Source organism: Oryza glaberrima, chromosome 1 (assembly GCF_000147395.1).
Source record: "Oryza glaberrima chromosome 1, OglaRS2, whole genome shotgun sequence".
In the NCBI taxonomy this organism is placed as follows: domain Eukaryota; kingdom Viridiplantae; phylum Streptophyta; class Magnoliopsida; order Poales; family Poaceae; genus Oryza; species Oryza glaberrima.
Window position 1 is genome coordinate 35195174 of NC_068326.1, and position 125166 is coordinate 35320339.

A 125166-nucleotide genomic window follows, 5' to 3' on the forward strand; every position below is an offset into this window, starting at 1 on the left:
TTCAACTAGGACTACTATACTACTTTATCCGTCCTAATATATAGTCATTTTTAAGGTTGGCACGTGTATTGAGAAAGTAGGAGAGAATGATTGAAGGAAATATGTGATTAGTTGAAAAGAGAAAGGAGGTGAAGAATAATGATTGTGATTGGTTGAGAAGAGGAGGTAGGTGAAGAAATAGCTTTATTTTGGAACTAAGTTACTGTGCTAGAAATATCTACATTAGAGCAGGTAAAATAGCAGATTATAAGTCAGCTATAAACATATTTTAAGAAGATAAAATAGGATAGAGAAGAACAGCGGGCTACAGATTTACAACCGGCTGCAGCACAGACTTCAAGATGCAATGTGTGTATGACAAGTGGGATCAGGTATTAATATTGTAGTAACTATTGTATGAATTGGCTATTAAATTGACTATAGATGATTTGGAGCTAGTAATTGGCTATACTGTTAAACTTGCTCTTTGCTCCTGTAATATCAGGCTCTGTTTAGTTCCCAAAAACTTTTCGCAAAAACATCACATCGAATCTTTGGACATATGTATGGAGCATTAAATATAGATAAAAAGAAAAACTAATTGCACAGTTTGCATGTAAATCGCGAGACGAATCTTTTGAGCCTAATTAGTCCATGATTAGCCATAAGTGCTATAGTAACTCACATGTACTAATGACGGTTTAATTAGGCTAAAAAAAAATTCGTCTCACGATTTTCAGGCGAGCTATGAAATTAGTTTTTTCATTCATGTCCAAAAATCTCTTTCGACATCCGATCAAACGTCCAATGTGACAATCAAAAATTTCCATATCACCGACTAAACAAGCCCTCGTATGCGCTCAATTTTTGAATCCTGACACTAGCAGAGTAGGGCCAGAACTAGTGATTCTCCGGGCCCACCAGCCAGCCACAGCCGAGCACACAAACCTCGGTCCGTACACGGCGGCTCACGCGCTGACACGGCGCATGAGCACAAAAAAGCGAGCGAGGTGGGACCCACCTCCTGAGGAGGAAAACGGTGGGCCCACCCGTCAGTCGGCGCAGGCCGGTACAACAGCACTGCGAGACTGCCGGTGGGGCCCGCGGGTCTCAGGTGGGGAGCAGTTGCTGCCGTCAAGCAGCCGCATCCGCCCACCCCGTGCACCCGGTCTACCGTACGCCTCCCCCTACCTGCAGATGGGCCCTACCTGTCAGTGAAAGTACTGTTCCCGGTTCACGGTGAGCCGGGTCTAGTTTGGCCTCTGTCTCCGCAACGACCCCCACTCGGGGTGGGTCGCTGCTGCCTCGTGTTCACACGCTACCCCGACTCGTCGCCTTCGCCTTGCTCGTCTTCGTCTCCGCCTCCTGCGACGAAGCGAAGCGAGACGCCTCCGCCTCGCGCGAGCCACCACGAGCACCTCGACGCGGGAGTCCGAATCCTCCTCCTCCCCCCTCCATTGGAGGACTCCGAGGTAACGGGGCTTCTTCTCCTGCTCTGGCTGCTGTTCTGCTCTGTTCTGCGCGCGTGGTGTGATCGCGCTTGGTTACCTTGCGGTGGGGGATCGAGGGAGAGGGTTGGGGGGGGGGGGGGGGTGCTTCGTGCTGCATTTTGTGCTTGGATGGTGGAACTCGCCATGGTTGGGTTTGGGAAGATTTGAGCTTAGTTCGGTGCGCTGGTGGTGGTGGATGTATTGTGTACTGGACGTGGTGATGGCGTTTGTTTGTGGTGGTGGGCAAGTACGGCATGGGGTTTTCGAGATTTCTGTGCGGTTAGGGTTTGTGATAGTGTGGGGATAGTGCTTCGGTGCTTGTATTGGGGCAAAAATGCGTGTTCGGTGAGCTTGTTTGTATACAGTTTGGACTAAGTAGTTCTGAATTTCTGATGATCACCAATTGTTTTACGACACTGACGAGAAGTTTCGATGCTATCACGCCTAAATTTGTTGCTTTCCGTTCCAGGTATAAGCACGGAATTTATGTCTATCTTAGTTCACATATATAGTAGATAAATAACAAGGCATGGTTAGTCATGCTTGGAAGTTAGCTAGCAGCTCATTTTCACTGAAACGTGCATGCTAACCTGCTTGTTATTACTCAGCTATTTTTCTTACGCATAACTTCGAATGACAGTGGAATGCACCTGCTTGTTTGTTTAGTCACTCTGAGCCTGTTTGAGCTTCCCCGTTCCTTTGTCTCCGCACCCGAAGTGAACTTAATTTTTGATTTGTTTATGTAGGTGATGGATTCAGTGTCATTGTCACTACTCGATAGTATTTCAAATTTCCGGGTGCTGTCTTCAAGCAATGCCTTGAAAACAGAGCTAGTTAAGAAATATTGCCAAACGATGGATGGCATCCTTGATCACTTGGAGGTGGCCCTAAACAGAGCTTTTCCTCAGATTACTCCAGATGGTGAACTAAGTAAAGTGCTTGAAGAACTTGGCGCTACCATCAATGAAGCGACTGAGCTAGTTGGAGGCTGGAATCAAATGATGAGCAAGATTTATTTTGTAACTACTTTGTCCTTTCCATGATAAATCTCCCTATTCATTAGTCACTACATATACAATGCTTTAATTTCCATCCAAGTAGGATTTCCCCTATTATTCTTCTTAATATGCTACTTAGTAAATAACTCACTATGAGTAATATATTGGGTGCAGGTTATTCAGGCTGATTCAATTATTGCCAAGATGCAGATATATGTATTCGAATTATGCCAAATTGTCAATTCTCTCATGCAGATTGAGTCAATGCATTTGGAGGTGATAAAAAAAATCCTTTCACATCTTCTCAGTGACATTGTTTTGACATCTGATTTTCTTATCAGTGTGCTTCTTGCAACTTGCAGGATCTTGAACACGATAGCTGTGGAAAAATTTCAGATGTCATTAGGGAGGCTTCCAGGGCTTTAGCAGGGGAAGTTATGCCAAATTCAGAGGAATTTGGAAAGATTCAAACTACTTTGAGCTTATCCACAAATCAGGAGTTGCTGATGGAATATGTTGCACTTGTTAAGGTTAAAACAAAAGGTAATCATGAAGATAACAAAGAAATGGATGATATTAACGATATTGTTGAATTAGTCAACCATATGCTTGACAAACATGTGGAAGAAAAGCAAACACGTAGCATTGATGGAGTGACCATTCCTGCTGATTTTTGTTGTCCTCTTTCCCTTGAACTAATGTCGGATCCAGTGATTGTGGCATCTGGTCAAACGTATGAGCATGTTTTTATCAGAAAATGGTTTGATCTGGGATACAACATTTGTCCAAAGACACGCCAAATATTGGGACACACCAAATTGATTCCTAACTTCACTGTCAAACAGTTGATTGAAAATTGGTGTGAGGTACATGGTATAATGCTACCAGATCCTGTTAAACTCTTGAGTTTGTGCTTCCCTGTTTCCCTCAACATCACAGATGGAAGTGCAAGTGCAGACAAGTCTGGATCACCAGAACACTGCCAATTGGTAGCTGCATTGCATCCAAAAGCACAGTGCGCATCGGATGATAGTCATCATTATAATTTGATACATGAAAACTCTGATTCAGATGATAGAGTGTCATCATTTGGAGACACAGATGATTCTGAACCTGATTCTTTAAGATTATCAACAGAAACTACTGCAGCAAACAAATCTCTACTTGATGAAAAAACTGATCGTTCTGATGGTCTTAAGCAATTGAGAGACAATGGTTTTCAAGTTTCTGATGAGGAACAGTATCTCGAAAGGAATGGTAAAAGTCATATCAGCAGCCATCATCAACTTGAAGTTGATGGAGAGAATGTCAGGGTACAAGCATCAAGTGACATCAATGCATCTGAAGTTATGCAAGATGATCCGGTCACCACATGTTCAAAGGTATCAGATAACCCTCCTAGATTGGGTGGTGTTCGTTCTCGAAATCAGCCAAACTGGTGGAGACAGTCTAATAAAACTATTCCTAGGATCGGATTGTCATCTTCGACAGATTCAAAACCAGATTTTTCTGGCAATGATGCTAAAGTGCGTAATCTTATCGAGGAACTGAAAAGTGATTCTGCTGAGGTCCAAAGGTCAGCAACAGGAGAGCTCCGCATTCTTTCTAGAGACAGCTTGGAGAATAGAATTGCCATCGCAAACTGCGGAGCAATCCCCTTCTTGGTGAGTCTACTTCATTCTACAGACCCCAGCACACAAGAAAATGCTGTGACAATTCTCCTGAATTTGTCATTGGATGACAATAACAAGATTGCCATAGCAAGTGCTGAGGCCATTGAGCCTCTCATCTTCGTTCTTCAGGTGGGAAACCCCGAAGCGAAAGCCAACTCAGCTGCAACTTTATTCAGCCTCTCAGTCATTGAAGAGAACAAGATCAAGATTGGACGTTCCGGTGCCATCGAACCATTAGTAGATTTACTGGGAGAAGGTACCCCGCAAGGGAAGAAGGATGCAGCTACTGCACTCTTCAATCTGTCGATATTTCATGAACACAAGACCCGCATTGTTCAGGCTGGGGCTGTCAACCACCTGGTGGAGCTGATGGATCCAGCTGCTGGGATGGTTGATAAAGCTGTTGCTGTTCTGGCAAACCTTGCGACTGTGCATGATGGAAGGAATGCCATTGCTCAGGCAGGAGGCATCCGGGTACTGGTTGAGGTTGTTGAGCTGGGTTCTGCACGTTCAAAGGAGAATGCCGCTGCTGCCCTGCTACAACTCTGCACAAACAGTAACAGGTTTTGCACCCTGGTTCTTCAAGAAGGCGTCGTGCCACCTTTGGTTGCATTGTCGCAATCAGGCACAGCCCGTGCAAGAGAGAAGGTTAGTATTATAATCTTGTTTCCTAAAACTGACAAGCTCATTTCTATCCTAAAACTTCCTTCAAACCTTTACGTATTTATGCGCAGGCTCAGGTTCTTCTAAGCTATTTTCGCAACCAGCGCCACGTCAGGGTTGGGAGAGGGTAAGTCTACGCAATTAAGCAGCAATGCGGCGGTCTGATTATTTGTTCCATGATCCTTGTTGGCCGGGCAATAAAGAGATGTATATTCCATCCTAGTCGTAGCATATTTTTTCTGGTAGTGATTCCAAATGATTGATGTCACAAGTTGCTTCCTGTAAAGAAGACCCATCTATTGTGTATACATGGTTTTCACGATATTTAGTTCACTTCTGTACTGAAATTTCTAGGCTTAGCTTGCTATTAGAGTTAAAACGGACCACATAATCGAAAAAACAAATTGTCAAAAGCAAAGTCGATAAAATAAACCTTTACTCCAATGCTGTATAAATAACTGTGAAAACTTATGTACTGGAGTATATCCATTGCTGTTTGTTTGATGGGGCTCTGAGCGTCTGACATTGGAATATGCTAAACATCACTAAACCGACTGTCCATTTCTGTTTGCCTTGTTTAGCAAATTTTGCTAGACATTGCAATCTGCTAAAACATCACTAAAGAAAAAAAAAAGATCTCCACTGAACCGCCTATGACCAAAACTAAACATTTACATCAACTCAAACTTCAGCGATGCCTGCTTAAGGTTCAGCTACACTGTTGAATAACGCAAGGAACGAAAAAAAAAGCCTATTTAGGTCAAGAAGAAAATTTCAGGCCCATGGCCTCTGTTAGCAGGACGGAATCATTCTGTGTCTGGCCTAATCTCCACACCCTGAAGTCCGGAGGGAAGAAGCGATTCCGGTGCCAGTTCCGCATATGCTCCATTGTGAATGGCCCTTGCACTTTCCCCTGAGGATCCGCGTAATTCCATATGTATTCATGCTCACCTGGCGCATTCATGGATTGCAGTGCGTGAAGTGCAGCGATAGCCGGAACACGGCCTTTAGGCGCGGTAGTCCCATTCTTGCCTCTCTTAGCACAAGGAAGAGTGGGAGCACTAGTCCCATTCATGGCTACCGGAGCACCATGAGTGGGAGCCATGACCACGTCCATGGCTGCCCGAGGAGCAGCACGTTCTGGTTCATGTTGCTCTGGGTGAGGATCCTCGTCTTCATCGCTGTCTGAGTCGATAACGATAACACTCTTGCGATCATTGAGACGCCTTGAGGTATTTCCGCCATTGCACATATCGCTGCCTTGAGCCGTGCCACCATCTAAACAAGATTAGTCTTGGTTAGAGAAGAGGAAATCAACAGTAAAGCAATCACAGGATTGAGAGTAGCACCTCTGAGCTCTCTCAAAAAGCAAGGAATCAAGGTATAATCGATGGGAAAAATTAAAAGATAAATGAACAATGTTAGCTCAATATGCAGCAACTAGAAACTTCCAGAAATTCATTAGGCCCATCATAACTAGCAAAAGGAGTGAGTAGAAAACCTTGAGCATTGTGCATTTTGTTTTGTAGTCCAGACCCAGGAATGCCACCATTACAAAGGTTTTTACCAGGTGCTACATGAAATAACATAAAAAAGGAAACCATAAGGATGCAAATCCAACAATAGCAGCTGGCCAATTTCATGCATTTCCATATTTCAGGGAAAGGATTGAATGTCAAGAGCACACACTGGACAACAGAGATCATTGTTGATCATCGTAAATAGAAAAACTATCTGTATGTGGATATATGCATATTACTCCCATGAAAACATGCATATCTTCATGTTATAACAGGGTATTACTGCTGTTGAGATATACTGCTGCATAGAGGTTTTCTGCTTGTTCATTGATTTACGCTCAATAGAGATCTTTAGGGGATTCATCTGGTGGTTAACACTGATTAAGTGCTATCATGCTGAATTCTAATTTGGGTGTTTAATTAGCTTGAAAAAAAAATCCTAAAACAAACAGTGGAAATAGTCCTTAGTATGATAAACCACCATGGATATTTGAACTCCAAAACTCAACAGTAATAGTTTCCCCTTTTATTCCCTTTATGTATATGTTCAGTTTTTAGATTGGGTTGATTGTATTTGTTAAGATTGGAAGTTATATGATATTTTCATATCTGTTTCAACACAAAAGCAGTGTGCTACTACATCAATAGATGAAAGTGGGGTTCAAAGAATCAATTATAGAGTACATTCCAAAGCAACTTCACAAGTAGTATCTACTTGCTCAGATGCTCTGCTCCTAGAGGCAACCCAAGTAGCAGTTAGCCAGCTATGATACCCAAAATATCATATGATTGTTTAATGAAAAAACAAACCTTCTGGAGTTTCCTCTTCAACAACCTCCAAGATACTAGCTACTTGTCCTGATGCATCTGAAGCCAAAAAAAGGAAAGGAGATATAACCTTCCATTGGTTACATCTATATCAAGATTAATCTATTCGAAGAAAAAATATTAGAGAAAAGACAGAGGCACAGAATAACCTTCTGAAGTTTCCTCTTCAACAAGCTCCAAGATATCAGCTACTTGTCCTGATGCATCTGAAGCCCAAAAAGAAAAGGAGATAAAACCTTCCATTGGTTACATCCATATCAAGATTAATCTGTTCGAAGAAAAAATATTTGAGAAAAGGCAGAGGCGCAGAATAACCTTCTGGAGTTTCCTCTTCAACAACCTCCAAGTAATCAGTTACTTGCCCTGATGCATCTTGAACAAAGAAATTAAAGAAGGTAAAACATCATTAGTTACATCTATCTCAAGAATCAAGATTAATCTGTTCCAAAGAAAAGATATTTGAGGAGAAAAGGGGCAAAACATGATCATTTGGAAATATTAGATAAGGTAGAGACATGATCAAAACAAAGCACCAATCACACTGACATGAAACAAAACCTTCCAGTGATTTCTCTATAGCAACTTTCAAAGGTTCAGCTACTTGCATTTTTGCACTTAGAAATAAGAAGGATAGGCAGCGACTTAGAATTTAAAAAGAGAGCAGGCTGGGCTGAGGCTGTTCCATCTACTGCTAACAACTGAAGTTCAAAATAATATCAGATACAATGAAACACTGAGGAGAGAAAAAAGCTCAAACAAAAGCTTAGATAAAACTTGTAAAAAACAAATAATGAAGTAAACATAGTGAATATAGGTAGAAATATTCAGAAAAGTGTCAACTACCGCAAAAAAATCATGACTGATTTAGTAATACAAACCTTGTGATTTAGCCATATCAACATTGAAAACATCAGCTACTCGTGCTGTTGCACCTGGAGACAAGGGCGCAGATCTCAGCACATAAAAAATAATGTGACCTCCATTGGTTCACTCTAATACTAGCAACTAAGTTCAAAATAACAACCAATGTACGAGGGAAAGACAGAGTAACAAATAGCAAATCCCCCCCCCCCCCCCCCCCCCCAAAACCTTCCCCCCGAAGCACGAAGAGGGGGGAAAGGACTATAACCATACTGACAAATCATTAGGTGCACCTTGAACCAAACATTTGCAGAAATGCAGAACAAACACAAAGTACAGAAGTACAGTTATCTTCTAAGCATTAGCTGCACAGTACATATCTGATTGCTAGAAAACAAACCTCCTGGTAAACCCTCCATAAGTACTTTCACAGAATCAGCTATATGCCCTGTTGCACCTGGAGATGAGAGAAGTAAAACTCTTATTAAGGTCTCAGTGTTAAAATAGAGCAAGTGCTTTAGTTCTATCTAATACTAACGACCAAGTTCAAAATAACAACTAGCCTACAAGGGAAAGATAAGAGATGTGAATAGCAATTTATTAAATGTCAAGCACAAAGTACAGTTATTCTTCTAAGCATTAACTGCACAGACCATATCTGATTGTTATGAGAACAAACCTCGTGAATCCTCCATTAGAACTTTCACAGAATTAGGTACATGCCCTGTTGCACCTGGAGATGATAAAAGATAACTCTTAATAAGGTCTCAGTGTTAAAAGAGAGCAAGCAAACCTGCTATCAGTTACAAATTCCACATAATAACAAAAAAAAAACTACAGTACATAATAGCAACTATTTTAGGGAAAAAGGTACATGTACATAATAGAAATACCCCAAATGGAATGGAACTCTTAATGGCAAAAGCAAGCCCGCCATTAGTTCCACTTTCCACATAATACTAAAAACTACATTACATAATAGCAACCAATTTAGGGGGGAAGGTACAAGTGCCTAATAGCAAATACACGAAATGGAAAGGAACACTCGATGGGCAAAGCTGACAAGAAAGAGTTACCACTCACATTCACTCTTGACTAGTTAGAAACTACTACAATAATATGAACTAGAAAAATACTGTAAACCATCGATCTTGTTATTATTGTGGTTCAGATAATTCAAGAACTTATTAGGATCTACAATATATATGTAAACAAAGCGAAAGCATTATTTTCTAGAAAAAAAAAAGATTATAGCATCAATTTTGTACATGCCATATATCTACTTACAACTAGGATTTAATACTTGTTTTGACACACAAAATCAGTGTTTCGTATGATCCATGTCCATACAGGTAGATTGCATGCCACAAAAAAATCAGCAGCATATTATGACAAACTGGCCTAAACCCACTTATCAAGCTTATCAAGTCAAGATTACATTAAAATACAAGTTGGCAGGGCATCATCAATGACCCTTCGGTTGCTGCAGTAAACTTGCAGCAAAATTACTGTGCTAAGATTACAGTATGATCTGCTATTTTATAGTTATACTAGAAAAAATGTCCGTGCCTTGCAACGGGTGAAAACTATTTTAATCTTATCATTGTTATACGGTTTAGTTAAGGTGAAATTCACTGTGAAAATTCACTTGGATATATATTTTTCTAGAAAATCATGAGCTGCAATTAGGAGTCCAATCATCTCAAGTTAGCATGCGAGTTCATTTAAAAAGATTTCTTATACGATTCCTTCTATATTTCCAAAAAGCGAACGCACTTAAAACCCGACTCAACTACAGATCTGTATTTCCAAAAGCGAACGAACTTAAAAACCGACTCATACACGGATGACGTACCAAAGTACCAGCAAAAACATCTTCAATTTTTATAATAGTAGAGATTTCTGTATTGTTCTGTGATAATTGAGAATCTAAAGAACCTGATGGCACTTGAGTTTTAAGCTGGCCACCCTTTTGTGACATACCGAAAACATACTACTGATGTGTCTTATATGCTCCTCCACCAGTCTCAAGTATGGATGGTTACAGCAGATTTGCAGGGAACAGCTCTTAGTGCATGCGAAACTAATGAACTCGAGTTTGTTCTTGCACTGCTGAGTGCTGAGTATTGGAGGCAATTAGAACTATAAACTATATGTTACATCCATAGAATAATGTTAAATTAGTAGCTTCAAAAGGTAAACAGAGCAGATGTGAATTGTAATACAAAACCATCTTGTGTGTGCAAGTTAGCTACAGTACTACTCTATATACTACTCTACCTAGGTAAGCAGAGCAGCAGCCAATGTCAAGCAACCCCCATGATGTATTGCAAACAAATCCAGTATTTGTTCAAAAAATTGTAACAAATCCAGCATTAATTTTAAAAATGTAACAGATCCATAATTTACTTTTAAAACTGTAAAATCCAAAATATTTGTAAAGAATTAAGTAAGGATAACTTTTAAAACATAATATTTTTATTGAATTAATTTGACAAGATGTATACATTCTGTATCTGCAACTGGAAAATAACTAGTGAAAGAATTCAATTCCAAGTTGGTATTTCAAAATGATCACACGGAACAAATGACTTCATGCATGTAAGGTCTCAGGATTTTTCTGCTTAAATGCCTCTGCAGGGATGATTGTGAAGCTAAATAAGAAAAGAGTTTAATAACCATGACCAATCTATCTACCAACTCAACGCATAAAATAGAGAGTATAGAATACAAACAAACACAATGGTAAAGAAAGGAGCAAAATTAAGTCAATGAGATATTCAAACGAGTAAATTTCACAATCCTATGCTTTTAATGCAAAAATATTCAAAGAACCACACTTTTAACAATAGTTTCAAAACACTTACATTGGGTTGCATACTGTTTTACAAAAGAACGTTTGCATTATCCTTAAAATGTAGTTTTGCAACACTGTATGCAACTATAGTTGTACTTTTGTGAAACTACTTCCTCGTGGTATTTCATTGATAGTTTTCCATAAGAAAATGAAATTTGCTCTAAATTGAATTACTGTTTTCAACCTCTAGATGGACATAGATCAGAAGAGCAAAATAGCACCTACATGATGTATCACTTTGCACAATTATTAGCGTAAAACAGATGGGAAGGAAAATATGTTTCATAGAAGAGCCAAAATTTGCGTTCACGAAAAAAAAATAGAAGAGCCAAAATTTCAAGGTTTTGAACCTTTGTTTTCTTCAAGATGGTTGCTTGCAGCAACTCCAAATTCATCCCTTTTACTCTCTCCTGTATCTGGAATAGCTTCTGGGACCTCTGCAAGACGACGTTGTCTTTCGTCTTGTGTGCTTAGAAGTCTTTTTTTATTAAATAGTTCATGCAATGTTAAAATAGAGTTGGTCAAGGAATAACTATAATAAAATTCTTCCATGTTACAAGGAAAAAATGCTGGCAGCAGTCCAATAAGAAAATCAGACAAACCCTTAACAACTACTCCCTCCGTCCCAATATATAGCAACCTAGGATGAGACCCATCATAGGTTGCTATATATTGGGACGGAGGGAGTACAAGTTTATTGCCACAAATAAAAGACAATTTGGAAGGATATTCTTGGCGCCAACCCTTCTCATGTGCTCTTTCGATCTCCTTTTCCAGTCTCATAAGTTCTCTATCAATCCACTGAAAAAAGGGAAACCTTGTCAATCATTGTATTGTAGGAACCACAAAAGTATTTAGTTTGCCATAACAATTTGCTTTCAGGTTTCAAACTGTGTCTAAAATTAAGAAATTTAATTTGGAATGAAGATAGCATAAGGAGTCAAACATCAAGATTATTTCCAGAGAAGGGAACAGACAGTACCTCGACCTACTGCAGAACAAGATTAGGATATAGACAATACTTAAGTATCAAACCAAAATATAAGTGCAAAACATATTTTTATCAAAAGGGCAATAATTTAAAATAGGTCACAAGTTTGAAAACAAGCTAATGTCAATTATATAGGGTATTTATTTTGTAGTTAAGAACTAAAGATAGGAAGTTAAGGATCTCTTGCTGAGTCATTCACTAGGGCAGTCAATAAGATGTAAAGCCACTTCCGCTCTTTTAAAATTGCCTCAGACAACCAATTTGTTATTGAGCTTTCCATTTCTAAACTCAAAAATAAAGCATAATAAAATTCCACGGAAATCAATTCAGAGTTCACTTACATGATTCACGATGTCCACATGTATACTTGCAGCTTTCTCTTCTAAATCAGCCTATCAAAAATCCAGACCCAGAGCAGTAAAAGAGGAGTTTAGAAATGCACAACTGCACGGTGCTCAAGAAAAAACGAGAAACTGAATAAACTGTTGTTGTTTTTTTTAGCTCACAGAATCTAATAAGTGAAAACTGAAGTAAATAAGCTGACTCACATAGAAGATAAATGTTTTAGCCATGTAAGTGTGAATGCACAAGTCCAGGCAACACAATAAGACCCAAATTAAGTGGTTAGTGGTTACATGTATAAAAGTAGACATGCAGTTCGTATTACACATGCACATTCAGCGACTCAGACAGACCAACATGCATAAGTTAAGTAGCAGCAGGTTGAGAGGGCTATATTACTATATAAAAAGAGATCCACCCAACATGGCATGCACATCAGCATGAACATCAACAAGGATGTCTCCACTGTTAAAAACAATCCCAGAAAACAATATATTATTTCATCACTAAAGTTATATATGTAAATATACATCACAGAATATATCATTGCTGCTGTCGGGGACTGCAACTAGGAAAAGGAAGCTTTTCATAACATGAACTTACAACAGTAGGTCTTTTGAAGAGTCCTTTTTTAGCCAACAGAAGGAGATCATTACACTCGTCCTGTTATCAAGAGCGCAAAAGGAAGTGTTTGACCACATCAACTATTCAGGGAAATATTTTGGGTGGACAGAACAATGTAGAATAAAGAAAGTAAGACACTTCCTCTGTCCCGATATTAGTCTGGCACACTAATAATATTCAAAAGAGTAGACTTTGCTTATCCTTGCTAGATGCGCATGCTACTACGACATCGAATCGGGCAGTTTCTTTTTTCGGTGGTTCTTGGGAGGCACCAAGAGGTACTAGTACCTCCCAAGGACCATAAGAATAACTCACAAAATAGGAAATCATGGTTTGATTATAAAATACTCCATATTACTTCAAAGTTAAGATTTCTTGGTATGTGTGTAACATTATAGTATCAAATGGGAGTAATAACGGCCTACTTGATCATAATGGTAGTACTCATTCCATTTTATATCAGTACACTAGGAAAAGAATCATACCTCCTCTATGTCCTCTTCAGACAACATGGAGATCTTGATGTCATCCCACAGATTGGAAACACATAAAAGAATATCTGTACGTTTGTCCTTTATCTTGTATTCTTGTGGAGATTTCCTAATGCCTGTTATGGATGTTTTCAACATGGTGAGAAAGTCATATCCTTCCTGGAGGATAGATAGTACAGCATATAGGCCAATGCATGAAATATGAATGTAGCACTAAAATGTTTTTCATCTAAAAGAAAACAAAATAATTTTTGGCTGGCTGGTTAATGAAGAAAAAAGATGATTTGGTCTTCCACTGCAATACTACAGATATGCTATACATGCCTGACAAAAACTACAGAAACCATCAAAGTTCAAAACTTGAGAAGACTGCCTGTAGTTGATTACCTGTTACTAGGCCAAGCTGGTAGTGTTTTTTAGGCATCTGATAACTATAATGATTGTCATCATTCTTGACTCTAACCAAACTTCCAACAACTTTCTGTTCAAATGTGTCTTGGCCCATAAGATTCATAATTAGAGTTCTTCTCAAATAAATTAACTTTAAGTTATTGTGATTAAGAGCTGCAAAGCATTTCTTGTTTCTCTTTGGATCCCTCTCAGAAGTCTCTGCCGCCTTTAAAGTATTACAAGGCCTTTTTCTCATAATTCGGCCTTCATCATCCTCAGAATCATCGAGAAAATCATCCTCTGAAGCAGCATTTGCCGCAAGATGTATTTCCAGCAAGTTAAGAATCATATTTGACTTCACTTTTCTTTTCCTGAACAAAGAATGAAGCTTATCATCACAAATGACAGATTTTCTTTTCCTGTCCTTGAATAGATTCTTCTGCTGGATGTACTCCTTAACAACTCCAGTAAGTATAAATTCATCAAGAGGTTTAGTTGTATCCTTGCCAATACATGACAGGAATTCAATTAGCTCTTTTGAACCCCAACCGACATATGTTTTCTTGTTTGACTTCTTTCTCTTCAGTGACATTTTTGCTTCACTTGGTTGGACCTTTACATCAACCGGGAATGGTTGTTCAGCGCCATCATTAACACTCAATGAATTCTTATCTGCCCTGTAATCTTCATCTGGGGGTTTCTCTGAGTCCCTTCCTTGTTTACAGCTTAAGCTTGTTCTAAGACAAATATTGGCTTGCTGCAAATCAATCAATGCCAAGCCTTCATTGTCTTTAATAGTTTCCCAGTAGTCTTTAAACAGAACAAGATAGTTCTCCGTATATCTGAATTCAACTGTTTCCTAGGGATGCACATGAACAGTAATCAGAAAAAGACCAGATATATGGAGAGGTCAACTGACATTTTTGTGGAAACTACCCAGACAAATTATGCCAGAGGAACAATAAACAGATAAATACAAGGTTAATGGACCTATGGTAGGCACTACTGTACTAGGCCATTGAATTTTTTTTCAAGGATTGACTAATGGCAAGCATGGAGTGGCAGGGGATTGGTGGAAGCTTAACCCTCCATCCAAAGGTCTAAGGCATATTTCTTTTGTCATCAAGACCAAGGAGAAATTAACTCATCCTCATGTAACAAAGACGAAGAAACTATATGTGCATGCAACCAATAAGTATTAAGGTGGTTGCTTGGGTTCCACTCAACAATTTAATTTAGCACTGTAAAACAATAAAACAACCCCTTCACTTAAGCCTCAGATGCATGGAGACTACAAATATGTCTATCTCATTTGGAAAAACCAGGAAATGAAAAAGGCTCAAGACTTTTGGATGGAGGGAGTACTACCTCCAGAAAAATGGAAAATAAATGCTATAATTCAAAAACTGTAAAAGGATCCACATGCACTTACCCCATCAGAATTAGCTTCAGAGTTCTTCTCAACAAACAATGCCAACTTTAAACAGTTATTGCATAATCCTTTGGTCTGGCTCTGCTTCCTAAATTGTGCAAATTCAACTTTTCCAAGGCATTCACCGCATACAGAGGAACTTGGACAACACAAACAATGATATTCTGAATTCCTTTTGCAGCTAACACATTTGTGCAATTCTGCAAATAGTAAAAGTTAGGCTCAAGAATGAATAGCATTATTGTACCACATGGTAGAAGTTGAAAGAGGCACTCCAAGAACAGAAAAATGAAATCCAAAAAATGCATAGTACTGCTAGCTCACAAAAGTACTTTGCAGCTTATTTCTGGCAGATTATATGCTAAACACCTTCCTTTTAGTTATGTCTATGCTACATAAAAACTACTGAGCAATTAATCCTCCCAAGTTTTTTGTCCAAGATACTGAAGCCCATTCACTACTAATAAATGAAAGGTTAAGCATCCAGCAGCCGATTCTTTTTTCTAGGAAAAAGAAAGGGGCATTGGCAATTCCACAAAGGCAGGACATGATTTAGGATACTTGGTCAAACCAAATGAATGAGGTAACCAAACATGGGCAGGCAGCATAATGGGTATTGCAATGTCGTGCTAATTCAGATAGCAGCTAAGTATGGTTGAAATACTGGGGGAAAAAAACAAAAGGCGCTCACCACAAATGAACTGTTCGGCAGAATCAAGGAAGCTTTCCTCCTTCCCCACACAGTGTGGATGATAACCCTTGAGGCAGTTCCTGAAAAGCATAACAAGGCACAATTAGCTAGCTACACTGTCACCAATCGATTGGAAATGATCCCGACGATACTGTTCCAACTTCCAAGGGCACCACAGAACTGAATTCTGCATGCAGCAGCCACTGCACCCACCATCTACCAAAAACCCGCATTGCACACATTCCCCCCAACAGAACAAACCTCAATTCCAACCATTTTTTTTCCAACAGAGGAGATAGCGACAGCACAAAACCACGAACCGAACCAAAAAAAAATAGTGAGGAGGGGGGAGGAGGCGAAGCTCACTTGAAGTCGCAAACGCGGATGTCGCCGCCGTCCTTGCAGACGAAGCAGAGCTCCTCGGCCATATCCTCCACCTTCTGCTTGCTCCTCCTCCCCATCGCCCAAAACCCCCCGCGCGAGGGGGATAATCAGAAAAAAAAAATAAAAAAAAACCCTCGTCGTCTTCTCCCCCCCCCTCCCCCCCCCCCCCCCCCCCACAATCCCCGCCGACGAACCTCGCCGCCGCCGTCGTTTGCGGCCGCGGCGGCGGATGGGGGAGAGAGCGAGGGTTTCGGGGGAGTGAATGCGGGGAGGAGGCGAGGATCGAGGCGCGGGGCGCGGGGCGCGGGGCGGGGCGTCTCGAGGAAGATGAGAAAAGGGGGAGAGAGAGAGAGAGAGAATCTGGCGTGGCGACCGCTCTTGGTCGCTTTCTATTTCTGCGTCCTCCTCCTCCCCCGTGGCGCTCTCCTGGCTGTGCTGCCAAAGTGCCAAGTAGTATGGCTGTATGGGGGGAGCGAGATCAACGCACGGGAACACAGCCGAGTATATTTGAAATGGACATTGCTACACAGCTGGCTGGTGTCTAACCTAGCTACCACTCTATCTATTATAAACACTATCTACCTACACTTAAAATACAATTTTCTCTTAAACTACCCATCCGATCTACAATCTGAAGAGGAATAATTCCACGTCTATTGAGTTGTTGAATAAATCCTCTCAGTCCCCTCCAATCCTTCCTTATGAGATTAACTGAACAAAGAGTCTCGGGAATTATCCATTCCACCTATCCCAAACAAAACACCCTTATAGCAACCACAATGTGGTAGTAAACCAGGTAACAAGCAATTAATGTGCCCTTACTAATAAGCATCGTTTTTTGTGCTATGTTCGGTAGAAACCAAGTAAAATATGAACATTTTTATAGGAACATGGGTAAATGAGGATTGGCATGGATAATTTTTTTAGGTGAACACTGAACCCCGCCTCATTTACCACTATATTCATACAAGTATTGTGGGGAGGGTGGCACTACCTTTTGATCAAAATATAATCATGTGAGATCTTGTTCTAAAGATTTAATTGTTACGAACACAACGGTGTAATCGGATTGTAAATCGGATGAGTAATTTAAGAGAAAATTTTATTTGAAACATAGATGATAGGAATATTTGTTCTACTTGCTTGATCAATTAGTACTATAGTAAAGTAAGATTCTTCAAGATATATCTGGACAACGGCTGATTGGATGATAGGGTCGCTCATTATGACTAAATCGAGAGCGCTCTCGATTTAGATTTTATGATTTGAAATTTATAGCCTATTTGTCACCGCACCAACATTACTTTTTTCCTTTGGCCTTATTTAGTTCCAAACTTTTTCTTCAAACTTCGAACTTTTTCATCACATCAAAACTTTCATACACATGTAAACTTCTAACTTTTCCATTACATCGTTCCAATTTCAACCAAACTTCTAATTTTAGCGTGAACTAAACACAAGTTAAAATCCAACTAAACCATTTCAATTCCATACATAAATGAATTACAGCTGGTTGTAGTACTTTTAGCATACGTTTAGTTTCAAAAAGTAAATGGGTTGGGTCGGGTGGAACCGATTTTTAAGGATATGTGCAATGTATGTTGCCTGACTTCGATAGTAAGGTAGATCCCATGATCAAAAGGTAGTGCCACCCTCCCCACAATACTTGTATGAATATAGTGGTAAATGAGGCGGGGTTCAGTGTTCACCTGAAAAAATTATCCATGCCAATCCTCATCTACCCATGTTCCTATAAGAATGTTCATATTTTACTTGGTTTCTACCGAACATAGCACAAAAAACGATGCTTATTAGTAAGGGCACATTAATTGCTTGTTACCTGGTTTACTACCACATTGTGGTTGCTATAAGGGTGTTTTGTTTGGGATAGGTGGAATGGATAATTCCTGAGACTCTTTGTTCAGTTAATCTCATAAGGAAGGATTGGAGGGGACTGAGAGGATTTATTCAACAACTCAATAGACGTGGAATTATTCCTCTTCAAATCTCCTCTGATCCCTTTTGGAGGGGATTAAGCGAAGAAGTCTTGAAAGAGAATATTCCCATCAGAGTCCGATTAGTCGTATCCCTTAAAAGCCGACGGACCAATCCAACCCATTTTTTTCTCTCACTAACATATAAGCTATCCCTTAAATAAAAAATTATGATCACCCCACCCCTTATGTCAAACGGATAGATAGGATCATCCATCCTAAAAAAAGAAATGGGTCTAACTCATCCTACCTCATCCCCAAACCCAACACTTATAAATTGTTCCAAGTTTTGATAAGTTATAACTTAAAAAAGACAAGTTCAATTTCATGCTAAATCATATCAGCAATATATCAGCAATATGAGTAGATAATATTAAGAATTATCAAAATGTCAAGTGTTTGATTTGCTACCAAAATTTAGTAGAGCAAGTGGAGTGATAGTAGCTCAATTGATTATGATCCTTGTCATGGAACCTGTCCACCTATGTTAAGATCTTAGACTTGGCATGGTGCTTGCACTAACGACTAATTATTTCCGTGAGAAATATCTCTCCAACTGTTTTATGGAAATTTTTCTGGTGGCTGCTTGGCTTCTGTGGAAGCAGAGGAATGATATGATCTTTAATAGTATTTCTCCCTCCCTCCCAAGGTGGAAATAAAGTCTCAAGGAGGAACTAAGTCTACATTTAACTAGGCTTAGAGTAGCTTTCAGACCTTTTCTTTAATCATGGATTGATAACTTGTAATTAATTTGTACAGTTTTTCTTTTTATTAATGAAATTACCGTGGGGGACTCCCCCACTGTTTCCTGGTCAAAAAATTATTTCCGCGAGGGTGTGCATAGGAGGTAGAGTGTTCACATCGTGCTTATTTGTAAGGAAAAAAAAAAATCTATGGAACAAAACCATGCTATGCCCAGGGTTTACCTTATCGTTTGGGCCGGGGTTATCGCCACCCCGCGGTAGCGCGATAATCGCGATATTCGCATGGTTATCGCGGGCTGTATAGCTGAAATCATGTAAATGTAAAATAAATAGGGTAAAAAAATCAAAAATACGGTTGAATATGTGTAGAAAACTAGAAATTGAGAATAATTTGAAGAATATGTAGGATACTTAAGGCCCAATATCCTCTTCCTTTTTCAATTTGTAAACCATTTTTGGTTTTGCCCTCAAATTTGAATTTAGCTTACTCTATTTCAAAAAAATTCTTCACCATTGGCAACTACAAATCAACAACTACATCCATGAATTTTTTCAGTTTTTTTTATTTTTTCCGGAATTTTGAATTTGGTCAAAATTCATCCAAACTATATCGCCGGTTTCCCCTACCGTACCCCCGTGATAAGCGCGATAACCATGATAATCGCGCAATTATCGTGCTATAAGTGAAACCCTGGCTATGCCTTTAGATAAAAATAAACCATTATACATAAAAAAACCCATTAAGGCATGCAAAAATATTAGAGATATTTAAGGTGAAAACTACTATTTTATTGTATTCTCTTGCTACGTTTGGGATCTGACTCATGCATAACTCTGACATGTGACGTGGGTACGTGGCTTTGACCTTTTATGAATATAATATTAGTTTTTAGAGAAATGATAAATGAGTGGTGGTTGGGATAATAGTAGGTAGGAAAATTGAACAAGGGGTAGCTGGGGAAATTAAGGTCATGCTTCATACAACTACGCTCATTATATCATTGACACGAATTATTTGCATGACTAAAATATGGGCACGCCGGTTGGCGCTCTCGTTAGTGTACCTGGTGCATATTATTTAGAGTGTGTGTGAAAAACATATTTTAAGTTTTATGTTTTTCAATATAAATTAGTTTAGTACCATAAAGTTCCTATAAAAAACTTGCTAAATTTATAACATGCTTATTTTAAAAATGTGTTTGATAAATTTACATATGACTACCATAAATTAAAAAATGTGTATATGCAAACTTTTTATCCTGCTTTTGTCCTTCATATTTTTATAAATTCAATTACTTAATTTATTGTTTTATATTTCCTTCACATGTAGCAAAGTTTTCAAAGATAATTGTGAACTAAACTTCTCGCAAAAGCGATTTATAGTTGGAGAACCTCTAGAATCTGCATGTTGTGCATTTCCTTTGAATTTGTTTTTTCCTTACAGATAATTTCCTATATTTATGTCAAAATAGTTAGAAAGACTGTAGAAGTTGGATGTTGTGCATTTTCTTTTGTTTTGGCTTTTTTTTTCCAATGAATGATTTTCCTAGATTTATCTTACTATAAACTAACGTTGCCACTTGACTAGGAACCAGCCAGCCCATTCGATCTCCCGTTTGGGAGTTGGATTTTTGTTGCACGTAAAACGAGAAACCTTATTAGCATATGATTAATTAAGTATTAACTATTATAAATTTAAAATTTGGATTTATTTGCTTTTTAAAACAACTTCTACATAGAAACTTTTTAAAAAATTACACCATTTAACAGTATAAAATGCGTGCTAACAGAAAACGAGTAAGTTAAAGTTTAGAGTTGAAGAATAGACGGGCCTGTTTGGCATAGCGCCATAGCTCCAGCTCTAGCTCCACCTCTCTTGGAGATGGAGCTCAACCAAACTGTTTCGGCTCCACCTAAAATAGGAGCGGAGCTGAGTGAAATTCTCTCACAAAATGAACTAGAGTTGTGGAGCTGGGTTTAGGCAGCTCCACAACTCCACTCCAGACCCAACTCCTAGAGCTAAATCTAGGAGTTGGAGCTGTACCAAACAGGTCCGAACTTAGGCCTTAGAAACATCGATCGATTAGCGTGACAAATTATTATTTTATAAAAAACAAAGTTCACAAATAGCTTAGAATAGGTGGTTTAATCAATACATTATAATAAAGTTTTTTTTTGAACAAATTAGAAACATGAAGTAAATAATCAGTGACAAAATTCTATTGAATAGGACATGAAAAGAATGTACCAGGTGGTTGAGAAGCAGTACTTCATAAATGAATATACTTCGTGGATAATTTTCAAATACTACATATGTTTATTGAGAATTGATCAGGGAATGGATGTAAGAAGCAGAACATGCAAGCGTATTAGTATGCAACTTCTAAAAGGTGGAGACACAAAAAATATGTGAGACTCTCTTATCATTTAGTATTTCTCTAGCACCAAGTGACAATGTGAGCAACCCCTTCTCTTTTTTTATATAGCCATAGACATATAAGGCCAATCTAATCGAGAACTGTAAAGTAAGACATGAGGAGTAAAATTTAATTATATGGAGCACTCCGAGATTGCTCAATCAAATTCGGATCCCCTCCCTCCACCTGGTTTCCTTTTTTGGCATCACATTACTTTTCTATTTTAGTAAATTTATATACCTAAAGTTTGTACACCTCAAGTTTACACATCTAAATTTTAGAGACCCAAAGTTTATAAATCAAAAGTTTATATATCCGATTCAAATTTGAATTTAAATTCAAATATTTTTATATAAAGTATTTCTATACATCTAAAGTTTATATACCTAAAGTTTATAGACCCAAAGTTTATAAGTCAAAAGTTTTTATACCCGATTCAAATTTGAATTTGAAATATATCCGATTCAAATTTGAATTTGAATTCAAATATTTTATATATATAGTATTTCTATACATCTAAAGTTTATACACCTAAAGTTTATAAACCCAAAGTTTATAAGTCAAAAGTTTACATACCCGATTCAAATTTGAATTTGAATTCATTTTTTTTATATATAGTATTTCTATACATCTAAAGTTTATACACCTAAAATCTATAGACACAAAGTTTATAAGTCAAAAGTTTACATACCCGATTCAAATTTAAATTTGAATTCAAATATTAGTTTATAGACCCAAAGTTTATAAGTCAAAAGTTTATATGCCCGTTTTAATTTTGAATTTAAATTAAAATATTTATGGTGTAGTAGAAAGAGAAGAAGGGGAGGAGAAGGGGGGGGGGGGGGGGGGGAAGGGAGCGATGGAGCGTATAGAGGAGGGGCGGGTGGGTGATCGCTCATTAGCCTTGCCCAGAGCCCCCCACACCCCTCTGTGTTTGCTCTAGAAGGGACTATTATTCCAGCAAAACAACCGAGTGAGACAACAGGAGTAAAATAGCAAAACAGCCAGAGTAAAAAAAATAAAAAAACGTGGTCGGCAGGATTCGAACCTGCGCGGGCAAAGCCCACATGATTTCTAGTCATGCCCGATAACCACTCCGGCACGACCACTAAGGTGGAGATGGTTCACACATTTTTCTCTTTATCATGTTATCTCCATCAACATTGAACAGACACTTCTTAGTAACCTTTGGCATGTAATGTATCAATAGCTTAAACGAGAAAGCCTTTCATCCCATGCAAGAAAGGGGACATGCATGATGCATTCAACTCAACGGTTCAGGAAGCTAATCTTTCTCAATGATCATTGCATCTCAAAACTATACTGTGTACTACCTCCCTTTTTTAATAGATGTCACCGTTGACTTTTGTCACATGTTTAACTATTCATCTTATTCAAAATATTTACGTAATTATAATTTATTTTGTTATGAGTTGTTTTATCACTCATAGTAATTTTATATCTTATACATTTGCATAAAATTTTTAAATAAGACGAATGGTCAAACATGTGAGAAAAAATCAACGGCGTCATCTATTAAAAAAGGATGGAGTATGGTATAAGAAAATAAAAAGGAGACAGATTAGAGCAGGTACAATAGCAGGCTATAAGCCAGTTGTAAACATATTTTAAAGAGATAAAAGAAGAGAGAGAATAGCAGTGAACTACAGATTTGTAGCCAGCTACAGCACGGATTCCAAGACGTAATGTGTGTATGATAGATGGGACCAGGTATTACTAGTATAGTAAGCAACTATTGTATGAATTGACTATTACATTGGCTATAAAAGATTTGGAGCTAGTAGTGGGTTATACTATTAAACTTGCTCTTAGGGATACTTGCTATGGGCAGTTGGGCTCAACCCTCTAGGTATTCAAAGTAATCTGCGACCTTTTCATTAATCAAGCATACACGCAGTGACGCAGAGAGTATATCAGCACGGAAACAGCTAAATTAACAGTAGCGAAAGGAAGCTGAGCACAGTTTCAAACTCCCAATCTGTATGGTTACTTTGTCATATATACAGAATTACAGATACAATGTTCAAGCGCATATGGTAACACAACACTACAGAAGAAAATTATAAGGTACAAAAGAAACATGAAAGCTGAGAAGGCCTAAATGGCATCCCACATAAAGTGGGAATGTAACTACCTTCCACAACCAGAGGTGTATACTCCAAGTAGCGGTATAGCGGCTAGATCTTTAGGGACCAATATGGTATGCTCACAAGCCAAGTAACTTTGGACAATTGTATTACTAGTCCTATGCCGTCGATCTCAAGCTCAGATGTGTCCCAGCACAGGCCATGGGGTCACTCCATTCGCAGGAAGCAGAGGCTTCATGATCGGAGCTCGGCGTGCCATTGGGAAAGATTCATTCAGGCGTGATGCTTGGGCCTTGAACTGGGATGCCTTCTGCATAAGTCAATTAAAATTATTAAGGAACAGATGACAGTAAGAATCCACACAGAGCTAAGCTAAGCAATAATGGGGAACGCACTGATACCATGAACAACGTTAAGGGTCAGCACAATTATCGTCGACAAATCACATGGCATTACATTCAACAATTATGGAATTACTTGCATTTACATACCACTGTAACCTGTGCGTAAGGATATAAGTGGTTAACCCGTGAAACCCACTTATAGGCCAAAATAAACCGCAAACCCGTTTATTTTGACCTATAAGTGGGTTCATGCCCTGTGCGACAGGATGCAACCTATGCAGGCTCTGCTCTTATATAGTATTTTTTTTTTGAAAACCGTCTTATATGGTATTTGTCTCATATAAGCATATTACAGGATGCTCTTATGTGATCAGGCTCTACTTTAAGTCCTCCTAATCATCTTTCGAAGTAAGTCAAAGTTCAGCGCTTTGCCCCGTTGATACACGCGTGCACACGCAAACACAGGTAGGCGATGCACATCCTGCCACTAGTATGGCAGTACAAACTACAAAGTCACAAACAGAAAGAATTCTTTGTGCAATATTATGAGGACGATGGCGACAAGATTAGTACAAGGAGCTACATATTTTCTCATCAGCTTGCAACCATACTTAACTCATGTAATTTGCTTAAAGAAAAATGCAATCACCTATAGGCTCTAAAGGAGCTACCTATTGGCTATTGCTTACATGCTTAGCCAGTAATATCAGGTTCCTGAAGTAAAATGGTTTGTGTTTGGTTTGAGACTTGAGAACTGCACCTTTTGTTTTCAATGGATAGGGAAGTTGAAATTTTATGCTGTTTTCACCCTAAAATCAAACAAGGTACTCCCTCTATTTCAAATTATAAGTCATTTTGACTTTTTTTTTCTTAGTCAAATCTTTATAAGTTTGATCAAGTTTATAGAAAAATATTAAAAATATTTGTAGCATTTTCGAGCAGCATGTGGATGATACAGGATGACACAAACAAAATGAGACGCTTACACAAGCACAGTGGCGCAAGGTTGGAGTGTTTAACCCACGGCAAGGGCATGGCCGGGAAAGCGGCGAGAGGCCTCACCTTTTCGTCGAGGACGAGGCGGACGCGCGCCACGGCCTTGCTCTGCCGCCGCATGCGGTACAGGCGCCGCCCCAGCACGGCGATGCCGAGCAGCGCGACGGCGACGGGCATCGACCACACGCTCCTCGCCGCCCGCAGCGCCCACGCCCGGAGCACGCCCATCGGCAGGTGCCACCACCGCACCACCCCCGCCCCAGCCCCTCCGCCCTTCGTCAACGCGCCCTCGCCCGCCTCCACCTCCGCCGCTGCCGCCTCCACCGGCAGCGGCTCGGTGGCCTCGGCCTCCTCCCGCCTCTCCCCGTCGTCCGACGAGTCCGACCACAGCGCCGCGCGGTCAGGGCCGGGGAAGACGAGGTCGTCGGGGTCGGGCTCCACCCAGCTCGCGTTGCCGGACGCCACCCCCTCCTCCTCTTCCCCCTCCCCCTCCTCCTCCTCCTCCTTCGAGAAGGAAACCCTCTCCGGATACTTCACATCCGAACCAAGCTCGAAGTAATCGTACTTGATCGCCCCCGCCTCGTCATCGCCGCCGCCATCTCTCGTCTCCGCCGCAGCGGCCTCATCGGCGGCGGTGGGGGAGGCGAGGAGAAGCTCCCAGTCGTTGAGGTCCGCCGCTTCGCCGTCCATCTCGAGGCGAGGTTCGGGTGAAGCGAGCGGCGGAGGCGGTGGGCGCCTGGGCGGTGGGATTTGGGGAGGAGAGCGTTGCGTTGTGCCGTGTTGGGTGGGGAAGCGAAGGGAAGATTCGCGGGTTTGCAAGGGAAAGGGTGGTTATTTTCGCAGGGATACTTGGATTCTAGCGTTTTGGGTGGGAGGGGGAGGAAGAACCTGATTCTTTTTTTTTTTTTTGCACCATCCATTTAGGTCCCGTTGTTTTCTTATAAAGACATATTTTACTTTAGTATTTATCTGATTTTAAAATAGCTAAAATCAATTAATCACTTACTAATGATTTTTTTCCGGTTTACATGTTCCTACTTAATGTTTATGTTCTACACACAATTGTATTTATCTCGAAAAATAAAAATGCCCAATTGTATTACTTAAAAAGAATTGCACTATCTTCTTATTGTAAAAATATACAACGTATGATTATTCGTTTTATTTAAAATCTTAACGTACAAATACAAGAATATATGCATGTTTAAAATATTTTAATGATAAAATAGGTCACAATAAAATAAGTGATGCATATATAGTTTTAATAGGATAGATGGTTAAACATTCGATAACTTCATATATTTAAAATTAGAGGGAGTACAGTTTTACTACCTTTACACTCACAGTTATATATTATATTCACGTAAAAACAGTTTTATTTTTTATTTCTTTTCCTTGATAAGTATAGATGTATTTCTCATGATGTGTGTTCGCTGCTATAATTTAGACTCACCATTTACCGTGGCTTTCGGGTTCGGGTTGTCGTAGATGGTGAACATTGGAGTACTCAATTTCAACACGAGTATTGAAAGAAATGTGCGAGCAGGAGGAGGATGATGAAATGTGAAATGCAGCTAGATTTTTAGAGGCCTGCATGTCGAACCTGCGTTGGTGGCGGCTACGAGCAGAGCGTTCGTTGATAGAGAACCGCATTCACTGTCGATTTCTCTTGCAGGTCAAAAACCACATTTAAGATATTTTCGTTTTTTACATGGATCTGATTTCTCTGGTCACTCCGTGACAGAATGTTCAGTGAGAGCGAGATACTGGAACTACTCAATCATTGGCAAAAGAAAACGAACAAATCCTCCTGCGGTTTTAATATTCTGGCCAAAATTACTGGCTGTTGTCAACCCATTTTCGAGTGATCCTGAAACAGATGAGTTTGGCACTTCGAAAGGCAAGAGTCTGTCCACGTCGGTCTTTTAGCTCTTTCTGTAACCTCACCACGAATACGAAACTATATCAGTTCTGCTGCTTTCTGCAGAAAAGGTGCTTAGTTTATGGTTGATTAGTGATTACTCAACTTAGCTGAGAAAAAAAAAAACAGCTGATAAAAAGAGAATCTTCTTTTACCCTCTTTTGCAAAGTCGATTTTTTCTATAAAGTCAACAAACGTCGAAGTTAGGCCACCAGCAACAGATAGGCGCATGCAGATTAACAAATTACCAGCTGCAGGTGTTGCTGTTTTTGTAGGAATGACCCGTGTCATTCACAACCACCCGAATGCACACGAGCTCTTGTTTTGTCCTGAAGAAACGACGTCTTCAGAGGAATGATGAGGTTTGTTAGCCTACAGATTTAACGGAAGCTAATCCCTAGTTTAGCAAATCCATTAGCGCGTATCATGGCAATTGGCAAATGGAGCCTGTTGCTGATTTTGATTTGGAATAGTGGTTGGGATATTGGAGATTTCCGGGCAAGAATCTGGAGGCAGTGAAAGGTTCCGGTGGGCATCGCCGCCTTGGGACCCCGACCAATTCTTGGCTTCTGGATGATTCGAAGAAAATGAGCAAACCTCTCGAACGCCTCGCCGGCATTGAGCTCTGGTGTACGGCGGCGCCGGCGACCTGCCGGCGACGGGTCGCCGGCGTCGTGGAGGAACGCACGAATGAGAAGTTGAAAACGCCTTGGTTTCTTTTGGTTTTTATTACGAGAAGGGCGTAGTAGTAGTTGTTACGTTAAGCGACAAAGTTTGATAAATAATCTCTAATCGCGTAGACGGCGCCGGCGCCGGCGATGGCGTCGCCGGGCGGGAAGGGGCTGGTCGCGTGCAACGCGGCCATCTCCCGCTGCTCGCGCGCGGGGCTGCACCGGCGAGCGCTGGCGCTGTTCACCGAGATGCGCGCGCGGGGACTCCGCGCCGACGAGTACACCCTCCCGCCGATCCTCAACTCCGCCGCGCTGCTCCGCGCCCCGCCCGCGGCGGCGCTCCACGCGCTCCTCCTCCGCGCGGGGCTCGCGTCGCACCTCCATGTCGCCAACGCCCTCGTCGACGCCTACGCCAAGCTGTCCCGCCTCGGAGCCGCGCGGGCGGTGTTCGACGAAATGCCGCGCCGGGACGTGGTCACCTGGACCTCCCTCGTCACCGGGCTCGCCCGCGCCGGATCCCACGGCCTGGCCGTTCGCGCCTACCGCGACATGGTCGCCGCTGGGGTCGCCACCGACGAGTTCGCCGTCGCGGCCGTGCTCAGCTCGTGCGCCGGCTCGACCGCGCTCGAGCTGGGCCGGTCGGTGCACGCCGCGGCGGTCCGGTCCGGGCACGAGCCGTTCCTCTCGGTCGGCAACTCGCTCGTGTCCATGTACGCCAAGACCGGCTCGCTCCGCGACGCGCGCACGGTGTTCGACGCGATGCGCTCCCGGTGCGCCATCACGTGGACGGCGCTGATCGTCGGGTACGCGCAGAACGGCCGGGGCAGGGAGTCCCTCGCCGTCTACGCCGACATGGCCCGCTCCGGCTGCAGGCCGGACTACGTCACCTTCGTCGGCCTGCTCTTCGCCTGCAGCCACGCCGGGCTGCTCGACGCCGGCCGCGCCCACTTCCAGTCCATGCAATCCGAGCACGGCATCTCCCCGGGGCCGGACCACTACGCCTGCATGGTCGACCTGCTCGGCCGCGCCGGCCGCCTCGGCGAGGCCGTCGACCTGCTCGACCGGAGCCCGGCGGCCGAGCTGGACGCCACGGTCTGGAAGGCCCTCCTCGCCGCGTGCCGGACTCACCGGAACGCGGCGCTCGCCGAGCGCGCGGCCGGGATGGTGTGGAGGCTGGATCCGACGGACGCCGTGCCGTACGTCATGCTGTCCAACCTCTACTCGCGGGCGCGGCGGTGGGGCGACGTGGCGAGGGTGCGCGCGCTGATGAGGTCGCGGGGCATCAGCAAGGAGCCCGGGTGCAGCTGGGTGGTGGTCGCCGGCGTGACGCACGTGTTCCACGCCGGGGACAGGGATCACCAGCGGGCGGCGGAGATCTACCGGAAGGCGGAGGAGATGGCGGCGAGGATCCGGGCTCGGGGGCACGTGCCGGACACCGAGTGGGCGCTGCAGGATGAGGCGCCGGAGGGGAGGGAGATGGGGCTGGCTCACCACGGCGAGAGGCTCGCCGTCGCGTTCGGCCTCCTCGCCGTGCCAGCCGCCGCGCCCATCCGCGTGTACAAGAACCTCCGGGTGTGCGGCGACTGCCACGCCGCGATCAAGATGGTCGCCGAGGTGTACGGCAGGGAGATCATACTGAGAGACTCCAACTGCTTCCATCACATGAAGGATGGTTCATGTTCTTGTGGAGATTACTGGTAACTGGAGCTTAGTACGATTGTGTTGTCTTTGACCATTTTTGGTTGATTCACTCTATAGGCAATTAGGCATGTGCATAAGAGAGAGAACCAGCATTGCATTCCAACGAGCATCTGGAAGTCCTTTGAAAAATTGCTTGAATTTCTAGTAGATCAGATTGCATCAAAGATGACAGTGATGATGTACAATGGGCTAGTATGCTAGTATCAGAAGGCCGCATTTTACTAGAGAATCCTACCATTCTATTCATCGATCTCCTTTACAGCATCCTGCAAATAACATAGTTAAGAACAGTTAGAATTGGCTTTCGAAAAAGAGAAATTGAAACCCAAAGTGACCACTAACGAAATAAGCATATGTTCAAATACTGCCGAATCCCATTTGTTCAGTATGTGTGATAGATCATAGCAAGTCAATACCTTTGCAAGTCGTGTTACATATGTAGCAGCAATGGCTGTAAATAATAGCCCGATGCCCAGTGTCAGTAGCTGGCTGTTTCCTCCCAAACCGATCTCTGACTCATCTTGCTGTCAAAATGAGAGCCATGTCATGTTTGACGTAAAAAAAGCAGCAGTAAGAACCATATGTTATGATTTCAATAGTCAAGCCACCAGATAAGCATTTCAAGGATAGCATGTGTTCTGCTGCTATGCAATTATGCAAATAGAGAAGGAAGACAAGCAAGATCATTCGGTAATGACATGAAAAATCTCTCCTCACCCCAGACATACAAATGTCGAAGATGTGAACTGCTAAACTAGCGGTGGATCAATTCTACAGGCAGAAAATCGCAAGGGTAAAGAATTCATGGCTTTGAATTAAGACGTACACATATGCAATTCTGGATATGTAAACATCTAAAAATAAGTGTCCTTTGAACACTTCACTACAAAGCAACGGCGATCAGCAAACTGCAAAACACTCCCAGATTCATGGCATGAACCAGCTCTTATTGGATACAATACTATATGAGAAAGCACATATGGTAAGATACAGGCATTCGTAGAAAATAGAAACAAAGTACAAAAATACCACTGATCAGCCATTAGGAGCTGAAAGAGTTCTGTGGTTCAATAGATGTGGTTTTCATTGAACAGAATGGATGAAATGGCAATGGAAGTACGTTTGTGCTGGCAATGAACTAAAATAATTCAATGTGTTTAAGAACTTACAATTATAGCTCGTCCAAATGCACCAGCACTGACATAGGCCCATGATCCTGGAAGCATTCCCAACCAACTGCATGACAATGGTAGAAAGATATCTAAGCCAACAAGGTTTTGACAAAAAGGTACTATTGACGATCCTTCAATTTTTGCCCTTTAAAGGGATATAAGATTTGCAATGGATTATTGGTATCTTTAACGGGTATATGATTTTTACTACCCTTTTGGTCTTATAAATTGCATTACTACCAAGTAGAGTCGTTATACTGAGACCATATTGCCGTTCCTGTTTGTTTGACAGAAAATGCCATACTGGAATCATGGAAGAACAGGAGTTGGTAGAAACTAACCTTCCCAAGACATAAGGCAAGAACTTCACTGAAGTCAAGCCATACAAGTAGTTCCCAAGAGAGAAAGGTAATAGGGGACTAAGCCGCAGCAGAGTAACAACCTTAAATCCATTTTCACCTATTGCTTTGTCAATTGCCAGAAACTTCTTGTTTCCTTCAACCAATTTGAGAATTCGCTCTCTGGCAAAGTATCTAGCAATAAGAAAGGCCACTGCTGCAGCTAGCTGCACAGTTGGCAAAGCACAATAAGAAAATGCAGCTGAAGGCAGAGTTAACAACAGAATGCTGTTGATGTGGATTTACTTACTGTCCCGCTGATTGAGACAATAACTGTACCAGTAATACTACCAAACAATAGACCTGCTGACATTGTTAATGGTATCGCTGGAATCGCAAGGACCTGAATTCAAAGAAAATCATAGTATTATTATGAAGGTGAAGTTCCAATCCAGATGTCAAGAATATATGACAAAAGCCTGTACAAATGGTTGACAGGGCTAAATGTAGATCGTTAGTTTATTTCAGAGTTCACCAATATCAAACAAAGAAAGAAATGGATGCCCTCCATCAAGAAGTGGCTTTATCCAAAACAAAAGTGCCTATTGCCTACTCACTCATATTCAAACATTTTGGCACAACAAATTTACAAAGTGTGTGTGTGTGTGTGTGTGTGTGTGTGTGTGTAACTGAAAGGCAAAAATATCAGCCTTACACTATCACTGTAATTGACTAGCTAGTTTAGGTGAAAATTATAGAAACGAAGACACTGTACAGCATCAATGAAAGTAAAATTAGCTAGCAAAAGGACATACCTCCAATCCTGCATACACTAGTACAAATAAAGCATATCCAGCAGGGCCATAACCTGTCCATGCAAAGTACGGTCACATTTCAGGCAGAAATTCAACAAAGGACAATTAGTTGTGGAAAATAAAAATCTATGTTGATCAAACAAGACATTGCGCACATACGTAAATCAGCTATGTGCTCTTTATTTTGCCACATAGCACACATGGCAAGTTGAACTAAGCCTTATATAGCATGCTGACCCAATCAATTTTATACACTTTTTGAGAAACATAACACTTAATAAAGTGCGAAAACCACACTGACGTGCCCTAGTTCATTGGTTTTTGCCCTAGAGCATTGGCATCCAGCTTCCGGTTTGCTTTAGCACAAAATTAGCAAGGAGACACTTCAGTCTTCAGCAATAGACCAGTAGCATTTCACAGCACAATCCAAATAGAACACAGCTGGATTAGCCATTACCATCAATGAACCCGGAGAACTGGGTGAGGAAGGTGTTGATCTGGTCCTTGTACACGTATCCCGCCGCCCCGAACCCCCCTACGACTCCAACCAGCAGCGCCCCGGCGAGGAGCGTCCCGGTGATGGCCCCCGCGCCGCCGTCTCCCTTATCCTCCGCCGCCTCCTCCTCCTCCTCCTCCTCCTGGTCAGCGGCGGGTCGCCGGTCCTTGCTGCTGCCGCCGCCCTGACCGCCGCCGCCGCCGCCGCCGCCGAGGCGGAAGGGGACGTTGGGCGAGGCCTTCCGGAGCGTGGCCTTGTCGGGGTCACGCAGCGACGAGAGCGGCGGGTGGAACGCCCGCCGGTGGTGGTGGTGTCGGCCCCGCCGCCACGCCGGCGAGCCCCCGGGCGCCGGCGGCGAGAAGTGGGAGGAGAGGACCGGGGACGGGGAGAGCTGCTGCGGCGAGAGGAGGTGCGGCTGCCTCATGGGGAGCGGCGGCGCCGGCGCCGGCGGCTGCGTGGGTGGGGCCCGAGGCTGGCTGCTTCAGCTAGCGCGCGGGGCGTGCGGCCATGGGAGCTCGGAAGCGATAAGGCGTGGAGGGGAAGGAGCAGCAGAGGAGGGAGGGAGGAAAGCGGAGGAGAGGAGAGGGGAGGGGGAGGAGACGAGGCACGTGGCGGCGTGTGGGGCAGTGGTGCGCACGGAGGCTGGCAGGTGGGCCCCGTCGCCTGGTATCTTCTAGGGTAGCAGCAAAGCACCTGGCGCGATTCCTACTGTGTGGTTTCAAATTTCATCATCAAATTTCCTCCAAGTAGTTTTGTACAATTTTAAATGATGCTAGTGGTGATATCCTAGTATGCCTCCAACAACACAAACTGACATATGAGATTCTCGCAACAAGTAAATAGCCATAGAATTGTTAATTCTAGACATTTATAAGACGTTGCGTACAAACCTTCAAATTCACATTCCACTCGTAGATAAATTATAGACGTTTGATCTTGTATTATCTGATCGTTTAGCTTGTAGAAATAGACAAAGAGGATAAAAAATATAGCAACATATTTTAGTAATGTGTCTTTTAAAATTACATTATGGTCATGTTTAGGGAGTTTAAGATTGTGAGAATTTGCTGGTTGGTACTTGGTAGCTAATATGATGTGACCTATAAACATAAGGTGCCTCCGAAGAGGCAACGCATCATGAGGTGGAAACTCTTTTGTATAGGTCACAAAACATCAAATTTGTCGAGGTGGGATAAAACTTGTCGTTAAGGCCGTTCACAATGCAAGGAGCTGGCATTCAGTCTGAGCCCTCCACGTCCGCCAAAACTCAAGATTCCATGCCACGTTTCTTGATGGGTCCACCAAAATGAAGAACCTGTGACCAAAACCTGCCACCCGGTTTTCGACGATATCAAGGCCATTGCAGTGCGCAGGGCTTCGCCTCGCCTTTCCACCCGCCTTGATTTCGCACCGTGAGTCTTGTGTCCTTGGAAGGTCCTCATCCTACTTGGCAATTCAGGACTAGCAAAATGCAAGACGTATTGCTATTGCCCTAATACGGTACTTGGCTACCTGCGCAGCGCTGCTAAAGAGCGCGCGGCGCCGCCGCCGCGTTTCTTCCTCCGCCGTTCGCTGCTCCAAAAATCTCCAATGGACTTTCGACTCCACATCACATCGAGGATGGCGACAGCTCGACGACCGCCGGCGCGGGGCAATGTGAAATTAAGGGAGCCAAGTAATCCCCCACAGGGGAAAGGGTACATGCCATGACTGCTCTTGATCGAGATCAGCATTCAGCGGTGAGAAAAAGGATTATTGGATGCATTCATAGCTAGCATATTAGATGTTATTTTTATAAGAGTATGAAGAAGTTAGGTTTTTTAAGCTTACAGCTTTAATTCAGTTTTTAGATTTTACAACTTTAGACTCTTAAAATATAGATGACAATATGAATTATTTGGTTTAAGTCGAAGATTCAGTGAAACTATAGCTACTAAAATCTCTGCCCTATATGCCTAATTATATCTTGGCATGGTTTCAAAATTCATTCAAATTTCCTCTTAAAAAAGAGTAACGGCCTCATCTTTTCGCTTATGCTTATGCTTATCAGCCAAAATTTGAATTTTCAACCTTAAATTTGAAGCTAATATTGAGGTTTTTTATCGAAGTTTATTTCTCAGCCTTTACATTTAGGTCGCTAAGAACACATATATAAAAATTTTATTCATAAATTACTTCTCGTTTGTAAATATGTCGAGCCAAACAATGGGGACGTAAATTAAAAAGGGGTACCTATGCATCTTTCGAAAGATTTTTATAATTATATCACGCAGATTTTTAATCTTTAGATTAAAATCCAATAGACACAGTAAAAGGCAAAAGGTAACTAAGAAACGCAATAATGGACACTAAATTACCATATCTTCAAGAAAAAGACCAAATCCAATATAAATTTTCAAAATTTACATGTGAAGATTCAAAAATTACTACTATTATAAAAATTGAAGATGTTTTATCCGGTACTTTGGTAAATCATCCGTGTTTGAGTCGGTTTTAATTTCTTGTTTCGGTTTTAATCTCTACTCCTCAAAATCCGTAATTTTGTTTTGCTTTTCTCAGTTTGGGTCCTCTCTTCTCTTGTTTGGTGTGTTCAACTTGTCTTGAACTACACTCTCTTCTGGAGTGGATCTTTGTAATAATTGGCTATAGTTCTTTTTGAGCAAAGGCCGGATATTATATTCGATTATGTAAAAAAATCTCACGCAAGAAAAACAGCGAAAAGAGGTCCGATTCGTACCAACGAAAAAAATAGCAAAAAATGCTGGGTAAAGAAAAAAGCCGACCGTAAATAAAATAAATAAATCGCCGACTGCCAAAAAAAAAAGCCATCCGGAAAAACAGATTTGGTATATGTCCGTCTCTTTTATCCTTCTCTTTTTTTCCATTTTTCTTTTTTTCCATCTGCTTTTTTTCGTTCTTTTTTTCCATCCATCTTTTTTTCGCCGTTCTTTCCGGTTATTTTGCCATCGCCTTTTTATTTTTATTCTTTTTTCCCGTCCCTATTTTTTATTCATATTTTTTTGGCACGCGGAAGGGTGTGCGCACTTGCTTAGAATTCTTTTTTTTTCATCTACTCGGTTTTCCATCGTTGGGCCGAACCCTAGCACCACCGCTATATCGATCAACCTCCTCATGCTTTCCGTCCTCCAATTTATTATAAAAATCAATTCTCCACTACCCATCATCATTTTCCACGTATTTTTTCTTTTCAGCTCCGCTTTAATTCACCATATTCATATTCAATCTCTATTTAGAAGTCACCGTTTATATCCCACAGTTTTGTGGATTCGCTCCAATTTTGATAAAAATGAAAAGAGGAGATCGAGTGATCCAGAAGCCCTCAACCAATTTTAGTAGATCAAGAAAGATTTGACCGGATTTGATAGGAGGATCGGTCCTGGCATCATACTACACGGACTGTCTTCCGGAGGTTGAAGATGACATTCGACTATGCGAACTAGGCCTACATTCTACTTGTAGAGTAGGTTCAAGAGAAGCAGGCTAAGCACAGGGAGGCGGTGGGCTAGACCGAGACTGAAAAGGAAGGAAAAAAAAAGTGTTTTTGACCGAAAATAAAGAGTATAATGTTTTTCTAGTCGAATTAAAAATTCAAATGCTTCGAGTTCGAGGCCTCTACGTGGGCCTGCGGCCCAACCAGGCCCGTCGTCCATCCCCTCTCCATCAGTCATTCCAAGGTCAACCCAAACCCTACCTGGTCCGCGAGTGCGGTGGCGATGGCGACATTCTCCGATGCGCCGCCCGGGGACGCGGCGGCCGGCGAGAAGATCTTCAGGACCAAGTGCGCGTACTGCCATGCCGTCGACAAGGCCGCCGGCCACAAGCATGGTGAGCCACCGAACCACCTAATGCATATAGCTCAGTGTTCGTCCGGTTGGAGGATTGTTAGATTGTGGAGGTTTCTGCATCGTTTTACTGCTCTGATGCGTGATGGCAGGGTTTCCAGGTTGCCATCAGATAGTTGGTTTGTGTAATATATGCTACTTAGATCTTACAGCTAGCACGTGTCTGTCGCTGATGTTTGATTTTTGAAATCACCATGAATCATACGAGGGACATGCGTTGACCATCTTGCTGGATTTGCTGGTTAGCTGGTAATATGCATTTAAGCTCTCTGAGCTCTTCTCTCTCGATGTAGTATACTCAGGGCCAGGTGTACATATGCTAGTTTTAATGGTAATTCTAATGATCCTATACATCTTTGGCGGTTATATAGTCTTCGTTTATCGGCTAGTCTGTGAAATGTCAATTATTAGGCCCTGTTTGATTCAGCTTAGGATTATTATAATCTGGATCATTATTAGTAAGCCAAAACAAACAAGTACTTCCTCTGTTTCACAATGTAAGTCATTCTAGTATTTCTCATATTTATATTGATGTTAATGAATCTAGACATATATCTATCTAGATTCATTAACATCAATATGAATGTGGGAAATGCTAGAATAACTTACATTGTGAAACGGAGGGAGTAGATTATTATAATCTATAAGCCAGATTAGTATAATCTAATAATCTCCTATGGAGGAGCTTTTTCTAGATTATTGAGTGGCTAAAGACCCACTATCCTTAGATGCCTCTAATAATCCAGAGAAACAAACAACTCGCAACTTATTCTATATCAGCTTATTATAATCCAGCTTAGAGTAATCTGATTTAATAATCTGGATTACAATAATCTTAAGCTAAAACAAACAGGGCCTTAACCATTTCCATCTGGTACTGTTCTGTGCTGTAGCTGTGTATTTCATCCAATGACACTTTTCAGAGTTCAATTCATTTGATCTGTTGATTTCATCTGTGTAGTATTCTCCCTCTTTTTCTTCTTTACCAACCAGATGCTGATATGTAATTACTAATGTCAATGCTGTCCTTTACAGGGCCAAACTTGAACGGTTTGTTTGGGAGGCAATCTGGTACAGCTCCTGGTTTCTCTTACCCATCTGGCGACAAGATAGTGCCTGTGATTTGGGAAGAGAACACTTTGTATGACTACCTGCTTACTCCTAAGAAGGTGCGACCAATGTTAACTTTCCATCACTTCTGTTTTCTAATCAGTAGTGTAACTTCAAATGTGTGCGTCGGCGATGTGCATTTTGTGACCAGATATTTCATTTGCAATGTTGTCCCGTGCAAATGTTGCCAGTCGAAGTGAACATTGTTAAGTCCGGGGACTGGAGGACTTTGCAAGCTTTGTTGTCACTTGAACTGATAGTGTTTTGTGAACTTTGTTAGTGTTGCTGATTATTCTTCAGCATGCCCTCGAGCTGCCACGCTGTGGACCTAAATTAAAGATAGTCGCCTCCCTGGAACTCATAAGTGGTAGCTTCTGATGTTTATATTGATTGCCCGTGTTTTTTCTTGTGTACATGTTTCCTATTTGTGATCACATTCTAAATCAGTTGCTTTTGGATCCATCATTTTGTGACAATGAAAATCTACGAATATCCTCATAATTATACTTATAGGTTTTAAATTTGAGGATAATTAATTATTTATTGCATCTTATATTTTAAATTTGGGATCCTTTGCAATGCGCGGATCATCATGCTAGTATAGATTAACTACAATTAGCTCATTGTGCTATTTTGTTTCTATTACGTGTCTTTGCAGATACTCTTGGTTCTGTGATCCCAGGCATAACTCATAAAGTAGCAGGATTCGCATGAAGGGTCATTGCATCACAAGAGCTGATGCGAGTCGATCTCAAAGAAAAACTAGAGTTAAACTTTTATTCATGGTTATCTCATATTCAGAAAAAGCGCTGTCTACTACTTCAGAGCACCTTGTCTAGTTGTCTTGCTAGCGGTGACTGTTATGTGCTATTGCTAAGTACCTCTAGTGCATCCAATGAAATGATTTTGCCCACTACCACTACCACCACATACACACGCTGTATATCTTAAACGCTTGCACATCAGATGCTGAATATTTCAGACATATTTGTCAGCTATTACAGGGCAATTCATTTATTCAATATGATCTCAGGACATTACTCTTTGTTTGCATATGCAGTACACTCCTGCCAAGATGGGGTTCAATGGACTGAAGCAGCCACAGGACCGTGCTGATCTCATCGCATACCTGAAGAACGCCACAGCATGAGAGTCCCTGCTGCCATCTTCCTAAGATGAAGAGAAGCTTATTGCTCGTAGCCTCATACTGACTCTTTGTAACTTGTAAGGTAAACTTTGCAACAAAACTGTGTTGTAAATTTGTAATAATAAGCAGTGGCCTCGTGGAAGAGGCGATGTGCAGCTCATCCACTTGGGCAGCTGCGAGCTATTCTTTGGCTGTGTTCTTTGATGTGGGTTGGGAACTAATCCCATGCATAAACGGAGCGACAGATTAGTATATAATTAAGTATTAGCTTAAAAAAACTTAAAATTTGATTAATATTACTTTTTTAAGCAAACTTATATAAAAAATATTTTTGTAAAAAATACACTACTATGTACTCCATCCGTCTCTTAATATAAGGGATTTTGACATTTTACTTGTACTGTTTGATCACTCGTCTTAATAAAAAAATATTTGTGTAAATATAAATATATTTTTTAAATAAGACGAATAGTCAAACAGTGTAAGTAAAATATCAAAATCTGAGTAGCAGTTTGGAAAACATGTGTGCGGAATCGTGGAAGTGGAGTTTAGGAGCCACCACAGACGAAATCAACCTTCCTCTTGGACGTCACGTGCGCTACAGCATTGGGAATGAGAAGTTGTACAGCGCGTCCCGCATAGCGTGCGGGGGACGTTGCTCGGGTACGAAAAGAACAGTGGCGATGCCGCTGTCACGACCCCGGCAGGCAAATCACTCGAGAATGTCGACCATTTGGGCCGAGATTAACAAGCAAAATGGTCTCCACTTGTCCATGTTTCCGATGCAAGATTACATGTGTGCGTCCAACTAGGAAGATTCTTCCAAAGCTAAAACAATTTGTGCGAGAGCAACTAGTAAGTTTTTTTTTTCTAAGAAACACAGTATAAACGCAGCCACACAGGCATCCAGAACACGCACACTTACCTCTATGAACGTACACTCTACTCATACGAACACCTCCAGAAGATTGCATGCCTTGTTCTAGTATTTCTTCCATTGCGTCGTTAGGTCCACACTTGCTCAAACGCATAGTAATTTTTTTTCAAAAAGAAAGAAAAAATAAATTTGAAATAAATGGCACGGTCGCAGCAGGTGTCTGAAGAATTTCGTTAGGAATTTGGGATCAGAGAAAGGACATTAGAAGGCCCTAATTTGTTTTGAGTGCTAGCTGCTGCTTATGACGTTCACTTCGCTTTGCTCCTGTTTGTGAAGAGTGTGATTCCAAGAGACCCATCCTGTAAGAGAAAATAAAAAGTGACACAAGACGGCAGGCCCACTAAAATTATGACAGATCCCTCCAAGCCACACAGATCACATGCCTTGCAGTACTGGCAGCACCAGGCAAGTAACACAAGTGGTCGAGTACCCATATTACCCCAACCTAAGGAATCCTATGTTCTACTACTACTACAAGCACAAAAAACATGACAGGAAAAACAACTGCATAGGGGAAAAATTGCCGGAGAAGGGAGGATAGAGGAGAGCTTGTAGAAACAGGACAAATGACAATCACAAAAACAGGAGACAATTTTGTCCCAGTTGACTATGCCCAGCAACAGGGGCTTTGGATACCAGGCAGTGTGCATCTGGATCATGCTAAGCACTCTATGCAGGGGGAGGAAATTGTAAACAAGCTCACCTGCCCACTGATCGATCCATTTTGAAGGAGACATCCCCAGATGGACAGATCTATGCCAATGTCAAAGCATGTAGGGCAGGTGAGCCATGGAACTTTGCAGAGTACAAGAGCAGCCAATGAGATAAACATAGTAAAGATTCATCTTTTAGCCATATATGAAGCCTCAGGCCCCCTCCTCCAGCTCTCTACTTCAGTATATTTCATGGGACATATATTCTAAGTGGGCAAAAAATGATTTGAATTGAGTTCCTATATTGACTTAGTTTGGTCAAACATTTGCCTAATCTTCATTGCTCACCTGTTAGTTGGATAGGGATGGAGGACAGACTGGCAAGATGGTGGCCCTTGCTTAGCATATGCTACCACTGTATTTCTCCCAAAGCTATTTATAACTGACAGCTTCTTCTTGGCAGACCTTTAATTCAACACAAAGAAGCAAATATAATATATACTTGCATAGCTGTCATGGAGAGAAGCAGCTAAGGAATAGAGGACAAGGCTGAGGCCCATTCCAGCCTATGCCATGGTGGAATTTATTAGCTAAGATATTATTGTGGAGCAGCAAAACCAACCAAAAGTGAATTCCAACTCAGCCTTTCCAGCCAATGCCAGATGCACAGCTCCTCAGCCTTTGCAACATCCAGCTACATGCCACTTTGATAAATGAGATTTGAGTACTAAACTAATGATGAGTCAAGCTACTTGGAAACTTTACAAAAACCTTTGATTGCCACAAAACTGTTATCATTAAGGTAGTAAGAGGAAGAAAGAGGAAGAAGAAAAGGGAGAACATAGTAGAAGGGCAAAAGGAACAGGTGAATACTTCTTAGTATCTAGGTACTTCCTTGAGAGGGAGCATGGGCATTGCAGCACTTGGGGATGAACCTGAAGGTGAGGGTGATCCAATATGAGCACCACTACGAGAGGAGAATCCAATTTCATCAACACCATCCTGCTGAAGTTGGTCTTCCCTGATCATAGTGCGGAAAGATATGGAACCACGCTTCGTTGAAGTATCTGAGTTCCGTTCAATTTCTCGAAAGCTCTGGTTGGCTACAAGCGATGCACCTTCATAGTAGTAATCATCATAAGGAACCATCTCTGTTATTTCCCTCTGACCTATCTCTCGGAGAGCCAATGAATCTGCTACAGGATAGTACACCAGCAAGAGAACACCAACGGTTGTGCAGGATATCATCATCAAGAATGACAAGAAGATGATCACTTCAAATGCTACATCTCCTGGTTGGGGCAGGACAGAAAACCCAAGTAGAAGCACCCTGATAGGAAGGAAGAAAAGCACCGATAACATCAGCAAGGAAACCCTCCTTCGCAGTGCCTTGTTGATGACCAAGGACAAAACCCGAGATCCAACATAGGAGACATAGCTCATCAGGATGGCGTCTATAAGTCCCAGGAAAATGGTGCCAAACAACGGATAGGTGCAAATATTTGTGTCCCCAACTGGCATGGATGTCCGGATGAAGTATTTAGCAATCTTTTTCCTTCCATGTGTATTGTTCTCATCCTTAACAAATGTTGGCCCAACAAACACGAGAAGAGCCTGCACGAAGAACACCGGAACGCAGAAAACCAACATGTAGCCTATGGTCTTCCAATTCCATCTTTGGTTCAAAGTGCCCAACTCCCTCTTCTGTAACGAGCCGTGAAGAAGGAAAGCAAACGCAAAGAAGATGCTTGGCTCCGCAAACCCTAGATTGGAAAGGATGTACGCGTCGCATACACCCTTCTGCAATAATATGCTGGAGAACAACTTTCTCTTCAAGAAGCTCAATCTGACAATCTCCCCTACTCCCCACCAAATGGTGATCAGAATCAAAACAATGCGAGTCACCCAAGGGCCGTTAAAGTATCCGAGCGGAATGAAGGCCCCTCTCCGAATCCGAAACCGGAAATAGATTGACTGGAAAATGCAGAAGAGGCCCAGAACAGCGAAGATTGCAAACAGTGTAATTGTTGCCACACCGAATGCATCGGCAGCTTCTCTGGTCAGGGGCATCACCCGAAGAACAGCTGCCACGCATGCTCTCTACTCGCATCGATAGCACAATGGCCCACAAAAACCATAGACTCAGCTGCCTTCCAGGTTTCAACTGTGACCAGCTTCTACAGCACTGCAATCATCAAGCAATCGCATAAGGGTGGTTGCAAAGCAAATCCAATTCAAATTTGCTTAAGGAGGCAACAAATTACTAAACTAAATATTTACTCCTTACTAGTACCCCATAAGCTCACGCCCGAACCCTGCAAAGCTAGAATGATTCGACTACACACTAAACCTTATCCCCGCAAAAAAGATGCTCACAGTCCATCACTTCTATATATTCGCAGTTCGCATAAAACCGGTTTAATCTGCTAAATTAGCAAGCACACCACCTAAGTATGACTAAGCTGGTAGCGCATTACTTGCTTCAGCTAACCATTCCAGCACCAAATAAGAAGCAATTCAAGCCATAACCAACCAACTCAGATAACCCACAAGCACAACATCTACTCATTTCCCCCACAACCAACTGTTCAAACCAGCACATTAAGCACCCACCGAGGTAAGAGAAGATCACTCCCCATCCAAAAAAAAACTAGTAAGAAAGCGAAAGCTCCGAGCAAATCACCTCGGCGGAAGGACGGAGGAGGATAGCGGGGAGCGCCCTGGTGGGAGCTCCCCCCCAGGCGCGGCGGCGGCGCCGGCGACGGGATCCGGCGATTCGGGGGGTCGAACGGGGCGGCGCGGCGAGCCGCGCGTGGGATCCGGCCGCGGCGGCGGCGCTGCTGGGGTGGGAGGGCGAGGCCCTGGCGGCGGCGGCGGAGGCGGAGGAGGCGAAGCGAGGTGGGGAATGGGGGGAGAGAGGAGAGAGAGAGAGGGGGAGAAGGGGAGGAGAGAGAGAGAGAGTAGAGACAGCGAAGAAGAGGGGGAGAGGGGTGGGAGACAGGCTGTCTCCAGTTGTCTTGCGGCTCGGTGGGCGCCGAGCCTCCAGCCTTGGCCGGCCCCACCCCGAGCCGACGTGGAACAAGCCCGGGGTGTGTAATCGCTGGGTGTACACGCCCCCATATCGATTCCATTCCACCACAGCTGCTGATGGTGGCTTTTCTTCTCTTCGCCGGCGACCGGCAGACCGATATCGGAGATGATGAAGTGCGACGGTCGTGATTTCTATTGTAGCTGTTGATAGGAGGCAAATGGGTTCTTCTCCTATGGCGCAACATAGTTGTGTTTCTTTTTTCTTTTCTTCGCCGGCGACTTATATCGGAGATGATGAAGTGCGCCGATCATGCTTTTTTAGTTGTAGCGGTTGATAGGAAACAAAAGGGCTCTTCTCCTCCGGCGCGGCGTAGTTGTGTTTCTTTTCTTCGCCGGTGATCGATGTTGGAGATGCTGAAGTGTGCCGGTCGTGCTTTTATAGTTGTAGCTGTTGATAGGAAAAGAAAGGGGATCATTGACATGGTGACGTGTGTAGCATTATATATCACGGAGCAATCATGCCGTGATTTAATTGTGGGTTGTGGATTGTGTGAAAGAAAATTAGAGGGAAAGGAAAGGAAGGGATGGATAATCTTTATGGCAATCTTGTGTTTGATACTTATGGCGAGATTGAAAATGTACAATAAGAGACCGAAGAGGCGATGGAGAAGAAGGGCATGTTCTCCTGAGCTCCTTGGTTATTGATTCAGACTCGTTTGATCCTATTTAAATAACAGGGATGTGCTAGCGTCTTTGGATACTGATTTCAACGGCTCAATAGTTCTATCTATGTCATATGTATTTATCATGTGTGTTTCACGTATCCAATACCAAAGTATCACTCTTTATTCATTAAATAATATTAATAAAAATGACTTAGATATTATTCTATTCATGTAGATGCTAATAATATATATATATATATATATATATATATATATATATATATATATATATATATATATATATATATATTTAAAAAGTTAGCTAATCTTGTATATCTAAACGTTCATCCCTACTTTATATTAATTCTTTCTTCTCTCGTGAAGATATATCGTCCTTTTTTTTTAGCCTTTGAATGATTCATCAAGGATACAAATTATCTCTTGATCTCTTCTGCCCAAAAACCATACTATATAATCCAATCATTTATAATCTTTCAATAATTGATCTAAGTATGAAACATATAAGCACATGAGAGAAATTTGAGTAGTAAGAAAGAAAATTTCACAATTTCACACCATATATCTACTAACTTATCACATTATTCTTTCGTTGTAATGCGCGAAAAGCCGAAAACCCATCTAGCACTAGTAAGTTAGCACTAGTAAGTTGACATGGCACATGGTTTTGAAAGAAAATGTTTGTGTTATTAAAATTGTCTAAGATTTTTCTTCTAAATGTATGGGCATAGTTATCATCTGAGGTTAAAAACACCTAATCACTCTCGTTTATTGTGTCAAGGCCTAACAATATTACCTCAGATATGGATTTCCTGTTGGTGGAGGTTTACATCTCTAAATGCATACATAAAACATTGAAAACAATATAGTGTGCACCTAGCAAAAATCTCTTCCACAAGAAAAAACTGCTGTAAACATACCGACAGCTCTCCCGCTGGCCCACCATCCAGCTGGAGGCTGAAACGTGGGGCCCAACAAACCTTACCGCCCCCCATCCCACGCCTTTCTGCCCACTGAAAACGTCCCCCCGCTCTCCCTGACACCTCGGGCCCACACCCGCTGCGTACGTGGCATGTGCGGGTGTGGAGGAGGGGGCGGTGGTCCCCGGTCGCCTCCTCCCCCCGAGCCGGTCCAAACCGAAACCCCTCCCACTGACTAGTGGGACCCATCTCCCAGCACGCCAACCCCTGGCCCACTTTACAGCGAGCGTGACGACGCGGGGTGGGTTTGGTGAGAAAAAAGCGCGCGCTGCCCCGTTCCCACGGGTAGCGGGGCGGGATACCGTGACGGCGTGACGTGATCCCGTCACGGCTCCGTCCATGTGACGTCACAGAGAGAGAGGGGTAAAGGGGTAGGTTTTGTCGGAATATTCATCGTCTCCGGGTGTGTTTAGTTTACGCTAAAATTGAAAGTTTGGTTGAAATTGAAACGATGTGATGGAAAAGTTAGAAGTTTATGTATGTAGAAAAGTTTTAATGTGACGAAAAAGTTGGAAGTTTTGAAGAAGTTTGGAACTAAACTCGGTCTCCTTGGTCCATGAGAAATCGGCGAGATTCAGAAACAGGACAGATTCAGAAGCAAAGGAATTGGTACGTGAAAGTGTAGTTGCTTGATTGCTTGTATTGACGAGTCGCAGGGACAAAGGCAGAGTTGGTCACGTATCGTGCATCTGGCTAAAACGGATGTAAACGACGAAGTATATATCACGTGGTTTACTAGGCGAAAGAAAGAATAATCAATGAAAGTTTGTACAGGCAATGATCTACTTGCATTTTCGGCAGAAATCTTCTTAAAAAAACGCGAATGTTAGGGAAAACAGAAATGCTAAACAATGGTATCCCGTCGTCCCCATGCTTATCCAAAAAGTAAAGGCATCTCCGAGAGGTGGTTACTGCCGCAGAAGGTCGAATAGATGTTGCCGGTCTAGCTCGACCCGATGCCGCTCCTCATCGGTGGCCTCGTCAGAGGGTGGCAAGTCCGGCGTCGGAGGGTGGTGAGAGCTTGGCCCCGCCGCCGCCGGGAACGCATCGCTGGTGACGCTGTGCCAAAGCTGCGTGTAGAGGTCCTTCTCTAGCGCATCGTCAAGGGTGTTCGAGAACCACGCGGCGGTCTCTGTCTCGTCGCCGGTGAGCACGCTGATGCTCTGGCCACGGCCGGAGGAGGAGACGACCCTCGGGTGCCGCCTGCGGCTGCACCACAATGCCGCCGTTGTGCCATAGCAGCTCCAACAGCTCGTTGTTTGTGCTGCAAATCACCATTGGAGCAAATGCACATAGGTCAGGTCAGGTCCAAGTACCATTCGGTAATAACAGGAAAGACGAATCCGTTATTGGCAACAGCCGTAGACCACCTCGAGGCTTTGGTACCCAGTAGAAATCACATGATATCTGGTAGGTATCACATGATACCTCATAAATATCACCTTCTACGTGATAAAAATCGCATGATACTTGATAGGTATCATCTGATACCTCACAAGTATCACCTGATACGTGGTAAAATCACATGATACCTGATAAGTATCATCTGATACCGGTTAGGTATTAGGACCTGATACCTCACAAGTATCGCCTGATACGTGGTAGAATCACATGATACCTGATAAGTATCATCTAGGTATCAGGACCTGATACCTCGCAAGTATCGCCTTTCTATGTGGTAAGAATCACATGATACCTGATAGGTATCATCTGATACCTCGCAAGTATCATCTAAAACGTGGTAGAATCGTCTGATACCTGATATGTATCATCTGATACCGGACTTGACACCTAACCGGTATCATCCCGTTCAAAAATGGGATTCCGTTATATAGCAGCCCTCTAGGGAAAAACCTAATATTAAATAATTAGAAGGGGGGAGCTTTCGAACCTAAATCATCTAGCCCACCACCTTGTGAAACTAGCCGGAAAAATCACTGGACGGTAGAAATCTTCTCTACGATCCGAGACCCTAATTAATTACCCAACACGCATTGGATTGAATTGCATTTGCACCCAAAGAGCGCGGGACATGCATGCAATGCAGTAAGTAATATGAGATTCTGAATCTCTCCTTTTGATTTCGCAGCACAGCCTTGTGGATGAAGGAAGGTAAGGACGGACGTAGCTAAGGTTAATCATGCGCGAGCGAGGCCGCCTGCCACTCTTTATGTCTCTTTCTTTCGCTTTACTTCGTCGATTGGGACGAGGAAGATCCCGGTGTCGCGGCGGCGAGGAGCTAGCTGCTAGCATCACCCCCGCCCGCAAAAAGGTTTTAAATCTTAATTTGAAATGTTAAATTTTAGAACTTAATTTAGAGTGGGTTTTTGTTTTTGTTTTTATAACTAAATTTGAAATCGTAGTTTGCTTTTCAATGTTTTGGCTTTTTAAGATGATAAAAAACATGCATATTAAAATTTTATCCACAGTTTTTTTAGCCGCTAGTATTTCCTCTGTCCTTAAAAATAAACCTAGAAGGAGATATGACCTCTCCTAGTACAATATTTGTTAGAGAGGTCACATCTCCTCCTGGATTAGTTTTTTTTTTAATGGAGGGAGTATGCGTTAAGGCTCATGATCAGTTAAAGGCAATACGATGGAACTGCCCATGCCAAATAATGAATCAGTCAAACCATTATTGACAAGAACAAGTGAAAAGAATGAACGATTTCCATTACTACTGATGATGTGCAGACAATGTTCAGAGACCACAGATTTTTCACATGTTCAGGGTAGCCTTACTTTAGCTGACGAAACATTTTATTTGAGGTATGTACAGCACTGTTCTAAGTTCCTTGGGCGACAAAGCTAGGCAGTTGATGATATGATACAGGTAACTACATACACTATATTGGACTTGCTCTGAAGGGAAGGGGGGAGGCACTAGAGAGTAGAGGAACTGATATACAGAAACATCAAACATCATTCAGGGGAAGTGGACAGCAATGCCGATGCTTTAAGATTCGTGTAGCGGTGCGACTTGTCACAGATCCATCATTTGTGCGGGAGAGTAGGTTGAATGAAAGTCTCCCTTTGCATCAATGCCATTTTGGTGCTGATGAAACCCTGCATTGGATGGGTGTAATTCAGTAGTTTGCAGTGAAGCATCATAAGATTACTTTTGAATGTTCATCATGAGTATCATACTTTGGCTTTTGTCCAACAGTTGATGAGTTACTGCCATTTGGTCTGTTCGTCGTCCGTGAAGGCCGACGCGGTGGAGGTGGTGGTGGGGGTGGCTGCAGAAATGAGTGGACAAAAGGTCAATCTAATCTGATGGTATGAATAAAGCTACATCAAGCGCAACAGGAAAAGAAAGAAAAGAGAAAGACATCTTAGGATTCAGGTGAGGAATCCAAATATGATGTAGTGCTGTGAAAGTCTTACATTTGAACTCCTCCCCTTTACGTTTACAGTGTGCAAAGTCATTGCTCTCTTCGATGTAGATGCTCGAGATTGCGCTGCTACCTGAATACCCAAACAAAGGTTTGTTGTCATTGTTAGCACTCAATTTAACTGTTACTGACAGTACCTTGTTTATCTTGTTTCAGCTATATTTCTGTCCAGTATAATGGTTTGGTGCAACATTGCAGTACAAAACATAACATTGAAACCAAATTCTTAGAACCTAAAGCACTAGAGAAAGCAAAATCTCTGTTCAGCTGACAACCAGGCACAACTGACAAACTTGTCAGTGCAGCGTAATAATCAGAGTTAAGTGGCTGTGGCGATTGAAAGTGATTTTACAATTGAATTACTGGAATCTATCAGCAGGTAACATGGGGTTCTAGAACCACAAAAGTAAAGAAGACAGCAAAATTTTAAAACACCGTTTATATGACAAAGGTTACAAAAACGATTGCACTGGCACTTTATCACACAACTCATGGCCACATGCATAAAATAACAAGAATCACATACAAGTTTTGAGCAACTTACATCTTTCTTTTTTGGCCTTGTAAAGGTTTGCAGTGCTGGTTCTCCAATACTGGAACTCAATAGTTTCCGTGGAGGAAGGTTGACAGAGCTACAAAATGATATAAGTTTTGTCAAGAAAATATGGTAAAACCCAATTTACAAATCATAGTGTAAAAGATTCATGCCACATTCCAACACTAATTTATAGTAGCACCTTGATTTCTGTTTGCCAGCAATTTGCAGGTCCGTAATTTTTGACCCAACAGAGTGTCTGCCCACTTTCGAAGGTCCTTCCAGTTCTCTGATATTGCTGTTCATTAAATCAGGTATAAAACAATGCAATTAAAATCTTGAACACAAATCTAACTCTTCCAAGTGTCTATTCAATATGTTCATAAGAGTAACCTTTTTGTTCCCATGTTGATGCTTTTAGAAGCATTTGGAGTGCCTGCCTTTTTAACAATACCCTGCATGAAGATGAAAACTCTAAGAAATCTGATGCCATCATGTTTTTCAGATTTAACTGAAAACATGGACTTAAAAGCGTCAATCGACATAAATGAATAGATGGAACTTCGGTTACAGTTAAGTGCTAGAACATACCACTGTGGTTGTTGCACCCTTCAGTTGCGTCATAGTAGGCCTTGTCTTGCTAGGTGTTCTTACGTCCATCTTCAGAACACTCTCCCTGGTAACAGATCGTCTTTCTCCAGTAGAGGGGCGATGTGTAGTGGTCATGTCAGCACTCCCTTTGTTGACAGCACGTCTTTCAGAAGTAGATGGTCGGCGTGGTGTATCTACATCGGCTTGCTTCCTTGCACGCTCTGTGGTGACAGGGTGCCTTTCTGCAGTGGAAGGACGCCGTGGGGTGGAAACATCAGCAGGCTTTTTTATGCTCTCCCTGGCTATCCGGTGCCGCTCTCCCACAGAGGGCCGTTGTGAGGATGCAAAGGAAGGTCTTCTGACACCTGTTTGTTTTGTTGTAAGCTTGTTCCTTTCGGTTGATCCAGACATCTTATGAGGCGCTACATTTGGTCCTCTCAATAAACGATCATTGTCAGTCTTAGCCTTCTGGTTAATACTCATGCCAAGCTTCAGAGAATCAGGCCTCTGCAACGATTAATGAAAAAGCTCTTAAGACTTTACTGAAAGATTCATGCCCTCAAGTGTATAAACACAAAACATATGTTAGCTAGAAAGTATTTACGATAAGGTAGGACTAATGCACTAGTCTTGCTAGTCTATAATATCAGACAGATAGTGGTAGCGTAATAGCTGATAGAAGCAGATTTTTGACAAGACAAAGGCCGCAGCTTCAGTGAGTACTACACTATTATTCATTACCTTACTAACAGATGTGCGATCCAGAGGACTATCGGAGGAGGTTTTGACAGACTTTGGTACTATCTTTGGAGCATATCTAAGCCTGGAGTCTTTCTCGATAATTCTTTTAGGAGCCCTTACAACTTCATATGCTGTTCCAAGACTATGACCAGAAATGGCATTCTGCTGCTCTAAATCCATTTTACCAGCCGAATCATCACCGTGTACATTTTCTCTAGCATCCCGGCCAGTTTGCTGTAAACCTACAGCTGAAGAAGAAATATTGGATGAGGAGAATTCTGCATTGAAGTTCTCGTTTTCATGGTCATCATAACATGTCAATCCTTGCTCAGAGGTAGTTTCATGTGCACCTTGCTCCACATAATCATCAACGATAGTTCCAGATCCAGTAGGAGTTTCAAGCTCTGCACCTTGTGTATATTCTCCTGTCTGACTCGAATCACTGCCATCACCACTGTATTCCAAAATAAGTTCAGTTTGCTGGTTTTGCTGCTGTGCCTTCAGTTCTCTAATTTTCCTGTAATACTCTTCAAAATATGCCTTCTTCTGTGCAACTAAACCATTGAATTTGCCAAATTCCTCATGACGCTTGTCATCAGAAAATACTGACCACTTTTCCCATGATAGAGACTCCAATTCGAATCTTCCAAAGGAGATGGAACCATGATCAATTTTCTGGGACACAGATACACCCTGAGGATAGTAAACAATGAAATAGAAAGGAAATGAGACTATTAGCTGCTGGCTTCACAGGAACAGAACTACAATTTTTGTGTTTTTTTTTTTGTGAAGAACTACAATTGCTTTAACTTCAGAGTGTAACATTACCATTTGAAATTGATCTCACATTGTACAATTTATTTAAAATGAAGTCGTCTACTACTACTAGCCAGAATACCTTAGAAAACTTACTTGAGAACCGTCCCGTTCAGTTGGTTCTCCTTGTGACCACGCGAAAAAAGTTTGATTAACCTCAGCTGCCATCATTTATTTTGAGGCTAATCCGTCATAGTTGAGTAGATTCCGCTTGCAAACCCTGCAAAGTCAAATACATTATAATCAACACTTGAAATTTGATCTGACATACTAACAACTGAAAGGGAAGTTTGAAATGATACAGACACACAGTTAGGTGGACGTTTACCACACAGAAGAAAAAAACTGGAAACTTGAGATGAAAAGCATGTTATAACTCGGAGCAAACATTTCTACTATACCACACTAAAGACCTCGAACCTACATTTGCATTGGAACTTAACAGCCCACAAAACTAAATTACAACCGACTAGAAGTGATTCAGTACTACCTAAAGGGCCAAAAATTCTACAACAGTGGAGTAGTTTTAAGTTTCCTAATAAAAACTCCAGCATCCACATCCTCTCTGTAAAAATTTGTATAGTCAATTTTACTTGAATCACCAAGGCCATGACACTATGACAGCATTTTCAACACTCCATTCTTTCCTTTTGGGTCAAGGTTCCAACACACACGAAATTCCAACCTCCCGATCTGCAATTGAATCACTCAACCCGAAACCACATGCAGCCAGAAACACATGCCAACCACCTAGATTGTGGCGTTATTATTCGTTCACATGCCAACCACCCGGACCAGTTGCGGTCCAAATGATAACATGACAGAGAAAACAAGAAAACTAAACGCAAGTGCAAATCAAAACCAAAAAGAGAACATGGAAGTCTGAAATAATACAAGAACCAGTGAAAGCATGAAAGTGTAACAAAAGTCCCCACAAAATTAGCAGTCCTGAATCCACTGTTCTAAGCCCATAATTGCATCTTCAGAAGTACTACCATTTGGTAGATAGAAAAAGGAGAGGGAGTTTCATCGGACAAGTAAAAACAAGGATCTTTCTCAAGAACAAGTTTTGCTTGGCATGGCCTTCAGCGAATTGTGCACTGGCTGAATTCAGGACGTGTTCAGGCAAGCATCACAGTACCAATGACACTAAGCAAGATAAATGAAGACAGAGAGAGAAAATTAAGAAAAAAAAACATCAGAAATGGAAGGAGGAGAAAAGGTAGTAACTGTCAGATAAGCGTCAGAAAAACCGACGATCCCAAATAAAATTTCTCACGAAAATCTAACTGAATTTACCAAAGAAAAGCATGAAAAAGCGGGAGAGAGCGAGAGGCAGACGAGCAGTTACATCGCAGAAAGTTCAGGAAACCGAGGGGAAAAGGAGGCACTTTCTCAAGAGCGGCAATGATGCGCTGAGCCGAAAAGAGAACCGAATTTTTCTGTCAAAGAAAAGCCCAATCGAACATTTACGGCGCAATCACTTTCCGATGAATTTTTCAACATCCCTTCGAATCATCCGTCCCACAAAACCGCTCAAAACTCAAACAAACAAACAAAAACTGAAAAAGAAAAAAGAAAAGAAATCACCAGACGAACCAAGAAACGCTCATCGAGCACCGAATCATCAAATCTAACAAAACCCCGCGGCATTGCAGAATCCGGCACCAACTCACAAACAAACCGACACCCCAAGCATCCAAGAACACGCCTTCCATCACAGCAAATACCAAGAATCCCCCCAAGAACCTCACCCTCTCCTCTCCATGCAAACTCCCCCAAGAACCAAAAACCACACACGAACAAAGCGAAGAACAGGGGAGCCGGAATTCTCCATCACCTGACGGCCCGAGGCCAGCAGCAGCGACCCCCGCATGGAACCGATCTCTCACACCCGCTCGCGAAGCAGCAGAAGAAAAAGAAACCAACCGCCGTCCCCCAGCGCCGGATCAGACGAACGAGACAATCCCGCGAGAACTCCGCCGCTGAAACCGCCGTACCACCAGTACAACCAGTACCCACCACTCGTCCTAGACTCCTAGTACCACTGCCACCGCTCTCGCTGCTGGATGAACACCGATAACTCGCAGAGCAGCAGGTTCACATTACAGGTTGGTGGTGAGTGCGGCAAGGAGGAGGGAGGGGTCTTAAATTTTTTTTGGTGGCTTGATTAGTCGTCTCCTCGCTTCTAATGCCGGTTCCCACGGCGGCGGTGGTGGTGTTTGCAGTGGTAATCACCGCGGGGGTGATTGATTCGTTGCGTAACTACGCGGCCGGTGGTGGTGGTGGGGGTGGGTGATTAGTGATTATAGTGAGAGTGAAGCATACTGCTAATACTAACGCTTGGCGTGCGTGTCTCTGCTTGTGGGCCCCACCAACTGACAGTTACTTTTTGAAAATATAAAAAATGTGTTGGATGCGTCATATAACTTTTATTTATCCCAAAATAAATTCATTTTTAGGTAACTACTGTATTAGAGTTTGTAAAAATATGAAATAAATTGTATTGGGAGAAAATAAAGTAAATAATGATTGTATTGAGATTTGATAATATAGGGGTATTATATTTTTTTTGTATTGGTATTTTTTTTTCACGGACGCGGTTTTCTATTGGTATGCATGAGCTTAGTGAAATATGAATTTATTTTGAGACAGAGGTAGTATTTCTATTGCTGTTGAACATGGATATCAAATTTGACATGAATTTTACTTAATAATTGTTGTAACCTACTTTTAAAGCGGAGTTGTCCGTAGGCTCATACGGTCATACCCACATTGGTAAGTGCGCAACTCTAGTCTAGCCAAGAAAATTAAGCGATCAGTTAAAAATGATATGTTGGAGCCAGTGCTTCGTGTTTGATTCACACTCCAAGCCTTCGCTAATCATATATGCTAATGCAACTCATATCCTGAATTGTATTAGGTTTTATGCAAATTGTAATGCACACGACCATGTTACTAGTTTCTTTGCCTTAATTTTTCTAACAAACTGTTGGGTCAGAGGTCTAGATGATAAGACTGAAGGGGGGCAATATATGCAAAACTACAAATAGCTTTCAGTTATTGAATATCTGGAATGGAGATGATGCCAAACACAAAATTTTAGAGAGGCTCCATCGTTAGTTAGCTGCCTTAATCCATCAGGATTTTCTCTCACCCCTGCTGCTTCTATCCTGTCTATTCTCCGTCCTGTACTCTGTGGGGGCAATACACTTCACTTGTCCAGCCCAGCACCTGTCTTGTCATTTTCCTTCTCTTTAATTAATTAAGGCCGACATGGAACCTTCACCATCTTCTTCCTCCTAATCCTAGGGTTAATCACGCAATTAGGCAGAGCTGTATATAATCACCCCCTCTAAATTCACTAGCCTGGGATGGATCGATGGGGTCCATGATGAGACAGTATCCTTTAGTTTCTTGTGGGTAATCTATCTTTCGCTAGAAATGTCAGATTAATTAAGGGTCTAATTAATTAATTAATACTCCATTCGTCCCATAATATAAGGGATTTTGAGTTTTTATTTGCACTGTTTAACCACTCGTCTTATTTAAAAAATTTGTGCAAATATAAAAAACGAAAAGTTGCGCTTAAAATACTTTGGATAATAAAGTAAGTAAAAAAAAACAAATAATTCTAAAATTTGGTGAATAAGACGAGTGTTCAAACAATACAAGCAAAAACTTAAAATCCCTTATATTATGGTGGGATGGAGGGAGTACATGGTTTGCATTCGGTTAGCTAGCTTCTTCAGCTTCAAGCTTAATATATTCTTTAGGGCAATTTAATCTGTATGGTGGTATCATATGGTGTGGTGTAGCTTCATGTGACAAGCAAGGGCGCAGGCAGCCTAGCTACTTCTCGTGGCACAAGGCCAGCACATACACATGCAAGTGATAGCGAGTTGCTTTCTCGTGCAAACGCCAATGGCGATTCGATCGGACCGATCGGTCACGCGTGAGCAGCATGCATGCATCCATGCACGCCACGAGACGAGCTGGCCGCTCGTGACGCCCGGCCGGCGACGAGAAAAAGAAAAGCTTCTTGTTGGGTAGGTAATCACTCCATCCTAGATTATGTTCAATCTTGGCTTCTTCCATTTATCTGATATGCAATTGATCATTTGATCATCGTGTAGTGATAAGAGATCCGTGGTTTTATTTTTTTACAATTATCTCAAAATAAGTTTATTTGTAAGTAATTATTGTATAGGAGTTTATGAAAATAGTAAATGAATAAATAAGCAAAAGATAAAGAGAGAAATAATTTTATTGAGATTTAAGAAAACAAGGGTATTATGTTTTTATTGATTTTGTATCAGTATGTGTGGGATAAGTGAAGAATGAACTTATTTACTTATAGGATAGAGGGTGTAGGTACAAAGAAGTTTTTTTTGTTGTTCTTTTGAGTTTTGGATCTGGATCGATTTGGCACGTTGACAAAGCCACGTGGAGCTGAAAATGACAACGCAGATCGATATCATATAGGAGTACGCATGGATCTGTCCAGCTAGGCATCGGTAGCGACGGCACGGAATGGAGCTAGCTAGACACGCATGTGTCGCCCATGTTATCCGCCCTCGTCGTCTTCTACCTACTCGTATACTGTCCTACGCACACACACACGCTCTGTGCATTACTATCGTCTTCTTCTTGCAGGAGTTTCAGATCGATCTATATATATCTCGCCGATGTGTTGGAAGCATATGCATCTCTGGGTAGCACGCACAGTGCGGCATGCTGCCGACGGCGAGCACGTCACGTGGCACCTGCCGGCCTCCGCCGCGGAGGTGCCGGCGGCGGAATCCTCCTCGGCCCTGCTGTGTCGGCCGCGGGCGGTGCTACCCATTACCTCTTGCCGGCTGTGTCCATTTTTTTCTCTCTCAATACATCGTCGACAATATCGGTAGGGACACAACTATATGTGTTACGGGTGCATGCTAAAAAACACGATTCAGAAATTTTTTTAATGATTCGTCTATATTTACCATATATATACTATATATCATTCAATTCAAATTTAAATACATATATTAATCTAAACTCAATCAGTAAAACAAGTTTAAACTTAATCAATAAAACAAACGAGTGGCATATCCTTCTATTTCGTTCTAGCTCCTGAGTGTCGACTAGGGTGAATTTCTTTGACCTATTGAGTATTGACAGTCAGGGGATGTTCTGCCGACATTCACGTAAATTATTTGGAGGCCACATCTCATCTTCATCTTTATTGTTCAGGTACAACGGCTCCTCCTGTACGTAGCCAACTTCCTCTTCTCAGTTCTCACTCACCAACGAGAGAAAAAAGAAAAGAAAAAAGCAAAAAAAAAAAAGATGGGTTGCTTCCCATGTGATGTGCGTATTCTGAACGATTCGTCTGCAACTGCATCGTCAGCTCGGGTCGATCGATGGATGGATGTACGGTTCATATCTGACGTGTGATGGATTCGAGCATCACTGACGAATCCTCTCACCGGGGTCAACCACAGATCGCCGTGTCGGAGCGGGGCCCACCTGGCAGCCACAGCACAGTGAGGGGATGGATGAGCAGGACGCCGTGAGAGTTCAGAGAAACATCCATGGAGCCCCCACATGACGCTCACATGGATCTTTTGCAAGCAATGCATCTTCTCCTCTCATCATGCAACGAATTGTAAGTAATTGATTTGAGAAGGAATCTTTCTTTAGCAGAGGGATTAGCACTAATCTAATCATTATTCCAGGCATGTCTCAGAGGAATAATAACAACCTGAACATGCTTCAGAGCACAAGATGCTTCTGAATCCACTCACCATGGTCAAAGGGACTCTGAAAATGTGCTTCTTGATCAGTGTGGGGGGAGGGAAGCTAATTAAAAACAGTACCAGTGCAACTACTACTATTCATTACCTAACTAATCAGCAAGGCTTAAACAATGATCTTGACAGTACTATCAATTGGGACCAACTGATAGAAATAGATGTGAATCAAATCATGCAATGTCCTAACCCCTGAGAGAAAAAGGGAGCGAAAAGGGTTTAGATGGGACGAACCGTGTGTGAGCCATTGCATCTAAGCCTCCCCTTTCTTCTTCGCACACGAGTGCCTGATCATTGAGGGCTCCTCCATGGCATCAATGCCGGCCGTCCTCTGAACTACTACTAGTGTACCACACCCTTCTCATCTCCTTTCCATGGCAATGCATTTTCTCCATTGGTCCAGAGGCCAACTGCATGATCAGAGCATGACAAGGGCAAGGCACCATCCTCTTCTCACTCACCGGCCGTCCATGATTGGCAATCCAATCACTCAAAACTGGGATTCTCCTTGCCACTGGCTAGCTTTGATCAGGTCATCAAGGTATCTATTCCCTTATGTTCCATGTTGCAAGTCATTTTAGTATTGTCCTAAGTTAAATTTTTTTTAGCTTTAACTGAGTTTATTAAAAAAATTTATTAACATCTATAATATTAAATTAGTTTCATTAAATCCATCGATAATAATACATTTATTTGTCATTGTACATGTTGGTGCATTTTTCTATAAATTCGATCAAAATTAGAGAAGTTTGACTTAAAACAAATCTAATATGACCTACAATATGGAACATGAAGAGTAGCTATCTAGGATTGTTGATGCACTTTTCTTTGGAGAAAAATGTAGCGTCCACGCATTCTTAGAGATTCTTTGGAATACATAAATTTTACATGATTTTTGTAGAATTTTGTTCAGTTTCTCCAAGTCTTTTTAAAACTCCACCATTCAAATGATGCCTTAGAGCTTATTCAAAATGCAGGAATTTCATTTCATGAGAAACTGTATAGTTTCCATGGAGATCGCCGTAAAACGTGCAGTCAAAATGGTAATGTGGTAAAGATATGACTTCTAAACGAAAATAGTGGTGAATATTTCACCACCATATGATTCACGGTGAGTACGGTTATGATTTTCAGGGAGAGATTATCACTACCTAATAGTCTGCCGAGAAAAAAAAAAGAACATTGTAGTGTGAGGCATGGATGGGGATAGGTTGTTGGGCTTTTCCTTTCAATCAGTCAAGACGGGGGCCCAAATTTCTTATTTTATTTTTGCGTACCTGAAATCAGTTTCTCCACGTACTCTCCCCACCATTATCCCAGTACAGGTGCAGACTTCAGAGATGTCTGAAGAAAATGAAATGGGAAAAGGAAATGTTATGCTGAATGCATTCGGTGAGAGGCATCATTGTGTTAGACATGTGAGGATCAGAACAAATTCTTGTTGAAAAGCTTACACTTGATATCATCTGCATGCTCTCCCAAGTAACTGTTCAGAGAACATGCTTTGGATATATGAATAGACAATTGTAGAATTTGCAGTTGCCAATATCTGGAAAGAGAATAAAAGGTTCAGAAAGAGATAGAGGAAAACTGATAACTGCTCCTGTAAAGTGTGAACTCCAAAACATGACAGGAGGAAAAAAGATAACCGCAGAGATTTATAAGGCAAGAACAATTTATTTGCATACAAATTAGGTCTGTTCAAATTGTAGCCAAAATAAATTTTTGTAAGTTGGCAATATTGCCAGGTTTTGGCAGGATAGCCACTACTACGTAGTTGCCAAATTCCTTATGTATTTTTTACCAAAGTTGGTAAGAAACCAAATATATACACATATTTGAAACTTTACCAAAAAAAAAATTATGGTTTGAAATGATATCAATCTGAAGAACACCTTAATCACATGTCAAGAACAGAATTTTGTGTTTGTGCAATGTGCCCTTAGTTGGTGAAGCAGGGTGTGAAATGGACAGTAGTCTAATCATTTTGTAGCATTAGCAGTTGAGAACGAAAGGGATTATTCATTACAGAAACAAAGTACTAGTACATAAGATGGAGGAGCTTCATATCCTCTCCATTGCATAGTGCTAAAAAGACATCGCTTGCAGTTAACCTGCACTGCACTCTGCACATCATACTGAGGGCTGAGGCTGCTAAAACCCAGCATTGTACTGTAGATATGATGCCAGAATATCACCAAAGATCTTTCAGACAATGGCCTTATCAATATCACCAAAAAAATATAAATGCAGCTAGAATACAAATAAAAGATCGTATGGCATCAGTATAGGAGTAGTTGAAAACCTGAAGTGATGACACCATCCTTTTCTGGGATTCCTTCCCATCCATAAGGTCTGAATACTCCGCAACAGACAAGTTTCATGCCTGTTTCTTCAGAGATAAGTATGCAGAAGCCAAAAGGGGACAACATGCAGACATGGAGATTAAGATTGTGATACATGTACCATAAAAACAATTATCTCAATTCTCAAGAAGGAATGTGCAGAGAGGACCAGCTTGACATTGCTGCCTTAGGAACCATGAAAAATTTCCTCCTTGTTTTGTTTGTACTTTAATTTTTCCCTCAATGTTCAATGAGATACAAGTAGATATGGTACAGTCATACAATGGAACTACAGAAATAGCTCGTCGGTTGCCGGTATGGAAGGCAGAGCAGATGGCGCCCATTGGTCGAGTCACTATGGTAAATGCGGTATTAATCTCAATACCGATCTATCTGCTGATGGCCATCAATGTGCCAAAGTGGGTGATAAAGGGAATCGATAAGGTCCGTCACAGCTTCCTCTGGGCCGGGAAAGCAAGCGCTAGTGGTGGAAGCTGCCGGGTCGCTTGGGCACGGGTTTGTGCACCCAAATCGTATGGTGGATTGGGTGTCCCTGATCTTGAACGCATGGGACTTGCACTCCGGTGCCGCTGGGCTTGGCAACTGAGGACATCGCCGGAAAAGCCATGGCATGGACTCAACGTTCCGATCTCGCAAAAGGAAAGGAACCTGCTCCAAGTCTCTTTGACATGTCGAGTCGGCAATGGAATGAACGTGCTCTTCTGGGAAGACAACTGGATCCAAGGGTCGTCAATCCGCACCCTTGCGCCGGCTGTGCATGCAGCGGTCGTAGCAAGAACGCGGAATCGCAGGACGGTTCGCGAAGCACTCCAAGGTAGAACATGGATACGGGATATATCTGGGGCTTTGGGAATCCAAGCTATCCTAGAGTACCTCAGCTTGTGGACATCTTTGCAATCCTTGGATGCCCTATCGGAAGAGCCGGATTCAATCATCTGGAGATGGGAGTCGTCAGGAGAATACCCAGCTCGCTCAGCTTATCAGTCCATGTTTGTGGGGAGGGTCCAATTCCAGGACAAGCCTATTTGGGGGTCGTTAGCACCACCCCGATGCCGCTATTTCCTGTGGTTAGTGGCACTAAACAGATGTTGGACGGCCGATCGTTTGCGGAGACGGGGTTTACCACATCCTGATCGGTGCGTCCTGTGTGATCAAGGTGACGAGACGATTGATCATCTCCTGGTCGCATGCCCGGAGTCACGTCAATTGTGGCGGTTCGCACTCCGAGCAATTGGCTTGTCGGACATACTGCCATTCAACGAACCCTCCTTCCTCTTATGGCTTTGTGACAAGAGAATGAAGGTTGCCAAAGCTCAACGACGAGGATTCGACACCGTTGCAGCTTTGATAGCTTGGACTATTTGGAAGGAGCGAAACAACAGGGTCTTCAACCAACAGCAAAAGACCTGGGTCGAAGTGGCAAAGGTGATGGCGGCCGAGGCCGAGCTTTGGCGCTTAGCGAACGCGGCCATGCCGGAGTTACCTCTACCGACCACGGAGTGGCGGTCGCAAAATTTGATAGGAGATTAGGCCTTAGATTTTGTTGTCCATCCGGTACCCTGTCCCCTTCTTTATTTTCATTTTTAAAACTCTGTAAATAATCTTTATTTCTCTTAATACAAAGATGCGCATCTTGCGTATTCCAAAAAAAAAAAGGAACTACAGAAACTCAATTCTGTCAGAACTGATTTTTTCAAGCTGAGTCAGAAGACCTACAACTACAGGAAATACATCTACACATGCATATACATGAGCGATCCTACATACTATTCATCCAACCTAGTATGCCTACTTTTTTCTTCAACACAGAGAAGAACAGTTAGCGATCTAGTTATAAAATGTTGAGCATACAGAGAAGAAATGTGCACCACTATTATAAACATGAACACAAAATTTAAATAGAACAATTGATCTTGTCATGCCTTAGTAATGCCCATAAATACGGCCACAGCTCAAACAAGCAGATAGTATAATATAGTAACTGAGTCTGCATAGAAGCGTACAATCAATGGGTCACAAATAAATTGCATCCTAACATAATTTATATGCTACTGCTGCAATCTAGTATTAAATGTCTGGAAATAGGAAAACCAACCTGATTGTCTTGGTTTTCCATAGGTAGGTAAGGCATGCCATGTCAGTGATGTACCAACATTCAGCTCAAAATGAGACTTCATAGCCACAACCCACAAGTGAATTACAGTTTGGCTTAACGACAAGCCTGACCAAGTTCTGTAACCAAAGTAATCAACAATCAACTTCCTCAACACATATCTGGGTACATGCATAGAAGTTTCATTGCAAGCAGCCAAGCATTCCTAGTGACAGAGCTGGTCGAGAAGCTCAGCTGAACCATTATAAACGAGTCCACGATGCTTATCAAGAAACCAACTTGTCCTAGACTGCAGTATATAACAGTACACTATATTATTAGTAACACGGACAACACCAAATTCCTAGTGATAATATGTTTGTGTTGTGTAAAGATAATAATAAAGATGTGGTCGACAAGCTGATTCGGTAAGTGGCATCTAAACTAGAAATTTTCTCATTAGCATCACCCCTTTTATTCCATTATATGTCCACATTGCTCCGCGTGCACAAAGTGGGGCGCTGTTCATCCACCACAAATTCTGTCCAAGAAAATGGGGCATCATAAAATACAAAATCTCATCAAGATAGGAAATCGAACTTTATCCGTAGCGGTGGCAATACTGCCAACATTCTATACACAGGATACCGCGTCCATCAAGAGTTCGCTATTCTAGCTAGTAAACAAAAGAAAAAAAAACCAACACCCCATTTCAGAAGTTCAGAAGCAACAGATCCAAAGGAACATCACAATTCACATACCACTGTGCAATGTACTTAATTAAGTATAGCCATCAGGAAGCAAGGAAAGAAGTGACCAGTTGACAATTGCTTCCAATTTACAAAAGCCCACGTCAAGAGAGCTCTGGCTCATACCGGCTTCCTTAGGCGTGAAATCCTTCTCATCTTCTATCACATTATCAGTTCCAAGTGCCAGCACTGAAACGGTCAGGTCTCCCTCACCTTCCACGGAAACAACATGGCGTGAAAGCTTGATCATGCGATCAGCAGTAACAGGCACCATCTCACAATATCCAGAATCAAGCAGCAGGACTTTATTGTCTTTTAGACTGGGGGTATGGGCAGTGAATGCACCACGAAAACCATCTTGCCATGACCCATCAATGATACTCACACTGATTGAGGCCTCCAAGGACTCAACAACAAAGCCAAATGTCAACTCCAGCGTGCTAAGCCTGCTAGTGTACTCTCTATTAACCAAGCGTGTTTCACCTCTATCAGAAGCACCGGTGAGCGGGACAGCTAAAAAGCTTAAATCTTTATCCTCAGATTCGACAGAGCCCTTCACTTTCAGCGGGGCCTCAAAATACACAGGGTCAGATACCACAACAGCACGCGTAGGACCTGTCAGTAATAAATATCGATCCTGCATGCAATGCGCAAATTAAGTAAATAATATTACTTCAACAGCTCGTAGTAAGACATGACTACATGTATATAAAAAGAAAGTTTATCCATTGATGTTTTCTCCATCATCAAGTGCAACTTGATGAAAATAAGCATGAAATGGGAGTCTGGTGCCACAGCAAAAAAGAAAAAAGAACTTATAGGGAGCACTGCCACTAGCGAATAAATTGAGTTGGTTCAGCATGCAAATTGAAATATTTCAGAAACCTTGAAATTGAGTGAACCAATATGTACAAACAATAAGAAATCTGATGACAAAGAAAAGCTAAATTTGGCAGCACAAAAACATTACAAAACCATATACAAATGCAAAGTGCATATAATAAATGATACGGCATGCACAACATAAAAAAAACAAAAAGAACCATTCGCTTGGCACATTAGTGACAGAAAATACAGGATATCTGTTGAGGTGTGCATATTCTATAGACACATTAAAGCATGCTTATTTCAGACATTCGATCTACAATGCCTTGCGAATAGTCCTATAATATTCTCAATCCAAAATTTCAAAACAGTAGCAACTGGAGTACTGAATATAGAAGAATAGAATGCTAACCTAAACTGGAAGCATGCCTGACCTGTTCATTTTGTCTATGCACCGTGGGTGCACACATAAATGGCCTATAACTCTTAAAGAGCAGTCAGTTGCAGGTACTCAACAAATCTCAGTTAGCTATAGATCATACTTTTCGCCAACATGCTATTAACTCTTGATCAATCTTTTTATTGGCATACCACTAAAAAGTTAAACATAATCACTAAATTGGCAACCAAAATGCATCGATCATACACTAAAATTCAACTTGCCCATTGACGTGTAGAAGACATCAAGATATAACACGTTTTGTGGAAGCACAAACGCTTTGCAAGGATGCTTATTAGCAATGCTATTTCCACATTTAGATCTCTATTAAAAGCTAAACTTTTGATTTGACACGCAGCACAATTTCCATGGCTAGTAGGCAATTGATGCAGTTTCATTTGTTTGGAGCACAGTTTAGAACAACTTACAAAGTAATTTGTACCACAGACTTCACAAGCATTTCGATAGCCATAGCAATACGGATTAGTATGTTTAGTTATGGTAGGAATGGTTTTCTATGTAAATTGAGCTGTCTTTATGATTCTGATATAAGTAACAAATGTGGCAATCCTATACTTAGCCATGGCAATGCATTACTAGAAGCAAGCAAATTGTATCACCATGTATAAGTACAGTCTTCTAAAAGTCCATTTGAGGTGGGCTAATTTGATATGAAGAAACCAAGGAATAAAGTGCAACAAATATCTCTATATATAAATAGTAAAAACTACTAGTAGCACAATGTGTGTCCACGCACAAATCATTATTTAATTATGCAGAAGGAAGAAATATAAAACGATGTACAATAGGAAATAAAGTGCACCTCTTTAGTAATTGTTTGGCAGTTATCCCTGGTGTGGTTGAAGATCATAATGCGGTTGCGGTCAATCGTGTCGCGCGCAGCAATGAGACCAAACACATTGATCGGCCACTGTAAGCCCCCTCTTATTCCCTTTATTTTGACCGAGATGATCTGCAGAGTGTGACGGACTGAAATATGTCTCGGCATAGGGTCGTCCTTACGGTGCGTATAGCGCATGGGTGGTATAGGCGCTGCATGTAGCGAGTATCAATCAACCAAAGAATACATACAGTAGATAATGCAATCCTAACAAAGTAGTGATCAACCCTAAAGAACCCAATCCAATCAATTCCTATGTACTCCCAATGAATTACTATCAATATGCTATCAAGGAGTATATAATATAAAAGGAATCAAAGAATGTATCAATGAATTACTGACAGATTGTGTCGTAGGGACCGAAGATGGCGGACCAACGGTATTCCCAGTCCTCGCGGTACTCGCGAGCCTTGACGCCCAGTGTGTCGGACCAGTCTTCGTTGGGGTACTTGGCCATCTCCTTGGCTATCTCCTTCAGGGTCTCCCTCGCCTTCCTGTGCCACTCCGCCGCCTTCTGCTCCATGCGCAACTCCAATTCGGGGTCTCTCTTCTTGCTACTCGGCGCCCCGCATTCCCCCTCCCCTAATCCGCGTTCTCCCTTCTTTCTACTCGCCTCCGCCTCCTCCTCCTCCTCCTCCTCTTCCTCTACCTCCTTCTCCATCTAGCCGCAGATGCTGTAAACCCAACACAAAGAAAACCTAGGTTGTGGGGGGATAATTAAATCTCGCGTAGGGGAGGGGTGAAATATATTTTTTATGCCGGGCCTACGCTGGAGGCCCATGTAACTGCGCTCGTTTGTTGTGGGGCCAGCCCAGCCCAGCCCAAGGCCCACCAAACCTACAGACAAGTCGGGTCCCCCCGCCTACCCGCCCACCGGCCTGGCCACAAACCGCCGCCACGCTGGACCGCCTGGTACGGAAATGGGTCCCACAGGTCAGAACCCGGCTGCGGCACGCCACATGTCACGGGTGGCCCCCACGCGTCAGCGTCACGCTCTTCGGGTTCTCCGCCTCCGCTGTTCCGTCTCCGACTTCCCCACCACGAAAATAAATTCGATTTTTTTTTCCTTTCCGTTTTTCTCCATTTCGCTGACACGGCACGCGCATACGGACAACGCCACGCCGAGTTCGCTCGTCTCCGCTCTCGCTGCGTCGGTGATCTGATGGCGGCGGCGGCGGCGTCGGCGGCGCCGCGCGTCCTCTCCGCGGAGCCGAGGAGGAGGGATCCGGTCGCCGTGGGAGTCCCCCCGTGGCGGCTGTCACCGGGGAGTAGGGTTCGCGCCGCCTCGCGCGCTCGCCAGGTACCCCTCACCCATTATTTCCCCTTTGCTTTCGGTGATCGAATTGGCTTGCTCGTCAGATTCGTAGTAATGGACTGTTGTTAGGAGATAATGCGTTGTGGGGTTGTGGGTGTTTTCGTCTGTTGTTGATTGATTGGAGCTTAATCGCTAGGCTTTTGGGTGCAATTTTTGGTAAAGTGGTAGGCGGGTGGCGACCGGGTGATCAGCGTAATGCAGATGCAAGCAGGGCAGAAGCAGAAATGCATTATTACTATTAAGTGCACTTTTTGTAGTACACATTTCTTGCGTGTTTGAAAACCCTTAGTCTTTGTTTAGTTCACACCGTGGATTGTGTTTGTCGTTATGTTGTCGTGCTCATACAAATTTCCCTGATATATAAACCTATCATTTGGAGTAGGATGCACAGGGAAACATTGTTAGGTAACTAAAGGGTCTAATTGTCACCGGTTATGTGTTTTTAAGACTCTTTTTAGGTCGTGATCTGTTATTAGTGTAGGTGTGAGCAATAATGCTTTGGTAATTATATATAGAGGACTTTTACAGTACATTCTACCGCTAGTATATACTAGCAGTATGTGAAAAGGTAGATTTGGTATTTGTTAAAACTATGAAAAGGGCTGTTTAGTAATTTGAAATTGAGATTTATTTCTTGCGATTTAATTCAATCGGGAGTTCTTCGATCTCGTCGTCCGGGCGTTGTAGCGCTCCCATCGCGCGTGGCGACGGCGCGAGTTGAGGCGTAGCGATTCCTTCGACGGTCGGATTTAATCTAGTAGATTGAGTTTGCAATGGGCATGATTTGCGTAAGAACACTAGGGAAAAAACTGGTCAGGGATAAAACCACATGATAGTGTAAATAGATTTGATCTGTTCACAGCAATGAAGTGGATTATCTCATACATTTCTTGGTTCGATCAGTTTCTAAGTGTCTGAATCCCTAACACATACCAAGTCCTTAATTCATTGAACTTAATTAAGAAAGAACGGCGGCGCCGATTGTGGTCGTCGGCAGCTTGCAGAAGAAATTAGCGGCGACGATCGCCCATGCGCGCAGCATCGAGAAAAAAAAAGGGCTTCGACTGGGTGGGCGGCTATCGATCGGATCTGACCAAGTGAGGAAACGTGAATTTAAAAAATTAACCCCCCCCCCCCCCACACACACACACACACATAAATAGATAAAAAGACAAATATACCCTAAACAATTTATACTGCAGGATATTTGGGAGGAAGATCAGATGAATTTACACCGTTAGATCAAATATACTGGTAGTATATACTAGCAGTAGAATGTACCGTAAAAGTCCTCTTATATATAATGTGTAGTGCAATAGGAAGTGTGTCTGGTGGCTAACTTAGTGCTCTAAATTCCTACCGAATTATTTACAGTGTTGAGAACCTTGCTGCAAGGATACTGGCCTGCCTTCTTGAGTTATGAATTTTTGCTACAGCTGCTGATGCATTTGTGAGCTTCTGATCATGATTGTGTATTTTGCTTTTATGGCTTTAGGAAAATGTTCGTCGTGGCCAGTTGATATCGACTAATATCAAATCAAGGCCATTGCTGTGCCCTCCATGCCGTTGTGCTCAGATGGCATTGGCCAACACAAGGATTGCTTATCAGCCTGATGTTCAGAAGCATAGTGGAGTTTTGGTAAGGAAGATTGAAGCTTCAGAAGTATACAAACTTCATTCCTTGCTGACAAATCGTTTCTGTTCATTCCCTGCAGGCCTATGAGCTGGTTCAAGGGAGCCTTGTACGTATTGCATTCATACGAACTCAGTGACATGTCACTAGTTGTTAAATAATGTTAGCTAGAAGTTAAATGGTCAAATGTTATGGTGTAAGACAAGCTATTCATAGCCATCACTTCACCTCAGGTGCAATGGAACTCATTTATGGACAAATCAGTACCTGATCCACCAACAGCTGTTCTCCTTCATGGCATCCTTGGGAGCAGGAAAAACTGGGGTAATTGAGAAGTGCTTGCTTTCCTATTGCATACTTTGTTTCCTGGTGTATTGGGTTTGTTGTTGTGTTCAGTTTGCAGAGTGAAATACTGACACATTTTAAAGCTGTTTTGGCTGTATAAATGCATTTAATCACAAAATTAATTAACTGTGTTGATTTGAAGGATCTTTTGCGAAGAGGCTGGCTCAGGAATTTCCGATGTGGCAGGTTACTTTATCTAAAATTCTGCTCGCAATCTGACTTATTTCACAGCATAAAGAAAGAAACTGTACCTGCCTTTTCCTCATGCAGTTCCTCTTGGTTGATTTGCGTTGCCATGGAGATTCAGCGTCAATTAAGAAAAGAGGACCGCATACTGTTGCCTCAACTGCTCTTGATGTTCTAAAGCTGGTTTGTGTTTTCGTCTTACTGCTATTTCTGTCTTAGCTTCTATTATCTACACACTGAGTTAAATATGTCTGTGGCACTGATATCAAATATCAATATATGGAATCACAAAATATATATGCATGTGCTTGGGTAGTTGTGTTATATGCCTTTGTTGCATTGAGAGAATGGTTAGAACTCAAAATGCTTGAGAACTTTGCATACCTTTTTTGCCGCCATGCACATGTCAGTTAGCTTAGGCTGAGTTTGTGAGTGAAGGTTTCCAACGAAACGGCAGATTAGCGCATGATTAATTAAATATTAGCTAAAACAAACTTTAAAAATGAATTAATATGATTTTTTTTAAAGTAACTTTCCTATAGAAACTTTTTACAAAAAACATAATGTTTAACAGTTTGGATAGCGTGCACGCAAAAAATGAGGAGATAGAAGTTGGGAAATGGGAGTTTAGAACACAGCCTTAGTAGGACAAGGTTTAGGTCAAACGTTTGTAACTTTGATTATCAATAACTTTTAAAATATTTAGTTTAAAGGCACTAAACAATATATATATATTTGTCTTACAAGATACTATAATAAAAGTAAAAATGTTTTTATTTATTGTACATATTATAACAGAAAAACATAGTCAAAGATATATTTTGGAGGCCGTGTCATTGTCCAAAAGGTTTTCCTGGGTCTGGGCTTTCATTTCTTGTTATTTTATATCTTAGTAGCTTTCAGTTCACCTCAGCCTTTTTCCCATTTATCTGTCACCTTATGCTAATTAATCCAAAATGCAACAGATAGTGCAGCTCAGGCTAACCCCACGGGTGCTGGTTGGTCACAGCTTTGGTGGAAAAGGTTTTCCTGTTTCCTTTGTCTCCCCTTACCATACATTTATGGTATGATTTAGATTGTAAATAATCCACGAGCGTCCCAGTCCTCACGGATTTTCTTTGCAGTGGCTCTGAGCATGGTAGAACAAGCTGCAAAACCGCTTGCACGTCCTGTCAGGGTAATCATGAGTACTTTTCTGAATGGTTTTAGTGTGACAATTATGGGTGATATTTCTAATCTTTTGTCTAAGTTTATTCTGTATATTGTGTCCCCTAAAGGTATGGGTTCTTGATGCTACTCCTGGCAAGGTTCGTGCTGGGGGAGATGGCGAAGATCACCCTGCTGAACTTATTGAGTCCCTCAGAAGAATGCCTATGCAGGTTGGCCTTTTAGTGTTATATGTACACCTATATCACTGCAAAATTGAGTCTGCAGAAGTGGATGCTATATGTTTCACCATATGCTTTCTGTTTTCTGAACTTTAAACCCAGGTTTCTTCAAAGCAAGAAGTGGTGGATGCTCTAGTTAAAGAACAATTTTCTGTGGATGTTGCACGGGTATGCTTGAATACTCCCCTGATGTCAAGGCACCCTTCCAAGCTTACTTGATTTGACTGGCATAAAAACGTCACTTGATTTTTCATCTGCCATGAAACAAAAGGCATTTCAATGCATCACTGATTCTTTGTTTCAGTGGGTGGCTACAAATCTCCGACGAAGCAGTCCATTAGGGTCACTATCGTCTTCAAGCTTCTCATGGATTTTTGACCTAAATGGCATATCTGACATGTACAAGTCCTATGAAGAGACTAACTTATGGTAAATCCTTCATGATTCCTTTTTGTAATCATCTAGACCTGCAACATGTACTATTAAGCTATAAACTATTTGGATGTGCCGTTCAGGGGGATTGTAGAGAATGTACCAAGGGGTGTTCATATTAATTTCCTTAAAGCTGAAAGAAGTTTGCATAGATGGGCTCTTGATGATCTCCAGAGAATTCATACTGCTGAGGAACTGGCTGCAGATGAGGGTGGAGGAGTTGAAATGCACGTGCTTGAAGATGCTGGACATTGGGTATGCTTACTATATCCTTGTAATTACTCCTAGATCTTCTGGCAGCATTCTCCATAAGATAGTACTGTGATGAAAAAGTAGTATTCTTTACTACAGCTTAGATTAGATACCCTTATATTAACCATGTGCTCATGGGTCAGGGTCATAACCATCTGACATACCTGTGCTAATTATGATGTTGCATATAATACAGATTTACTGACAACAAATAAGATTTAATTGTGGTCTTATCTCCTTTCAGGTTCATGCAGATAACCCTGATGGGCTATTTAGAATTCTCTCATCAACCTTCCGCATCGAGGCTACCATAAGAGGGATGCAGAATTGAGGTGCAGAAGCCCCAAAACAGCTTCTGCACTATGCAGTACTACTGTACGTGCGTAGGGTAGACAATACATTACATGAAGAGAGAAGACACATGAAAGGCATCAACACAAACTTGTATTCAGTTTTGTAGAATATGAAGAGCTGAAAAAACTTCAGCGAGGGATCAAGCTAACTGCCAACATTGTTGTGTGTGGGTCATTTGTTCATTCATTTGATTCTTCGATCTTGTATGTAACATGACAGTCGGCTGCAGTTCTTGGAGGAAAAACCTGTAATTATGTTCTCATGCAATGAACAGATGTGTAGGTGTTACAGATTTTGGTTTCAGTCTTCACTTGAGATATCAAATATGCTATTTTCCTCTGACTCGTCGAAATTAGTCCTTCGTCCAAGATCTCTTCAGCTGTGCTCCATCCTTCATATTTGTTTGATGAACGGAATTCTACAGTACTGTTCTCGTCAAGAGGTCAAGAAAACTCCATGAGTTCTTGTTTTACACATTCATAATACCGGACGCTAAAACTACGGTTTAGCAAAGAATCTTCTATACCGAAAATTGTTTGCACAGCAATTCCTACTAGTTTAATACTAGTCATCAGCGTAGCATGGCTGTCAAGTCAAACAATGAGCTCTGCAAAATAAAAAGTCAAACAAAGAGTTCTTATTGAGTAGGTAAGTGAAAATTCTCCCTGGATAACACGGGTGATCTCAGGTTCTCAACTGACAGCTGGGAAAAAACGACGCATATGGATAATTTTTTCATTTTTGAAAAACGTGTTCTTTAGTAGTTTCTTAACAAGTCAGTTCTCTAAAGCTACCTATCCATTGTTCAATTGCCGCCGAGTTGACACAATTAACACCAAGCAATGGTCATTAGCGCTGACACAATGACATACTCCTAATTAGTACTGCAATTTTGGGTCCTTGGGTTGTTAGAATTCATAACTAACTGAGATGCGAGATTTCACCTTAGTTTACAGCAGCTGCAGATATTAGCTTCGGTGGTGCAGGATTGATGCCAGCCATGGCGGACAATCCTCCATTGATCATGCTCCTCGCGTTCTTGTTCTCTGCTCTTCTTCTTCTTTCTCCGGCTCATGGCGGCAGCCGCCTTCAAAGAGGTGAATCGCTCTCCGTGGAACGCGCCTCCGACATCCTCGTGTCCTCCAATGGCGTTTTCGCGTTCGGCTTCTACAACCTCTCCTCCACCGTCTTCACCGTCTCCGTCTGGTTCGCCGCCTCCGCCGGCCGGACCGTCGCCTGGACGGCCAACCGCGACCGGCCGGTGCACGGCGCGGGGTCGAAGCTCACGCTGCGGCGAGACGGGCGCCTCGTGCTCGCCGACTACGACGGCACGCCGGTGTGGCAGACCAACTCGAGCTCCGGCGCCGCCGCCGCCGCGGAGCTGACGGACTCCGGCAACCTCGTCGTGACAAGCCATGGCGGGGACGTGTTGTGGCAGAGCTTCGACTACCCGACCGACACGCTGCTGCCGGGGCAGCCGGTGACGGCGACGGCGAGGCTGTCCACGACGGACGTGCTCCACCCGACGAGCCACTACGCGCTCCGGTTCGACGATCGCTACCTCCTCTCGCTGGCGTACGACGGCCCGGACATCTCCAACATCTACTGGCCGGACCCCGACGCCAGCAGCTGGGCCAACGGCAGGATCTCCTACAACGCCAGCCGCCGGGGCGTGCTCGACGACGCCGGCAGGTTCCTCGCCAGCGACAACACCACGTTCGTCGCGTCCGACACGGGCGCCGCCGCCGGCGGCGTCACGTGGCGGCGGCTGACGCTGGACCACGACGGCAACCTCCGGCTGTACAGCCTGCGCGACGCCGACGGGGGGTGGTCGGTTTCTTGGATGGCCTTCTCCCAGCCGTGCGGCATCCATGGCCTCTGCGGCTGGAACGGCCTCTGCGTGTACACGCCGCGGCCCGCATGCTCGTGCCCTCCAGGCTACGTTCCCGCCGACGCCGGCGACCGCGGCAAGGGCTGCCGGCCGACGTTCAACCTCACCTGCGGCGGCGGCGGTGGCCGGCCGGAGATGGGCTTCGCGCGGCTGCCGCAGACAGACTTCTGGGGCTCCGACCTCAACCTCTTCTCCTCCATCTCCGTCGACGGATGCAAGGCGGCGTGCCTCGAGCTCTGCAACTGCGTGGCGTTCGAGTACAAGGATGACGTCAGCGACTGCTACCTCAAGTCGGCGCTCTTCAACGGCAAGACCTACCCCGGCTACCCCGGCACGGTGTACCTCAAGCTTCCGGCGAACTTGGTGGCGGAGTCAGACACCTACACCGCCGCCCCGGCCGCCACCGCCGCCGTTAATCTCGCCTGCGACGCCGCGCGAACAGAGGAGGTTCTCCTCTCCTTCCCGGCCGCCTCCCCGGACACGTCGTCCTGGCGCTACTACTACGGGTTCCTCTCGGCGTTCTTCGCCGTGGAGCTCTGCTTCATCGCCTTCGGGTGGTGGTTCACGGCGAGAAGCCGGCCGGCGACGTCGGAGCAATGGGCGGCGGAGGAAGGGTACAGGGTGGTCACCGACCATTTCCGGCGGTTCACCTACGGCGAGCTCAGGAAGGCAACCAAGAACTTCAAGGACGTGATCGGCCATGGCCGGTACGGCTCCGTGTACAGGGGCGTCCTCGCCGGCGCCGGCGACGACCGCGCCGTGGCCGTCAAGAAACTCAAGGCCGCGACGCCGCAGCGTGGGGATGACGAGTTCGAGACCGAGGTGAGCGTCGTCGGCCGGATCAACCACATGAACCTGGTGAGAATCCGCGGCGTCTGCTCGGAGCGCCACCGCCGGCGGCGGCTGCTGGTGTACGAGTACGTGGACAACGGGTCGCTCGCCACGTGGCTGTTTGGCGCCAAGGAGACTCTCAATTGGAACCAAAGGTACAACATTGCCGTTGGTGTGGCCAAAGGTTTGGCCTATCTCCACCATGAGTGCCTCGACTGGATCATCCACTGCGACATCAAGCCAGAGAACATACTTCTCGACGAGGATTTCGAGCCCAAGATCAGCGATTTCGGGCTCGCGAAGATGCAACAGAGGAGGGATCTCGATGATCCCGCCTCGTTTAGCATCAAAGGGACCAGAGGGTACATGGCTCCGGAATGGGTTTCGAGTCTTCCGATAACCGAAAAGGTTGACGTGTACAGCTACGGTGTTGTGCTTCTGGAGCTGGTTAGAGGGGCCAGAATGGCGGATTTGGCCACGGATAGCGTTGGTGATACGGAGATTGCGATGAGACAGTTGGTGTGGAAGATCAGGGAAGGGTTGAAGATTGGTGATCGGTCATGGGTAATCAGCTTGGTGGATCGTAGGTTGAATGGTAGCTTCGTTTACTCACAAGTGGCGTTGATGCTGGAGGTGGCTACGTCGTGTTTGGAGAAAGAAAGGAACCAAAGACCAAGTATGAATGATGTAGTTAAGAAGTTTTACACATCAGACAAAAAGGTTGAATTCATTGGGGAAATGTCAAGCTAGCAAGCAATCTGATGGCAATGTTGTAGTTGTAAACCTCCTGTACAAACTTCAACTATAGTGAAAAGGAATTCTTTTTTGATACTCTTTGTGCTAGTAAATCAACTTTTTATGCCATCATTATGTTAGTAAACCAACTTCCATACCATCGTTATATCAGTAAACCGACTTTCGTACCATCGTGCATCGTTGTTATGCTAGTTCCATAAAAACTTAGAAGTTGACCACTAACTTTGACACTATAGCTGTTTGAATTTAGACAAACATAACGATCATAGCTCATGTGTAAAGATTAAAAAAAAAAGTATAGGTGGCTTATGAGTCGATCGATGCTCAATGGTCAATGTGCTAGGCTGCTAGCTTCTATTGGCTCCGACCATCGGTTGGGCCGGCCCAACTGGCACGTTGACCTAAAGATTGGGCTAGGCCCATGCGTTAATTCGATTAGTATTCGGGAGAACGCGGCCTCCACGTATTTAGGAATAAGTCCACTGTGACTCCCTTAACTACTAGCCGAATCTGATTCGATCCCTAAACCGCAATACTGGAGAATATATCGACCCCCGAACTATTAAAACTGGTACAATTTTATTCTCTCAACGGTTTTGGAGGATGGTTTCGCTGAAATCTATGACACATCATGTTGCGGAGGGCATCACCCAGAACGGTTTGCACATGAGCTCCGAGACACCAGGGCACGGCCGCACGGTCTCCATGCTTCCGTCGCCGAGGTCGTAGACGCGCAGCGGCCCACCGTCCGGCTCCTCCAATATGTTGTGCATGAAGTAGACGCGGTTGCCCTTCACCCCGTGCGCGCTCGCCGAGCACAGCAGCGCCGCGTTGGCGTCGCCGAGGAGGAGCGCGCGGTCGCCGAGGTCGCCCACCTCGCGGAACGCCGGCCGCTCGTCGCCGGCGCCGCCGAGGTCGATGGCGCACACGCGCACGGCGAGGATCTCCGGCGTGAACCCCTTGAAGAAGACGTACACGTCGAACAGCTCGCCGTGGGACGCCACCAGGAATGACTTGGCGAAGTTGGACCCCTCGGGGAACTCGATGTGCGGGTAGTCGAGGTAGCTGAACTCCGGCGATGGGGTGAACTCGAGGACGCCAAGCTTGCCGGTGTCCGCGAAGTAGAACCTGCCGTTCACGGCGGCGATCTGGGAGATGAACTGTCGCCGCGGCGGCGCGTAGGAAGGCGGCAGGCCGACGTCGCCGATGTCGTAGTCGTGGGCGACCCACCCACCGCCGGCGGTGGCGCCGACGTGGCAGTAGAGGAGGCTGGGCTCCGACATGGCCAGCACGAGCACGACGCACGACGCGGCGGTGGGGTCGTCGGAGAGGTAGCACTTCCAGTTCGCCGGGAGCGGCTGCTCCATGCGCGGCAGCTCGACGCTCTCGCCAGTGGTTGGGTTCCACAGGCGAGTCCGCCGCGTGGTCCCGGCGGCTGCCGGCTCGCTGAGGAACACCCAGCCGTGCGGCGTCACGTGGTAGTCGTTGCTCGCCAGCTCCGGCACGACGACGCGCGTCGTCTCAAGGGCGATGGTGTTGCCGGCGGCGGCGGCGATGCGGACCACGGTGTGACGGCGGCTGGCCGGGTCGAGCCCGTGGTCGTAGACGAGCACCGGCAGAGGGCCGAACGGCGGCGCCGGTGGCCGCTCGCCGGCGTGCGTCGATGTGCTGCTCGTGTGCTCCATGATATGTCTGGGTGTGTGTTTGCCTTGAATGTTGTTGCGACTTCGATAGATTTGCACGGTGATGTTCCCGTATGCCCGCGCCCGCGCCCGCGCGTAAATAGGCAGAGCGCGCCTGTCCCGAATCCGACCCACATATTGTGAATCTGCGCCGTGACTAGTCGTGACGTGACGGACTTGGAGATTAAAATTTTGAGAAAACCTAGACAATGGGATACCTTTATATGAGGTCTCATATCTGATACCTGTGATAACCGTACAACAGAATATAGTTAGTTAATATGTCTATCCCCATCATTCCAAGATAAACGTGTGATTGATTTATTCTGTAACCGAGGGAGTTCGTAAGCGACTTGAACTTCGTCAGGTGGGCCCCCAGCCCAACCATCCTTCCCAACGTGTTAGCTGGGCCGTATTTCATTTTAGTTTTGGAATAAGTTCATCTGAGGTCCCTTAACTTGTCAACGAATCCGATTTTCGTCCTTCAACCGAAAAACCAGATAGAACGGGTCCCTCAACTGTTAAAACCGGTGCAGACTAGATCCCTCGGCAGTTTAGATAGCGGTTTTGGCTGACGTGGCGTCTACGTGGCTAATTTGACTCGATCTTCATCTGACGTGACATTAACGTGGCGCTTACGTGGCAATTCGATTTAGAAAAATAATAATACCCGTGGGACCCACATGTCAATTTCACACACCAAATAAAAAAATGGTGGGGCCCATATAGACCCCACATGTCATCCTCAATCCCCTACGGCTGCTGCTGCTCTTCTTCCTCCCGTTCTTCGCGGCGGCTCCTGATGGAGCGGGGTGGGGGGAGCCGGGGAGCGGCGTGAATGTTGCCGCGGCGACGCTGTGCCGCCGCCCTTCTCCCCACCGACCGCCGGCCGCCGTTCTTCTCTCTCTTCGCGCGCGCTCGCCGGCCGTCCACTTCCGCCAGGAGGCCTCTCCGCCACCCTCGTCGGCCTCCCCGCGTCCTCCCTCCCCGCTATCTCATCTCCAGCTCGTCATCTCCCGGTGGGGCGGCGGCGCGTGGCGCTAGTAGTCGTCGTCGTCGGGCAAGTAGCTAGGGAGATCTGCCGCCCTACCCTGGCCGCCTCCACCGCGCCTTCGTCATCGACCCACCGGCCACCGTCCCTCTTCTCCGTCCTCTGGAAGGTATACGTCACACTTGATTTCGTGTTCTCATGTAATACGTGTACATGGTGATGGTGATGGCGAGTGTGGGAGATGGATTGTAAAAACATGTGCTGTGTTGTGCAGGGAGTGAGGCCGTTCGTGGAGTTGGCGCCAGCGACGGCGGTGGTGTGCTCGCTGGACTTCGAGAACTTGCTGGAGCCTGGAGGACGCGTCGTTCACGGCGTACCCGCGGACGGCGTCGCTGAGGTTCGAGCCGGCGGCGGCCCTGCTGGCGACCGGGACTAAGGGCGTCGGCGTCGGCTCCGCCTCGTCGCGGTTCTCCGTCACTGTGTCGCACGACAACACCCTCAAGCCGTGGTACCTGTCCACCACCACGCCGTCGTCGGTGGGGCCTCGCTCCGTGGTGTCGACCTCCAGCCCGTCCCTCATCGGCGCGTCGCCGCTCTTGACGCGCTCCTTCTCCTTCGCCTCCCCCGCTACGCGCTCCACGACGCCGCCTGTCCACCGCAGCGCACCGCTGACGCCGTTCTCGGCCAAGGGCGGGCAAAAGACGCTGGCGCTGCCGCCGGCCTGCTCCGACCTCCACCCGCCTGCTATGCAGGCCGAAGAAGGGAGAAAGAGAGAAGGAGAACAGAGAGGAGAGATGACATGTGGGGCCATATGTGCCCAACCTTTTTTTTCATTATTTTGTGTGTGAAACTGACATGTGGGTCCCATGTGGTTTATTATTATATTTGGATGAAATTGCCACGTAAGCACAACGCAAGTGCCACGTCGGATGAAGACCCAATCAAACGATACACGTAGGCGCCACATCGGTTAAAACCGGAGTCAAATACTGTCGAGGGACCTCGATTGCACGGTTTTGAAAGTTGGAGGACGTGTTGTACCTGGTTTTCCGGATTAAGGACGAAAATCAGACTGAGCGACAAATTGAGGGACCTAGAGTGAACTTATTCCTTTAGTTTTTGGTTTTTTTTACTGGTCCATATGCAGCGTCGTACTCCTTTTTTTTTTTCCTTTTTCACTAAAACTACCTAAATGCCCTAATATTTTTTTATTTTTTCTTTTAACAATTTTAACGATAACAATTACACGAGGGGGCATATATCTTCCTTCCTTTTCTCAACCATCGTTTCCTTTCCCCTCTCTCTCTAGATACATGCCGTCCCCCGTCTTGGGTCTCTCCGCCGGCCTCTCCCTGTCCCGTGTCGCGCCGATGGGCGGCGAGCGTTGGTCGCCGGCAGGCAACGGAGGGCTCCGACGGGGACAGGGCGGCAGGCGCGCGCGCGGATCCAAATCCGTGGCCGGCGGCAATCTTATGGATCCTGCTCTGGCTGCCGTCGGGGTGGTTTCGATCCGCGGAGACGGCGGCCGTCGGGTGGCAGGCGTGCGGAGGACCCGGACGAGGCCTCATCGTGTCGCGTGGTAATTCTCTCCTCCCTCTCTGTCTCGTCGTCTCCTCACCTCATGTCACTGCCGGCCGGCCAATGGGATCCACTAGCTTATGACCTGCCGCCGGCGTTAGGTACCGTACCTTCTCTTACTGATCTTTCCGTGTTAAACGCTGGACCCGTAGCTCTGTTTCCTTCGATCTGCTTATTGATCTGTTGATTTCGCTGGATCTGGTATTCCTCGAGTGGTATGTATAAGTCTTTCTTGATTGTTTGCGGCGAAAGGTGCAGTCTTTGTGAATCGCTCAGTCCTTTGTTCAGATTTTTTTTTTTTTGGGGGGGGGGGGGGTTCATTTTCTTCTCTACGATTGAGAGCTGATAATTGGGGATCCTGTTTGACATATGCAACGCTGGATCTGGTACTTTTCTTAGTGATATGAGTCTCTCCGGTTCACCTGGCTGAAAGGTGTGATCTTGCGAATCGTCGTTGCAATTTTCAGTCCTTTGTTCAGGTTTTTGGGTTATCTCTCATAGTTCTGTTTGGGATCTGACAACTGGGAATGAATTCAATCCTGAAATCGCTTACAATTGAAGATTAAGACAACTTAAGCAGGGCTATAAACTTTTTTTGGTTGCACACCATTTATCAATAATTTATCGAAAGTGCCATCGCAAATATGTTCGAATTGGAAAATACCTTTGTATATGAGAATTATAAGTCGAGCTGTGGAGCTCACATGCCAATGATTGATTCATACAAGGTCTTTCCAACTTTATTTCTTACGACCAATGGTATTTTAAAACCTGTGTCATGTGGCAATATCAAAAGAACATTGTCCCTGCTGTAGATAATCCTTTCATCAATGGAACTTTTATTGCCATAGGATATGCTGTTGAAGTAACTCTCATAAGATATCAGGCCAGAATTATCTCACATTAGGGCATTTGAAAATTATATGGCTATTATATTTTGTCCTCAATGCAGTTCAAAATTTCTCTAGGTTTGGTTCTTAAGTTTTCTGCTTAGATTGTGTGTGGGGTTAATCACAGGGAGGCATTGTTTCTCGGTGTTATTTTAAGTTCTATGCACCTATCTGTCTGACATAGCAATTAGAGATGTTAGGGGGTATTTAAACCTACTTTCTCCTATGACTTTCTGAACTGGCTCGTGCTTTACCCTGACATAGCAATAAGAGATGTTGGTGGCTGCCCTTTTGAATACTAGCTTGCCTGTGGCAAACAGTTAAGAACTTTCTGGGAAAAACGAACAATCCTAACCAAAGTACAATCTGAAGCTAACTGCCCAATGATGCATGCCATGATATTTCCTTTGTTCTTTGTTCACCCACAAAAGACATGGTCATACATCTATATTTTACCATTCTTGACAAAATGTTACATAGCTTTTCTCAAATGCAATTTGAAGTACCAAATACATTTCAAAACAGCATTGTAGAAAGTCAGCAAACTAATCTGTTATCAGAAAATAAATGGGAGGCAATTTGGTCTCACTCTTTAACCAAATGACTGCGTTTCATATAAAATCATTCAAAACCGCATTATGGAGAGTTAACTTCTCCCAAGTTAAAACGTTTCATCAGAAACTAATATGTGAGGCAAAACATGGTTGCCCTTTAACCAAATCCTGCAGTACATGTAAAATCATGTCTAAAAGTCCTGCAGCACATGTAAAATCATGTGTAAAAACCATTATGGACAGTTAACTTGTAATGAGCTATATGTATGTCTTTGGATGACTGTGCATATCCAGTAGGGACAGGAATCTTCCTCATTACTGACCTGCAGTGTAAGAACAAATATTAAGTTCTGAAATTTTGCTTCAAGCGCATGTTCGTATGCAAAATGGTATTCTGACCAATGTGCAGCTGTACAAAATCTGAAAATGTACTATGCTTGTTATGTATAGATTTCAAAAGTCCAATGACAAAAAGGAAAGGAGATTAAATGAAAATGGGAACTGTTTGCTGTTAATTGCAAACTACAACTGAAAACGGGGCCATTTTCAGAGTTTAAGCAACCAAATTGCAAACTAAGTCTGAAATTGCTCCAAAAGTGCAGTGTAGGAACAAATGTGAAGTTCTGATGTGCAAATTTATTATCTGATTGATGTGCAGCTGTCAAAATCAGAAAATGTAACAAGACTTGTATAATATGTAGCTGTACAAGATCTGAAAAAAAAATACTACATTTGTTATGTATAGATTTCAAAAAGTTAAATGACAAAAAGGAAATGAGAATATAAGAAAACACATGGGAGTTACTTGCAGTGAATCTCAAACTACATTTGAGAAGGGAACCCTTCTCTGAGGTTAAGCAGCAAATTGCAAACTAGAGAAAAGTGGTAATGTACACAGACAATAGTTTGCACCATTGTAGAATTAAACATTCAACTTGAAACAGTTATATGTGTATATTGCCAACTTAAATGTGAAGTCTAAGATGTCAGATCCATACTAATGTATATATGCAGAGATACTAAATGAACCAAATCAAAGGATTAGCCAGACCCAATGTGCTATTACTTGAGCACTGCCCCTGATTATTTGTAAAATGCCATGAAATGGGATTATTTTTAATGACATCTTGGTCCTGTAGTTTATTGTTCGCTGGTTTCCATGTTTTAACTAGGCATTCTTTCCAGATGTACTTAGCACATTGTAAAGTTACAAATATTCAGTTGAACAACTGAAAGCATGTAAATATTATATGGGAATCACCCTTGTCAAATAGATTATTATCACTTGTTCTGTAATCTTAACCTGCCAAACAGGTATGCTTGCACACGTGGAATTTTTCAACTAAATGGCCTTTGAAAGGTTCAATACCTGCCAAACAGTTATGCATGCACCTGTGGATTTTTTTCTAAATGAGCTTTAGAAGGTTCTTATATGATGCACAAATATTTCAACTGAGATAGCTGCATTCAGCGATTCATCTCACAGTAGAGAAAACCTAGTTCCGTGTTTATATTGAATCCTGATTAATCAATGTTACTCATGCATTCATTATCATTCAAATCAGGTCCTGGACTCAGTTTCTTACCATTTATTTGCCTGTTTTCTTTTGCTTCTTCTGCTCTTCTATGGTCTTCAGGTTTAGCACTGATGCACACCAATCACGATGGCGGATGATGTCCTCTGGCCTGAACTTGCCATCGTCGACAGAGAGTCCGCATATCTTGCAGCAGGAGTAGTAACTATCCTCATTGTCGCCGGGCTGCTTGGGAATCTGGCTCAGCTTGCTGTCAGCCATCTGCATGTGCTGTGATCAAAAGGGATTTCAAAGTACCAATTGGTGAAGAAAGGAGCGCAAGATGGAAATGTACAAACCTCTGCAGGCTGGAGGATGCTGGGATTGAGCTGGCAATAAGAGATGGAGGCGGGCCAAGCTCTGCAGAACAGATTCAGAGATGGGTGGAAGATTCCTGTACTGCAAAGCAAGATGGGCGTGGGTGGAAGATTCCTGTACTGCAAAGCAAGATAGGCGTGGGAGATCCTGCTGCTGCAAAGTAAGATTCAGAGATCACACAGCAAAATCTGGACAACTCGCAGATCGAAATGGTTGAGCAAATCTTACCGAGACGGCTACAAGATGATGAAGGTCAGGTGCTGCAAAGCAAGACCGCGGAGAAAGATTCAGAGATCACGGGGCAAAATCTTGGGGACTCAGCCCAAATCGAAATTGTCGAGCAAAATCTTACCGCGGGGGAAGGTCCTGCGCTGCAGATCGTTGATCCAAAATGGCGAAGGGTTCTTGCCTGCGGAGCAAAAGATTGCAGAGATTACACCGGTGAAATCATCACGACTCGCAGATCGAGAAGGCGAAGCAAAAACCCTACGGGGATGAAATGATCGGAGAAGTGCGGTGGGATGAGGCCGGATCCTGATGCTCCCGATACGACAAACTGCAAGTTCTGAAGGTTGTGAGATCAGATGGAGACTCAGATTGTAATGGTCAAGCAAATCTTACCGAGATGGGGTGAGGTCCAGGGCTGCAAAGCAAGATTGCAGGGAAAGATTCAGAAATCAAACTGGCGTAATCTTGATGACATGCTGATGGAAATGGTCGAACAAATCTTACCGTGGCGGGGACAAGATGGGTGGAAGATTCCTGTACTGCAAAGCAAGATAGGCGTGGGAGATCCTGCTGCTGCAAAGTAAGATTCAGAGATCACACAGCAAAATCTGGACAACTCGCAGATCGAAATGGTTGGGCAAATCTTACCGAGACGGCTACAAGATGATGAAGGTCAGGTGCTGCAAAGCAAGACCGCGGAGAAAGATTCAGAGATCACGGGGCAAAATCTTGGGGACTCAGCCCAAATCGAAATTGTCGAGCAAAATCTTACCGCGGGGGGAGGTCCTGCGCTGCAGATCGTTGATCCAAAATGGCGAAGGGTTCTTGCCTGCGGAGCAAAAGATTGCAGAGATTACACCGGTGAAATCATCACGACTCGCAGATCGAGAAGGTGAAGCAAAAACCCTACGGGGATGAAATGATCGGACAAGTGCGGTGAGACGAGGCCGGATCCCGATGCTCCCGATGCGACAAACTGCAAGTTCTGAAGGTTGTGAGATCAGATGGAGAGGCTCGCAGGCCCCGAGATGGGTGATGATATTTGCGAGGAAAAAGCTCACCGGCGGGATGATTCGGAGTGATCGGATTTGGGAAGGCGGTGGACCGGTGGTGTCGAGGATGAACCTGGCGTCTTTTTTATACTAGTATTACGTATACGTATTTCGCTGGTGCTATACTCTTGTTGTTTCAAGCTGCACTGTAAAAGTTTTTTAACGCGTCTTAATTTGCTTGGCAAATAGTGCTTTTTTCCCTCGAATGTTGCCCTCATACATTTTCATCGCTTATAGTACTTTGGGAAATACTGTAAACATATATGTTACGTTTGGTTGGGAGAGTTTTAGATCCTGAAATGCAATGGGTAGGAATCCTATTGGTGAGAAGCTAGGAAAACCATCTTTTAGCTTATAGCCCATTTTTCTCATTTTCTATATTCTACTGCCGCTATAGCTTATCACAATCTAAACGGAAAGCTGTATTGGATTGTTTTATATTAGAACTATAAACTACTTTGGGTGAAATTGAAGTTGGTAGCGAGCTGCTAAAGAATTAGAATCTGGATGAGGATCTAGATCGTTTTGGGAGTTTGAGATTGTGGGAGAAGTTGAAGATCGTTTTGGGAGTTTGAGATTTTGGGAGAAACTGAAGTTGCTAGAAGCTGAATATGAATGAAAAATATGAAGTTGCTAGAAACTGAAGTTTGAAGCTCCTTCAAACAAGATCTATAGCTCTTCAAAATATGAATGAAAAGCTGGATTTTATAGTTTTCACAATCTTAAATGAAAAAATGGATTGTTTGGATAAGCTTCTCTAAGAGTTGGAGATTGTGGGCGAAACTCTAGTTGCTAGATGCTCCTTCAAACAAGATCTATAGCTCTTCACAATCTAATCGAAAAAGCTGGATTTTATAGTTTTAACAGTTTAAACGAAAAACTGAATTGTTTGGATAAACTTTTGATTTAAAACTATTAGGAGAGCTACTAATTTTGGACGAAACTGTAATAGTATTTAGAAGTACATTCATAGAGCTATTTGGTGATATATTTACGAAAGAAAATAGTGCTCGAAGTTTAGGAGTATTTAAAACTATTAGTAATACATCTTATATTTACCATGGGCAGGACCGAAAGGAGTAGATGGTTGCCTCGGTAAGCATAGATGAAAACTCCAAACTAACAAAACGAAAACGGCCATTACATAAACGACGCTCATATCCTGTGTTTGCAAAAGAGTAGCACGCAAAGCACGCAGTTGGTGTCCTAGTGCTCTATCAAGTCTATCGTCTCTTCCAAGCACTGATCGGTGGGCATCACCCAGAACGGGTTGCGCATAAGCTCCGATACACCCGGACACGGCCGCACCTCCTCAATGGTCCCGTCGCCCAGGTCGTAGACGCGCAGCGACCCACCGTCCGGCTCCCTCAACATGTTGCGCATGAAGTAGACGCGGTTGCCCCTCACCCCGTGCGCGCTCGCCGAGCACAGCAGCGCCGCGTTGGCGTCGCCGAGGAGGAACGCGCGGTCGCCGAGGTCGCCCACCTCGCGGAACGCCGGGCGGCCGCCGCGGAGGTCGATCCTGTACACGCGCACGGCGAGCACCTCGGGGGTGAAGTCCCTGAGGAAGACGTGCACCTCGAACAGCTCGCCGTGGGACGACGCGAGGAACGACGTGCCCCAGTTGGAGCCGTCGGGGAGCTCCAGGTGCGGGTACTCGAGGTAGCTGATCTCCGGCGACGGGGTGAACTCGAGGACGCCGAGCTTACCCGTCTCCACGAAGTAGAACTTGCCGTTCACGGCCGCCGTCTTCCCAATGAACCGCCGCCGCGGCGGCGCGTAGGAAGGCGGCAGGCCGACGTTGCCGATGTCGTACTCGTGGGCGACCCACCGGCCGCCAGTGGCGCCGACGTGGCAGTAGAGGAGCTTGGGCTCCGACATGGCCAGCACGAGCACGACGCACGACGCGGCGGTGGGGTCGTCGGAGAGATAGCACTTCCAGCTCGCCGGGAGCGGCTGCTCCATGCGCGGCAGCTCGACGGCCTCGCCGGTGGTTGGGTTCCACAGGCGAGTCCGCCGCGTGGTCCCGGCGGCTGCCGGCTCGCTGAGGAACACCCAGCCGTGCGGCGTCACGTGGTAGTCGTTGCTCGCCAGCTCCGGCACGACGACGCGCGTCGTCTCAAGGGCGATGGTGTTGCCGGCGCCGCCGGCGGCGGCGGCGATGCGGACCACGGTGTGGCGGCGGCTGGCCGGGTCGAGGCCGTGGTCGTAGACGAACACCGGCAGAGGGCCGAACGGCGCCGGCGCCGGCGCCGGTGGCCGCTCGCCGGCGTGCGCGGACGTGCTGCTTGTGTGCCCCATGATGATGGAGTCGATCGTGTCTGGTGCGTTTGTTGCCTCGAGAGTTGCGATATGGTGATGTTCCCGTGTGCCCGCGGCCGCGTCTGCACGTAAATAGGCGGCGCCTCTGTCCCGAATCCGATTGTGAATCTGCGTCGTGAGTCGTGACGGACTCGGAGATCAAATTGTGCGTGTTTCTTTCGAAAACGCTAAAAAAGTGGCGACAGTTTTTCCCTTTAAAATATGTCGGTTTGCTGTGTTGCAAGTGACGTCCTTGTGAGTTGGGTCGCCAGCCCAACCATAGGTCCATAGGCCCGTCAGATGGGCCGTCTATCATCTGAGTTATTTGTTTCGTTTTTTTCTCCTGGTCCCTGCATCGTCCTTGTTTTCTTTTCCTTTTACACTAAAATAAAACTTGCTAATATTCCGTACATGTCAATGCGTTTCTACATATTCTGAAGCAGATAAATCGTGATCTTTTTCGATGGATGGTGCTCTTGGCAATATTTACATTAATATTATAATGGTTAAATTAGCATGCATATATATGAGTATACTAGTATATTGCCCGTGCATTGCAATGGAATTCTAATTTTAAAAAATCACATTATCACCAATCTATTTTTGCCATCACTTTCTACATATACGTAACAATTTTATCAATATGATACCAATAATATATAGGACTACTAATATTAAAACAACATGAGCACTTAGTGGAATAAGTACGATAGAACTGGTAAGATGCCTAAATTCATGACCGGCGCTGATATGTTTTCTTCTTTTATCGTTGTTTAACTTTAAACCACCCAACTCTTCTTTAACACATCAATAGCCTTGAGCACATCCACTTCTACACGCCAAAGAACTCCCCTACCTATGCATGTAAGAAAGTTTAGAATGATCCAAAATATAACAATGGTAAAATTATCATTGCCAAAGTGAAATTATAAGATAAGGATAGTCCAAAAGGAAATTTTAGTAATAAAAAATGGTAACTGCTTTATTTTGACAGTCCTGCTTTAACATTTGGCTGGTATACTGTTACGTGACACGTTATTTGAGCTCATTTCATCGCTACCCTACTCAAAACAACACAGAAAGGAAGTGGACGACACTTAGCCTGAGTTCTTTGGGTCACTTTCCCAACTCACCAATCTAACTATCTTGTTTTTTTGCGCACGTTTTCAAACTACTAAACCATATCTTTTTTTTGCAAAAAAATTATATACAAAAGTTGTTTTTTTTAAAAAATCATATTAATATATTTTCAGAGAAAATTAGGTAATACTTGATTAATCATTCGGTAATGAGTTACTAAAGAACATAGCCTTATATATGATTGGTCTTGAACTCTTGCTATACATGATTGGTCTGTTGCAAAATTCACAATATTGACACATATATACCTTCCATGAATTAATCTACAGGAGAAGCAGAGCTCAAACAAATTTTCCAGGCCTCGAAGACGATGTCTAGCCAAACGAGAGGGTCCAAATTAACAGCCGACCAAGAACCGGTCGACCAGTCGAGAGCTGCCGACCACAACTCCCCAAATAGTCCAATGCCCGTTTTTAACCGTCAAACTACCAGTGATACATACATACATACATATATATATATATATATATATATATATATATATATATATATATATATATATATATATATATATATATATATATATATATATATATATTCCCATGCGGGTCCCACTGTCAGTCTCAGGTAGAGGCCAGCCTATGGGGGGTCAATAAGAAAGAAAGTTTCTTGCAAGGCGTGTTACGTGCATGGTGGTCTGAGATGAGATCGGATGGTCAATTCCACACGTGACAGCTTCGATTCGTATCGGCTTTGCTCGATTCCTCCGTCCTCCCTGTCCATCCAAACCACACGCTACCCCGGCCGTGTCACCGTCACAGAAAATATCCTTACGTCACCACCCGCGAACGAGTAAAGATTTTTATGACTGCATGCACCCCGCTCCCTTGACCATGATAGTAGTGTACGTGGTTTCACCTTCTGTCATAAATAATCGATGTTTGAAACATAAAAACAATATCGATATTATTTTAAGCATTTTTTTATTTTTGTTAATTTGCACTCTTATTTTGAAACTGAGTTGGAGGAAGTAGTGCATTAGATTGATTATGAATTACTACTGACCATGAGTATATGGGGAATGTTGTGAAGTTATAATAATTATATTTAAAGATAAATCTAAATAGACCAATTTTTAAAAGTTGATTCGAAATGTTCAAATACTCTGTCTGTCCCATAATAAGTTTATTTTTAGCTTATTTTATTTGTTCCAAAATAAATTTATTTTTAAAGTAATCATTACATCGGAATTTGTGAAAGCAGGAAATACTTGTATTAAGAATAAATAAAGCGAATAATAGTTGCATTGGGATTTGATAAAGAATGAGGATTATAGTTTTTTTATTTTATATTAGTATGTGTGTGATGATTGAAAAATAAACATATTTCGAAACGGAGGAAGTACATATTAGTAAGTAAAATTAAATTTTGTTGACTGCACATATTAGAAAATGCCACTTCCTTTTGATGAAAAGGAGTAAATGGTTTACTTGTGATAAATACTAATGCAGTGAAATTCATTAAGTCAAGGATAATACACTGTACTTCCTCCGGTTCTATAATAATTGACGCTTTAGACAAGGTTGAGGTCAAGCTTTTATAACTTTGACCATTAATAACTTTAAATATTTTAAAGAAACTAGAACAACATAGATTTGTCTTTCAAAGCACTATAATAAAAGTAAACATGCACTTATTTATTGTGTATATTATAATAAAAAAATAAGGTTAAGGATATATTTTGTAAACCTTTAAAACGTCAATTAAAATGAAACCGGAGGTGACATTTATATTACAACCTGAAATCACTGGAGCCGGTCTGTCGGTCCGGTCAATACCAACAAGCGGTGCAACATGGGAGGGATTGACTACTTCAGATCGGATGCTTTTATTCAGTTTTGCCGCACGTTTTCATGCTTTTTAATTCGTTGGACGCTTGTTTTTTTTAATCATTTGTTTTGTATGAATGGAATTATTCAGACATTCTCCGCCTAAATGAAACGAATATGCCTTTTGGTGTGTGGTTAGGTATTGCCGCCCATGTTAGTGGCTACTACTGTAGTCTTTTGTCACATCACTGGACAAGGCAAAACTCTCTACGGTCTTGGATGATGCTGCACTAAAAGTAGCTAGGTGATCATACCTAAAAAAAACGTACTCTGTCAGTGTGTTTAGCAGGCAAAAAATATGTTAAATATGTACATTCAATTTTATGTTATTGGCAAAAAAAAAAAAACAACAAGGTGCTCCGAAATCAACATGAACCACTTTGAAGAAAATTTTATTAAAATGATTTTCCTACTGAAAAAACAAATTTAAAAACTCACAGAATATGCTTAGTATTTATTTAAATTATTAATCCGAATAATTGAAGTTACTAGAATCGGGTTGAACTAATTAATTCTAGCTTTCTAGACACTCAGGGTGTGTTTGGATAATGGGAAATGGAGAGTGGGATTAGGATTGAGAAATGAATAAAGGGTTAGGACTAAATGGAAGAGGGAGAATGAATGGTTAGGATTTAAAGATATCTTTTGATGGTGAAAAATCATTTTCCAATCCCATTATACAAACAATGCCTCAAGAGACTATGCAGTATTAACAATGGTTTGACCCTCCTGAGAGGTTTGACCCCGCCGCCTCAGCTTTACGTTGCTCACGTACCGGCCAGAAATATCACAGCACACACACACGGTTAACTTTTTTCCCGCGCGAAATCTCTCGAAGTCAAACATCCCAAGCAAAAATCCGATCGATTCGGCGAGCTAGCAGGTCAACTCGCCATGGCTGACCTCCCATGCATATATATACGCGTAGTACGTACACTTGCTTTCTCAACGCTCACGAATCAAATCGAGGGTGAAATTAAGTCAAGAACGGAGAGAGATCACGGTGAGGTTGATCTCAGCTCGCCGGAGGAGGCAATGAGCCGGGCGGAGTGCGGCGGCGGCGAGGAGGAGGAGCGGTGCAGGTACAGGGGCGTGCGGCGGCGGCGGTGGGGGAAGTGGGTGTCGGAGATCCGGGTGCCCGGCACGCGGGAGCGGCTGTGGCTGGGGTCCTACGCCACGCCGGAGGCCGCCGCCGTCGCGCACGACACGGCCGTCTACTTCCTCCGCGGAGGCGCGGCCGACGGCGGTGGCGGCGGCGCGACGCTCAACTTCCCGGAGCGCGCGGCGGCCACGTACGGCGGCGGCGCCGCCGTGGCGCGCCTGTCGCCGCGGTCCGTGCAGCGCGTGGCGTCCGACGCCGGCATGGCCGCCGACGCGCAGCTCGTGGCGGCGCGGGACGCCGCGCCCGCGCCCGCGCCGGCGACGGCGTACGCGCGCCCGGATCACTGCGCCGGCGCGACGGCGGCGCGGCACGACGAGCTGGCGCGCCGCGGGATGTACGGCGCTCACGCGCATGCCGCCGGCGCGAACGCCAGGACGAGCGGCGAGCGGCAGCTCGTCTGTGCCGAGGAGATTAGCGTGGATGACATGGAGATCCTGATGTAATCACGCAGTGACAAAATAGCAAAACACAAAAATTAAGATTGGTATTAATTGGCTGATGCAATAATAAAGTTCAAAAAACACTGATAAGCAATTGAGAAGATGCTGTGTTGACCATGCTTGCGGCCAGGAACGCCGACGAAGACGATAGCTGTGACCTCAAAACTGACTGAAAGTTCCAGAACCAAACTGGAACTTCCCTTCGATGATTTTTGACTTTCTATTTGGTCATTTGTTTTTATAATAATTAATTTCTGTAATTAGTTACAGCACTCGTAAAACACTTCCACTATCTGCAACTTACATACTCTCCATAACACGAATTTGACGTTGCTGAAATTTCAATTTTCAAATTTATTCGCTGCATTCATCGCAGACTTGGCAGTAATTCTGGTATTACATGGCCTGGTTGTGAATGTACTGCAGGTAACATCTGCTCACGTCAAAACCGGTAGACTCTCGAGTGTAGACCAACTCTTCAGAGAGTATGACAACGGCAACAACGCAGTAACTGTAGTTACTCTCGCCAAGAACAGAACAAGTCCAGGCCTCCAGGGCATTCAGAAACGTTGAATAGTTGCACACTTGCACTGAAAGTCTGAAATTTACCTGCAGTTCTGTCAGAAAGTCCACTATCATTTTTTTTCAACCCTTTTGAGTTCCTGTGTCTTCCTTTCACACAGTAGTTTAATTCCATAGCCGTTGCTGTGACTGTGAATTAATGAATTACTAATCAATAGGGGGATTAGACGAGTAGTGAGGACAAGTACTGAAACGAACGCGGTTATTGGCACGAAATAAAAAGGCGTTCGTGAGTGAGTGCAGGATTGTGGCGCATCTGAAGTATCTGCTTCTCACTGTCGCAATCTGAATCTCCCTACCTTTGTGCCTGACGCGTTTAGCTTAATCTTGTGCAATACACGTTTGACTAGAAAAGCAAAACATTTTAATGATTTAATCTCTCGGGCAATAGTTGTACTACTTGCCACTTAAGCCTTGCTTGAACAGTCACTTAGAGAGTGAAGTACAGTAAATATCAGTAATCACACACCATGAACACAGGACTGAGCATTATGAAAACTCGGTCAAATGAGCCAAGGCAATTATCTCAATTTCGGATTTTTATGTGGCACATAGAAAATTGATGGAAGCATGTAATTCCAGTAATTATTCACAGCCCACACCGTTCTATCACCAGTAATCCATAATATTTGTTCAAGTAATACAGAGGACAAAGACGACCACATGAAACTACTACTAGGACTGTTCAATTACCCTGGCCAGTGACCGGGCGAGATTATTCCCAATTATGTACAAACCAAGCACGTCAATTGTGCCAAACTATGCTAGCAAGCAAGAATTTTCACGAGCCATCTTCCTTTGGCTTTTGACTCAGTTCTGCGTACTGGCCTCCCATCAGCTTCAATATCTCAGTCCATAGGCAAGAAGGATCTGTTGCAAGGGAGTCGCTTATCAGGCCTGAGCTACAGGAAGTGACATGCCAGTATCCTTGATCAATCTCGCTCAACAACTGGTCGTAATCCCAGGCAGAGTACCCAACATAGAAGTTTAAGTCCTCAGGCTTAACCGCACCACTCTTCAAAAGAGCACTGGCCTTCTCTAGGTCAGTCCTGAAACCGAAGCAGATGCCTGGCGACACCTCTTCAAACCCCTTAATTGGTCTGTCATCGGTAGTCCTCATCAAGAATATGCTCATGTCGACAGGTCCCCCAAAGAAGAGGGAGCAATCACTAAAAGGGGTTGCCTGGTTGCGGAACGATGGGTTCACGTGTTTCATTTTTGTATACAGTGGACGGTTTAGGATGACGCCAAATGGGCCGTCATAGGCATCTCTTGAACCTAATCTTAGGAGGAGAATTACAGTTCTCTCAAACGTACCATTGCCATCAAGCTCTTCAGCAGCAACCAGCACACAACCAGATTCTGGCATTGGAATAGAATGTGCCCACTTCCGAGGAAGACAGTGCACTGGTGCATCCGTAGCTGCTTGTGGTAGAGTATGTGCATCTACTGTTTGCACCTGATTTGAAAACATAACAGAGAATAGGCAGCAATGAGATAGTATTACATAATCAAAAACACCAATTATAGTTATGTAGAGACAGGATATTACTTTGCTTATGGAGAAAAAAAATATTTTTTCTAGACAGGGCAAAATGGATGTTTTTCAGGACAAGCATAGTGAATACTTGTGAACTATCAATTACACGCTGAAACATCCTGCAGCATTACTTGCAGTGAGAATGTCAAAACAAGGTACATGTGATAATTTCAAAATGTTCCAGCCAATTCACGATAATCTAAAGTAGAATGGAAAGTTGAATCTAGAATAATTATAACATGATGGTGTCACAATGACCATCCGATACAATTTCCTTGTCTTAATTCAGTAATTCTTAAGAGAGCACAGGTTGTCAGATAGATGTTTTCAGAAAGTGTAAAAATAGGTATAAAGCTGAGGTGAACATACAGGGCAACTAAAACTACAGAGATCGACTAGTTGCTTCCTTTCCCATATGGTACCGACAACAAATTATTTCAGAGGTGTTATGTAGTCGTTAGAATAGAGCTAACGCAAGGTGCGAAGCCAGAATCTCGGCAAATTATCTAGCAAGAAAATATTGTAAAGAACAGATGACCTATTATTAACCTCATTTACATTAAAAAAAGTGGATAGCCACAGTTAGATTAAATTAGTTTAAACTGATTGGCCATACCTTTGGAACCACAAAGCTTGCTCTAACGTCTCTCCAATATGACAAGTTACCAGGTACATACATTGTGTCATTGGATTGCAGTTCATTATTTGAAACATCTCCACTGGGAGCAGACGCATCACCTTTTCCTGTACGTAGAAATTATCGATTTGGTCATTTGGTGAGACCTACGACTAGTTAATCAATCAAGTTCATGAATTATGTTTTCCACAAAAAACACATGTATCTTATGAGGATTGAAAGAAATATATATTATTTTTAATAACACAATGAAAGAAACTGCCACGGTGCCACCACCACATAACTCAAAAGTTATCCATTTGCATTACATAAAGCTCGCATCCAATGATCCACTTTACATTGTCTTTTTATACTAATACTAAGAAAATAAGAAATGCCAAACACATGTAATATGCTAATTTAGCAGTGTAAGCTAGAATACAAAACAAGCAATCAGAAACCTTCAGAGAAAAAAATCATATAAATAATCAGATTTCGATCATTTCTACGACCAAATAAGCATAGCATACCATTTTACACCAATTGCACCATACTTGCACCAGAAACATTTCAATCTCCAAAGATATCCCAATCGTAAATACGTCGAGTTCGTTCATTACCAGCACAAAATTTACCCCCAAACGTCATGAAACATTACGGCTAAGAAATCCACTGAAATACATAATAAACCCCAATCTCGATCCCATGTCTAGTAAGTGTTCTAAGTTCTAACGCAACCATTTTCATGACTCAATTTGAACAACTTCCAACGAAGAAACCTCACCCCCCCTGCGCCGATCACTCCAACCCGCATCGAATCTACAAAGGTTTGACCGCTTCCCACACAAAGACCCCCCAACCTTCACCATCCCAATCGCGCAAGTACGCACAAACCGGAAGCACCATCTGTTTCAATCGACCGAGAGAACCTACCGGAGGAGGAGGAGGACGCCGCCTTGTTCTTCTTGGGCTCGTCGCCGCCGCCCTCGTCGCGGCCGCCCTTGCTCTTCCTCCCTGACGCGCTGACCGCCAGCTTGGGCCACCGCTCCGCTGGCTGACGACGCCTCCACGAGCACCACCTCCCGGGCCCCGCGGCCAGCGAGCCGGCCTCGCCGGCGGCGGCGAGCGGCGGCGGGGTGCGCCTCGCCGGGAGGCAGGAGGACCCACCGCTGTTTGGGGTGAGGGCCCACATGTCGGTGGCCGCGAGGGGGGTTGGTGGCTCGGCCTTCGGGTCGGAATGGAAAAAATAAGATCGGAAGAGGGGAGAGAGAGAGTGTGGGTGGGGGTGGTCGCTGTGGGGCCCAGAGTGGGGCCCGGAGGGCAGGGAGAGCGGTTGGTTATGGTTCGGTGGCGCTTTGAGCGGGTTACGTGTCTCCAACTAAATTTGGGGCGAATTCGTTCTCTGTTCGATCGGATTCAAAAATCACGCTCTACTTAAATTAATTAACGAGAGCTATCTGGCTGCATGTGCTCACCAACGGTGGTTCGTGGAAATTTTAAAATCGTGATTCAATTCGTGGAATATGAATTTGTAGTACTAGGAAAGAATATATCACATCTCGTGATAGATTAATTTATTCTGAAATGGATCTAATACTCCCTCCGTTTCAAAATGTTTGACACCGTTGACTTTTTAGCACATGTTTGACTGTTCGTCTTATTCAAAAACTTTTGTGAAATATGTAAAATTATATGCCTACATAAAAATATATTTAACAATGAATCAAATGATAGGAAAAAAATTAATAACTATTTAAATTTTTTGAATAAGACGAACGGTGAAACATGTGCTAAAAAGTCAACGGCGTTAAACATTTTAAAACGGAGGTAGTATTACCTATCCTTCAATTGTTTTTAAGCATACTAGATTTTAGCTGGAAGCCTAACATGCAACCAATATATATGCTAATCAACCATACAAATTAAGCATAAAGCACCTCATAGGTCATCCTCCCTCGTGTCAAAAATATTTTTCAGACATATGAAGTAGTTTTCTTTAATAAGACAAATAATCAAACAACATGTGAAAAAATTAACATTATGGTATATTTAAAAAGAGAGGTAGTAAATGCGAGTTTTTTCTTAAAAAAAGCATTTCCTATTGCTTTATGTATATATTTATTTGTGGATTAAATGGAAATTTTGGGGTAAATTTATAACAAGGAAACAAAAACTATATGTGATAAACATTAAGGGATAAATATTGGGTTTGTTGGTTCAATGAACATTTGGACCTAAATTTATAAACAGGGGAAAAAACTACATGTTATTTACCTTTTGGGGGTAAACATTGATTAAAAAATTAAAATAAACTTAACAGAATTATTGGGGTAAACATTGATGCAAAATGCAAAATAAACTTGGGGGTAAACATTGATGCAAAATGCAAAATATTGTCATTTAGCTTTTGGGGATAAACATCGATTAAAAAATAAAATAAACTTAACAAAATTTTGGGGTAAACATTGATGCAAAATGCAAAATAAACTTCACAGAATTAATTGTGGAATAAAACATTGATGCAAAATGCCAAATAAACTTGGGGTAAACATAGATGAAAAAACAAAATAAACTTGGGGTAACATTGATGCAAAATGCAAAATAAACTTCACTGAATTAATTGTGGAATAAAAAATGGTCCCGGCGGGGCTCGAACCCGCGACCTTCGGCTCATAAGACCAACGCTCTAACCGACTGAGCTACGGGACCGAAACAGCTAATGGGAATTTACATTTTATTTATATACACATAAGATCTCCATTGTATAGCAGGTTGACCGGCCAAAGGGAGGCATCACATGCCGTTGTAAGTTGTAACAGCATTACCTCGGTGTACATTTTCCCCATATTGTATTGTTGTGCTTTCAAGATCTACACATGCTTTGATTTATCGTAGTACTACCTTCATTTCTTAATATATGATGCTCAGGGCCGGTCCAATGATTTTGAGGGCCCTAGATGAATTCATCGCGATGAACCCTCTAAGCTATATATAAAATTTTATGATATATATAGACGCTAATTTTACTTGTAAAACGAAAACAAATACATCCATATATTAAATTTAACATGTCTGATAATTATCAAGAAATAAAGTCGACCAAAATAACAATATATTTGTAACTTGGAACTAATATCATTATTTATTAACTTTATGAAGAATAGAACCCCATCATATTCATTGCTTCCTATGAAAAGAGACTTCTTCGGGCATTTCTTGACATAACGGTATTAAGATCAATATTGTCCAAGATATCCTTCTCGGTTGAGCACATAGCCAAGCCATTTAACCTTTCTTGCGACATAGTTGATCTTAAATAGTTCTTCAACAACTTCAATTTTGAGAAACTTCTTTCAGCTGAAGTTACTGTCACAAGTACGGTTAAGAGAGTTCGATAGGCAACTGAAACATTTGGATAGAAATCTGCATCTCGAAGAATCTGGCAAACTCACTTGCAACACCTTTAATTCCAAATAAAAATCATTGATCTCAACATTGGATGAGGTACTATACTACTATTATTAGGTGTTGCACCCCCCCCCCCCACACCCATTATGGCCCCCCCACCATCATGGGCCCCGGCGGTCGCCTCGGCTGCATAGGGCCAGGGCCGGCCCTGATGATGTTGTCAATTTTTTTTAATGTTTACTATTCATCTTATTATTCAAATTTTTTATGTAAATATAAAAATTTAAGTTATACTTTAAGAACATCTAATGATAAATCAAATCACTATCAAATGAATAATAATTACGTATATTTTTTAATAAGACGAACTGACCAACATACTCACTACTCAAAGCAAACACGTTCACATCTGAATCTTGCTGGTATTTTACATTGTTAATTAGCATCATTTCCTTGGTCCTCAACGCAAACACTTTCACATCTTCCCATCATCCCTAGTCATAAGACTCATAACATTCATATCACTGTCTCAATCTTCTTGCCATTGCATTGCTTTATGCCTATTATGAACATGTTGGCGGTGCATATTGATATCATGCAGCGGACTATTCATGTATCTCTCACTCATTGTTTTCAGTTCTTTCAGAAAATTAGCAAAGCAGTGCCGCTCCTATAATCAAAGGAATTCCATTATGCCATTCATTTAGCTGAAAGAAGTCATGCATCTATTCTCTGAAAATTGGCATTTATCGAGGTGTACCCCTTCGCTTGAGGCACTCTTTGTTTAGGCTTAAACTTATTGGCTTAGACTTTTAAGTCAACTTATTGGCTTATATGATTTATAAGCCGGTGGATTTAATGTCCTAAGTTTAATGGTGGAGTCATGCATCTACTTCATATAAGCCAAAAAAGCTTTTCTAACTTAGCTTTTGGCTTAGTGTTAGAGTGGCTTATGGCTTCAGAAAAGCCAAACAAAAAAGCCGCTTATTTGTTTTGGCTTAGACTTTTCGACTTATAAGTTGGCTTATAAGTCTAAACAAAGAGGGCCTGAAAATGACAGTACCTGACAAAAAAGTAGTAGTAGTACCCATTTGAGTGCATTTGAGCACATAGCACATGTTATTTTCAGTGTAGATTTTGCAGGTTTTGCACTGACTGCAGTCCATCGTTGCATGAGTCCACAAAGGGGGTGCTTAGATCATGGGAGTAAATTTTTTACGTGTCACATCGGGTATTATATAGGGTGTCGTATAGGGTGTTCGGACACTAATAAAAAACTAATTATAGAATCCGTCAGTAAACCGCGAGACGAATTTATTAAGCCTAATTAATTCGTCATTAGCAAATGTTTACTGTAACACCACATTGTCAAATCATGTATCAATTAGACTTAAAAGATTCATCTCACAAATTAATCGCAATCTGTGCAATTAGTTATTTTTTAGCCTATATTTAATAATACTTCGTACATGTGTTTAAACGTTCGATGTGTAGGGCGTAATTTTTTTTTGTGGGAACTAAACAGTGCCTTTGTTCTGTTGTTCTTGAAACAAAATTTCTATGTGCTTGTACTTGATTTGTGGCAGGTTATCTGTCGAAGTTGCACTAAAATCTGAAATTTCACAAGGCAAAATCTTGCCTTGTTTTTTTTAAAAAAACCCTTAAATCTTCTTTTTGCAATGTTCTGCTTATTCATATGGAATATTGCAAATACACCTTAATACAGAGTTAGGTAGATAAGCAAACTTGACTAGCTTCTGAACTTGGATGGCTTGATGGACTTTCTGATTGAGGCAGAGCATATTGCATCAGATGGTCCACATGCACCCATAAATCAGGTAGGGCATTGAGGTGGATTGGAGGAGGGTCCTTCTCCTTCTCCATCTCCAGGAATCCAACTGAAGATCCATTTCTTCTTCACACATCACACATTCCTAGCAATGGACTCCTTTCTCAGCAACTTAGGAAACTTGCACAAAATGCTTCCACTGTCTTAAGAAAAAGGGAAGTTTTGCACAAGAAAGAGGCAAAAAAATGGGTGGATGCAATTGACCACCATTTAACGTTGGTGTGGTCCATTTCCTTGGCTAAAAGGGCGCTAAGTGCGTTGCAACTGTCAGGAGGTGAAATCATGGTGTGATGTTGAGGTGTCCTTAGCTATCTGAATGAAAGGCAGCGGCGACAGAGGGTGAATCGGGATCGTTCATTCTCTGATCCTACGGTTGGGAGCAGATTTTGCCATATGTGCCTGAGAAGATATAAAGTGTCACCTGCTGTTTTGTTGCAGCAAAGAAGAATGGCACTGATGAAGGGTCCTGAAAATCTGGTTACAACTTTTTCTGCAAGCTCAAGACGAACAGTGCAACACTATGGGAAATGCATGCTTTCACGATTGATTTATCTTTAGGTAATTTTTTCCTATTTTTTTAAAAAATATTTTTTGAGGTAAATTCATGATTGAAAATTTCATATGGGTATTCTCAATTCTACGGTTTCACCCTCAAAAAAGCACATGAAAAAATCATTACAAGTTCATGGTTTTTTACTCGTTGTGATTAATTGTTACCCCTGCATCTATATATCCTATTTAATCCTGTAGTTATTTCCTGGTAGGTGTCCAAAATAGATAGCGGCTGTAAAGTTTCAGAGAGCCTTGCAGTGTGAGCAAGCTGCCTGAAATGGGCCAAGATGGCGTGCTCTGTATCTTTGCAGCGAAATGGCAAGTGTGAATCTATTCTAGCTAGGAATGGAGAGAGATCAGAACATTTGTGGTGTTAGTTTTTTTTTATTTTGGATTTGTGGTGCTAGCTGAATATGCATGTCTGCATACAGCACCCCTCTGTTTGTGTCTGTCTACATATATATATATATACATGACCAATGTGCAAACGTACAAATATTAGAGTTCGTTAATTACCAGCTGCCTGAATCTCCATCCATATTTGCATCAATGTCAGTTCAAAAATTCAGCAGCAGACCATAGCTATCATATCAACCATAGAATGATAGTAATCAATAGGTCATCAAATATACATCATGTATATATGCAGGTCGTTGGATGGCAATCATCAGTATCATTGAGGAACTAAACAAGGCTAGCTTGAGCTGCGACTTTTTCTGTAGCGTCTGAATTCGTGCATCACTCTGTTGTGTGTGTGTTATTCAGAAAAAGCTTAGCCTTGCTTAGTGCATAGTAGAAACATCGTGTACGCATCTTAATCTGTGCTATTTATATGATCGACAGCTTTTACGACTTTACAGTTCAGTTTGGGATGTCCATATATAATAAGTGAAGAAAGTTACTTCGTTGATTAAGTTCAGTTTGAGATGGTTATGAAGAACTTGCCCCCGCACACCGTTGTATATATAGACAGACACCTTCAAATTTAATTGATTGAATTGGAACCTATAAAAAATTGGCCAGACAAACAACTAGCACCCTTGTGGACATGCAGATATCTGCACCCTGATTCCTCTGATTAAGGACTAAAAATGCTTCTGCAGTTCTATGTACTACTACTACTTTCACATTTTTGTTCATGGGCTGGCTGAAAAGCATATCCTGGATTGCCTTTTTTTTTCCAGTGGAAAGTTTAGCAAATAAAGTAATTTATCAGTAGTCAGTTCAATTTTAATCAAATTAAGGAGTCCACCCATTTTTTTTTCAGTGGAAAGTTTAGCAAACAACGTATTTTCTCAATAGTCAGTACAATTTTAATCTCTACTATTATAAAAATTAAAGATGTTTTTGTCGGTACTTTCATACGTCATCCATGTATGAGTCGGTTTTTAAGTTTGTTTGATTTTAGAAATACAAATACGTATTTGAATCGGGTTTTAAATTTGTTTGCTTTTGAAAATACAGAAGGAACCGTATAAGATATATTTTTTAAAAAACTCATATACTAACTTGAGATGATCGGACTCCTAACTACAGCTCATGATTTTCGAAAAATATATATACAATCAAATTTCCACAATGAATTTCACTTTAACTAAACAGCATAACAATAATAAGATTAAAATAACCTTCTAGTCAAATTAAAATTAAGGTGTTCACGGCCTACACTAGTCATGGCTCCGTGTGTTGCAACGAGACTGAATTGGATGAACACGGCTCAATTTTTTTGTTCCTTTTTTTGGTACACCAATTTCTTTGAAGCGGTTTTTTTATACCTGGCATTGAGATGGGAAGAAAAGAAAGACGACTGTGCTTTTAAGATACTCCCTCCGTAAAAAAAAAAAGACAAACCCTGGTTTCCGTGTCCAACGTTTGACCGTCCGTTTTATTTGAAAAAATTATGAAAAAAATTAAAAAGACAAGTCACACATAAAATATTAATCATGTTTTATCATCTAACAACAATGAAAATACAAATTATAAAAAAAGTTCATATAAGACGGACAGTCAAAGTTGGACACGGAAACCAAGGGTTTGACTTTTTTTTGGGACGGAGAGAGTAGTGGAGAAGATATTCACATCCTGGGTACAAGTCATGAATAAGGAAGGTTAGGAGAACCAAAGTGCATAATGTGCATCAGCCATAACTACCAGCACACACAACGACTACCCTTCTTTAAAAGGAAACCTCACAGAGCCCAAGGCTTCTCCATGCAGTTGCCCTAAGTTGTCTTCTCCAATCTCCACTCCCCACCCATCGATCAACTCACAGCTCGATCCAGCCCCCTCCAGATCTTCAGATCGGTAAGAAAACCGTAGTGAAAGCTAGCTCTCTCTCTCTCTCTCTCTCTCTCTCTCTCTCTCTCTCTCTCTGCAGATTGATTGGATGGAGTAGTATTTGCTTTTCTTTGCGCCATTTTGTGCTGTTCTTTTGGGGCAGATTTGTTGAGAAACAGCAAGCCCTAGGGCCTGCAACGAGCTGATGGAAAGGGGAAATTGAAACATAAGCAGCTGCAGCAAGCTGCTTGCTAGATCTTGTTGTGTTGCCATTTCTGCGGTTCTCTCCTTTGCCCTCTTCTAGCTATGCTTCTTGTTCTTGGAACTTGTGGTTCTTTTGGGGGGGGGGGGGGGGGGGGGTCTTCAAGTGCTATATATGGATGAGGAGTTCAAATGGATAATTTGCTCCTGAAATTTCTTCTTTTGCTCGAAAGTCTTGTCCATCTTTGATGAAGTTATGTTAATTATTTCCCCTTCTTGAATCTTTGAGTTAAGGTTCTTTTCGTGTTAGATCGTTCAGAACTTCAGATCGATGCTGATGAAGATTCAAATGGTGAACTTGAGACTGAAGTTTAGCGATTGAACTAAGTAATAACGATAAGACATGAATTTGTAAAAATCCGTGATTATTCAAGATTTTGGTTGGACCAATATTTCCTCTGAACAAACCAAAAACAATATATGTTGTGCTTTCCTAGCTAGATAGCTAGGAATTTCTTGCTTTATTATATGCTGATAAGTTTATGCACTTTTACTCCCTTTATCTTGCTTAATTGCTTCTGCCATGAATTGCTAAGAGGGAGGTGTTGCATGGTTGTACATGTACATGTTTAATTTGTGAAGGTGGATCGATTGATCAAAATGGGGAGGGGGAAGATTGAGATAAAGAGAATCGAGAACAAGACGAGCCGTCAGGTGACCTTCTGCAAGCGCAGGAATGGGCTGCTGAAGAAGGCCTACGAGCTCGCCATACTCTGCGACGCTGAGATCGCACTCATCGTCTTCTCCAGCCGAGGACGCCTCTATGAGTTCTCCAATGTAAACAGGTATAAGTATGCATCATGCATGCATCCCCATCCACCATTGCACTTCATTTAATTAATTTGCTATCTGCAACTTGGAAACAATTAAAGGGCACCACACTTGACTCATGTGTGTGTGTGTGTGTGTGTATAATTAAGTTGTGACTGATCATAAAGCATTTAAGCTTAGATGTTTTGCTGAGATAGATTCAAGATGGGCGGACTAGTAGTGTAGTTTGTCAGTTAGCAGATGCTTAATTATGAGCTTATTACTAGTGTACATTAGTATATCTCTGTGCAATTTGTGTGGATCTTGGAAATGGACAACCTGTAACAGCCTTGGGCTAGATCTTGTTCATTCATGAAATTATACCTCCACAATCAGTCCATGGTCAAAATTAGAACACAAGGGACTTGAAGGAGTAATCCATTCCAAGCTTTCAGTCTTGAGATGTCTCAGGCAGCCAGTCTTGAAATGTTGCCAGGCAAGCCGGCCCCTGAAAAAGCTCTCGTTTCATTTTATGTGCACTGACAAGTACTCGCTATCTGATATTTCTCTATCTCTCGGAGAGAGAATGTATGTTGCATGGGGAAGGAAATTGCAGGTTGTCCCTGTTCATCTTCCTTGGCAGTGCTAAAGAGCGTTAAAGAACGCCATTGACTGTGCCTGTGTTTTTGCAGCGAGTATGGAGTATTAATTCAAATGATGTGTCTTTGGCCCCTCTGCATCTTTTGGTGCAACGTAAAGGCCACAAATATATATACATCTGTGACATGTCGTAGTGCAAACCTATCTGGAGTGAATCTTTGAATGTGTATCAAGTATTGCATGGTCTGCTACCTTGTGCTGTAGGCTATAGCAAAGCTAGGGGGACAGCATACGCATACATGCATGCATGCAGCATGCATTTTACTAGTAGTATTTTTTTTTTTTATGTTCTGCTGAAGTTGGTTTCTGAAGCTATCTTTCAGTTCCATTTCGGTATATATCATGTCATTTTTCTGCTAAAAAATTGAAGATTTGCTAATTTTCATCAAACAATGGTTTAATAATTTGTGAAACTATACTGCTTCGTTTTGACAACACATTTGGTTCAGCACAAGGTCCACAATCGAGAGGTACAAGAAAGCCTCTGCCAGCACTTCAGGATCCGCTCCAGTGATAGACGTCAATTCTCATGTAAGTTGTTTTGTATTCATTAATTGGTTATATACTGTATATCCATATGTATAATATATATAGCACACATCGTTTATATATTTAATTTGGCCTGAAATTTTACCCGTAAATAACTAAATATACTACATACATTGTGAGATTTGTGTGTTATCTTGAGCCCTCTAAAATCCAGTACTGGGTATCTTCACACAGCAATACTTTCAGCAAGAAGCAGCAAAAATGCGCCACCAGATACAGACCTTGCAGAATGCAAACAGGTAATTAAGCCCTTAAATCCAACATCTCGTATTGTGATAGCTTATGGCTATAGCACAATATATATTATGCGTCTCATGTCTGAGTTAAAAAAAGATCCATCTCATGCTGTCATGCATGCATGATGAACGCGTATATAGTATATCTGAAAGTGTTCATATATTTCATATATATTAATTGCAATATATAATCTTGTCAGGCACCTCATCGGTGAGTCCATTGGCAATATGACCGCAAAGGAGCTCAAGAGCCTTGAAAATCGGCTTGAAAAGGGCATCAGCCGAATTCGATCAAAGAAGGTGAAAATATATATAATCGAGACACCATGAGCACATGCTAATTATAATCAATGGATTATATATATGTCAACAATGCAAGAAGATCTTTGAAATATTAATTGCAGATTTATAAATTATGCGAAGAAATTTCTTGTGTAGTAATATGATTTCACCAGGGGTTATTAATAGTTGGATTTGCTTAATTATACTGAACTGACAATAATACACGTACACTATCAATTTCACCCTGATTAATTAATCTATATATGTCTAATTTGATTCCTGATTTTTTCCCCCCACTTTTCAGCATGAGCTGCTGTTCTCGGAGATCGAATACATGCAGAAAAGGGTATGCCTCGCTTAATCGAATACTCAGATACACTATCAAAATTTGCATATGCACACGCTTAATTACTTATTGTTTAATTTATTTCTCCCTTGCAATAATGTACATGATCACACAATGTCTTTCATGTTTCCTCATCGCGTGCAGGAAGCAGATCTTCAGAACGAGAACATGTTCCTGAGAGCCAAGGTGAGTTATCCTTACACTGTCAATAATCATGACCTGCATACTGTAAAAATTAAACAACTTAGTTAAGTCATTAGTGATATTACTACTGACAGTAATTAATTTATCGATTTTACATTCGTACAGGTGGCAGAGGCCGAGCGAGCTGAACATGATGATCAGCAGGCGGCGGAGGACGACGAGATGGCGCCGGCGCCGGCGGTCGGCGGCGGGTCATCGTCGGGGACAGAGCTGGAGGCGCTGCCGGCGACGTTCGACACAAGGGAATACTACCCGCCGGCGCCGCCGGTGAGCATGCTGGCCGCCGCGGCGGCGGCGGCTGCGGCGCAATACTCGTCGGACCACCACCAGACTGCTCTCCACCTCGGCTACTTCAAGGTCGACTCCGGCAAAGGCGGCCTCCTCTAGATCGATCGCCATGGATGCAAATATTGCATGCATTCGATCGAATTATACTGTATTCCGTAAGAGCGACGACGATGAAGACGACAATAATTATTGTGGTATTGTACGTATAGTACGCTGGTAGACCTACGTATACGTATACGTATGTATGATGAAGACTAATATACATTTGTGGTGTGCATGCATGGTGTGTGGGTACTATATGATCAGAGTGTGCTGCATATGCGTATTCCGTTTGCTAGCTCTGACATGCATTTGTCTAAATATATATTTTTATTTATGCATATTGTTGCCATTTTTCTCTTGTGGAGTGGCATCTTAAAACGCCATCAATTTTGAATTTTGGAGTGGCAGTATCAAATTTGTCATTTTATGGGCAGCAGAATTAGGAAACATACAGCATACATGTTGGGCTTTAATTTCGGCCCATTCATAAAGAGACGGCCCATCTGTTGGGTTAGGTAACAAAGCTCAAAGGCCTAGTCTTAGCTAGAAAAAAGTAGTCTGACAGTGACATTCAGTACTGAAAACTATCGACTCATGTTCGTATATAAACCGGCAAGGCTTTGTTGATTGGCTGAGTGTTAGTAAAATACTACTACAGAAGAGATGAATAAGGCAGTTAGGTTAACTGAGGATGCTTTCTGAAATAATACATTATCAACGAATACTTGAGGAAAAAGGTATTATATATATTTGTAACAATGACATGGTCTATGTTTTGGGAAATTACCGCAGCTATGCTTTGGAAAATTGGGTTTGTCGATATTCAAGTAGTACTATATAATTAGTAGTAGTGGTTAAATTAAACCTTATAATTATTAGGTACAGTCGTTGTGAATTATAGTAGACGCTAAATTGGGTTCATACCAAACGTTAATCAGGGATCTAATTATTAGTACGTACTGTACAATTTATTGTGGTGAATGATGTACGAGTACTATTAGCGTGCGATAGTGAAACTGAATTGCGCTATGTCAAAAGTCAATCAGCCAGTACGTAGTATTAAAACGCAAGTCTATAGGTACTTAAAAAGAGATAAGGTTGACTGGTCGTTAAATTAGATTTGAACGATAGTATAAAGGGGGATATCTGTGCGTCGCCTATTTTACTCCTTCTGTTTTATATTATAAGTTGTTTGATTTTTTTTAAAAAAATTTAATTTGAACCAAGTTTATTGAAAAATATAGTAATATTTTCAATACAAAACAAACATATATTTAAAATATTTAATGTAAAATTTAATGAAACTAATTTAGTATTGTAAATGTTGTTAATTTTTCTATAAATTTGATTATACCTAAAAAATTTTGACTTAAAAAAAGTCAAACGACTTAGAATATAAAACGGAGAGAGAATGTATAATAAAAGAAAAGGACAAGTATGAGGCTAATGCATTGGAAAGTTAATCTGTAATATTACATAAAGAGTACGAGGTTAGCTATGGTGGCAACTTTCTAGCTCTAATCTTTTTCAATGGAGGTGTACACTGACAAGCTCAAAGGCTCATGTGTTTTATTGTATCTTCAAATTTTCCATGATTTCTCTAAAGGTTTAGAAGAGATTAAGGAACCTTAATTAGGCTTGTGTCTCCTCCGCAGTGGGACACAACACATACGTACGCTACAATGTGTTAAGCTTTCCACTGAATTGGGATGGCGATAGTGGGTTCTCAAAATAGTCCTAAGAAAGTATATACCCCTCAATTAATTTGGTAAATTTGCCCAGCACAAAAAGAAAATGTTGATAACTTTTAAATATATATATAAACCACCCCTGCCTACAATATGCATGCATCCCCATCACACACTTATCTTAATTGGTTAAACGTTAACAAATATTAATTTATATATTTATATCCCTATCATGCAATTAAAGTTCTACATTTAATTAGTGTGCGACAGACTGGCAAATTACAGCAGAGAAAATCTCAGAGATTTCTTGGACAACATATAAACACTTATTTTTTTGTTTTAAAGGATATGAACATTGTCAGTTAGTCACCCTATGGTGGATAGCTAGTGATATAGAACCTATATGTGATACCGTACTGATACCAAATACCCAATATGTACTATACATTTATCATTATGTCTTTAGAATGGATCAAATAAACAATTTTGGTTTCGATTTTATTAGGAATGGAGGTTCTTTTACCAATACAAAGGACGATCAGTCCAGGATGCGAACCCGTTCTCTCAATTTATATAGGATGAACGGGTATAACAACTTATATTTCAATTTATGTATCTTATAAGTACAATTAAGGACCTGATATGCACCAGATACTTGATAGTGCATTGATAATGCGTGTGTAATTTTAACTCTGAAATTTCGTGTTTAATTTCTAACATACTTATAATTTCTTTAAAGAAAATGTCTGGAGAGATATCTCTCCGTTCAATTTTTTTAAAGTACAATTAAGGACTTTCTCGAATTAATTCTCCAAATAGGACTTGCACGGAGAAACAAATTACTCCACCCTGGAAGTCGCATGGTTGTAATGGCCATGTCGCCGTCCTAGCTAGTCCAGCCATGATCAGTCTATTGTTTGTCTCCAGCCATGGTCACCGACTCACCGTGATAGAGCACACGATAATACATAAATTAGCCTTCGCATTAAACAATTAATCTAGCCATGATTGGTCATGATTAATACAAATCACACATAGCTAGCTGTTCAATTAAAACCGGTTCAGGTAGTTAGCTACCTCCTGCCAGGTGCCTAACTGGAGCTCATGTTTTTTTTTTCGCAGGCTGCTGATCACTAGCATATATATTATGCATGTTCTGCGTGTGCCAATATTTTTTTTTCTAAATACAAAAAAACACCGTATTGTTGTCCCATTGTATCCAGTGTGTATACGTGTCCATCAGTACATCGAGTACTGGTTTTTTTATAAAAAAAATCTAGCAAAAAATATTAATGATGAGAAAGGCCAACCCCATGACAGTGGTTACACGCATGCTTTGGCAGGCAGCAAACTACCATGACAAATATATCAGAAATGTGAACAAAAAATATATTTATTAATTAATGGTTCTTTACGCCTAATTCCGAGGAAGCGGCGGCCGCACAAAGCTTAGGTTAAAAAAAACAATTTCAGAGAAAATGAAAGAAATGGTTGATTTAGGTGGCCAGCGTAGACCAATGATTGGAACAACCCAAATTTGCTCGGCGAAATATCGCCCTGAAGAAATGGACGGCCAGGATGAGACGGAGCAGCCCGGTTTTCACTGTCCAGATTCAGCTGCTGCTACTATAGGAGTCAACGCCGTCCCCAAACGGCCACCAAGATTCCGTTAACTCGGTGAGAATTTTTTTAAATTTGTGTGATTTGGCTAGGGGTACAAAAAAACAAGAGACATCGTAATGTTTCCCGTGGTATTGTAGGAGGATTTGCTTATGACAAAAACACTCTTTATTTATTGAGGTAGCAATGCTGAACCCCGCATACCGACTAGTTATATTAGGTGGCATTCATTCAGTTTTGCGGTTTTGCTTAAGAGCCTTGGATTCTTTTGGATTGGTGTTGTATACTTCGTTATTTATATTAAAGAAAATGTGTAACAACATGTTTAAGTCTTTTGTAGTAGTAACAAGTTACAAGTTACAACTGTTGCGTAAGAAAATAATTTTATTGTTGCTAAATGTAATCGGTTTTTAGTGCAAATAACATTGTCAACAATCATCTTCCATAGGCGTACTTGATAGCATTTCTTTTTGGTGAAGAGTTAATGAGCAAATATTATGCTAGCTAGAAGACAAAATGGACCATTAACTGTATATTTATTGTATTTATGAATGACAAAGAAAATTTTGACATAATTACCTATCAGGTAACACCAAATGAATGCGACGACTTAAAAAAGCGCAAAATATGAACATGAGAATGAGTTACGTTACATAAATGACTAAGATGCAAATGTTCTTGAAATAGTTCTCTATATGTATAACTAGAAATACAATTTTTCTAAACAAATGTAGTATTAAATATTTAGCACGGTGTGTTTTCATAGTAATAAAATCGCCTATTGTCGATCTCAATGTTAATGAACTAATCAGAATAGCACCATCTATTCAAACCGTTGGTCCACAAAACTTGTTTGTATATGAACACAAAAATTCTCCCTGTTAGTTTTCAAAAACAATCTACTGGGTACACGTAGCATAACCAACAACAAAAGGAGAAAAAATTGTGAAAATTACAGAGGGAAACTCCAGAAGAAGAGAGACCTCAATCATCTGGATTTCAGCGACATATACTGCAGGGAGAGAGAATCCAAAGCCCTCCTTTGGGTTTGTCTCTACCTCTCTCTCCTCCCTTCTCCCACCCACCCCTTCTCTCTCTACCTCTCTCTCCTCCCCCTTGTGGGTGTGTGCTGTGGTGGAGAGGAGAAAGGGAGGAAGAAGAGGAGAGCAAGAACCAAAAACCAAGAGCTGCTGCCAACCCTGCACAGCCTGGGCTTGTGATCATTGATTGCCCAACTATTACTACCTTCCTGTTTTTTTCTTCTCATATAGAAGAATCCCATCTATCTATCCCTTATACATATCTCTTCTTCTCTTTGGTTCTTGGAAATCTCCCATCTCTTCTAGATTTCCTTTGTGGCTTCAAGGGCCTCCACACCATAGCTTGATTAGTAGTTGGTTGCTCTTCTTCTTGTTCTTGGTTTTCTTGATTGCTTAGGGGGTTGGAATTTTGCGGTTCTTGGTTTCTTGGTCTTTCCCCCCAATCTTTGCAAGTCTTGTAGAGAGTATTTGAGTTGTTCCTTCCGCTTGTTGGGGAGCCATGGATGATAGGATTCCGCCACCCTCGCCCTTGCAGTACTCGCCGTCTCCCGTCCATTCTTCTCCTCACCCCCTCAGTTCTTTGAGGTATTCTTCCTCTGAAAGAGAGAGGTGGGTTCATGCTTCGTGCTCTTGATTTTGTTTTAATTTTTTTATTCCTGCGATTGGTTTCCTCTCTATTTTTAGGTCGAGTTTTGTTTAGGTATTTGATCCTGTTTCTGGAAATCTTTATGAGGGGGTACGAGATTCGGGTGCCATCGGTGGAGATTTCTGCGTAATTCTGACCTTCTGGATGTGATGTTTGGCATTGATCAATGCTGCCGATGTTGGTGGAGGAGTGATCTGTGGAAATAGGGCTTTTCGTGATTGCTTGCTGATAGATTTGCAAGTGAGGGTAGTAGAAGATGGCTATTAGGAATAGATAGAGCCATTTTTTGTTTGTTTGGCTGATGCTTGATGTAAAATTTGTGTGTAATAGATTGCTCATTGTTAAGAGCCGCATGTACTCCATATTCTTTTATGGATCTTGCTGTATAATTTCTTATTAAAGTTCTTATTTTTGAGTTTATTACATTGTGGGCTTATAGTTATTTTACGGTTCTATATTTTAGAATATTGTTTAATTATTTCAATTCTCTCATGGAAATAGTAAAGTCAGAGTAACTAGTGTTATACTGATGAGATTGTTTGTGTGGCAGATATCTGGCTGAGTTGCTTGCCGAGAGGCAGAAATTAGCTCCATTTGTACAAGTTCTTCCCTTCTGCACCAGGCTCTTGAACCAAGGTCGGTTTCCTTTGCTTTCGTGAATACTGTAATGTTGCTTGTTTATATAGGTCCTTACCAGTTTAAAAACCTAATCTTGTTAATGCCCTGATGAAGTAGTATATTTTGTTACCACCATTTGCTATCTTTAGTTCACCTTTGAGCCGTCTAGGTTGCAGATTGTTAAGTTATAGTAAATGCTATGACGTCTTGATGGTCACCTCAGCTATTTTAGGGTCATACTTTTTTTTGCGGGGGTTGGTATCATACTGTTGATAGATCAGAACTCAGAAGAAGAGTATATTACAAAGGATACATTTGGCTAGATGTTCTTTTGGTCAGTTCACTTACCACATATATTATTGTCTACTCCTGAGATAATTCACAGGAAGTTGATTTGTCCAGTAGAGGCTACGTTAACAATGCATGTAATCGACTTCATTATGTACGATAGATGCATTTATGTCAACCAAAAATTTCATCGTAAGAATGTCCACTCTGCACTGTATTCATATTCTTTAACTGAATGAAGTGTTTTATATCCTTACTACAGTAGTTCAAGTTATTATACAAATCTAACAATGTAACTTGTACCGCCCACCCATTCCGTGATATAGGAAGCAGATATACTGCCACTGCCATTGTTAAACTATTATAAGCGGCTGCACCAACATTTTCTCATCATGATCATGTTTCATTTGATGCAGAGATTCTGCGGGCGTCTTCTTTGCCACCTAACCATAATTTTGTTGATCCTGAGAGAATCGAGCATGGTAGCCCACTGAGGTTACCTGGCCTCCCAGTGAATGGTCAGCCAATGGATCTGGAGGGATGGTCAGGGATGCAAACAGAGGTAATGCAACTTCTGGCTATTTTTGGTTATCATTGACTTTTTTTTTCCTGCATGTCTCATTGATGCATTCAAATAACATGTGTGCCCTAAGTTATATTACTGAAAGCGCATGATCATTATTTCTCCATGCTGGATATGTTGTTTCTATATATTGCCACGTAATTAATGCAGAGGAGTTGTTGCATGAATAAGTGCCTTTTTATACTCTGTTCATGACATGGACTACAGGTTCACACCCATAGCAGTATGGCACTTCATGGCTTATCAACCCTTGAAGCTTCTCTCATCGTATAACGGTGTCTTGTTCTTTCTTTTTTTTTCAGAATATGAGGGTTCTGCAAGCATCATCTATGGGCTGGAATGGTCCTCCAGCAATTACTGGCACCCCTGTTGTCAAGAAAGTTGTGAGGCTAGATGTTCCTGTCGACAAGTATCCTAATGTACGCTTGGATTTTTTAATGTTTCTCATGCTTTCCCTTAGCTTTCTTGCTATGCCAGATCATGAATGGTTTGCACTCTTTTGTTGTTTTTCAGTACAACTTTGTTGGTCGGTTGTTGGGGCCACGAGGTAACTCCCTCAAAAGAGTTGAAGCTTCAACCCAGTGTAGGGTTTATATTCGGGGACGTGGTTCAGTGAAAGATTCTGTTAAGGTATCTAAATGCACACTGTAGTTCCCTGTAATTTCCCTGTTCTAACATGATTGTTTGGTTAAAAACACTTTTTTGGCAGTAACTTGTTTTTGTTATTAATTATTATATAGGTTTTATTAAAAAAAGAGGACATTCTCACTTTCATGGTCATCATTATGTCACCTAATCTGTTTCGTTACAATATCATAAGCAATTAATCTTAACTTGCAGCTGGTCCATATTGATATACAACCATTACTTAATTAAATACAATTAATTGCATGGTTAAAGGCTTAGAATTAGATTACAATCTCCAGACAACAATAGTTACATAGAAGGAGCTGTGCATCATGCTAGTTAAGGTTAAAAACCCATGCTCTATTTTCAATGTCAATAGCATAGATATTCTAGTATTATGAGCTGCAACGTAAGGCTCAGTAAGTATGTAATTTCTATCATGAACTTGTTAGTATATTGCCCAGAAATATTTCATATCAATGCTCGAACTTCATTGTGGTTGTTTTGCTGGGGTTCGGTTGTCCCAGATATTGGTCTAGGGCATGCTAATGACATGATGCTTATGGTTTGGTGGGATGAGGCGAACTATCTTTCACAATACAGTTAATAGTTTTCTTTTCTGATAATGGAAATTGGTCCAGCCTCTACATGAAGAGGTATCCAGCCAACATTACAGTTTATTTAGAGCTTAATGCCCTGATGTTTTTCTAACACAGGAGGACAAGCTGAGAGATAAACCTGGGTATGAGCACCTGAATGAACCGCTGCATGTGCTTGTGGAAGCAGAGTTCCCGGCAGATATTATTGATACCCGTCTAAACCAAGCTGTGACTATCCTAGAGGATCTTCTCAAACCAATTGTATGCACCCCCGCTCTTCTTCGCTGTCATCATCTTGGATAACTTAAACGCATCATGTTAAATATTAATATGGTGTTATCTGGCCTGCTTTTGCCAGGATGAGTCAATGGACTACTACAAGAAGCAACAACTGAGGGAATTGGCCATTCTAAATGGCACCCTGAGAGAGGAAAGCCCAAGTCCTCACCTGAGCCCCAGTGTATCCCCCTTCAACTCCACTGGGATGAAGCGCGCGAAAACAGGGCGGTGATCTCGGTTCCGAAAGCATTATTATTCTCCAAATCTGGTCATGGTTTCTATGTCTGATCACATGCTGCTGTGCTTTGCTGGAGATGATTGGTGATGCATATGTTGGGATCATCAGTGCTGCTGGCCTATGCCTGTCATGATCTGCCTTGTTTTATCATCCTTGGGGGTGAATGATCCTCTCTGTGGGCTTGATGTTTGACGGTATTATTATTTATTCTTTGTGCATCTGACTTCTGAATATTAACATTATTGGTTTGGGTAAGTTAACAACAAGGCCCGGTTTGGCCAATCTAGAAAGAATTGGGATCCCAAGTGTCGGACAATAATCAGGTTTTGTCGGTGTACCTGAAAGAAATAGTAGTAATTTGTCAAAGGGGCTGGTGCTCTTGTGTGCTAGTGCTTAGTACAAGACAGCCAAGCAATGAAGCAAGTATAGCTGAAGAGACAACCCTCCATTAATGATTATTTGCATTCATACAATGTCGTTTTCATGTCTCCTCTTGTTCCGCATGGCCACAGGTGAGGTGAGCTTCCATCAAGGTGATTGATTAACTCTCCGTTGACGATTGTAAGCAGCTATTACTAGTCTCTACTGTTGTCTGCATGACTGGCCATGTTATTTATTACACCCTCCGTCCCATAAAAAACTACTTCTGATTATATATTTAGATATAGTCTATGTTCAGATACATAGTCAGAAGTTGATTATTTTTTGATTATTTTTTTTAGAACAGAGGGAGAAGATGATGGTAATATGACCGTCCCATAAAAAAACAATTTCTGACTATATATTTAGATATATCTATGTTCAGATACATAGTCAGAAGTTGATTATCTTTTTGGAACGAGGAAGAAGATGTTGGTAATGTGACCGTTTCATAAAAAACAACTTCTGATTATATATTTAGATATATTTATGTTCTCAGAAACATAGATATATCTAAATATAGTGAGTTGTGATTTTTTGGAGGAACGGAGTGAGAAGATGATGGTAATGTGATACACTGGCATGTGTGACAGAGTGACGAGTGATGAGTGGTTTCTTTTCCATGTTTGCTGGGCATGATGCTGTGGTTGAGATCATGTGCACGGTGGCAGTTTTGGCCATTAAAGTGCCGGCGGCCATGGCTGCATGTGGGGAGGAGGGGTGATCTGGCATTGCATGCATGCATGACCACCGGAGAAAGAAAGAGAAAAAAGCTCTCTGAACCTCTCTCTCTCTCTCTCAAATCTCAATCATTTGTGCTGTGCAGGCTTTCCATTTCACGCCTTTTGCCAGAGTAGCCACGTAGTAGAAAACGTCATGGATCTTTTGCCCTAGATTACCTGCCATCATCTTGCTCTTTTTCCATGTGGTCCGGTAGTGAAGTTCCAGCGAAGAAGAACAACAGTAGTACACTAGTGCTCCTTTTTTTTTCTCGTCTGAAGTTCCGTCAGGTTTCCTAAAGCTGGCGCAGAACTGCAATTCATCCGGATTGGTATTTGGTGTAGTAGTAGTGCCTTGGTGAAACTGATTGCAGTGATGCCTTTTGATCTTCCAACTTACTACTAAAATTGTGGTGGTGTACTTTGATGACATCGATCGGCACTGATGGTGAAAGATGGTATGCCTTTGGAGAGTGAGTGAGGCAGACTTGGCTAGAAGAGCACTTCAACATTCCGTGGGTGTTTAACCACATCCTTAAGGAGGTTCACTGTCGGAAGTGCTGGGAAATTATGACCCTATAATCTAGAATTGCCTTGTTTTCTTTTTTAAACCAGACGTGTATTACCATTGTCTCAAAATACAAGAATCTAGGACGGATATTTTCTACTACTATGAAGCATGTCCAAATTCATAATAACCCCATCCGATTTTAGTTTCTTATATTGAATTCGAGGCCCGCGTTAACATTGACGGTTGTCAATAGCAAACCTCTCCCATGAGGGTAGGAGACATCGATTAATTAATAAATACTCCCTTCATCTGAAATATAAGTTTTAGAGTTGGACATAGTTACTAAGAAAGTAGGTAGAAGTGAATGGTGGAAGGTTAGTGGAGGTAGGTGGGAAAAATGAATGGTAGAGGGTTATGATTGGTTGGGAAGAGAATGTTAGTGTAGAAATTGTTATATTTTGGGACAAATCCTGAGAGCTAAAAGTTGTTATATTTTAGAACGGAGGGAGTAATATATATCATCTATGATGGATTTCACTTTCATGTTACTGAGCCCAAAATATGGGAGTATTTTAGCAAAGCAAGCTATAGCTAATTGAACAAAGTGCATGCTTAAGACGAGGTTAAGAACACGAAACAAACAGCATTTGCTATTGCTAGTCAACAAAGGCACACGTAATGGAAGGATTAGAGTGTTTTGAGCCTTTGAAAGGTAAGTTCTGCAAAATTTCTCAATACGAAAACAGATAGCGTTTCTGCAGATGAGCACGGAATACAGACAGCGACGCCCATGGGGGATATTTCAATGCGAAACGGCGTCGCAATCACATGGTGTTGCATCTCCTCGCACATGGTGTTGCAGATTAATACTTCTGGGGCTCCCAATGGTGTAGAATATTTGACAGAATATCTCATGAATCCCTGAAGAAGAAAACATATTCGCTGTAACATCAAGCAAGCAAGGGGTTCATTTCAGCCCCGCTTAGGCACGTGCTGTACTGCTTCAAGCTATTAGTGGATATCAAGCTCTTCATTCATGTGCTGTACTGCTGTTTTCATCTACATCCGCCTCCACTTATCGATCTCCTTTGATGTCGCTTTGATCAGCTTCCTGGTGCTCTCCATCATCTCGTCAAATAGGATATCAAACTGTTCACTGCAAAGGATTTTTAAGATAATTATATCATGAAGATGAGGTAACACGTGCTAGTCGATTTTATAATTATATGTAGGAACAGTGAACTAAAAACAGTTGGACGACCACACTGATATCCTTCTACACATTCAACAAAGTTCCCACCAAAAGTAGGTTCAGACCTTTTGATATCTCCAACAACACACCGTCACACATAGGCAGATCAAATCCATTGTATGATGTAAGGATGTTGAACAATAGGAGCTGAGGTTGATTGTATAGAGATTGCTTACTCGTAAGGAAGGTTTCTGGAATTCTGAAATGATCTCCTGATGTTTGAATATCTCCCGTTCTCATCATATGCAATTCCTTTTCCAAAACCATAGCCAAAACCTATTCCTATCCCACATCCAGCACCAGCTCCCAATCCCAACTGCAAACCAGGGAATCCAGCCCCAATTCCTGCACCTGTTCAACCACATAAAAGTGAGGGGGAACAGAACAAGATCACGGGAGATTAAGCAATGTCAGTGATCGGCATATGCAAAATCAGATGTGGTTTAGTTACATAGTTCCTTCCTACATAGTTTATTATTTGCAACTGCGTTTTCTTTCTGAATATTCAGGAGGACAGCATCTTTTACTGTAAATTTTGTAAAAAAGAAGTTTTAATTATTACAGTAAGAGGAACAGTTCAACCTTCAATGCTGGCACATGGAACAAAAGGTTTTTTTTTTTTTTACCAAAAATGAGCAAAATGTACAGGACACGTAGTAATCTAAATCTTAGTCATACAAACTGATATGCAATCATAAATTGCAGAGAACATCAACCTTTCAAGGGTCAAGCTTCAATATGACTACACAGTAAGCTTACTTTACTACTGTTAACATAGAGGTCATGTAATGAAATATTGAAGGCTTAAAGAAACTGCTCTGAGGAGGGCAATCTGGAACGGCAATATTAGTGTGATTTTCAGACGTTTAAGTCCTGACAAACACATATTATCCTTATTAGGCTAGATGGATACATTTGATGTCATCCGAAGTGTCCTTTACACATCTAAATTATTGTTCCCCATCTAGGATGGAAGACTTATGGCTCTTAGCAAGTGGAGTGCCAGTCTGCCACTGGTACTTTCCAATTGTATTACAGTTAATAATTAAGTTTTCGCCGAGATTTATTTGTTAAGCACCAGAACGGCATGGCATGTCAAGTCTACAAATATTTCCGCAGAACCTTTCTCCGTGGATATGCCATGCTAATTCTCTTTTTCAATGGAGTTGTAAGTTTTCATGATCAGTCATCCGCATCCAAAATTTGGATGGTTGCACTGTTGTTTACCAAGGCAATAAACTCAGGTTTTCACATGGACCGAATCAAACCTGTATGCCCAATTCAGAACACTAAGTTTTTTCACAGAAATCTCCACAGTACGGCAAAACACCCAATTCCACCAGAATCCTCCAATCCAACATTTAGGGGCTATGGCTCAATCACTGAGAAAGAGAAAGTGCACGTGCTTAAGAAGTGTGGAAAGTGTCAGTGATAAGAGAATCCCCAATTACTCCATTTGAGTTCGCTAACCTGATAAGCGATAGCACCAGAATTCCAAATCAAACACCGATAATTAACCTACTTGCTCATGCCGGACAAACCTAATAGAGAAGCACTTGCACTTCCCATGCTCGCCTCACCCCGATTGGAGAGGGAAGCGGGACGAAACAATCACGCGCGCCTAGGCAGTTCGAAGCCTGCTAGAACCCTCGCGAACACCTTGTTGAACCCTACCGAAGGTGCCCGAGAGGAGGAGGAAGGAGGAGCGCGGGTGATGGCTATGGATGGCGAATCGCTTGCCTACCGCCGATGAGGCCGAAGCAGACGCCGACGCCGCAGCCGGCGCCGATGCCGAACGAGGGGCCCAGCTTGCCGAGCGCCTCCGACCTCACCACCGGGAGGCCCCACCGCGACGAGCCCCTCCTGCCGCCGAACGCCATGGCCTCCCTCGCCCGCGCGCTTCCCGCGCAACCGCAAGCGCTTCCCGGAGCTGAGCTCACCGGAGGAGGGGAGGAGGATGAGGAGGTGGGAGGGAGGGAGACCCTTCTGAGATTATTCTCCAGCGACTCGCTGCAAAGCGTCGGGGAGAGGAGGAGAGAGGAGACGCGTTAGGCCGCCCCATCACCATCCGATTTGCATCGGGATTCGTGCACTTTGGGCTTTACGCGCCTGAGATGGCGTTTGGGCTGCATAAAGCCCACTATGCAACACACTAGGACTCAATTTCTATAGTCTGAAGCCTGAACCTGAACATGTGGTTCATGCAGAACTTGTTTTTCTTTTGATCTGTTCGAAGTATGAACTGATATTTAGTTTGATCTTCAAACTTTACATGGCTATATGAAAACACCAGTCTCATGTACCTAAAATTTTCTTTTCAGTTATCGTGAAAAAAGAATCAGAACTTCATCTGATTTTCAGGTGTTTTACATTACTTTATCCATAACAGAGACATTCAAATCATTCATCATTACATTATTTCACAGATAATACTTGAAACTTGCTCTGTCCCAGTTGATGGCTTATCATGTCAGGAAAATGGCACCATATCATGTACTAGGAAACAATGGTATGTAGGATTCTTTATACTTTTGCCAATAACTAAACTGCCCAGTTGGTGGCTTCAGAAAAAAAGAAGGGGCAAATTTACTTTGCAGGAGGGTTGCTCAATGAAAAGCAACTCCTGTTTACATGAATTACAACAAATTGAGCTATAGACTTGCTTGTCAGAAAACAAGCAAAAATAAATTACAGAAAAAAATGGTAAGAGAACAAGCGGCTGTGATGTGAGTGAGGGGGAGACCATGTTACATGTTGAATGAAGTTGGTCAAATTAATTACAAGCTAACAAATCTTGACATCATATATGCATCTTCAAGTTCACCCGCCAAACCCTCGTTAGCTTCCTGCAAGTGAAAACAGATATTAGGCCCGGCGAAGCAAGTCGAATCCTCTGTTTATTCACCTACAGTGCTATAAGCCTATAACATTTTACATACGATTCCTCCATATCAACTATGAGATAAACTTAATGAAGAGTTAATTGCTTTTGATCTATTGGATAACAAATTAAGAGATTTTCAGTGAACTGTATCAAGTATCCTACCATGGAATTCTTCATGTTAGTGTTTGTTATGTACTGCTCCAATGCACCGTCACCCCGAAGAATTTTGGCTCCACATCCTGGCCTATCAATTGAACCTATTGCCTCCTCATCCACCACAACAGCGTCTACTCGTTCGCTTCCTGTTTTCTCGTCTGGGATCTGATTAAAAGAAGCGTCAGAATGTATAACTAAGCTTTGTGTCACTATTTACAGAACAATAGAACGCTACCTCATACATGGCCTCCAATAGAAGGCTTTCCAAGATGGCTCTCAGACCACGTGCACCAGTATTTCTGGCTATAGCCTTCTTGGCTACTATTCTAAGTGCACCATCAGTAAAGTGTAACTTAACCTGAAGGAAAAAAACAAGATTGAGGATTAGATATTACTGAATATAAGAAAACCTTAAGCCTATCACCTAAGTTCATGTGAACTCACTTTGTTCAGGCTAAACATTTTCCTGTATTGTCTGGAAAGAGAATTCTTTGGTTCTGTAAGAACCTGAATGCAGATGAAATCATTTCAGTTAGCTACAGCAGGCAAGTACAAAAGAATACATAAAATAGATTTCTTCATGGCCATAGAAGTTTATGTGATGGAGAAGAATAAACATGATTTTGAACTAAGATGACATTAAAGGCATAAACCATCAACATTATGCATATTTTTTTCTCTGCATAAGTCTTCCTGAACAAGCTAACCTGAACAAGCTGATCTTCATTGAGAGCTGTCAAACTAACTAGGATGGGCAAGCGTCCAATAAACTCTGGTATCAAACCATATCTTGCAAGATCGCCACTCTCAACCTGCCAAAGGAGCACGTGGTTTCGTATTCATGACCATATGATAGTTTTTTTAAGATGAAACACAGCTCCATGGTATTGGTGGTACCAAGTAGACCATAAGGAGTTCAGTTAGCCAAAGGTTCCAAAATGCTTACAGATTCCAACAATGATGAAGTGACCATTGGATCAGTCACTTCAGAACTTCTCATGTTTGTCCGAATGGGTGCCCCAAAACCTATAGATGAATCTTGGCGCCTGCTTGTGCAAGATGTCAGAGTTAATGTCCGCACTCCACATGGAAATGACAAGTAATTGATTGACACTAAATGTCTAAGTGCAATTTCTGTGGAATAGACGACTACTACAATCATTAAACCTGCAGACCTTTCAGAAATAGTCTTCTCCAAGTCGACAAAAGCGCCACCACATATGAAAAGAATATCTTTTGTGTCTATCTGCGATAGCATGAGGTTCTGTTATAGGCTTGTCACGCAAAAAAACCCTCAACATAGAAATGACCTTCAAGTGTTCACATTGCTCATGCGAGCAGAGAACGAGAGACAGAAATATTTTGTGCTATTAGACATTGATATAACAGCCGGTGGATCATTGCTAATATCATCAAAAGAGATTTGCTCCAGTCCAGCAAAAAGTACCTCGAGGTATCGGTACCTCACGTTACTAAATTGTTTCCGATCGTTGGTTCGATTTGGTACCGTGGGGTACCGGTACCTCGAGGTACTTTTTGTTGGACCGGAACAAATCTCTCATCAAAAAGTACTCTCTGAGAGAACCAATGAGTGGAGACAATTTTACACCAACCAAAAGTCTAGTTGACAACTAAAATAAGCTTTCCAAGTTTTAAGTCTTCTCAGTTCACTATGTATACGTCCCCAAAAAACACACACACAAAAACAATATTTCAATATTTTACTATTAAGTGATCATTTTGCGTCCATATAATACTAAATGCATAAGGGCGTGTGGGGTATGTAACCTGTATGCTCTCATTGCGGGAATTCTTGCGAGATCCCTTCTCAGGAATGCTAACAACCTGTATAAGATATAAGTATAAACAACAGTCAACATCCTACATTATCTCCTCTACATAAATGTACAATAGAAAATAAAGTTACCACTGAATTAGTAAATTTCATCCATTTCTACCCTGTGAATTACAAGAGAGTGCAAAAAGGTGAACAAGATCAGGATCATGTTGACAATCCATTGTACAACAGCTGTTATTGTAAAATCCATGACGATGTTGCATAGGTTTGCACTACACTGAGCCTACTCCTTGCCTGATAAATCAAATCCTTGGCCTTATAATGCATGTAAAGTGAACACTTTAATTTCTATAGACAGTCATTTGATCAGAGGTCCAAGTAATTCAAAGACAATTCATATTTTACTATTTTATCCACTGCAATTAAATAGAAATTATTCCAAGCATTGGAATGATAAGAAGGGTGAACCAATAACATGCATGATCACTTACAGTTCCTTCTAGGATTTTTAACAGTGCTTGTTGAACACCTTCCCCAGATACATCTCTGCTAACATTTGCACTCTCTGCCTGCAATATGGTGGTTGGTGAGAAACTTCTCAGTCAAAAGGCTACTCAGCCAAGAGAAAATATGTACCTTCTTTGTTATCTTATCTACTTCGTCTATGTACACTATCCCTTGTTGGGCAGCTTGAACATTATATTCAGCAGCCTGGAAACAAATTCAGAACGTTAAGAGGTTCATGGATTAGACTTGAATTTCTTTCTGAACAGTGAACATGTATAATACAATTAATTGACTGAAGGAAAAGCATTAATAACCATTAACCAGCTAAACATACCACTAGTAACTTCTGCAGTATCGACTCTACATCTTCACCTACATATCCAGCCTGCAAAATGTTGCCAGTTTTAGTTTATACCCTCATCTAAAGTTCCCTAAACACATTTTAAAATCAGTAAACTTGCCTGTGTTAATGATGTTGCGTCAGCTATAATGAATGGTACATTTACAATGCGTGCTAGTGTTTTGGCGAGTAATGTTTTTCCTGTTAGCAGATAACATGAAGAGAAATGTCACTGCCAGCTACACCTTAAAGTAAATCTATTCATACATTGTCCACTATTCCTGAAAAAGTTATATAAAATATATGGAAGGTTTCTTTAGAATCACTGACCTGAGCCAGTTGGACCCATTAGAAGCACATTGCTTTTATCTATTTCTATGTTATTTTGATCATCACTTGCAGCGTCTAGCCACCCAGAATTGGTGGAACACCTGGATACAGCAGCAGCATATGCATGCATCAAAAATAAGAACATAGAATTGCAAAAATATGCAGACATGCTAAGACAAAGACTAACCCTTTCTGTACAGTCGCGTTATATATTCTCTTGTAGTGATTGTATACAGCTACCGACAAGACCTGAAATTTTTTTAAAAAAATGTGTTAGGATAAGTAAGCCAAAATTAAATCTGACTCAGAAAAGAATCATAAGGTAGTACTTATTACAGTGAAGTTCTGTTCGAAAGTATTTGCAGTTCATTATAACAAGATGCTCTGCATCAAGCCACCAACAAAAAGAGACAAATCTGGTATCTGCAGATTTTTATAAATAGCACGAGTAACTCAAGCCAAATTTGGTTCATGGCACATTCATGCACACCAACAGCATGATATCATTAAAAATCAAACAGTCATCCACATAATTTGCCAATCCAATAGGGGCTACTGATCTGCAATCTGCAGCATTGATGGAGATCTATCATGCAACTGCTGCATTCATTCAGCCATCATTTTCTCAATCACCAGAACTCACTCTTGTAGGGACTCCTGCAGTCTCTACCCTCTACCAAAATTCGCAGATAGGATGTGAGCTACTATATGAACTGCACACCTAGAAAAGCAGCCACAGTACATGGCTAATGCACCATAATAAGATGAAGGAACTGCATTTGCCGCAGTGGTTCCTTTACACAGTTAAAATGTGAATCAACAAAAGCTCACCCAATTTTGACAAGCACCTTCAAGAACCTAGACCAAACAAATGGAATTTTAAGATTTTGCTTGTTGGAATTTATTGTTCTAGCTTCATGGCAAGGGAGCATGCCCTTTTGGTTTGAAGCTAATGAAGTGGGAAAAGCCAGAGCTTTGACTCAGTGATGGCTATTTCCACAATTTATCAACAAAATTTAATCCAACTACCTTCTTACCAAACCAAAATAAGTGAAAATTGGGAGCCATTTGAGAACCAACCGGCAAGCAACCACAAAACAAGAGCGGTGACTTCTAAGCTAAGGCACGAACTGGTAGCATTTCAAGTCCAGTGCATTTCGGCATTGCCCTGGACAGACATGATTTCACTCAATTATGTCAGCAGACAAGTACTCGGACAGACGCTCACTGAACACCTGAAAATTCACCTAATCGAAGCCAAGTTGTTCGTACCGGGCTGTACAAGGAAGCACATTGCATCGCCCACGACTACACTCGCACCAAATCACAAGGATCTCACCTCAATTTAGACCAAACGACACGAAATTGGGCTGAAATGGGTATACCTTTTTAGCTTTCCCCTGCCCGATGACGAACTCGTCGAGCCTCCGGCACATCTCCCGCGGCGTGGGAAGCTCTTCTCCCAGAGTGGCCCCTCCCCACCACTCCCTCTTCGGTGCAGCGCTCGTACCCTCCCCTCCCGAGGAATCCCCGCTGCTTCCGCCACCGCCTCCTCCTCCGTCCTCCCTCAGTCTCCTCCGGGGCGTTCTCCGCTGTCGCGGCGGGACGTGCTGCATCGGCGGCAACGGCGGAGGAGGAGGAGGCGGCATCGGGAAATCGTCGGGCGGGCGCTCCGATATCATCCTCCTGATCCGATCGCCGAACCCCTCCCTAGCGGCGTCCTCGTCCTCGCCCCCGACGCCAGGAGGGATCTCGAGGAACGCGCCGCGCAGGGGCTCGATCCGGTGCGCTCGGAACAGGAACGCCGCGCTGCACGCGGGGCACACGCTCGCTCCGTCATGGTGATGGCTCTGCGACCCATCTCCGCCGCCGCCACCAGCCGCGGCGGCCGGCGGGGGCGTCGGGAGTGGCTGGAGGGAGAATTGGACCGACATGTGGGCCGCGCAGCGCGGGCAATTGGCCTCCGCGCGGATCCGCCCGCCGCCGCCTCCGGAGCAGCACCTCCGCACCGCCGCGGCGGTGAGTGGCGCCGCCGCCTCCCGAAGCTTCGAGAAGGTTCGGAACATGGCGATGAGGTGAGGGGAGGAGGAATCCCCGATGCGGTGGTGGAAGTTGAGAGAGAGAGAGACGAAGGAGATAGGGGAGGGAGGAGGAGAAGAAGAAGTGGGAAGTGGGCGAAGTGGCTTTATACAAAGCCGGAAGCCCAAGTGAGATGCGCGATTTGATTGGGTCGATCTCCACCGTCGGATGCGGTGACGTGGACGCCATCCCCGACGCTGGTCCTTTCGCTAACCGTCTTGCGGCCCGGAGCGGTTAACGGCCGGAGGTGGATGGGGAGGCTGACCTGTGGGCCACCGGTTTGAGGCGCAACCCTCTCTGCCATGTGGGCCACGTGGGGTCCACCTCCCGGTCACTCGCCGCCAGATGCGGAGGATGGAAAAAAAAAGAAAAGAAAAAAGGAAAACCTTATCTTCTTCCCGGATGGCTTACGCAAACGCGATGGGATGGCAAGATCGGCTCATCTCTTAAAGAGCATGATCTTTGCGTGCTTTGAGAGCTCAAGATCCAAATTTAGGTAAGAAAAACAAACCCAAAAATGGTAGGAAGCGAGCACGCATGTTATGTTGTCTGTGCTTTCGTGTACTGTACGTGTACATGGCATGTAGAGTATGATTTTAAACAGAAAGTTGCTCGATGGTTTTAAAAATTGAGCTAAATAAAGCTTATTGTTTTTTTTTTGGCTTGAACTCGACTTGTTCAGTTCACAGCTCAAGTGTTAGCTGTAGTGGTGCTTAAAAGCTCAAGTGTTAACTACTGGAAGTTTGATGAAAATGTCAACGCTGAAAAGCAGTAAGTTTACGCTTTTCGAAGGAATGGGTACGAACCAAGAAGCATATCCTGGCCAGCAGAAACATCACCAATCACTAAACAAGTAGCAGGACATCTGACCAGTATATTCGATTCTCCTTTTTTTTTTCCCTCTTCTCTCATCTCGTTTTGTCACGTGCGTGCACATGACGCGATAGCTGGATCTATCCGCCAGCATCGGGATGCGGTCCAAATGACCAATCATGTGTGCGGTTAAACCATGAGAGAAGGCGTTTCCTTTACCTGACAAAATCAGGCCGAAAATTCTGAGCTTGGGCTTTGCAGATGGCCTAGTTGAGTTCAACCAAACTTGTTAATTTCATCGAAAATATATAAATTTGGAAGAAGTTCACTTAGTGACCGGAATCTAATCCGTGACCATAAACCATAAAACCGGATAACTCGACCCCCCAACTCTTAAAACTGGTGCAATTTGACTCCCTTAATGGTTTTGGAGGGCTGTTTCGCTGACGTGATGCCTACGTGGCATCCCAGTCATCAAATAAATTAAAAAATTAGTGGGGCCCACCTGTAAGTGACTCCACCCCTATATTCTCTCTTTTCTCTCTTTCTTGATGGCAGCGGCAGCGGCTGGACGAGGGGAGCAGCGGTGGCCATCGGGGCGCAGCGGAACCGGGCCAAGGGCGGCAGGCGGCAGCGGCTCGGCCACGGCAGTGGGAGGACGAGGGGAACGGCGGCTCGCGGCAGTGGGAGGACGAGGGGAACGGCGGCTCGCGGCAGTGGGAGGACGAGGGGAACGGCGGCTCGCGGCAGTGGGAGGATGAGGGGAACGGCGGCGGCGGCCCGCGCTGCCGCTCATCGTCCTCCTCCTCATGGTTACCGGCGTGGTCTCCGACGGCTCGCCGGGGTCGGGGCCATTTCTGGCTGCAGCTCCGTCCACTCGCGCCGTTCAGCACCGGGGCGGCGGGACTAGCCGCGATGTTGGCTGCCGGTGCGCGCTGCTCCTGCTCGTGTGTGCCGCGTCGCTCCGCTGCTCGACCGCGCCCAAGAAGCTCCTCATTGGCGGGGTCTCCATCGAGGAGCCGCGCGCTGGCGGCGGCGGTGAGGAGTGCGACATGTTCAACCCGCTCTACGCCTCCAGGGACTGCCCCTTCCTCGACGTCGGCTTCCGCTGCTCCGATAACGGCCGCCCCGACGAGTAGCTGTTGGATTGTAATCCTAAGCATTTATATTCTATTTTGTTTTGTTGCATGTAGAGTTCGGTTGGAGTCTGAATTTTGGCCGGTAGAATAGCATTTTCTGTTTTAGCATATTTGCTTCATTCTTTAGCTGCGATGACTCGGCTCGGATCGTGGGATGGCGCAGTCGGTAGTTGATCCGAGATTGTCGTGATTCTGTTATGCATGCAACAAACTCCGTGTGGAGATGAATAAATAGAAGAGAAAACCGGAAAAGCTGCACGGCATTACGCAGCGAAAACTCTGTTCGTCAGTTGTTCTGTTCTGCTCTGTTTTACTGAAAAATTGTTCAGTTAACTGTAGCTGCACCTGCAAGCGTCAGTGTGTGTGTTCTGTGAGATTGAGAGCCAGTTCGCGTGAGTTTTCTGACAGTAGCCTGCCAATGGATGGAAATCCAACCCAACACGAATGCTGGCCAGGAGCTCCGTGAGTCAATGTCTGCATGCAAGCTCTACGCTGTAGGCAGCTGCGGCGGCCACGGACATGTGCTATGGCATGCCCAAGCGCGCGAAATAGCTGGCCCGACAAGCGCGGCGCCCGCAAACACCTCCGCCGCCGCCGCTGCCATGTAAGCTCGAGGCGCAGCTATACGACATGGCGCGCGGCGCGTGTGTGGTTGGTCGCATTAGCGCCGGCGTGCATGGCGAGGCTCTCGCGCGACGCCACCGCTGCCGACGAGCACTGCAGTGTGGCTGCATGGGTGATGACTTGTGGAGAGCGTTCTTGACGGCGAGGTGAAACCGTGAAACTTCGAGGACGTCGATTTGGGTACCAATCCATTGGAAGATCCATGGATTGAATCCATTCCGATCCAGAAAGATGTCTGCGTGCTCCAACCGCATGCAACCCGTCT

The 125166-nt window shown here is 42.8% G+C and overlaps 18 protein-coding genes, 1 long non-coding RNA gene and 2 other non-coding genes across 30 annotated transcripts; 9 read left to right on the forward strand and 12 right to left on the reverse strand.

The window, feature by feature from the left end:
- Window positions 1-1280: 1280 nt before the first annotated feature.
- On the forward strand, window positions 1281-5136 carry LOC127764179 (U-box domain-containing protein 4-like). The gene is made up of 5 exons (XM_052289053.1): window positions 1281-1451; window positions 2216-2488; window positions 2642-2743; window positions 2830-4788; window positions 4875-5136. Exons 2-5 carry the CDS (start codon window positions 2219-2221, stop codon window positions 4932-4934), a joined length of 2391 nt encoding a protein of 796 aa, XP_052145013.1. The 5' UTR covers window positions 1281-1451; window positions 2216-2218; the 3' UTR covers window positions 4935-5136.
- An 86-nt stretch (window positions 5137-5222) lies between these two features.
- LOC127763647 (uncharacterized protein At5g08430-like) lies at window positions 5223-16355 on the reverse strand. Of its 8 annotated transcripts, none has more exons than XM_052288525.1 (17): window positions 16197-16355; window positions 15831-15910; window positions 15140-15339; window positions 13705-14566; window positions 13312-13433; window positions 12806-12865; window positions 12202-12252; window positions 11598-11670; window positions 11220-11372; window positions 8692-8745; window positions 8413-8469; window positions 8030-8083; window positions 7467-7514; window positions 7301-7357; window positions 7134-7190; window positions 6305-6376; window positions 5223-6081 (listed from the first exon to the last, which is right to left on the reverse strand). In XM_052288525.1, exons 1-17 carry the CDS (start codon window positions 16289-16291, stop codon window positions 5564-5566), a joined length of 2613 nt encoding a protein of 870 aa, XP_052144485.1. In that variant the 5' UTR covers window positions 16292-16355; the 3' UTR covers window positions 5223-5563. The 8 variants fall into 8 exon arrangements, with proteins under 8 accessions (XP_052144485.1, XP_052144413.1, XP_052144550.1 ...); XM_052288453.1 differs by having other exon boundaries at window positions 7467-7523; window positions 16197-16354; XM_052288590.1 differs by lacking the exon at window positions 8692-8745 and having other exon boundaries at window positions 7467-7523.
- Window positions 16356-22356: 6001 nt separating this feature from the next.
- TRNAS-AGA (transfer RNA serine (anticodon AGA)) lies at window positions 22357-22438 on the reverse strand. Its single transcript has one exon. It is a non-coding gene; the product is annotated as a tRNA-Ser (tRNA).
- An 823-nt stretch (window positions 22439-23261) lies between these two features.
- LOC127764284 (uncharacterized) lies at window positions 23262-25673 on the reverse strand. Its single transcript, XM_052289143.1, has 2 exons — window positions 24844-25673; window positions 23262-23747 (listed from the first exon to the last, which is right to left on the reverse strand). Exons 1-2 carry the CDS (start codon window positions 25465-25467, stop codon window positions 23616-23618), a joined length of 756 nt encoding a protein of 251 aa, XP_052145103.1. The 5' UTR covers window positions 25468-25673; the 3' UTR covers window positions 23262-23615.
- A 1330-nt stretch (window positions 25674-27003) lies between these two features.
- Window positions 27004-30670, forward strand: LOC127760482 (pentatricopeptide repeat-containing protein At2g03880, mitochondrial-like). 2 transcript variants are annotated; one of them, XM_052284750.1, is made up of 2 exons: window positions 27004-29066; window positions 30535-30670. In XM_052284750.1, coding segments are annotated over exons 1-2 (1551 nt in total). In that variant the 5' UTR covers window positions 27004-27516; the 3' UTR covers window positions 30536-30670. The 2 variants fall into 2 exon arrangements, with proteins under 2 accessions (XP_052140710.1, XP_052140709.1); XM_052284749.1 differs by lacking the exon at window positions 30535-30670 and having other exon boundaries at window positions 27006-29099.
- On the reverse strand, window positions 29139-32461 carry LOC127760483 (uncharacterized). The gene is made up of 7 exons (XM_052284751.1): window positions 31853-32461; window positions 31396-31448; window positions 30891-30983; window positions 30584-30807; window positions 30240-30306; window positions 29487-29594; window positions 29139-29336 (listed from the first exon to the last, which is right to left on the reverse strand). The coding sequence occupies exons 1-7, from the start codon at window positions 32313-32315 to the stop codon at window positions 29310-29312; spliced, it is 1035 nt and encodes a 344-aa protein (XP_052140711.1). The 5' UTR covers window positions 32316-32461; the 3' UTR covers window positions 29139-29309.
- A 3083-nt stretch (window positions 32462-35544) lies between these two features.
- On the forward strand, window positions 35545-38255 carry LOC127780277 (cytochrome c-like). Its single transcript, XM_052307198.1, has 3 exons — window positions 35545-35737; window positions 36790-36923; window positions 37925-38255. Exons 1-3 carry the CDS (start codon window positions 35626-35628, stop codon window positions 38012-38014), a joined length of 336 nt encoding a protein of 111 aa, XP_052163158.1. The 5' UTR covers window positions 35545-35625; the 3' UTR covers window positions 38015-38255.
- A 1228-nt stretch (window positions 38256-39483) lies between these two features.
- On the reverse strand, window positions 39484-42572 carry LOC127780267 (uncharacterized). Its single transcript, XM_052307191.1, has 2 exons — window positions 42285-42572; window positions 39484-41786 (listed from the first exon to the last, which is right to left on the reverse strand). The coding sequence occupies exon 2, from the start codon at window positions 41669-41671 to the stop codon at window positions 40478-40480; it is 1194 nt and encodes a 397-aa protein (XP_052163151.1). The 5' UTR covers window positions 41672-41786; window positions 42285-42572; the 3' UTR covers window positions 39484-40477.
- Window positions 42573-46946: 4374 nt separating this feature from the next.
- Window positions 46947-52627, reverse strand: LOC127783560 (protein WVD2-like 7). Its single transcript, XM_052310753.1, has 10 exons — window positions 52213-52627; window positions 50469-50592; window positions 49557-50249; window positions 48816-49322; window positions 48618-48679; window positions 48427-48522; window positions 48234-48321; window positions 47682-47762; window positions 47442-47533; window positions 46947-47360 (listed from the first exon to the last, which is right to left on the reverse strand). Exons 2-10 carry the CDS (start codon window positions 50541-50543, stop codon window positions 47333-47335), a joined length of 1722 nt encoding a protein of 573 aa, XP_052166713.1. The 5' UTR covers window positions 50544-50592; window positions 52213-52627; the 3' UTR covers window positions 46947-47332.
- An 8585-nt stretch (window positions 52628-61212) lies between these two features.
- Window positions 61213-64242, reverse strand: LOC127764593 (uncharacterized). The gene is made up of 3 exons (XM_052289492.1): window positions 63882-64242; window positions 63462-63691; window positions 61213-62011 (listed from the first exon to the last, which is right to left on the reverse strand). Exons 1-3 carry the CDS (start codon window positions 64198-64200, stop codon window positions 61406-61408), a joined length of 1155 nt encoding a protein of 384 aa, XP_052145452.1. The 5' UTR covers window positions 64201-64242; the 3' UTR covers window positions 61213-61405.
- Window positions 64243-64628: 386 nt separating this feature from the next.
- LOC127760686 (abhydrolase domain-containing protein C22H12.03) lies at window positions 64629-69747 on the forward strand. Its single transcript, XM_052284985.1, has 13 exons — window positions 64629-64839; window positions 66350-66493; window positions 66570-66596; window positions 66721-66811; window positions 66975-67018; window positions 67103-67201; window positions 67984-68041; window positions 68143-68195; window positions 68296-68397; window positions 68509-68574; window positions 68711-68835; window positions 68922-69093; window positions 69335-69747. The coding sequence occupies exons 1-13, from the start codon at window positions 64702-64704 to the stop codon at window positions 69419-69421; spliced, it is 1206 nt and encodes a 401-aa protein (XP_052140945.1). The 5' UTR covers window positions 64629-64701; the 3' UTR covers window positions 69422-69747.
- A 103-nt stretch (window positions 69748-69850) lies between these two features.
- Window positions 69851-73002, forward strand: LOC127760685 (putative receptor protein kinase ZmPK1). Its single transcript, XM_052284984.1, has one exon. The coding sequence runs from the start codon at window positions 70436-70438 to the stop codon at window positions 72914-72916; it is 2481 nt and encodes an 826-aa protein (XP_052140944.1). The 5' UTR covers window positions 69851-70435; the 3' UTR covers window positions 72917-73002.
- A 3760-nt stretch (window positions 73003-76762) lies between these two features.
- On the forward strand, window positions 76763-82129 carry LOC127752409 (uncharacterized). Its single transcript, XR_008012359.1, has 2 exons — window positions 76763-77174; window positions 80255-82129. It is a non-coding gene; the product is annotated as an uncharacterized LOC127752409 (long non-coding RNA).
- Window positions 82130-82848: 719 nt separating this feature from the next.
- Window positions 82849-84090, reverse strand: LOC127758882 (uncharacterized). Its single transcript, XM_052283947.1, has 2 exons — window positions 83980-84090; window positions 82849-83883 (listed from the first exon to the last, which is right to left on the reverse strand). Exons 1-2 carry the CDS (start codon window positions 84088-84090, stop codon window positions 82996-82998), a joined length of 999 nt encoding a protein of 332 aa, XP_052139907.1. The 3' UTR covers window positions 82849-82995.
- A 3863-nt stretch (window positions 84091-87953) lies between these two features.
- On the forward strand, window positions 87954-88693 carry LOC127760684 (ethylene-responsive transcription factor ERF015-like). Its single transcript, XM_052284983.1, has one exon. The coding sequence runs from the start codon at window positions 87954-87956 to the stop codon at window positions 88662-88664; it is 711 nt and encodes a 236-aa protein (XP_052140943.1). The 3' UTR covers window positions 88665-88693.
- A 1109-nt stretch (window positions 88694-89802) lies between these two features.
- Window positions 89803-92636, reverse strand: LOC127762660 (uncharacterized). The gene is made up of 3 exons (XM_052287133.1): window positions 92333-92636; window positions 91400-91527; window positions 89803-90702 (listed from the first exon to the last, which is right to left on the reverse strand). Exons 1-3 carry the CDS (start codon window positions 92589-92591, stop codon window positions 90025-90027), a joined length of 1065 nt encoding a protein of 354 aa, XP_052143093.1. The 5' UTR covers window positions 92592-92636; the 3' UTR covers window positions 89803-90024.
- Window positions 92637-94034: 1398 nt separating this feature from the next.
- TRNAI-UAU (transfer RNA isoleucine (anticodon UAU)) lies at window positions 94035-94108 on the reverse strand. Its single transcript has one exon. It is a non-coding gene; the product is annotated as a tRNA-Ile (tRNA).
- A 5269-nt stretch (window positions 94109-99377) lies between these two features.
- On the forward strand, window positions 99378-103441 carry LOC127776037 (MADS-box transcription factor 21). Of its 2 annotated transcripts, none has more exons than XM_052302356.1 (8): window positions 99378-99512; window positions 100329-100531; window positions 101606-101687; window positions 101880-101944; window positions 102142-102241; window positions 102528-102569; window positions 102714-102755; window positions 102879-103441. In XM_052302356.1, the coding sequence occupies exons 2-8, from the start codon at window positions 100347-100349 to the stop codon at window positions 103158-103160; spliced, it is 798 nt and encodes a 265-aa protein (XP_052158316.1). In that variant the 5' UTR covers window positions 99378-99512; window positions 100329-100346; the 3' UTR covers window positions 103161-103441. The 2 variants fall into 2 exon arrangements, with proteins under 2 accessions (XP_052158316.1, XP_052158324.1); XM_052302364.1 differs by having other exon boundaries at window positions 101892-101944.
- A 3999-nt stretch (window positions 103442-107440) lies between these two features.
- Window positions 107441-112383, forward strand: LOC127776027 (KH domain-containing protein At1g09660/At1g09670-like). Its single transcript, XM_052302349.1, has 7 exons — window positions 107441-108060; window positions 108648-108733; window positions 109420-109565; window positions 109889-110005; window positions 110100-110216; window positions 110930-111073; window positions 111171-112383. The coding sequence occupies exons 1-7, from the start codon at window positions 107951-107953 to the stop codon at window positions 111321-111323; spliced, it is 873 nt and encodes a 290-aa protein (XP_052158309.1). The 5' UTR covers window positions 107441-107950; the 3' UTR covers window positions 111324-112383.
- Window positions 112384-113583: 1200 nt separating this feature from the next.
- On the reverse strand, window positions 113584-116230 carry LOC127779242 (protein TRIGALACTOSYLDIACYLGLYCEROL 5, chloroplastic-like). The gene is made up of 3 exons (XM_052305979.1): window positions 115976-116230; window positions 114408-114582; window positions 113584-114135 (listed from the first exon to the last, which is right to left on the reverse strand). The coding sequence occupies exons 1-3, from the start codon at window positions 116109-116111 to the stop codon at window positions 114039-114041; spliced, it is 408 nt and encodes a 135-aa protein (XP_052161939.1). The 5' UTR covers window positions 116112-116230; the 3' UTR covers window positions 113584-114038.
- A 463-nt stretch (window positions 116231-116693) lies between these two features.
- Window positions 116694-122401, reverse strand: LOC127779232 (CLP protease regulatory subunit CLPX1, mitochondrial-like). The gene is made up of 15 exons (XM_052305972.1): window positions 121632-122401; window positions 120434-120495; window positions 120247-120347; window positions 120038-120117; window positions 119911-119961; window positions 119706-119780; window positions 119561-119638; window positions 119060-119116; window positions 118447-118517; window positions 118218-118317; window positions 117979-118083; window positions 117716-117778; window positions 117507-117629; window positions 117278-117436; window positions 116694-117077 (listed from the first exon to the last, which is right to left on the reverse strand). Exons 1-15 carry the CDS (start codon window positions 122310-122312, stop codon window positions 117009-117011), a joined length of 1875 nt encoding a protein of 624 aa, XP_052161932.1. The 5' UTR covers window positions 122313-122401; the 3' UTR covers window positions 116694-117008.
- Between the last annotated feature and the right edge of the window lie 2765 nt (window positions 122402-125166).

Bases quoted from the DNA above. Each gene is read 5' to 3' on its own strand.
- LOC127758882 (XM_052283947.1), bottom strand. From the start codon at position 84,090: ATGGGGCACACAAGCAGCACGTCCGCGCACGCCGGCGAGCGGCCACCG. The intron at 83,884-83,979 runs GCCAGCCGCCGC...GTCGTGCCGGAG, and splicing joins ACGACCACGGCCTCGACCCG to CTGGCGAGCAACGACTACCA.
- LOC127764179 (XM_052289053.1), top strand. From the start codon at position 2,219: ATGGATTCAGTGTCATTGTCACTACTCGATAGTATTTCAAATTTCCGG. The intron at 2,744-2,829 runs GTGATAAAAAAA...TGCAACTTGCAG, and splicing joins TTGAGTCAATGCATTTGGAG to GATCTTGAACACGATAGCTG. The intron at 4,789-4,874 runs GTTAGTATTATA...ATTTATGCGCAG, and splicing joins CAGCCCGTGCAAGAGAGAAG to GCTCAGGTTCTTCTAAGCTA.
- LOC127776027 (XM_052302349.1), top strand. From the start codon at position 107,951: ATGGATGATAGGATTCCGCCACCCTCGCCCTTGCAGTACTCGCCGTCT. The intron at 108,734-109,419 runs GTCGGTTTCCTT...CATTTGATGCAG, and splicing joins CACCAGGCTCTTGAACCAAG to AGATTCTGCGGGCGTCTTCT. The intron at 110,006-110,099 runs GTACGCTTGGAT...GTTGTTTTTCAG, and splicing joins CTGTCGACAAGTATCCTAAT to TACAACTTTGTTGGTCGGTT.
- LOC127760685 (XM_052284984.1), top strand. From the start codon at position 70,436: ATGCCAGCCATGGCGGACAATCCTCCATTGATCATGCTCCTCGCGTTC.
- LOC127760686 (XM_052284985.1), top strand. From the start codon at position 64,702: ATGGCGGCGGCGGCGGCGTCGGCGGCGCCGCGCGTCCTCTCCGCGGAG. The intron at 64,840-66,349 runs GTACCCCTCACC...TTATGGCTTTAG, and splicing joins CCGCCTCGCGCGCTCGCCAG to GAAAATGTTCGTCGTGGCCA. The intron at 66,494-66,569 runs GTAAGGAAGATT...CATTCCCTGCAG, and splicing joins AGAAGCATAGTGGAGTTTTG to GCCTATGAGCTGGTTCAAGG.
- LOC127764284 (XM_052289143.1), bottom strand. From the start codon at position 25,467: ATGGACGGCGAAGCGGCGGACCTCAACGACTGGGAGCTTCTCCTCGCC. The intron at 23,748-24,843 runs GTGAGGCCTCTC...TGACTTATGCAG, and splicing joins GCCTCGTCCTCGACGAAAAG to AAGGCATCCCAGTTCAAGGC.
- LOC127783560 (XM_052310753.1), bottom strand. From the start codon at position 50,543: ATGATGGCAGCTGAGGTTAATCAAACTTTTTTCGCGTGGTCACAAGGA. The intron at 50,250-50,468 runs GTAAGTTTTCTA...TACTATCCTCAG, and splicing joins CTGAACGGGACGGTTCTCAA to GGTGTATCTGTGTCCCAGAA. The intron at 47,763-48,233 runs GTAAGTTGCTCA...TTGGGTATTCAG, and splicing joins CAAGGCCAAAAAAGAAAGAT to GTAGCAGCGCAATCTCGAGC.
- LOC127779242 (XM_052305979.1), bottom strand. From the start codon at position 116,111: ATGGCGTTCGGCGGCAGGAGGGGCTCGTCGCGGTGGGGCCTCCCGGTG. The intron at 114,583-115,975 runs GTAGGCAAGCGA...GTGGTTGAACAG, and splicing joins CTGCTTCGGCCTCATCGGCG to GTGCAGGAATTGGGGCTGGA. The intron at 114,136-114,407 runs GTAAGCAATCTC...AATCCTTTGCAG, and splicing joins TCCAGAAACCTTCCTTACGA to TGAACAGTTTGATATCCTAT.
- LOC127764593 (XM_052289492.1), bottom strand. From the start codon at position 64,200: ATGGAGAAGGAGGTAGAGGAAGAGGAGGAGGAGGAGGAGGAGGCGGAG. The intron at 63,692-63,881 runs GTCAGTAATTCA...CGCTACATGCAG, and splicing joins CGGTCCCTACGACACAATCT to CGCCTATACCACCCATGCGC. The intron at 62,012-63,461 runs GTGCACTTTATT...CATTGCATGCAG, and splicing joins GCCAAACAATTACTAAAGAG to GATCGATATTTATTACTGAC.
- LOC127780267 (XM_052307191.1), bottom strand. From the start codon at position 41,671: ATGCCCCTGACCAGAGAAGCTGCCGATGCATTCGGTGTGGCAACAATT.
- LOC127760482 (XM_052284749.1), top strand. From the start codon at position 27,517: ATGGCGTCGCCGGGCGGGAAGGGGCTGGTCGCGTGCAACGCGGCCATC.
- LOC127760684 (XM_052284983.1), top strand. From the start codon at position 87,954: ATGGCTGACCTCCCATGCATATATATACGCGTAGTACGTACACTTGCT.
- LOC127763647 (XM_052288453.1), bottom strand. From the start codon at position 16,291: ATGGGGAGGAGGAGCAAGCAGAAGGTGGAGGATATGGCCGAGGAGCTC. The intron at 11,373-11,597 runs ATCCTTCCAAAT...CTATTTTAACAT, and splicing joins GAAGGGTTGGCGCCAAGAAT to TGCATGAACTATTTAATAAA. The intron at 6,082-6,304 runs GTTTTCTACTCA...AATCTTGTTTAG, and splicing joins CAAAATGCACAATGCTCAAG to ATGGTGGCACGGCTCAAGGC.
- LOC127760483 (XM_052284751.1), bottom strand. From the start codon at position 32,315: ATGAGGCAGCCGCACCTCCTCTCGCCGCAGCAGCTCTCCCCGTCCCCG. The intron at 31,449-31,852 runs GTAATGGCTAAT...TTGCATGGACAG, and splicing joins GTTCTCCGGGTTCATTGATG to GTTATGGCCCTGCTGGATAT. The intron at 29,595-30,239 runs GTAAGTTCTTAA...TCATTTTGACAG, and splicing joins CATTTGGACGAGCTATAATT to CAAGATGAGTCAGAGATCGG.
- LOC127776037 (XM_052302356.1), top strand. From the start codon at position 100,347: ATGGGGAGGGGGAAGATTGAGATAAAGAGAATCGAGAACAAGACGAGC. The intron at 101,945-102,141 runs GTAATTAAGCCC...TAATCTTGTCAG, and splicing joins ACCTTGCAGAATGCAAACAG to GCACCTCATCGGTGAGTCCA. The intron at 102,570-102,713 runs GTATGCCTCGCT...CATCGCGTGCAG, and splicing joins TCGAATACATGCAGAAAAGG to GAAGCAGATCTTCAGAACGA.
- LOC127779232 (XM_052305972.1), bottom strand. From the start codon at position 122,312: ATGTTCCGAACCTTCTCGAAGCTTCGGGAGGCGGCGGCGCCACTCACC. The intron at 120,496-121,631 runs GTATACCCATTT...AAAAAATTTCAG, and splicing joins GGCAGGGGAAAGCTAAAAAG to GTCTTGTCGGTAGCTGTATA. The intron at 119,962-120,037 runs GCAAGTTTACTG...AACATTTTGCAG, and splicing joins ACGCAACATCATTAACACAG to GCTGGATATGTAGGTGAAGA.
- LOC127762660 (XM_052287133.1), bottom strand. From the start codon at position 92,591: ATGTGGGCCCTCACCCCAAACAGCGGTGGGTCCTCCTGCCTCCCGGCG. The intron at 91,528-92,332 runs GTAGGTTCTCTC...TTCTACGTACAG, and splicing joins GGCGTCCTCCTCCTCCTCCG to GAAAAGGTGATGCGTCTGCT. The intron at 90,703-91,399 runs GTATGGCCAATC...TTTTCAAATCAG, and splicing joins CAAGCTTTGTGGTTCCAAAG to GTGCAAACAGTAGATGCACA.
- LOC127780277 (XM_052307198.1), top strand. From the start codon at position 35,626: ATGGCGACATTCTCCGATGCGCCGCCCGGGGACGCGGCGGCCGGCGAG. The intron at 35,738-36,789 runs GTGAGCCACCGA...TGTCCTTTACAG, and splicing joins GGCCGCCGGCCACAAGCATG to GGCCAAACTTGAACGGTTTG. The intron at 36,924-37,924 runs GTGCGACCAATG...TTGCATATGCAG, and splicing joins ACCTGCTTACTCCTAAGAAG to TACACTCCTGCCAAGATGGG.